The sequence below is a fragment of the Cavia porcellus genome, unplaced genomic scaffold (assembly GCF_034190915.1).
Source record: "Cavia porcellus strain 051 isolate PalLab524CR breed Dunkin Hartley unplaced genomic scaffold, mCavPor4.1 scaffold_7, whole genome shotgun sequence".
NCBI lineage: Eukaryota > Metazoa > Chordata > Mammalia > Rodentia > Caviidae > Cavia > Cavia porcellus.
The window spans coordinates 76223685-76367863 of NW_026947490.1; positions in this window are offsets into that span (position 1 = coordinate 76223685).

The window sequence follows — 144179 nt, forward strand, 5'->3', positions numbered from 1 at the left end:
TGAAAATGAATCTAGGAGAGTTTGAAAAATCTGCCAAAGGAAGCACGAGTGACAAAAAGGCAGAGCCAGGGGTCTAAAGAGGCTGAAACTAAAGAAGAAAAAAATCATCATTAAAAGTAATATAGAAAGCAAACAAACAAATCACAGAAATAACAACCAAAACACAAAGGAATTTCCCAAACAGCTTCAGAAACCTTTAGAAGAGCAACATTTTTAGAGTGCCAAGATTTTAGCCTCAGAGGAATTTTTGTTTTTATCCGAGTGGAGTTCTATGCTTTTGAAGTTAGAGATAACTGCAGCTCTAACTGCAAGGAACACGGATTTTTACTGTCTGGCTTTTTTCTCTAAAATATTATATCCAGGTCGCATCTTCTGATAGTTTCAAAGAGGAAGAACAAATGGGAAGTCAGCAAATTAAGGACAGGAAATGAGCCACCTGGGAGAGGTTTTGCCGTGGCAGAGCTGACTGCAGGCAAAGCTTTGAGGAGGTGCCGGCTGGCGGTGGGTCTCCCAGGGCACCCCGTGGTAGCCCACAGCCTGGCTGGCACTCTGAATGTGTGCTGAACTGAATGAAGCTGAGATTTGTCTTTGTGGCCTCCAGTCAGTCCTGTCCTACCCGACACTTTTGAATTTCCCTAAATTAAGCTAAACCAAATTCTCTTTAGTGATCTAAATAAAATTCCCATTACTGGATAAGAGTTTTAAGAAGGAAATCTGGACCACTAATTTTCAACATAAAACAATTTTACTCACATAGGACATTTAACAGTATTTAGATGTGCTTTTGAGTATCACTCTCAAGGCTAATTCTACTCTACATGGCCAGTGCAGATGAATAGTACTGTTTAATATCCTGAAATACATAGTAAAATCTCGCCCATTTTTCCCCCAGCAAAGGTAGAGTTGAGTGTCAGAGTAACACTGATGCTTTGAGGGATGCCAAGTGATACGTGGAGGAAAGCACTGCAATGTCCAGACTTTTCTCTTCAGATCGGTGTCCAGACAGCAGAAAGGAGTTCCATCTAACACCCAGAGATAAATTTGATCAATGACCATGCTTTGATTGGTAACTGAACTGAAAAACTGGGATCCTAAAGCAACCATAATAGGGGACCATAGTGAGAATAGTTAGGGATTTCAACATTTTAGCTAACGTGATCTGTATTCAAACATCTGCTCAGTATCTCCCTAGTTGTGTGAGTTATAAATCTCTTTAGCTTATTTGGGCTTCAGTGATGCTATCACTACAATGCAGATAAGACTGTCTACTTTATTTGATGGCAGCAAGAACGACATGGACTAACTTGTATGAAAGATTTAACAACCATTTGACATATTATTGTCACTATTAATTTTGTTTGTAATAATCATGACAGTGATTACCATCATTTATGGAATAGCTCATAAGAAAGAACAGAATCTGCAATTAGAAATTTTAGTCTTCTTATCTTTAACTCTGGGCTAAAACTGCTGTAGAGGAATATAAGACAATTAATAATGATAGTAATACTGTGACCATGTGTAATACGTGCATGGAATTGCATACATTAAGCAGTGTTCCAGAGTCTTCATACGTTTTATCTGAAGTAATTCATGCTGCACCCCAATTGTGTGGGTTATATTATCACTGTTTGCAGAATAAGGTTAAAGTGCATTATAATCTGTAAATCTCACAAAATTGTGATTTCCTTCTTATTCATCCATTTTAGAGTTTGCTACCAATGGTATCTTACTAATTCCATTGGAAATCCCATGATGCTCTTGGGTGATATTCAACATTCTTATATTGATGGCACTTGCATCAGTCTTGTTGTCCTTGGCAAGATAAAAATGGAAATTATTTAGTCAGAGCAGCAAACGGTTCGGAATTCTCCATCATTAAATTTCTTCTGCATGTCAGGATGAGGCCAAGTCTTTGTTTTCTGTTCCATAATCCAGGCACTGGCTGAGCTTTATACTTCATACTCCTAGGGGTGCTGCTCACAGGGAGCACAGAGAGATCTCAACTGCTCCTTGACATACTATGCACCGTGAAAAGGAGAGTGAATAATGTGATTTGTGGACTTATGTTAAACAACCACCAAAGGGTCCCACCACCATCTCTGCTTCAGTTGTGAGATTTTTGGAGCTGGAGGAGGGATGCACAACTACATGTTGAAGTCCTCAGAGGATATTCGTTATAATTTGGGTGGCCAACTGATAATGACAGGGTCCAGGTTCTCTGGATGCTATGCTGGTGGCATATTCTGGTCACATGGTGTTATGAATTAAAAAATGGTGGTCAAGTTAACACCAGCTGAATTAAATCATCAAAGCTCTGAGAGTAGATGTTCCAGCTGAGGAAAGTTGCCAGCATAAACAGAGACGTGGAGAAGACAAGCTAAGCATTAGAGCATTAAGTGGTTGAGGTCTTGTGGGTTTCACTAAGTGTTGCTGTTTGCACCACTGGGTCTCCTGGAGAAGCTCTGGTCCTTACATCGAGCATTGCTTCCTGGCTCTGGAGGGGAAGACCTGTGCGGCTTGGTCTCAAGGATGAACTCATAATACTGGCTTCCTGTCATGTACCCGACTGTGCTTGTCATCAGAGGAGCTCAGGTCCTCTGTGCTGCTGAGGATGACTGTTGTGCTTTTCAGGGCAGCCTTTGTCTTTGTTGTGTGTGTGACTTCTCAGCTCCAGCGTAGAACCCTCAACCTAACAGCAGTGATTCTTCACTCTGCTGGCATAGACATCCTAGCTTCCTCTGCTGACCTTTGGGCCTTCCCAGCACAGATCCATAAAAGAGCCCAGTGGGAGTCCTTCTTGTGGGCTTTGGACCTCCAGTTGGACTCGTGGGAGGCACTGCTATGAGCTCTGGGTCTTCATCTGGACTCATGTGGGACATTGCTGTGGGATTAAGGCCCTTGGCTGAATATTCTGTGTCTTAAGTGTTACGGGTAGATTTCCTGCATTTTCTTGTGTTAACTCTGGGTGACCACCATAAATAATATTATAAACTCCATGTCCTGATTCTAATTGTTCTCTGCACAACCCCTGACTACAATACCTGGCCATCATAGCCACTACTTCTCATATGGTGCAATGATGCATTCTTTTCCTAGCACTGCTTCATGCTGATTTCTGAGAATTAGCAAAAAAAAATTTTTTTTTATCAGATTCTGGCAAATTTAATCTAGACTCTAATGTGAATGAAAAGAGACATTTTCCTTCCACTCTGCACACTCAAGAGAAACTGTTGTTTATAATTTTATTGAGAGCTGACAGAGAAAGTTACAGTGATGCAGTTCAAGAAGTATTATAAATTAGTCATGGCTAAGCTAAGATAAGAACAGATTTTACTGTGGCACCCGCAACGTTCTTTGGATGCTCTAACAGTATTTCTCTAACTGAATGGTATTTTAATAATATATCTCACTCTCTAATTTTCTTATTAAAATAACCGCTATATATGAGAAAATATACTTTCAATTTTTCCCAATTGTAATTGATTTTATAAACAAGATTTCTACTAAGAAATGAAATATACTGAGAATAGCTGTACTATCTCTAAGTCGAATAATATAGTTTTTATTTTTCTAGCATATATAAGTATTTGTTCTTATGTGTCTCAGATTATTGCATATTGTTCTATAAATACAAATGCCAACTCTCCAGCATTACTGAGAATAATGCTCCCATTTCCAGGCAAGGACTCAAACTTGTCTAAAGGGGCACAAACATTTTAAAATTCATGATTTTTAAAAAGGCCTTGTAAGGATTTTCCAATGTTGGAGTTTTCCTGTATTTCAGAAGCATATTAAATTTTCCAAATGTTACTTACAATTTTGTGTTGTGGTTTAAGGGAGTTGATAAAATTTCCTTTGAAATAATGGTATGTGCTGGCATTTTATGGTCTGCTGGTCTAATAAGTAGTGACTTTCTAGAGCTTATCTTTGTTGTATGGCTATTGTATGAATGTTTTTTCCTTTGCCCATAATTTGTTCCAGATAGTAATCCTTGATGCCACACCAGGAAGTGTCTGTGTAATGCAAATTTAAATGTTAAATTATTTATTGCACATAAATTTTCCATCAGAAGGGGATCAACTCACTGAATCCACTAATGCCAGTCTAATAGAAAGTTAATGGCTTATTCCAACTGATTTTGCAAGAACAAAGGGGGGTGATAACCTCTGTGACAGTGTGCAATTAGCCAAACGCTGAGGGAATAGATGTTTTCTCAAATTTACATTAGGTCAGTAGAACAGGAAAGGCACCAGCTTGCGTCTGAGTCATGTTCCTCTTTGGATTATCACCATTAAAGCTGAAGATCTGTGGAGCCAAAACTCAGTAACTCAGGTGGATAGAGGTCTTTTGAGACAGGCAGGTTACTCGGAGGTAAATGCCTAATGTCACGTGATATCCAGGCCTAAGAAGTGTATATAAGAAAACTCCTCAGAAATGTGGAAATGCCCTGCTTTCCCTGATAGAAAAGTAGGTATGAGACAGAAGTATGTTGACTGGTGATAAGACTCAGATTATTGGCAGATTTAAGCAATGAGCTCTTTTCATTCCTATAATCAATAAACAAACAGGATTCTTCAGAGCATCTGGGGTGTTTAAGCGGTCACTGTGCTACATAAAAATTATAAGTTCCTGCTCATCTAAAGATTCTAAGAGAATGAAAAGCTAATAAATGATAGGATATTATAAAATTCATTTATATGGTAAAGGAATTTTATGCAAAATGTATAAAGAACACTGAGAACTGAATACTAAGAATCACAAAAATAATCTAAAAAGTAGGAAACAAGATTTCAAGAAAAGGTTCCCAAAGAAGATTTATGGATGGAAATGAGCACATGAATGGAAACTCAGCATCATCAATCAGTCAGAAAACAGAAATTTACACCATACAGTAGTATCACTGTGTATGTACTAGAATTATACTATTTAAAAAGTAATCATGCCAAGTTTTGTGAGGCTATGGAGAAACTAGAACTGTCATAAACTGCTATTAGAAATGTATCATAAACAATTTTAATAAATTATTACTTGACATATATCTCTGTCTATCTATCTATCTATCTATCTATCTATCTATCTATCTATCTACATCCTATTCATGGGTTTGTATGCAAAGAAATTGAGATGCTTTGCCCAAATACTGGCCTATATATGTAATTGTTTATAATAACTATTGCTACACATTGAATACATGTAGTCCAAATATCCCCAAATGAAAATGCTCCAGAATCTGAAATGTTTCGAGTGCAGATATGGTGTCACAAGTGGGGAGTTCCACACCTAACTCCATGTGTCAGGTCGTAATCAAGATGCAGTTAACACTAAAAATAGTGTATAAAATTATTTTCAGAGTATATGTTTAAAGTGTGCATGAGATATAAATGAATTTTGTGTCTAGACTTGAGTCCTATGGTCAAGAGATCTGTTACATAGGTATAAAAATATTCTGAAACTTGAAAGGATTCAAAGTCTCAAGCACTTCTAGACCCAAACATTTTGGAAAGGGAATATTGAGTTTGTAAAAGTCCTTTAAAAACAACTCCTTCAGGTTCAGTGGGAAGAGAAAATCAAGGAATGTTGCCCAGTGGTTGTAAAGGTTTCAGTTGTGAGTCAGGCATGGTGAGAGGTACCTGAAATTCCAGCACTGGGAAGGCTGAGGCACAGGACTGCTGTGTTTTTAAGGCTACATAGCAAGACTCTGTCTCAAAACACCAACCAACCAACCAACCAACCAACCAATCAACCAGCAAACAAACAAAAACAAAGGAAAAAAAGAAAAATTTCAGTTTATGTAAGACTAGGATCTGCAGATCTGCTGGATGATGCAGACTGATCATGAACAATGCAGTATCTTGCATTTAACATTTCTCCAATAGGGATTATCTCCTGTTCTCTATTTTTATCACATAAAGGCAGCCATACTCCCAGGAACACACAAGACTTTGGGGTGATGGGTACGGTTATTATCTGACTTACACGATGTTCCCAGCTTTACACTCAGCAAGTTCAAACAGGGAGTGTTTTTGCACATTAATTATTCCTCAGTAAACTGTTCAAAAATCCATGTTCTCCTTTATGAACCAAATGTGGTGTGATCCTTAGTGAAAGGATCTTTCCGCTCCTTGAATCTTTCCTTTACCAACTAGATGGAGAGCCATATTTCTGTTTTCTTACTTTATCTGTCTTATATTAACTATCCCTTTATTAGTTTTATTTTTATAGTTCTTGATATTCGTTTGCTTAGTCATTTGAAAAGTATTTATTCAGCATGTTCTCTGTATGAGGCACTGCTCTTGGTTCTGATGATTTATTAGTGAATAAAATACAGGGAATTCTCTAGTGCAGCTAATGTGTTTGAGGAAGACAGTGTTTAATACACTATGACACAAATTTCTTGGAGATATTTACATAAAGGAGTATGAAAGAGAAGCCTCAATTGATCACCAGGATGTTGTAATTCTTGCTGGAAGAAATGACCCTGGTATACTTACCTAGAAAAAAGTCCAGGTCCTACTGTGGATTCAGGGCTCATTCCCCAACCACAGGTATATGCTTTGTATATATTTTTCAGTCAAACAAAATTATTCTTTCATAGTGACTTACTTTGTCATAGGGGCTTTCCCTCCTTTTCAAAGTAACCTTGGATTGTTAAATCAGTATTCATTAAATAAAAGCCTTCCAACCAAATAAAAATCAAGTTAAATTTTTATTATTACTATTTATCCCTTCTTGGAAAAGAAAATTCAGCATGAAATCATGAAATTATATTAATCAAGGAGTGATAATTGAAGATTTATTTTGTTATGGAGAGTATTGAAATTTCTTATTCAGTTCCATGGTTTTCACAATTTGATTTTTATTTGCTTTGCGAGACTTATTTTTTCATAAGATGCATTTTTTCCTAGAACTTCAGAACAGTGAATCTTGAGAAATAAGTGTTCAGAACAGCTTGGATTATTGGATAAGGTGATTCCCAAAGTCGTGCTTTTATGTCTGACTCCTACCAGTCCATGGTCTTGCATTTGGAGGCCTTGTAGGTCACTGGTGGTGTATATATTTTTACCTCATTTAATCTTCCTGGGTCAATTTTCTTGTTTTTCAATAACTCTATTGGTATTTCCTCTATTCAAAATAGTAAGGTTTCTTATTCTTAATGTGAGGGATTTTTGAAGTAGTTATTTTTGATATTACAGTATAATATATACAGTAATCTATATTTTGATTTTTCTCTAAAATGTTATTTTTCTTTAATATTCTTATGTGTTTACTCTCAAGTTGTAGATCAGCTGGGAAATGAATATGGTAGCAAACTTGTCAGCAATTCAACAGCTTTTGGTAGAAAACAATAAACTGATGTTGATCTAAAATAGGCAGAATGAAAAACTAGATTTTCTCTATTTCATTCATTTTATTGTTCAACTGGATGTATATATTTGTGCAAAAGGGGAAACATAGCAATCCATTTTCAAACATTTAGAGTCACAGCTACAGAAGTACATCATTCATTTTTAAAGATAGTGGTCTGTTCAAGTATTAGCATCTCCTATTGGTGAGAAAAAAACATTCTGCATATGCAAAATTAGGATTATATCATCTACCATTTCTCATTTAACTCATTTTACTTAAATATCATATCATGGGCATTTTTCCAAAATATTACATGCTCTTAGAAAACCTGATTGTTGATGGCTACATCATAATTGCTTTAATAATTTGCTTATAAATCATCATGCTGACTCTTTTTGTGTTTTTGAAACCCTGCAAATGTTTGACAATTGTAAATAAAATTGCCATGGTGATCTGTGTACATTAATTCTTGTTAATCAATAGTTTAAATTTTAAAGCAAGTTTTCTTTCAGTATAAAATAATATTTTGACTTTAAATTTTTTGATAAAAACATGCTTCTTCATACAGATATAGATAAATATGAGTTTATAAGATATAAACATTTTAGAAATGACAAGAATTTCTTTTTCTTAGTCTGGATTTTATCCTTCCTAATCAAAGAAAACAGATATCAGAATCATTTAGTTTAACTATGAGATGAGAAATTTCTTGAAATATAGTTCCTTAAAAATATAATATCTTAAAAAATTATATAAGATCTACCTCCAGCACTGTTTGTTAATATCAGGCTTATGTACTCAAAACATCTTGCTGCAGGAAAATTCCCAAACCACACCAAACCAAAAGGAAGACTCTGCACCCAGGAGACAAGAAGGCTGTGTTTTATCTTTGTACCAGCCAACTGTTGGACCTTCACACCACTGGACTGTCACAAAATAACTTCTCAAAGGCAACAACACTGAATGTAGGAAGAACTTAGTTTATACAGAATTTAGAAATTGGAGGTACAAAGCAAGTGACCAAGGTTACACAATTGGTCATATACACTGAGTCCTATATTGACGGGCAGCTAGTCTTGAACTGAATGAATTGTTTATCATAATATAGAAAGGCTCCAGGCACAGGAGGAAGGGACCTTTGCAGAGTGAGCATAGTTAAAAACATTACCATAGTGTAGGAACCTTATGGAAGGACCCTTGAAAACAAGTTTTTAGGCTTTTTTCCTTTGCACCACAGCATGGAGGAAGTGAGGTAGAAGGTGACGTTGCTCTCATATTACCAAGGGAGGAGAGGAAAGTCTTGGGAGAGGTCTATGGTTGTCAAGGAGATTGGAAGTAAGAAGCAAAGGGCAGGATTTTCAATTCACACAGTATTTATTTAGTTCTGCTTCCCAGTGACTCCCCGACATGCTTGGGTAAAGGATGTCCATGGGTTGGTCTCAAAAACCACTCCCTTTCTCCATCAACACTTCAGTAAGCCTTTGATGAAAGGGTAACCTTTTTAGACTTCAGGCATGTCAGGTGGTTTAAAAGACAAGTCTGGGCATCAGAACTGGAACACCGACAGAAAAATCTCAAAGGTGTTGCAGGGACCTTGGGTCTGGCTACAAATCTGGATCCCATGCTGAGCGTTGGAAACATGGTAATGCCCCTTCCTAACCATCAGAAATTCTGATTGGAATATATTTGGTGGGTCCAGATATTTCTACCTTTAGAAGTTTCCATATTGCTTTCCACTTTTTAGGCAGAATGAGAACATGAGAATAAATGTTATAAAAGCAACATTATCCTGTTCTCCAGATGTTAAACTGAGGTTTTCTTAGTCCTTGTGACGAATACTCTCCCAAATACCACTCTTTGTTTTCAAATGCCCTTTTATTTCTTTTATGCTCATTGATAAATCCATACTAGACCAAAGGAAAGGGTTTAGTAAACTGCTTATCCTGCTGTGGACATGGTACAGGGATTACTGCAATAATAATTCCTGGGGGACTGAACAAGGAATGAGCCCACACCCCTCATCCCACTACACCTCCGAAAAGCCTGAGGCTTGAATCATGCCAAGCAGAATGGCCCAGCCCTGGACCAATTTTGGAATGGCCAGTGCTTCTCAAGAGCCTTTGTTTATTGAAGGAAGGTAATAATTCATCATATTCTTAAGATGCTTGCAAATTTGGAGGTTGAAATTTCTGGGATTTATGTCTTAGAAACCTGTACCCTTAAACACCATTAAGACACAAGCAAGAAAGAAATACTACTGTTCTTTTATTTATATCTCTAGGATTCCAAGAAATTGAGCTTTGTTAGAATAATATAGGAGTAAATAGTTCAGAAGGAATGTAACAATAAATGTGGAGATAGTGAGCTTAGTAACGATAAGGCTTGGACTCCATCTCCTGTGGCCCATGAATCTTGTTACCTTGAGACATTTCTTAGGTTTTAGTGCTTTATTATTTTTGTCTACTGATTAGAAGAGGCCTGGGATGGGATTAGATGAAATCTAAGGACTGATAGCTCCAACATTATATAACCATTCAAGATCGACTGAGGATACTTATTTATTGATAAACATAAGGGAGAAGTTGGAGGAGAGAAATCTTCATCCACTTAAAATGTCATGGAATGTTCGAGCAAGAATTTAGTCAGTGGCACATTTGGTGAGTATCTACCATAAGCAAAAAGCCGTATGTGGCTTGGAGACTGAACACAAAAATAAATCTCTTATTATATCAGCCTTTCTCAGGCTGCTGCATCAGGGAGATACAGAGAAAAATGCACGAAAGATACAGATGACTGGATTATAAGTAACAGAAATGCAAGTTCCAAGGGAGACATGAGGGATGGATAAAAGTTAGTTGAATTAATAAACTCCACCGTGGTTACTAACAGTGGGTCTGCCATGTTGGATTTGTCTCTTTGAAAGGGTTGGAAAGACAGTTCAGTTGTAGTGGTGGACTCTTTAGAGGGAGATACAATGTCCACTTTGGCTCTCAGGCCTATGTTGTTAGCTGCGCACCTGCACTAGGACATGCTGCTTGATGGATTGTAGATTAGAAGTTATTGCTGGTATTGTTTTCAAATCTATTCCATCCAAGAACAGCATTCACAATGGCCTGGTGCCTGCAAGATAGATTTGTCACTGTATTATGAGAGCAAAGTCACTTGACTGTGCCAAACTCCAATGCTTTGTACTGGATTCTCAAATCAGAAGTGTTATCATGGCAGTGTGTTCAGATGGCACTCGCACGAGTCATTCAAGCTGTAATAGGATATGGCAATCATGGGACTGGAGCCCGGATCAGCAGCTCCTGCACCCATCACCTCTCTCTTGCAGCAGCCACCAAACACTGGGACACTGAGCTCCATCACAGAACCCAGTGCCAGTGCCAGGAAGGATTATGAGCAGAATGTACTCAAGCAAGCCAGTGGCTCTGAGAGTGCCAAAAGGAACAGATTGTGCTGCAGAGGGTGTTTAGAAAGGCCATGAGGACACCTTTATCCAAAGACTGACAGGAGACTTGTGATTCACAAAAGTGATAGTCTTGGATGATGGAAACACAAAGAAATGGAGCTGAAAAATTAAGGTGTAACAACCTGATCTGTATCTGACTATATGGCAAAGTAAAGAACTTAATGAAATGGTACATATTACCTAAAAGTACCTTTGTCTGGGGCAGGAAGGATGTAGGTAGACCAGATCTGCACAGTAAGTCCCTTCCTCTGGGAAGCACTGCCTAGGGTTATTCTAGCTAATGGGAGAACCCAGGTGGTCTGTGGGAGCTGGTATCATATGCAGACCAAGATCATTATGAAACAAGGAGGAGCCAACTAGGACTTTACCCATAGCTCACCATAGTGGTCAGCTTATATCAAGAGCATGCTCATTACTCAGCTGATGCCCTAGGTTCAGAGATCAGAGAAAAATATCTGTACCGGTATCAGCCTAGATCCAAGAGAACAGAACCTAGGGCTTGCTGAGATTGTAGACCAGAAATATGCAAAAGATTTTGAAGGAATGAGAATATATAGACTCCCCACAATAAACACAATCATCATATACTTTAAATATGTACTACTACTAATAAAAATAAAAATAAAAGAAAGAATTAGTGCTCACATTTTTCAAAGCCTTAGCTGATGTTAGTCCTGGGCTGGGACTGCATGCAGACCCGAGGCCTGGTAGAGGTACCAGTCAGATAACTGTACGATTTTTAATTAAGAGATGAGAACACCAACAGCGATGCCAGCTTTGAATTTAAGTAGCTATCAAATGTCAAAGCAGGAGGGCTACCAGATACACACTCAGTGAAGAAATACTACTCAAAACATGCAAAGGACCCAAGAATCATCTCTGTGATTCTCGGTCATACACCCCTGGAAGCCAGTGTCCCAGTGACTGAGAGAAGCCAATGCTAGTGAATGACTTAAGAGTAAAGTAACACACAGTGAGGATGTAACACAACAGTACAAGGTTTCCAGATCAAATTCCTCAGTCAGCTAATGAATAGGAGGGTGCAGTAGTGCCTGCCTGTGGTCCTGGCCACACAAGCTGATGAGGCAGGAGCATCACTGGAACTTACAAGTTTGAGACCAGCCTAAGGGCAACGTAGTATCACCCCAAAACAAAACAAAACAAACAAACAAGAAACAGCAGAAAGGATCAGGCTCAGGGAATCAAACAACAAGCTAGAAGGCAAACTAGAACTGGAGAGCAAGTTTCCATCAAGGGAAATCTGAACACGTGACTGCTGTGGCCTCTCGTTTGGCACTGTAGTTTGAGAGGTCATAATCAGTTGCCAAAGTGTGTTGTCTTAAATTTGAATTGAAGGCAGTCACTCAGAATTCTTGGCTTGTCATTGATTAAATGCTTGCCATCTGAAATGTGACACACAGAATATAAAATAAAATATTATATATGTGCTTTCCTGGTCAATTTAAAGAACACTCTGTTTTGTACATATCTGAGATTCTCTCAAACAGAAACTGTGGGACCAGGTTACTTTTCTAACACTTGACGTCATCCAAAAGCTAGTAGAATGTGCAAAATTTCTGGTCACCCCACAGACCTACTAAAGCAGAATCTGCTTAATAAAATTCCCCAATCATTTATATGTACAGTTAAAATTTCAGATGCTCTGCCTTGGAGTTGTCACCAGTTCTGGATTAAATAGGAAGTTTATTATGTTTTGATTTGGATCAATCATAGATACTTTAAACTAGAAATGCAATTTATGGTCACTCTACCTTTTTCTTATATTTTAAACTCAGGACTGTGTCACTACCCCACTTATTTCTCACTTCCAGACTCTATCAATCCTATGGGTTTTAAAAAAATTTTTTTGTCCACTTCATACCCAGAAGATTCAAATAGAACCAATCCTTTCTCACAATTGCCTATCATGCTGGCCTAGACCCCAATGCCACCCTCTTCCTTTGGTTTAGAAAAACACTCTTCCTAGAAATTAAAGACTCCTTTCTCAATATCATTGTAAAATTCTTTATTAGTTATGTCTGAGATACTTAGTCAGTGTTCTGTCGGGTATTGGTACCAATCACAGCACTCCTTGAACCTGGTACTCCCCTCTGTCTCCTGCCACCCTTGAAGCCTTACTCATTTCCACAAAATCTGATTTCCGGCTTCCTATCATCTTTTTAGAATTTTGCTTTTTAAATTATTTATGCTTTGCGATTCCCCTGTAAGAGAAACAATGTGATATTTAAGCTGCTCTGTCTGATTTATTTTGCTTAGCAATACAAATTTAAGGTTAATTCATTTTTTTCCCACAGAGGAATCAAATTTATTTTTCTTTATGGTTGAGTACAACTCCATTGTGTATTACGTCCTGTCTTCCATGGACTGGCATGTAGGTCACTTCTGAAATTTAGCTATTGTGAAATGTGTTGCTGTGCGTGTGTGTGATATGTATCAGTGTGATATCAGGTTCTTAATTTTTCTAGGAAGATATTAAGAGGAGATATACACAGGTCAAAGAAAATTTCTATCTGTAGTTTTTTGGAAAACCCCATATGGATTTCCATTGTGGTTATACTAGTTCATAGTTTCATCAACAATGTAGAATAATTTGAGCCTACTTGAAAAGAAAAGATAAATAAATAGGAATTAGAGATGTCTTTTACAAATGGATGGGGGACCTAGACATGGGGAGGGATGGGAAGGAATGAATGTGGGAAAAAAGTTTGAAGACAGCAGTAGAGCTTTTGCAAATGGGAGACCGAACAAGAATGGGAAGGAGCAGGTATGAAGGGAAATACAGAGGATGAAAAAATAATTATGATACATTTTGCATGTGTATCAACTCCTTATGATTAATGGAATCATTATGTACTGCAAACACGGAATAATAAAAATTTATTTAGGTTTAGAAGCATTTAAATAATTTAGTAATTGATTTAATACATTTTAGTGCTCATAAACGTGCATGATGAGCTGTTTCCAAAGGCAACACATTAAGAATTTTTTTCTGAAGGAACTCTGCTATTTGTGTTACATTTATGACTGATTTTAACTTTAATGTAATTTTTTAAATTGTCAGACGGCAGACACATCTTTATATTCTTCACCGGGATATCTTCGGGGTTATTTATATGAATTATGTTATCTTTCTGGCTGCTGTTCACCTATCGGCTTCACTCGAATCTTCTTTTAAAAATGAAGCAGTAAAGGAATTATGTTGATTGCATTATAAAGTTTCAGAGAGGTAAAAGCAAAAATAATTTTTTTCCTTGGCATTTGGAGAATTTTATCCTTCCATCAGAGCTTTCAGTTTCTTCCTATAAGTCATGTTGATAGCCCTTACATATAATGATGATATTAGTTGATTTCCCCCAGTATATGATACCTGATGCAAAATGGTTCTTTTCCTGCTCAAGTGTGTTGCCTATTTATTTAATGAAAACCTGGATGCTTTATTGTGACATTCATGTATTAATCTTTAATGCAGCGAACATGAAAAATATATCAAAAGTAGTGCTCGTGCTAAAACCTGAACCAGAGCCAGATCTGCTCAATACCGGCACTAATGACTCCACAGGCGTTTTGAGAGCCGAGTGCCTGCTCCACAAGACTTTTAGCCCGAAGCTGAAAACCTGGCTAAATGAGTCCCGCACATCCCTCAGAATTTATTATATTGGGCAGGCTGCTGAGGAAAGGACACGATTTTTTCCACAGGGCTCACTGAAAGTAGCCAAGTGCTTGCAAACTCCACATCTCCATTTGGCAGGATATTTTTTCACCAAAGTGAAATTCCAATGTGCAGATACACATTTATCATTTTCTTATGAAAAGTATATTTTGTGGTATTTTTTCAATATCTTTTTTTTTGAGAAATTTTTGATCTGCACAGCTTTTACTTCTGTTATCACAGTAATGTTGGTAGCAATTGTCTTAACTGTTGCTCAGTTTTGCAGATGAAGAACTGCTCAAGGTCACACAGATGGTCACTGAAGTCACAACTCAAACCCAGACCTTTGGACTCCATAATAATGAAGGAATCTTTTGACAATTTCAGACCATTTTTACAAAAGTGTGGATGTTGTAACCTTATGAATCACAAAAGATTTTCAAGCTTCCTGCAGGAAGTGGGTTGCAACACAAGAACATTTGTAACAAATATTTTGCTTTCAACTAGAACTAAGTCATTTTATTGTTTTCCCTCGGAGAATTCTCATTTTTCATTCTGCACACAAAATTCAGCGTTCATTACACTTGACAGTACTTGAGGAAAGCTTGTTTTTAATATTAACTATTTCACTGGTAAATATTCAGAAGATTTGTGCCTGCTTCTGTAGATAGCCTGCTGTGTGATCTTGATAAGGTTATTTAACCTTTTTTTATGTGTCTGTAAATTTAGGGTAAAATCGTTCTCTTACTTGGCAACTGTAATGCATAATTAATTAGGGCTAGGAGAATGAAATCAAAGGTTTTTCTACTAAAAGCATCGTACAGTCTTACCCTAGATAATCACCGAGGCTAACTGCTCTGAGTTCGTGACTGGAAATCCACTATCCCCATGACAGGAGCTAATGCAAAATCCAGGCTGGTGTGCTTTGCCCAGCGTTCCCCAACACACAACATGTAAAGATGCGCTGTGAGCAGACACAAAGTTTTCCTTGGAGCTGAGCACATCATCCAACCTCTTCTACATGGAGGCATTTTTAAGTTTCAGTTCATTAGGACATGTGCATAATGTTTGCAATCCTTGCATAGAATAGGGGCTTACAGTATAGATTTTTGACAACGTTCAGTCTCTCGAGAGGATTCAAACAGAGCTTTTGCTGTTGTTACTAATTCTTGTTTCTCCTAGTTTTGGCAGTTATTTAATGGTTTTAGGGTGGTGGTTTTGGTAATGTTTAGCCATTATTATCGAAATGTTTTCATTAATGATTTCCTTGCAAGCACGTCTGTTCATTTATGGAAATAGTTCGGCAAGAGATATTCATTCCTCACTGCTCAATTCTGTCTTTGAAAGAAAAGAAATTCCAAAAATGGTAGTGGTGAGCATAGAGATTGAAGTAGTAGATGTAACTGTCCTGGTTATAACTAAGAAGATTGAGGAATTATAAGGTTAAGAAACAGAGGGAAGTGTCTTAGTCAGAAGTTAAAGGTAGCTTTTTTTCTGAGGTTAGAAAGGTCTGTTGGATCTTTAAGAAGATCTTTAAGAATGTCCAACAAAATAAGAATAAAGCAAAACAAAACATGCAAGATCTTACCGGTTCTGGGGAGGTCAGAGGAGAAGCTGCTGTAACCGTGTGGATTGCTGAGAGAGGCACAGTGCTGCTGGGTGGTCCTCATGCGTTTGTGCATCTGAGCTGCATCTGAAAAGACACAGAGGCACATGCAGGCCACGACTTGGGAAATTATTATGGTCAAGAGTGATAGGAGCAGCACGAACTGACATGCAGAGGTCTGGTAGTAACAATGCACACAGCCTTTTCAGTTAGAGGATGGGACCATAGGGATTTTAGGGCCCAATGCAAGACTGTTGTCCATGCAAAGAACAGAACTTCTGACAACAGGGGAGTCACAGCAGGCAATGTGCTCATATCTGTGACTTCCAAGAATCATTCCATGGATAAAAATTAAGAGTGTAATGAATGATGGGAAAACAGGAGAGAACATACATGGAAGAGGCTTTCAGAACGGAGCGACATTCAGAAGATACACCACTGTGGCCCGGGCACGGTCAGAGGCAGCCTCTTGGTCTACCAGCTACATTGAGGAATAGACTCCGGGGTCACTGATTCTATGCTTCTGTCTAGTAACTCACTTTGTTATCTTTTCTCTTTTCAAATTCTTAACTAATATGGTAAAAATCCACCAAGTGAAACTGTATTTTTCTCTTCCATTCCCTTATGCCAGGAGATAATTTAAATTTTTGTTACATGTGTTTTTGTCATTACATAGTCATATGCATAGGAATAAAACTGTTGGGTCATAGAATAAGGTCATAGTACATGTAGGAGAACCGCATTAATGAAGGGGATACTGGTATAACAGGATCAAAATAAAAGAGATTAAAGTTTTAAAAAACGGTTGTTATAAAAGACTCACTGCTCTTAATTTCTCTCAAAATCTATCCCCTGACCACAAACACCCCTACCCCACTGTGCTTGCCACTTCCTGAAACAGTGCGGAATGTTCACTTTCCTGAGTATCTCTGTGAGATGTGATTGGAAACGTGGTGAATACTGCTGTTGTGTGCCACCCAGAGGAAAGGCGAGCTCCTGAAGATGTTATGGTTTGTCCTTATGCACTGGGTCTGGCATCATCTAACTTGACTGTTCCGTCAGTTATAATGATAGTGGAAGTCAAACGCATTAAATCAGTCCAGGCTATGAAGATAGCTATGACCGTGCAACTAGACCCTCAGGAAGGAGGATTACAGAACTGCTTCAGAAACTGGCCAGGATGATGGGCTAAATGTGTTTTAGGCAAGGAGGAGGATTTGGGGGTGGATAATGGTAACACAATTTTCACTATATAAAGTTTAATAATTTAATTATTTATTATATAATTCAATTGTGCCTTCATTGTCACTCAAAATAAACCACACTGTTAATGCCTCCATGTTTTTGCCAGTGTTTGGCATTTTAATTTTGGTTATTTGGCTGCTATGCAGCCATATCATGTTGTCTTATTTTATTTTTATGGGAGGTAATGATTGAATGCAATTTGATAGATTTATTTACCTTCTCATGAAATGTTTATCTTCCTCTTTACTGAATGTTTCTTGTTTTTTACCTATTTTTTTCAACTGTGTTGTTTATCTTCTTTTGATTTTCAGGCATTTTTGTATATTTAGAACATAAACTTTTTATAGATTACATACATAATCAATAAAACATTTCTTCTCTCACTCTTAATAATATCTCTTGATGAATAGCTCTTCATTTTAATACAACCAATTTTATTTTTCTTTTGTAGCAGTGCTTTTTGTGTTCTGCTTAGGAAAATATTGACTATGTTAAGGCCATACAGCTGTGTTCGTCTGAAAACTTTATTGTTTTAAGATTCATACTTATATCTGTGATTCATCTGGAAATAACTGTGCATGCTGATATAAAGTCATGATAGAGGCTTGATAGAGTTTGGTGGTTATATATTCTGTACATGGATATTCACAAGATCCACTGACAATTATTAGAAAACCACCCTTTTTTCCATTTCATTGCACTGTTGATTTTAAATAAGGAAGATAATTACGTCTGTGCCATGACATTACTGGGTTCTCAATTTGGTCTCAATGGTTATCTATTAGTGAGTCAGACCACACACTGTACCATATATATATATATATATATATATATATATATATATAGTAATATAGGTTACTATATAGTACTATATATATATACTGTACTATATATTTGTTAATTTATGTCTATTTTAAGCTTCTAAATGACTTCCATTTTCAAAAAAGTTCTTATAACATTTTCAAACTACATACACATGTAAGTATTTATATACTCAAATTTACAGACTTCCTGCTGTTTTTCACATAATTCAGATTTTGCTGGGCTTCCCTTAAATCTTTAGTTTTGGAGAAATGAATGTCATGTGTATAGTGTACATATCATGCACGGCATGTTCATAGTCTATGTTTTCACTTAATAGGTAGTATATTTCTAAATGTTTCTTAGTTCTCAGAATATTTCCTACACCTTTTCTGGTGCCATCACCACTTCTCATGCTCAGTGCATGCTACTTCCATTTGATTGGCCTCTTACATATTCTCTGATGTAACACATGTCAGAGAAATTTCCCTAGTTCCTTGCTGAGGTTGGGCTTTCTTCTTGTGGTTGTTGTTTGCATGCATTCTGCTAGGCTGGGCTGACATCTCCTCTGCTATTTTCTATAGTCTCTGTCTCTTGATTATTATGAGCTCTGAAGCTGACTCCACTAATTACATGTTAACTGTCATGTCATGCTTAGATACAAGCTGAGCTCTACAGTGTTTTGCTTATCTTGGATATAATGTGACATTATTATTTGTGTCTCAATGTGTCCCCAAAGCATCTTGGGCTTTTTCAGAGGCAGTTGAATCTAGAGTTTGTGATTGATTCAGCATCCAGTGCTGGGATTAAGAGTGTGAGTGCTACACTTGCCTGAGGGTGGGCAGCCTGCATACACTGTGCCTCGTACCTCCTGTTGTTTGCTTTTGCTGTCTCTGCTGCCAGGGACCATTGCACCACAGCCAAGCCACCCTGTATTGGAGCTACTCAGTTATGGACTGAAACCTCTACAAACTGTGAGCTAAATAAACCTTCCCTCCCTTAACATTGGGCATTGAGTATTTATTTTGTCTCAGCCACGGAAAACTCTCCAACCTACCTGTTTCCTTTTTTCTCACTTATTAATCCTTCATTTTTAATTTTTTACAGAATAAAAAGCAAGTGAACAGAATGTCACTAAATTTTCACATTAGCACTAAATCACTCTCATTTCCTCCTTGTTACACAAGGTGAATGAAGTTTGTGTCCTGAGATTTAATGATGCAGTTGGGCACTGGATCTGTGTTCTGCTTAACCACTCTACAACGCCTCCCAGCAATTTTCTACTTTTATTTTTTGCATCATCATATTTCTTTATTATTTTGGGTTACATCTTAAAAGTCCACGAATGTTCAGATATGAAAGTCTGGTTGCAAGTTGTGGCATTCCCTGGGAGATGATGGTACCATTAGCAGGAGGGACCTATTGGAAGTTAGATCATTGGAGGCAGTGCCCTTCAAAACGTTATCCGGAGCCTGTTTCTAATCTTTTTGTGTCGCTTCTTTTCTTCCTGGTCATCAGGATATTTGCAGCCTCATCTGCCACATACTTCCAACCATGAATGTCACACAGACCTCATAGTGACCTGGCCAGCCATGCACATGGTCAGAGACTATGATACAAAACATATCTGTTTCTCCTTGTAAACTCCTTACCCCAGGTATTTTATGGCAGCCACAGAAACCACATTTGCTAATTGGAATTTAACTATTACAATGCAAGCATATTTCCTTTTTATACGAAAATGTCAAGAACAATAAAGTAAAACAAAAATTCTCTGACTCTCACTTTGCTTTTGGTTCATTGCCTTTTTCATTACTTTTTGAAAGATGTATCTATTTACTTTCATTTTGCTCTCTCACTCTATCTTGAATGTGCTCTACAGAGATTTTGTTCTCATCAGCGCTCCCAAATTATTTTCTTTATAGATGCCCATTGCCTCCCCACCACCAAACACAAGGGTTGCATCTCAGAGCTTATCTTATCTGACCCACCAGCGGGATTGGCACAGCTGATTGCTCTACACCTCCTAGGCAGTTGTATTATTTGCTCTTCAGCAATCTTGTTACATACACTTGCTTCTCCTCCTGCTTCAGGGATTGTGTCATTTCTTCTCTGAGTTTTTCCTGCTATTTCCCAATTCTAGATGCTGGCGTGTGAAAGTGATCAGTGTTTTGAGTCCTCCTTTTTCCCTCTCATCAACATTTATTGCAGGGGAGTTCTCATCACAGTTCCGAATGTAACACATAAATGCTGCAACTACTGGAGTTATAGAGTCATGCATGCCACTCATCCATACCCCCTGACATTTCCCCTTAGAAATTTAATAAGCATTTTAAATGCAAGAAACCTACAATAATTAAAGAACATCTGCGACAAATCCTGCTGTAGTTTTTCCTCATTCAGAGATTGGCACTCCAGTCTGGCTGGTGGTGCTCAGGTTCAAACTGTGGAGTTTTACTCTTCTTTCTAATTCATATCCAATAAATTATCAAATATGCTTGTTTTCTCTTTAAGAAATATCTGTCTGCACTACTTATATGACCTCCACACTGTGTCAAGGAACTGATAGCTCTTAACTTTCATTACTGCAGTAGATTCTGATTTACGTGCTTCATTTTGCCCTCTATCATCTCCTTTCCACCCATCAATCTGATCAATGGTTTAGTGTAAAAGTTTAAGATTCTCTAAAGGCTTTAAATTCCCCTTATTGTAAACTTCAAGCCCACTCCGTAGCCCACAGAGTTTGGCTCCTGCTGTCTGTTGGCTTCTTTCTCACTGCTCCTGGATCTTTGTGCTGAGGTCCTGCCATCCCTTAGCCCCAGCAGGCAGCATTGGTGTCAGGATATATCCCTTTGATCCTTCTTGGACTTACCAAGCTTTTTTTGAGGACATCTTCATCATCCCTGCCTTTGTTTCCTTCTTGTCCTGAGCATGACTCCTTAGAGAGGCCACTTATATCCTATGGAATACAACACTCCACACAGCTGTTCTTATCAACTTGATCATTTTACTTTTTCACAGAATTTATTACCACAGGCTGCATGTGTGTGTCCGTGTGTCTGTGTGAAGGTGTAACCATGACCAATGTTGCAAATGGTTAAGAACTTGGTAAACATTTATTAGATGAATAGAATTGCCTCATGGAAGTGGATATATTGTCTTTAAATTTTAAATTGCTGTCATTTGAAAAGGCGTATTTGTCAATCTTAGCTTGATGATGTATGAGTAGATTCATTTCATTTGTGCTGAACTGACCAAAATCATTGAGATCTAATAGAAAATTATATTTGTTTCCTCAAGACAGTCTCCATCTGTTATTTAGATACCTCTTTAGGCTAATGTGAAAATCTGCATCTTCTTTTGAAGGAGCTGATCCTACCACATAACTGAGAATAAAGGAGCACAGAGCTCCATTTTGACTGACAAGATTTTCCAAACAGCTGACTGGTCAGAGACTAGTATTCGTGTAAGAGTCCGTGGATTTTGTATCTAGGGTAGTAAGATTCTTCCTAAAAACTGTTCCTCAGTTTTGAATATTACAAAACCCTGTGCTTGAAACTAAATTTGATTCCTGTATTTCTCTTCAATAAAATCTCTTGGCTTATTGCTATATTGCTATTTAATTTCATACTCAATATTTGTTTCATTCATCTGCTTAGTTTGAATTATTCTTTGATCACCCTATCACATTGTAGTTACTAATCTGGCAAACATAAAACAGAAGTGTATTATGTTTTGTAAGAAAGATGGTGGGCCAGGTAATATAAATAAAAGTGATGCATAAATAACAATCCCCCATATCTCAATATTGCTAAGCTTGTAAATATGAGCATTACCATTGTTACAGATATGAACTTTCCATGACAAACTCAATAGTTCAAAACACTGTAATATTATATTTCTCACTAATTTTGTTTTGAGACAGAATCATGAGTTCAGTATTTCAAACTGGATTTGAACTCATTAGACAGCCCAGGGTAGCTGGCTTCCAACTCAGAGCTATCTCTGGTCTCCTTTTCCTAAGTGCTGGCATTACAGGCATGTGCCACTACCTCCAACCATATTTCTTAGTATTTTTTAAATAGCAATTTAAATTCAGTTCAGAGGTCTTTCTTGCTTTGTTAGCAGGAAAATCAATCTCATCATTGTTGTTTATCGGCTTCCTTAACTCACGATTGTAAAAACATTCACAAGTGTATTTAATCTGAACACCAAGATGAGTGCTCTGGTCAGTTGTCAAATGGTGTAACTGACGGAGAGCTTGTCCCAGTCCGCAGATTCCTTTTGCATTGTCAACTTTATTTTCTAAACAATGCCATTGCTTTTCTTTAGTTGTTTGTTTCTTTTCAATTAAATATATTTTAACATACAAAATGTACATACAAAAATGAAAATGCATATCAATATCGTATCTTATAATGATTTATACATGCAAACATTGTGTTAAGTTTAAATCTGATTTGGCACATTGATTTCCTCAATAATTTATTTCTTTATGGTAAAAGCTTTCGAAATCCTTTCTTCCTGTTCTTTGAGATATATACTATGGTGCCAGTGCCTGTAGTGTTTCTGCTATACAAAAGTGCACTGCATTTCTTATTCCCCTCTCGCTGTCACTTACTGCCCTTTGATCAATCTCTCTCCTTCTTCCACTTATCCTCTCTGGTCTCCCATTCCATTCTCAACTCCTCTGAGATCAACTTCCTTAGCTTCATCATTGAGTGCAGTTAGGCTGTACTTGTCTTTTAGTGCCTGGCTTTTTTTCTTCACACAATGCTCTTCAGTTTGATCCACAGGGTGACAAATGGCAAGGTTTCGTTTGTTTCTATGGCTGGACAGCAGTCTATTTGGTGCATGTAGCATATATTATTTATCTATTTATCAGCCACTGCATATTCATGGTGTTTTCATTTCTTAGCAATTATGAATCAAGCTGCAGTCTGTGTGGCCACAGATCTCTCGTTGACACCGTGATCTCATTTCCTCTGGGTCTACATTCAGCAAATGAATTGTTGAATGATGTGGTGATTCTATTGCAAACTTTTTGGAGAAAGCTTCAGGCTATTTTTCATAATGGTTGCCAACCTAGCGTATTTGTGTTTCTGCTTCCACTCAATTCTTTGGGCAGGGAACTCTTGAGTGAGGCTCGGAGCTCATGGCTTCTAGAGGGACATTCTCTTCTTACAAAATACAAGAAAAGTCTTCCTCAATGAGTTCCTAGCACCTGTATTAGTGAGAGCTCAAATTTCTGGAACCGAATTGACTTTAGCTAATTTAAGCAAAGAAGTATCATAGGACAGTGTACAGAATTTCCAAAAGGGCCAGGAAACCAAGTTTGAATGCGTCATGAACAGATGAATGTCCAAGCACCTCAAAGAATCATTCTAACAGGAAAGAGAGATACAATTAGGTTGCAGAGTTTATCGTTTGCTTTACCATTTTTGATGGCCAATAATTTGAGAACAAAAGTGCACACTGGATTTCCGGGGAAGCTTTCAGTATTTATTTTGCTTTTATTTATGTCAGTGAACTTAAAGAAGAATTGAGGGTCCCTTTTTGTTGAAATGTAGAACATTTTTATAAGACAGTTTGATCCTTACCATGCAGAGTATATACATGTTAGGAAAGAGAATAAAAAATATCTGAACAATATAATCATATTAGGTTTCATGTTAATTTTCCCAAGTCAAGCAACTGAAAATTTAGTTTTCCCTTTGATGACAGAAACAAAATGCGTGTTTATCACTTTCATGGATAGTTTCAAATTACTCTATTTCATTATTATTTTTGGAGTCATCTGAGAGAATTTACTGCAGTGAGCATGATTTTAGTTAATCAATCAGCACAATCTGTGCTAAAGAACAAATATTCTACAGTCACCATACTTAAGTCCTTTAGAGTTTAGTTACTGGCTTGTAGCTAAAGTCCTCTGGAAATTTTAACCAAACTATTTTTGCTATGAAGAGCTGTGGCCTGAATTTTCTGTTTCTGTACATGTAAGCAGGTTCAAAACTATTTTCCTTGGAAAGTCCTGGACTTATCTTCAGGTATTCTAATAGGTTTTTTTTCTAGCCTTCATAAGTAGTAAAATAGCGGTAACATTTCAACTTGCTAATTTTCTATCAGAATGTGTTAGCTTTTTACTGACAACTTTTTCAGAATAACAAAACTTTGTCTTAAAATAATGTAGAATACCAAAAATGCCGCAGACATTTTCATTCAGCCATTACCAGAGTAATGCTATTTTTTTTTTTTTTTTGCCTTGTTTCCATTTCCCTTCATGGCATTTGAAACAAACTTGAACTACCTGCAAAAACTACACATTGCAATATATTACACAAAAACATGTAGCCTTGGGCTTTCTCCTGAAAACCTAGAAGATTTGGCAGCAGCACTGAGGCTACGTTGCCACCTGGAAGTAGAGGACAGTCAATGAGAACAGCTGAACAGCCACCTCGCCTGGGTCAGGTTCTGGGCTGGTTCCTATGTGGCCCACACCTCCTCCCTGCAATCCCTCCAGCCCACTTCGCTCTGTGATCCATGTGGTCTTCTGCGCAGTTGAATTTCCAACTTCTCATCCTGATATAAAATCTTTCATTCTCTTCCTGAAAGAGTTCTGAAAACCACTGATGTGAGTTTGTCATATTTTGTAAACCTGAAATGTCAAAGTGTGTATGTCTGTAGTATTCTAGAAAGGGGGTTCATAGCTTATGTTGAGGCTTTCTATTAAAGCTTAAGGACCATCACTTTGGATATCGTGAGGCTTTATCCTCTGCAAATGTAAATAGCCTAATTATGCATATTTCAACAAATATTTTACATTCTCTTTTTGGAATTAGATATAATATAAGCAAAGTGACAGAAGCAATATTAGTGGTCATAAAAAAAAAGAATATTACTTGGAAGCTAGGATGACCTTAAAGAATGTCCCCGTCACATTCCAATTCTGTAAGTGATAGAGACCTTAGATTCATTGTGGGATGGTGGTAAAGAATTGTTGATTCTAAAACAGCACTATCCGTTTGCTTACATGGATGTAAGTGTGGTATCCCCAGTACTTTAATACTTTTACTAAGGAAATATCATAACAAACTGTTCGACACTTGACAACTAAAGGAGGCACAAAACTCTCTCCTGGAGCAGGCTTCCAGCAGTTACCTCCCCAGTCACAAAGCAGAGGCTTAAGAGTAGAGAAGAAAGCTGTGTATCAGTGAATACAGAGTATGACTGATGAATACAATTAGTGTTTACGGTCTTTAAAGATCATCACACTAAAGGTTACATTTGAATTCTCCTCAATACTCTTTGAATACACTTTTGAATACACTTATGTCATCATTCTAGAACATTCTGAAACAGTTTTGGAAGCTCTTTTTTTATTTTATAGTCAAATTTTTTATTTTAAGAACCAGAAAAAGAAAGATAAAAATGATACAAAATTTCAAAGCAAAATAACAGGAAATTAATACTAATATATTGCATATTGTTATTGTTCAAATTACAAGATACAGGTATGAAAATAATAAAACAATCAAATAATGAAAACACAAACTGTTTTTTGATGAACTAACAGAAATTAGCAGTATCATTTATCTTGTGTGTATATATATATATATGTACATGTATATATACACACATATACACACAAATATATATATATATATATATATATATATATATATATACATGTATATATATAAACTTTTTCCTTCTTTCTTTTCTCCTTTCCACTATCCCAGTTGTTTTTTCCCTTTTGAGCACTTTATTTTCTTTTTTTTTTTTTTTCATTTTTATGATATCTGTTGCACATTTTGGATCTTTCAGGTTTTTTTTTACCCTAGGCATACAATATGATATTTAAACATGATTTATTTCACTTATGAGTATGGTCTCAAGTTGCATCCCTTTACCAATAAAAGCTTCCAGTTTATCATTCTTTATAGTGGAGTAATACTCAATTGTATAAAAATACAGCATTTTTACCCATTCCATGTTTGATGGGCATTTGGGTTGTTGTTACTCAGATCTGGATCTTACAAATTGTGCTGCTATAAACATGGGTGCACACATATCACTGTGGCACAATGTTTTCATTTCTTCTGGGCAAATATTCAGAAGGGATATAGCTGGATTCAATGCGACCTTTAAGCCTAGCTTTTTGGGTACACAGCACACTGATTTTCACAGTGGTTGTACCAGTCTAAACTCCCACCAACACTGGAGAAATGTTCCTTTTTCTCTACAGCCCCACTAAAATTTGCTGTTGGTTGATTTCTTGATGACAACCATGTTTTCTGGAGTGAGATGAAATCTCAGTGTTATTTTAATTTGCATTTCAAGAATGACCAATGATGTTGAGCTCTTCTTGATGTATTTATTTGCCATTTGTATTTCTTCATCTGAGAAGTATGTGTTCATCTCAGATGCCCATTTTTGGATTGGGTCTTTGGATTTGGGAGCCCTGATGTTTCCAATACTTTATATGTTCTAGATATAAATTCTTTGTCTGAGGAATAGTTGGTTAAAAACTTCCCCCCTCTTTAGGTCTTCTTTTCACTCTGTGATTTCTACTGATGTGCAAAATCTTTTTAATACGAAATACCAGTTGTTGATTTTTTAAGTACTTCCTGTTTGGTTTGCGTTGTGTTCATCAACTCTTTGCCTACCCCCATGTCTTCAAGATTTCTATCTACTTTGTCTTCTAGTAGTTTAATGTTCCTGTTTTGATATTTAAATCTTTGATTATTCTTGACTTTAGTGCATGGTGATAGAGATCTAGTCTTCAGTCAATTTTTCCAGCACCATTAACTAAAGAGGTTTTCTTGTAGTGACCATGTTTAGCACCTTTGTCAAAGACATAATGGCTGTGTGTCTTTGTAGTTATGTCTGTATATTCTAATCTGTTCCACTGGTCCTCAGCTCTGTTTTTTTCCCATGCTGATTTTTATCACAGTGGCTTTGTAATATAATTTCAGGTTAGGGATTGTGATACCTCTTGCTTTGCATTTGTTGCCCAAGATGCCTTTGCTAATTCTAGGTTCTTCCATTTCCAAATGAATTTTAGCAATGTTTTCACTATATCTGTGAGCCTTGCTGCTTGTATTTTGATTGGGAATGCATTAAGTCTGTGTGACAGTTTTGAGGACCACTTTCATTGTATCCTGCAAGACCCAGTATGTTTCATCTGCATTTTCATTTAATTGTAGGTATTGTTTAATTTATTCTTTAATTTTATCTGTGATCCTTTGGTTGTTCATTGGGGTGTTATTTAATTTCCATGTGTTTATGTAGGTTTTGCAATTTCTTCTACCATTAATTTCCAAATTCAGTGCAATATGATCAGATAATTTGTATGTGATAATTTCAGTTCCTTTGCATTTACTTAAGCAAGTTGTGTGCACAAATATGTGGTCGATTTTAGAGAATGTGCAATGTGCATCTGAGAAGAATGTGGATTATGATGCTGGGTGGAATATTTTGTACACATCTACTAAGTCCATTTGTTTACAAATTTTATTCTGTTCTCTTATGTGTTTGCTACCTTTATGTACTGTTGATGTCTCTTTGTGTGAGTGGGGTGGTATGGTCTTCCATTGTAATTGTGTTATTGCCTATTTGATATTTCATGTCTATGAATGTTTCTCTTATATAGTTGGGTGATTTTGTATTTGGTGCATATATATTTAAGATAGTTACCTCTTCCTCTTGATGTTTTCCCCTAACCAATATGCAATGACCCTCTTTATCTCTTTTGATCATTATTTGTTCGAAGTTCACATTGTCTTCAAACAGAATAGCTACCCCTGATAAGAAGAATATGTATTCTGATGTTGTAGGTGAAACACTCTGCAAACATCTAGTAAGTCCATGTGTTCACAGGTTTGATTCAGTTATGTTATTTCTTTGCTGATTGTCTTATTGATCTATTTTTTTGGTGACAATAGGGTATTAAGATTCCCAATTATGCTCTCACCATCTTGTTTTGACTGATTTTACTCTATTCTGTTTTGTTTGATAGTATCAAGTTTGAGGGTATAGGCAACTATTTTGGAGGCAATAAGATTCACTATGATGCCCATTCTGGTTTGACTATTATCTTCTTTTGAAGTCCTGTAATGTCTCCAATGTTTTGGTTTTATTGGTTTTGTCCTGTACTGTTTGTTCACTTTTACTACACCTGATGTTATAGGCAATTCTTTTTAAGATAGCAAGAGACATTATGGTAACCATTGTTGATCACCTTGTATTCTGTTTTTACATCATGTACTATGTCCATCTTTTTGTTTTGACTGACTCTGTTTTGTTTTATCACATTTGGTTTTATTCTCTTAAAAAAGTAATAAGAACTGTGGGAGTAATAAAACCCAAAATATGTAATTGTTATTGTAAAAAAGAGAGGAAAAGAAAGTGCTCTAAAGGATACAACTGCATGTATATTTAAGTGTGTAAGATAGATAACCATATTATTAAGTTTTGGTTGGATCATTGAACAGAACTGTTTGCAGTCTCACTGTTTGAATGTGCACTTTGTATGCTTTAATTTTGTAACTTTAACAACTATTTCTAAGATGATAATATGTAATCTATTAACTAGTGATTTCTTATTGTTTATTTTTTTGAAATTCTGTATTACTTGTACCCTTTTTCTGTTTTGTTTTTTTCTCTTTAAACAAAATTTAAAAAAAGATTCCCAGTTACAACTGTGTTACTGTATATTTGATTTTTCATGTTTAGTACTATTTGTCATATAAAATTAGGTGCTCCCACATTTCATGCCTATATATTTATGACTGTTGTTTCTTCCTCTAGAATTTTCCCTCTAATAAATATGTAGTAAACTTCCTTATCTCTTTTGATCTTTTTTAGTTTGATGCTCACATTGTTTGCAAACAAAATAGTCACTTCTGAATTATTCTGGGTTCCTGTCATATGGAATATTGTTTTCCATCCTTTGACTTTCAGTTCATGAGTTTCTTTTTGAGTTAGATATATTTCTTCTAACACAGCACAGTACTGGATTTGGTTTCTTTATGAATGCTGCCATTCTGTTTCTTTTAATTGGTGAACTGATGCCATTTATATTGATGGTTATAACTGACATAAACTGGCTTATCTTTGTCATGTTGTTTTCCTGTTGTTGGTTCCCTACTTTTCTCCCTTGTTTAATTGCTTGCCTGGCCTATTGGTTTCTTTCTGTTGTTCTGGGAATTGTGATCATTTTCGTCTTTATCTAGGATGTCTTTGAATACTTGTTCTAGGTTTGGTTTGGTGAATATAAATTTCATCAATTGTTCTTTGTCATGGAACTATCTTATTTCTCCATTCATTTTGAAAGATAATTTTGCAGGATACTTCAATTTTGGTTGAAAGTTGTTTTCTTTCAAGATATGAAGTACTTTAAACTCATCTTGACTTACTGGTTTGTGTTGAGAGGCTGGCTTAGATTGTAATGAGCTTTCCTTGATAGGCAATCTGTTTATTTTCTTTAACAGCTTTTAGCATTCTGCTTTTATGCTGAACTTGTGGGACCTTATTATTTGTCAAGGTGTAGATTTATTTTGGTTATGGCTGTTTGGGGTTCTAGTTTCTATAAGCCTCACAACAGATTCTTTTCCCATATTTGGGAAATTTTCTGCTGTTACTTCTGCAAATAGTTTTTTATGTTGTTCACATTGACTTCTGCATTTCTATTGACATCTATTAATCTTATATTGTTTGTTTTAGCATCATCTTGGAGCTGATGTACTGTTATTTCCTGGTTACTTGTTATTTTTAAATGATCATCACTAGTCATGATCCTGTTTTCAAGGTTCTGAAGGTTCTTCAGTTCTGTTCAAGTGGCTTTGTCAGCTTTTAATGGAATTTTCAATTTACTGGATATCACTTTCAATTTGTTTCACATATTCTATTTCCTTCTTATATTGTCCCTTCAGAGTTTCCATCCTTTTCCCATGCTCCTATACTTTTTTTATTTGTGTCTTCTCTGGTTATGTTGAGCAACTCTTGCATTAAGGCTGTCATTTCTTTCTTTACCTGTGAGATTATTTCTGATCTAATTTCCTCTGTAGCTTCAAGGTTTTGCTTTTTTACTTTACTTGCTGTATTTTCAGAAATTCCAGGTCATGACTTTCAATGTCCTCTGTTTCAATAGCTCCTGTACTTGTTCCAGAAGGATTGGGGGTTTGAGATTGCATTTTGCTTTTTCACCTCTTGTTAATATCTTGGTTTTTCAATCCTGCTATCCTTGAATGTCTGTTCTGTGTGTCTTAGGGTCCTACTGTGTGCCTGGTTTTCACCTAGTTGCTAAGTCCTACAGTGAAGGGGAGGGGCCTATCACCTGGATTACTCCTAGGCTAGGAGTACTGACATGAACCAACCCTGAGCTCCTACTATTACTGTGACTTCAGACTGCTTGAGGCTACCAGACCCAGTGTCTATGGTGTGTTCCCAGCTGGGACTCTACTGTGTCACTAGCTGTCTTGCGGATCCAACAGTATATCTCCAGGTAGGGGGAGGCTTTGGCATACTACTGGGGTCTTTGTATGGAAGGAGAGCTCACTCATGCTCTCAATGGTCCCCCAAGTTCCTCAGAGTTGGGGGAGGTTTTGCTGAGGGTCCTGTAGACTCACTAAGGTCCTCTGCTTTGGGGGAGACTTACTATACTTTTATAGGCCAGCTAAGGCCCTCTGGAAGGGTTGCAAAGCCTCCTGCCAGTCCACTGAGATACAGTAGGTGGTTGTACGGTTGGCTGAAGCTCCCCTGGGGTGCTGAGGATGCCCAGGTGGGTGGGAGCGGTGATCAGTGCTCTCATTGGCTGCTGAGGTTATCTGTGTGAGGGGGAGCAGTTGGAAATCCCCTTCCTTGAGTGAATTGAACTGAGTCATTGTGTATGCTTGATGTCATCAATAGACCCAAACTTGTTACCTTCCTTGGTCATTTTGACCTTGAGGAAGAAATAAAAGTTGAGTGGAACACATCCAGGGAATAAGGTAGATGAGGGCATACTGTAAGTACACCATAATATTTTTGATAGAAATTGCCCTCAAGCCAGACATGGTGGCTCCTGCCTGTAATCCTCTACTGGGAGGTAGAGGAAGGAGGATCACTATGATTTTGAGGCCAGCTTGGGCTACATGGTGAGTTGAAGGATTGCCTGAACTACATGGTGAGACCTTGTCTGAAAAATAATGCCCTAAACATTCTGAATAGATTCAGGACATCAAAGCAGCCATGAAAATACACTCACCAAAGAGAACTTCCAGAACTGCTGCAGCATGTGGCAAGAATGATAGGAAAACTGTATTTAAGGAGAGAGGTTCTATTTTGATGGAAATTGATAGCAATGTGTAACAGTGTAACAATTTAAAACATTATTTAAATATTCATATACTACGTATCTACAGGAAACAAATAAATAAACAAAATATGATTCAACCTCCTCCTTGTCATACATATTCAAAGGATTTCAGCATCTCATTTTCCACATAAACAAACACTTGGTGTCCATAGTAAATGATCTGAAATTTTATCAGACTCCTGATATGAGTGAAGCCCCAACTTGCCACCATTGATGATCTTATCTGAGTATTTATGGGTGGTAAATGGACAATATTGTATTAAAAAGAAAGAGCCGGTAAGATGTCCTTTGGTATCTTTTGAAGAAAAAACAGTCTAGAGAAAAGCATTCTAGGGAATTACTTCAAAAGTGCAAAATGAGAAGAGGAAGAAGGATGACATATTGGTACTTTTTGATAATTTAGCCCATAAGTTTGATTACTTTTCTTTTCTTTTTTTCCAGTTTGATAGTATTTTTAGAGAAAAAAAGCAAAACAGAAAAAAGGGTAGTGATAATTCAGAATTTAAAAAAACAGTAAGGAATCACTAGTTGATAAATTACATATTGTTATCTTAGAAGTAGTTGTTAAAGTTACAAAATCAAAACATAAAAAGTGGATAATCAAACAATGATGGTACAAACCATTCTGTTTGAACTAACAAAAACTTAATATGGTTGTCTAACTCGCACACTTAAACATATATACAGTTATATCCTTAGAGCACTTTCTTTCTCTTTCATTATTATAATATCTATTATATATTTTGGATCTTATAATTCTTTCAGTTTTTTATTACTATTTTTTATACTAGAGAGACAATACAAAATTTGTAAATGTCAATCTGATTTATTTCACTTAGGATGGTCTCAAGTTGCTTCCATTTACCTACAAAAGCTTCAAGATCATCCTTTAAGCTCTGTTAAATGCTGTTTTGTTTTTTGATGGGGAGTCTTAGGCAATTTTATAATTCTACTGAGAACAGCAACAGTAATACATGCCAGAAATAGAATCTTTTCAGTGGTATTTTGTGCCTGAAGGTGAATTATTTTACTTCAGGTGCTCAGCACTTGTGAACAGATCCAGCTCTGAGACGACAGAAAGTGGCTCTAACTGTGCCACAAGCCCCAGGCTTTGCTTTTCAACAGGGATGAAGAGCAGTTAGGTAGGGTAAGAGGACACGGGCCCTGGGAAAAACAGAGGTCAACCCAGGCTTAGGCCAGGAACACGAACACGGGGGCTCCCAGCCAGGGGCGCGGGGACTGCCTGACTCTGGCTCTGGCTCAGTGCAGAGGGCAGATGCATTTCTGATCTCATCTCTGCCCCTGCTGCTTGCTTGCCTGGCCCAGTGCCTGGCACTGAGGGGCAGGAGTTAAAGGGCTGTCTGTCCTCTGTCACAGTAGCTCAATACTGTGATCAAGTGCTGACTGATTTCTAGAAAACAATGCAATGTACTTTGCTAGCCTGGTATTACCAGCAAAGCCCTGACATTTAAAGAAACATGAACTTTTTCTTCTCGTATTGCAAATATATGACTTTTTCATAGAATTCCAGAAGGATCTCTTTGAAGTTGTTTACAGTTAGCCTTTTTTAGTAACAGACAGTAGAAAAATGTGGGTGTATTATGTAAAGGATAAAAAAATGGGATGTGAAAAGGGACTGAGAGTGAGAAGATTGGATTTCAGCTCTACTTGTCTATCAATTTACTACTGGTCTAAAGCTTTTCAAACACTAATGCCCATGTGGATTACTTGGCAATAATGTCAAAATGCAGATTCTGACCCTGAATGCCTGGCAGGGGCCTTGAATTCTGTATGTGTGGCAGGTTCCACAGTGGTGCTTCTGTTGGTCTCCAGCCTCTCCTTAGACTTGGTCAGACTCTATCTGACTTAATCCAGACCCTGACTGAATGTTTGAGCCTGCCATTTACTTCAGTTCCATCAGGTTTCAATCAAGGGTGATGTTTGCTTCTTGGTCTTCCTGGGACATGCTGCCTAAAATTCCAGTTCCTAAGAAACCCTGTCCCCTGGGAATGGCTTTATCCCAGTACAGCATATGCTCTGTGGGGACAAAGTGTTTGTTTAGGGATTATTTATCGTATCCCCACTATGTGGAATTGTGCCTATAGAGGAAGGCAGCGTGAGATGAAGAAATGCATAGAAGCTTGAATGAATAAATTGATTTTTCCCTCATCATGAAATGCGTGATACCATCTCTGGATTCTAGGGCTTTTTTACTTGTTCATCTTTATTTCTGATTGACACATAATAATGGCACATATTTATGAGGCACAATGTGATATTTTGATATATGTATGTACTATGTAGCAATCACATCAGGACAATGACCACGTTTATCACCTTACGTATTTATCATTGTATAGAGAGGTCATATTTGAGGCCCTCTCTTCTAACTATTAAGAAATACAATTTCCTACTGTGCAACAGAACTCTGGAACTTTTCCTTCTATCTATCTGCAGCATTCTGTTTGTGCTTCTCAGCCTTAGTCCTACGTCCCCTTCTTCTACTCTACTTGAATCTTTGTTAGAGGTCACACATCAGTGAGAATCTAAAAATTAGTCTTTCTGTCCCTGCCATATTTCACTCAGTGTTTTTCAGATTCATCCATGTTATCACAAGTGACAGAATTTTATCCATTTTGCTTAAATAGTATACGATAAGTATATACACCATGTTTTCTTTATTCATTAATAAATGTATATACCTTTAAGTTTATTCATATTTTGTCTTGTGCTGATTAGTGCTGCAGTAAAAATGGGAATGAGGGCTGTGCTTTACTATACCAATTTTGTCTCAGTGGTGGGATTGTTGAATCATAGTGCAGAACTACTTGTAATTTTTTGAAGAACTTCCATAAGGTCAGGTCCTTTTGACAGATTGAAGAATCTCATTTTTGGGCTGATACTGGGCAAGAGTGGTATAGATATTATTCATAATCAGTGTGTCGCAGAGTTTGATGTAGCCTGAAGAAAGTGTGGCATTCTTTGACTGTTGTGTCTTTTGGCATTTTGCAATTTATGTGTCTGTGATGAAAATTAAACAGTAAAATCTTGTCTAAGATATGAGGCATTTTAATTCTTCTAAACTTTGAAAGGCATTCTTTGTCAGGATTACATGGGTAATTAAAGGCACTTCAAGAGGCCATCATTCAAATTATTTCAATTATTGCCAAAGACAAGAAATCCTCCTCTTATTGCTGCTTATATTTATCTTGTTTTAATACAGAAAATATATCATAGATATAAATTGAGTTACAGTTCCAAATAAAGAAAATTGCTGAGAACACAGTCATAACTCCACCTTGCAAGAGTGGAAATCAAATTAGGGTTAGCCTTGCCACTTATAAAATGCCAGGACAGGCCTATGGCAACTCCACACAACATTGTTCTTTTTAGAAAATCAAAGTAAGCTGGAAGTGTTATAGGATTATCTTCTACTGTATCACACTGAAAGATGTTACTTTAATCAAAATGATCACCCTCAATTTTATTTATTTATGAAATAATCTGTTCACATACATATGAACATAAAATTTTCATCACTTTCAGGGCCATCTTTCATATTTTCAAGTTTAAAATATCTATTGTTTGTGTATATCATACAGCAAATGCAATAAATGAAACAGATATGGATCATTGAGAGGGTTCTTATTTATCTTTGTTATTTCTGTAACATTGTAACCTCAAACATATTGATATTATCAAATACAAGACACGTATGCACATATAAACACACAAAAACATTTTTATAATTAATACTGAAAAACATTTTACCATTTCAATTCATTTGCTTAAAACTATCTTCCTAAGTCCAAAGTATAAAAACGTGGCTGCACCAGAGGGTGCATCTTCAGACATACAAGAATGTTGTATAAAATAGACAATTTATGAAGAAATTATCTATGATCGTTTGCCATTCTGGCTCACTTCACAGAGTTAAAAGGAACTTGACAGTAGAAATGGTTCTCCTGTGATGCTTAGTTAATAAGACTGTACTGAGGCAGTGATGGGTATATGGTCTTATGCAGAAAGCCTAAATCTTGATGTACAAACTAGAAATAGGTAATTTTGAAAATTTTAAGTGAATTATGGCAGGTGATTACCATAAAAGAGCTTGAAGTTGAAAGGAAAGAAGTTTTATTAGTGGTGAAGCAAATTAGCTTAAAATAAAAATTAACTAATAGATAACCACCAGTCAGCAGGAGTGCACAGTCATCAGCAGAAGTGCAAAAACCTGTCATGCAACTAAGTTCTTACCGCTAACCAAGATCACCACACCATTTCATTTCATATTCGGTTCAATTTGTTCTCATTAATAGCACCCCCTTAGGAGTAGAGATCGTTAAAGTGATGTTTTTCAGCACAATGACAACCTTTCTGACCCATATGTCATTGAGCATTCAGTCTTACAGAACACATGGGCAGGATTTAGGGGTGTAGATAGTGGAAAAGTGAGCACACATGCCTTTTAACCCAAAACACTCTATTAAGCTTCTTTTCATTAAATGGTTTAAAAGCAAGGGTCTCATCTAGCCTATGTTTTAGTCACTCTCCAGGTAGGATTCTTAAGTGACTTCATAGAGTCATGAAATGTGTGTTGAGAGAGGTTCTGTTCATTCTGCCATTGCCTCCTCTCTTGAATTGACGTTTCACAGTGTGTATCACTGTCACTGTCACAGCATGAGCTGCATGTTTTGGGCAAAAGTGTGTCAGACATTGCAGTCAGTGCAACATGTTCAGAATTCAAATTTTGTGTTTAGCAAGAATGTTTTCCATCTTAATGGGATTTATTCTTCAAGATTTACTATTAAACCATCTTCAGTGGACCCTATGTTTGGTGACTTTTGGAGAAAGGCATGTAAATAATTGTATTTTACAGTAAATGTACTATATAGCTCTGCTGGGTATTTAGTATTTTATCATCTTAGGATATATGACTTATCATTCATTTATACATTGTTATGTGTGTATTTGTGTGTGTGTGTGTGTGTGTGTGTGTGTGTGTGTGTGTTTAGGAACACTGTTTTTTGGGTAACATCTTTTGTTCTCTACTTTCTTATATATCAAAAAAGGCAGGTCTATATGCAGGAAAGATATATAATTATATAGCATCAGCCTTAGACTTAAGGAGAAAATCTTCCCTTAAGCATTGCATAACCTTGAAAAAATAATTTCAACTTCTTGAGATTTATTTATGGCATCTGTATAATGTTGGATTTGGAAATGTTAAAGGTGATGTTTTGAAAACTTAGTATTAACTATTAGTTACAGTAATTATGAAAGAAATCCAGAGAGAGAAAAAAACCTAAGTGAGTTTTCTGAACTATTTAATTAAGGCCAAGAATAAAATTTTTATTCAAATAAAAGTTTCCTGCAGTAAATCAAATCATTCTTTGCCCCAGTCAAGCTTCCAGGAGAAGAACTGACTGACAGAGACCGTCACAAACAGAAAGGTGACATGACCAGTGGAAATGTATCATGCAGCAGCCACCAGTCTGACAAAGTTTGGTATTGTGAAAGCTAAGCTGTAGGAAGCATAGGGAAGTTGAGGACAAAGTGGACACTGAGAACTCCTAGGTCGGCGTGCTGTCAGCTGTGAGGTGTTCTGTGACAGATGAGTATCCTCTTCACTCTTGGATCAGCCACTATAGTATATCCAGCCTGACAACTAGTCAACCAGGAGAGGTGTTCAGTAGGTAGTAGAGATACAGATATGGCATAGGGATTGTATCAGTCAGGGTTTACTGGAGAAACAGATATATCACAAGACACACCACTGTATAGGAAATTACAGGACTGGCTCACAATGGTCAGCCACAGAGTTGAAGAAGGGAGCATGCAGAGGATGTCTGCATGCTAGAGGCTAACGGGCCCAGCACAAGGGCTGGAGCTTACTGCAGTGTCCCATGCAAGTCTGTCTCTATGATTGAACACTGAAGATTCTACGAAGAAAGGCTGAAGAGTCCCAGGCAGAAGCCAAACAGTCTGTGCCAGAAGCCAAGAGATGATTTCCAAGCTAAAGGCAAAGACTGGTCTCCCCTAACGAAGCAGCCATCAGCCCCTCCTCAATTGTCTTTTATTGTACGCAGGCACTCTCACCATCTGCCTGCCCTCCTCTTGCACAGGCTGAGGATGCTACCAACTAGTCACCCTGGCCCCCTGCTGAATCACTTAAAGTTCCCACCTTCTCAAATTGACACAACGAACAACATCCTAGAAAGATAACTGCTTTTTCTCTACACTACAGGATGTAGAGCTGCTGAGTCACTTAGTTAAGCTTCTGCACTTCTCAAGTTGACACAGTGTATTAACCAACACAGTGATAGATGCTACAATAGGCTCACAGAACTCCACCGAACCTCACAGAACTCCAAACTTGAAGTTGGTCAGCTCCAAGCCAATTATGAAGGTCACAACTAGGACAGGAAAACAAGCATCTCTTTATTACACCAAGAACCTCCTTGTAGTGGATTGGCCCATGATATTATCCTTGTATTACTGTTCCCCAAAGCCGTGCCTGGTACAGTAAATTGCACAGACCTTTGCCTTTAAAACAACTTAGCCACACAGTCAGATAATTGGACCCAATTTTATTGCGATAAATCAGAGAAATAAATGTGGACTGTATTTGGTATTCTAGAATTGTTTTAGTTGTTGTTTCATCTATAACCCAATCCTAGAAATAAATGAATGCTTTTGTATTAAAAATACATATAAATACAGCTTACAGGATGAAATGAAAGATTTAGTGACTTAGTTGATGGCTTGTGTGAAACTGATTTAAGGTTGCATTCATAGTAATTTGTGAATTTGCTGCAATTAACTACTTCTTTTGATGCTTGGCACAAAGTATATAATAAATTTTGATAAAATAAATAGATGAATGAAATTTATTACTTTTAAAGCATGTTTTTCTTAGTATTGTTAAAACACAGGATAATTATATTCACTTTGACAAATGTGTACACAAACACATCTCATTTGGACTGTTTTTACTTCTCTCTCCCCCTGATGCCCCTCTTCTTTTCCCATCTCCAAAACATCTACTTGTTTGTTACTTTCTCTATTTCATTTTTCTCTTTCAATTATTTATCTTTTGATTTTTTTCATAGAAGAGAAATCATGATATTTAACCTCCTATGTCTGATTTTTATCTCTATACATTATTGTCTCAAGTTCGGTTCATTTTCCTAAAAGTTATCCAAATTCATGTTTCTTTATGACTGAAAAATTAACTATCTGCTTATATACCACATTTATTTTATCCATTCATCTGGACATAGAGGCCATTTCAATAACTCAGGAATTAATAATTAGGCTCTTACAAAGATGAGCATACATGTATCTCTTTAATGTGGTAAATTTAAACCTTTGGAAAGATAACCAGGAAAAGTACAGGTGGCTCTAAGGGAATTTATACTTTTAGTTTTGAAAGAATCTTCATATTTACTTTGACAGTGTATCTATATGTATCTTGCAACCAACATTGTAGAAAGGTTTTATTTTCTCCATAATCTCTTCAGTAGTTGTTTCTATTTTTTATTTCTTTTCAGCCCTTGATCATAACAATTTTTACTAGAGTAAGATGAAATCACAGTGTTGTTTTAATCTGTATTTCTCTAATGGCCAAAGATGTGAAAAATTTTTTAACAAGTATTTCCTGGCCATTTATACTTCTTTTCTTGAGAAGTGCCCTCTTGTTTCCATTACCAATTTTACATTTGGGCTTTTGTTTGGGGGATGTAATATTTTTAATTTTTTAAAGAATATATTCTAGAAATTGATACTTTACCCAAGGAGTAGGTAACATTGATTCTTTCAGTTACCTCTTTATTCTGTTGTTTCCTTTGCCCTGCAGAAACTTTTTAATTAGATATAATACATCTGTTGATTCTTGTTATGCTTGGCGGTAAAACTGGTGTTCTCTATAGAAAGTCTTTGCCTATGCTATGCCTTCAGGAGTTTGACATATTGTCTTCCAACAGATTCACTGTTTATATTTTTGTACCTAAGTCTTTGATCCACTTTGACTTGATATTCGTACAGGACCAGTGAAATGACTCTAGGTTCGTTTTTCCGCATACCAGTCACCACAGCACTTTTGTTAGAGGCCTCCTTGGTCTCAACACTCCTTTTTAGCCCATTTGAAAACATCGGCTGGCTGGGTGTGTGTGTCTACTGTTCCATTCCATTGCTCAACACGGCTGATTTGTGCCAGTATCCTGTTATTTTTACACTGTGGCTTCATCCTTACTTCTGTTTATGCAACATATTACATTATTTATTTATTCGTGGTAAACCATCGGCCTACTTGGTAATAGTGTATGAACCTTTTAATGATTTGTTGCATTTTACTTGCAAGTATTTTCTTGAAATTTTTGCATCTATATTCTTTACAGAAATTGGAGTGTACTTTCTTCTCTCCCTACTTTTCTTCTTTTTCTGTCTTTTTTACCTTCCTTCCTCTCTTCTTTCTTCTCTTTCTTTCTTTCTTTCTTTCTTCCTTTTTTATCTTCTTTCTCTCTTTTTGTTGAGTTCTTTTCTGGTTTTGATATCAAGGTAATGCTATCTTCACAGAATTAGTTTTGTAGTGTTCCTTTTCTTTCAATTTCAAGAGAGTTTGAGGAATACTGGCATTAGTTCTCTGAAATTCCAGTTAAATTCATCAGTTAATTCACTGAATGTAAGGTTTTTCTTATTGGTAGGGTTTTGTTTCTGTATCCATTTAATTGTCAATTACTTTTGTATTCAGGGTTTTATATCTTCTTGGATCAATTTTATATGTCTGTGAAATTATACATATTTTGTATATTCTCAAATGTGTTAGAATATATATTTTCAAATCTTTTGGATTTCACTGGTGTCTGCTATAACTTTGCCTTTTCATTTCTAATTGCTTTGGGACTAATCTTTCATTCTTTTGGTAAATTCGGCATAAGGGCTTATTAATTTTATTTATCCACTCAAATAATCAACTCTTTTATTCCCTGACCCTTTATCACTTTTGGTTTCAATTTCATTGATTTATGGGCTGATCTTCAAATTTCTTACCTGTACAACTCTGCTATTTGGTTGACTTTTGACTTTCTAGAACTTGAGTATGTCCTTATATTATTTATTCAGTATTACTCTATTTTTCTAATATAGACATTCACAGGTACACATTTCCCTGTTACTGCTTTTATTATGTTCATAGACTTTTATATGTTGTACTAAAATTGTTATTTGATTCTAGATACTTTTAATTTTCTAAGCACATTTCTTTTATGACCCATTGATTTTTCAAAAGTGTGTTATAATTCTAAATGTTTAAACAATATTTGGGGTTTTTATTTTTTTTTTTACTAGTTTTGCTTTACTGTGCTTTGATAGAATGTAAAAGATTAAACTCTTTTATATTTATGTAAACACCCTTTCTTGGAGAAAGATACAGTGTATCTTGGAGAAAGAAAGTAGTCCTGAGAAAAATATATATTCTTTGTTGCTGAATGAGACACACTGTAGATATCTTTAAGTTTAATGTGTCCAGGGGTACAGTTTAACCCTTATACTGAGAATGAGAGCGCTGTATATCAGTGGATTGGTCCACTGATAAGTTCGGGAAATGTAGGTACCGTTAGATGATTGAGCCCAGGTGGAAATGGGTCAGCAGGAACATGACTTGACAAAGTGCATTATTGTTTTCAGCTCTTTGCCTCTCTGCTTCCTGGCTGCCATTTTCTCTAATATAACAGTCTGTACTATCCTGTTTTTACCTTGGAGCCTGATGAAAGAATGGGCCAAAATAAATTGTTCCTTCTTTAGATTATGGCTGTGCAGAATGCATGTTGATGACAGGAAAGTGACTAAAACAGAATTTTGTACCGGAAGTGAGATTGTTACTATGATTTTACCTGAGGGTATGGTTGATATTCATGGTGGGAATTTGGAAAGCCTGGTGGATACCAGCCAGAGAAGCCCTAGAAAGTAAATTAAGCTTGAGAGGAGATTCTTCTAGAACTCAGAAGATTAGAATGTTGATGACAATGCAAGTGGTAAAGTAAGACTCAAGAGGGTTCCTTTGGGAACAAGGACTTCATTGGCTGTTGGACTAGAGGCTTGAGCTTAAGGTCATTGAACAAATTAACCTGTCTTCGAGGAAGTCCAACATTAGGCAATAGCAGATATTGCTGATTGCTTCAGCCACATTTTTGTGAAAACGGAAGACAAAACAAAACTGAATGATATGAGTCTTGAAAAGAAAGGAAGCACCTATAAAGTTGGTTCAAAGGACAGTGTGATTGCTATATAAATTATCATTAAAAGGAAATCAAGTATTTGCATCAGGCAGACAGATGGCTTGAAGGAATTGGTCAGACCCCATCCACTGTAGGCTGAAAGATTCAGAGATTCAATTGAAAATAAATCCCCACAACACACTGCAAATTTAGGAACACAGAAGGAAACAGAAAACGTTGCCCATAGTTCAAACATCCAGGCATCCAGAGGCCTCTGCAGCTATGACCCAAGCAGAAACCGGCTGCTTTTTGAGCTAGGGGCAGACTGTGGCACTTTTCATTCTAGTTTTCAGGTATGAAGAATAAAATGTGTTAGTGTCAGAGAGGCTCCTCCCCATACATTAGAAGAAGCTCTGAGGGGTCAGCCAGTGCACCCAAAAGAGAGACGTTCATAAAACTGAAAGTGAAGCAAAACATACCCTGGAAATCTGTGGAATTGGGAAGACCCAGGAGATAGTAAGAGTTTATTTAGTAAATCTACAGGTACTCCATGGCACCATACCAAATGAGATGCCAAATGGGTTGTGCTTAGTGAAACTGTAACAGTGGCTCTCTCAATCCCTTTGAAATAGATGACAGAAGTTGCTCCACATGCTAGATGTGAATTAAATGTTTGCCTTACTAGATTTTGGTCTTGCTTTGTATTCATTTCTTTCTGTTCCCTACTTCTCTCTTTTGCAATGGAGATGTTTACCATGTACCAATGTATGTTGGAAGTGTTTAATTTTCTTCAGGGGCTTACAGCTAGGCTGAGACTTAAACCTCAGAGGACAACTCTGGACTTGGGCTTTCAATACTGTTATAACTGTTAGGACTTCTGCAACTGTTAGAGATGGCTAAATGTGTTTCTTATACTGAGATGGACATAGTCTTTTGGGGTAGAGTCATAGTGTAATGTTATGGTTTAAATCTCAAATGTTCCCCAAGTTTTCATGTATGTGGAAGGTAATTGAATGATGAATCCTGTGATAAGTTCAGTGGCTGACTATGCGGTTAAGTGTTGGGACCTGGTTTGAAATGGGGCACTGGATGGGTTTATTATTAGTCCTAGCTCATTCCTTCTCTTTTTGCTGCCTGGATTTAATGCAATGAATAGTTTTCTGCCACCATGTTTTTTTTTTTTTTTTTTTCTTAGTATCAGCACCCATGGACTGAATACACCCCTCTTCCTTTAAGTGGTGGGTACTGGATGTTTTGTCCCTATGATGAGAAAGCGGATTAAATTATCTGTGCTGGGAACTTTCTCCCATTCACTGCCTAAGAGATCAGGTTTTGGGAGGTTAAGAGTTTTTGTAAGAGGTTTTGAAGATATATATATATATATATATATATATATATATATATATATATTTCTCTTGTCCTTACTGGTTAGGACTGGTGGCCCTGGACTATGGGTGCCAGTCTGGGAGTCAGCTGCAGCAGTGTAGTACATGTCACTCAGCTCCTTTTCTCGAAGAGTTTACATTTTTCCCAGGATGGCTTGGTTGATGGACGCTGGAATTCATCCAGTGGGTTATTAATTCAAGTTGCCTGCCTGTGCTTCTTTCTCTCTTTTTCAAAAGTCTAATTGGATATTGGTGAAAATCTTCTGAGCATCTTGTGCACACTGGTGCCTGTAGTCTGTCAACCCAATTTCTACTAAAAAGTAATTTGCAATCTCCTTTTTTCTCAACATCAATTTAATCTAGTATTTGAGATAATTACATTAATTGGATTATTGTGGAAAAAGATGGGATGCATAATTAATCTAAAGAAAACACATGGTTTAGTCATTGAATTAATAAGATACTTTCAAAACAATTTTCATTGCCTCACTTTAAAACAAAGGTAAAATTTTTACATTTTTAAAAGAGAATGTACTTTTATGGTTTAATTTTACCAAATTTATCAAATTTTAAGAGATTATGTTCTCCCAGAAGTCAGAATGTAAAACTAAAGCTTTTGTTAAACTGTGAGTTAGCATCACTGCCATTTTAAATTTATTTTTTGCTTGTTCATGATTTAATTTTGAAGTCTTGCTCTATAGTTCTGTCTAGCCTTGAACGCACTGTGTAGTTCAGGTTTGTCTAGAAATCATACTGGTCCTTCTCTGTCAGCCCCCTGAGTGGTATGATTACAGGTATGTACCACCATACTTGGCTTTTAAATTTATTGTTATGTTAAAAATTAATCCATTTGAATATGTTAACATTTATACGTATACAAACTTAAAAAGTATATTTGTGGATGCAATTATTTCTTCTGTAATGTAGCACAGATAACAGATATAGAACTCACAGATTTGTTTGAAGTTAGAATTCTATAGAGTATGCATGCTTTTGGGACTGACTCTTTGGGAGAAAGAAATATTGTCTAGATGATTTCTGGCTTCTGGTTTTTGTCTTTAACTTTTATCAACAGCAGTTGATTTTTTTTCTTCTAATTGTGTTTGTTATCTTGTCTGATATCTATGTAGTAGCTCTGGTTCAGCCTATTTGAGGTTTTGATTTATTTGGATAGCATACATTTGGGAGAAGAAATACAGCTGTGTACCAAGAGAGGATACAGGTATGTTGCCATTATTGAAGTATGTGCTTTCTTAAAGTGTGCGCTTTCATTTGGTGACTTCTTTTTCAAAACCTGAATGTAGAAGAGACAACATGGCTGAATAGAGGAGGAGCTTTGTTCTGAGCCATTCAGACCAATTGAACTACAACACAGGTAATTAGAAGACAGAGAAGGGACATAGACCTGGAAATTAAAATCAATCTGATACAAGAGACTAATAGGTCATGCCAAACATAGATATAGACTGAATAAAGCAGCCAGCCGGCTCACTCACCTGCCGGTGGGTGCTAGGTGAGGGTGACTGCCCACCATACTTGGAATTGTTAGGTCCCCAGCTTGGGTCCCCCATCCAGATGGACTAGAAAAACCTCTCCATGCTTTGCATCATGCTTGTAGCAAAGCCCTTGCACCCCGAGATCCTGGTACAAGGAGCCCACAGAAGATAAGCAGTACCCCTTGCTCAGTGCCCCAAATCACAGCTGATATCCTGTCCTCCTCTCTCCTGGAAAGTCTCCAAATTTTTACCTCTCAGCAAAATATCCTGCTCAACAAAACGTCCCTCTCTCCTATCTAGGTTCCCCTATAAAACATACCCTCTCCCCTCGCTCAGGGCCGGTGGTCTTTTTGCACTTGGTCCAACACTACCTGGTCTGCAAATGTTACTGCTGTGTGCTTTAACTTTCCCTGCATGAATGATGTCAGTCATGTACGGGTTGTAGCCTAACAGGAACCTAACAAGAAGAGAAAAGAAAACACACACAAAAAAAACAAAGGCAAGATATACTAAAATGATATTGCTAAATCAGGCCATACAGGATAGACTTAGGCTATAAGGTCCCCTGCCGTTTCTACCTTCCTCTAAAAAGAAGACAGTGCAGTCCTGCAGCAAATTCTGCCAACATGACCTGCTCCCTTCTTGATGATTGGACAGTTTTCCTCTTTTTCTGTTTACTTTATTTATTTATTTTTCATTTCTTCCAGTCCCTTCTGTGCACCAGAGTGCTAACTGGAACCACCGGGAACAAAATTAAAGACTACAGAGGTGCTTAGTAAATGGAATAGTTAACCCCTGCCCTGTGACCTGTGGTTACATTGTCTCGGGGTATTAAACAGGCTTGCACCTGGGGACCCTATAGTCCCAGACTGTCCGCATGCTGCCCAGAGAGGGAGCAGAAAGCTCCCCACAGCACATCCCCATCTCACCTGAGGATGTTACAGACTACAGCAGAGTGGATGACAATTAGCACCCCCAGCACGGGGGAGAGAAGTAAGAATTGGGACTGAGAAGACTTGGACTGTAATAGCAGGGGCAGAGGGCCAGGCATATCAAAGCATTCCACCACAACCTGCAGCACATGACCGGAAAAGACAGAGATTTGCGAGTGGGAGAGGAACACAGAAGGCTGAGCAAGGATCAGGAGGACAAAAGGTGAACCGAGCCTGGGAACAGAACGTCTATCTCTGTGCATAAATAGCACAGAAACTGGTTAAGAGAGAGATGCAGAGAGAAACAGCGGGAGGAGTGGGTGCTAAGGGACATATAGGAAGTATGGCTGAAGGTTCTGTCCCCAGACCTCCACATCTGGAAGCCAAGATCAAATCCAGCACAGATCCTATGGCAGACTCAACAGTGTTCAATAGTTTTGGATTCTTGGTGGACATAAGCAGAGTTTGTTTCTTTCTGGCTTGTGATTTTTTTTCTTCCATTCTTGTTCCATTTTTTGTGTTTTACTTATATTGGTGTTCTAATCTATTCATCTGCTTTTCACCTTTCTACATTTAATCATATTTTTATATGAGTGAAAAGTCACTCTAATTTTTCTGCAAAATTTTCTACAAAATTCTTTGCTTGCTCCTTAATTTTTTCTTTCCTGCCCTTTTCTCTAGTTTTCCACCTCTTGCATGATCATCCTGCATTCTCAAGCCTGGGTTCTACTTTATTTATTTTTAGTTATCTCTCTTCTATCAACTATATTTCCTAAATTTCCCCATTATAGGGGAAAAATAACACTACCTAAGGTAAACACTTTGCATAGAAACTGCCAATTTATAATTTTTTTTTTAATTGTACATTTAGCTTCTATGGTTAAAGTTACAAAATTAGTAATTACCACAGTCTCTCTATTTCTAACCGGTGTTTGACACTATTGTCAGTGTTAATCATATTGCTTTAGCTAGAATGTCATATCTATTTAAATGAGTTGTCCTCACTTCTGTAACAAGAGAAGTTCTAGGATAATAACCTCACCATACCTCAACACCAAAAAACTGACGACTGAGTCAAACAGATACCAATATCTCACTGTTAATTTATTGGTAAGGTAGAATCCTGGACAGAGACAAACCAAGAACCTCCACACAGAGAAGACATTCTAAAGAGCAATCATTGGTTAGAGGGGCTTTCATACTAGTGATAAAATTATCTACTACAAAACTTACAAGGATCACAAAAGAGAACAGAAGTGCTTTGAAATAGAAAATGACAAGACACAGGAGTAAAACACAACCTCAGACTTTCCCCTCACCCTGAACAATTCCAGGAGACAGTGAGACAGAGGAAATGGAAGATATACAACTAAAATGTCTGAAATGATAACAACTAAAGAAACAAATCCAAGATTAACTATTACAAATTGTGCTGCTATAAACATGGGTGCACACATATTGCTGTGATGGGACCTTTTCAATTTTTCTGAGAAAATACCAAGGAGGGAAATATCTGGATAGAATGGAACTTCCAATCCTAGTTTTTTAGAGGTATCTCATATTGATTTCCACAGTGGCTGCACTCCCATCAACAGTGGAGCAGTATTCCTTTTTCCCCACAGCCTCACCAACATTTATTATTGGTTGATTTCTTGATGGCAGCCATTGTTTCTGGAGTGAGATGAAATCTCATTGCAGTTTTAACTTGCATTTTATGAATGACCAGTGATGGTGAATATTTCTTCGTGTATTTATTTGCCATTTGTGTGCAAGATAGATAACCATACAACTAAATTTTTGTTAGTTCATCAGAAAGAATGGTTTGTACTGTCATTGTTTGATTATCCACTTTTTATGCTTTAATTTTGTGACTTGAACAACTACTGCTAAGATAACAATATGTAATTTATCAACTAGTGATTTCTTACTTTTTTGGAAATTCTGTATTATTTGTACCTTCTTTTTTTCTATTTTGCTTTTCTTCTCTAAATAAAAAAGGAAAGAAACAAGTCCAAGAGAGTATAAAGGAAATAAGATCATAAATAATGTCTCAGGTAAAAAAAAGAAGTGTCAACATTGATAAAGGAATTGTTCAGCAAATCTAGATTAAGATAGATAAAAAGTAGAATAGGTAGGAAGAGGATGTAAACCATGAATGATCAATACAGGAAAGGAAAAAAATGCATGAGATGGATTCAGACAGACATCCAAGAAATTAAAAATTCCATTGAAAGCTAACAAAACCAATTTGAATGAAACTGAAGACAGATTTTTAGATCTTAAAGACAAGATTTTGACTAGTGTTCATAAAAGGAAAGATTTCTTGAAAATAGCAAAAGATCATGAAATAACAGTTGCAAGAACAATGCAAGGTAAAATAATATAAGAAAATTGGTGTCACTGTAAACAGGAGTCAACACAAATGGCATAGAAATAAAAACTGTTGCAGAAGTAATAGAAAAAAATTTCCTAAGTAGGTAAAAAGAATCTGGATACAGATAAGCAAGGCATCTTGAACTCTAACTAACCATAGCCCAAATAAATCTACACCCACATATATAATAATCAAGATCCCAGAAATTCAGCATGAGACTACAATATTAAAAACTATTAGAGACAAGAAACAAATCACCTATCAAGGAAAGCCCATCAGAATCATGGCAGACTTCTCAATATAAATACTGAAGCCAAGAAGACCATGGACTAAAGTATTTCAAGTCCTGAAAGAAAACAACTTCTAACTCAGATTGATGCAGGCCTATCTTTTAAAATTAATGTAGAAATAAGATACACCTGATGACATTTATGACTACTAAATCAGCTCTGCACAATGCACTGAAGAATATATTAGAAAGACATAACAAAGACCACAATCACAGGAAAACCAATAGAAGGAGCTGACAGTCAAGAAAAGCAATTAAGCAGTGAAGAAAGACAGGAAACAACAGGAAAACAACATGGAAAGTTAAGCTATTATATATCAATTATGATCATCAAAGTAAACAGTTTGAATTCACCAATCAAAAGAAAAAGACTGGGAGAACAGATCAAGAAACAGTATCTAACAATATGCTGTATAAAGGAAACACATTTAACTCAAAAAGAAATTCATAGTTGAAAAGTCAAAGGATGGAAAACAGTGCTCCATGTAATAGGAACGCAGAAAAACATCAGGGCTAACTATTCAGCTTGCAAACAATGTGAATTTCAAACACAGAATGATCAAAAGAGATAAAGAAGGTCAAAGCACACTTGTTAGGGAAAAATTTTGAAAATCTGTTCATAAAACAGAATGCACCAAACATGAGAGCACTCAACCATGTAAGACAAATATTAATTGACATGAAAAATCAAGTAATAACACAATTGTAATGGGGGACCTTAATACTTCACTATCCCAAATGAATTAATCAACAAGACAAAAAAATCAGCAAACGAATAGCAGAACAGGACCAAACCTGTGAGAAAGTGGACTTAGTAGACATTTATAGAGTGTTCTACCCAATGACATCAGAATAAACATTCTTCTCAGCTGCACTTGGGATATTTTTTAAATGCTAGTCCATAGAAAATTCTTAAGTAAATGCAAAGGAATTGAAATTATTTCATACATATTATTGGATGATAGTGCAATGCAATTGGAAATTAATAGCAAAAGAAATGGAAAAACTCCATTTAATCTCCATGGAGATTAAATAACACCTTCCTGAACAACCAATGGATCACTGATAAAGTTGAAGAAGAAATAAAATAATTTACAATTAAACAAAAATGAAGGTACAATATATCATAACTGGTGAGATATAATGAATGCCGTTCTAAGAGAAAAAATTATAGTAATGTATTCTTACATCCAGAAAACAGAGTGAGCATAGATAAATGACCTAATGTTGCACATCAGGATTCTAGAAAATGAAGAGCAAGTCAACACCAGAACTGATAGAAAGGAGTAAATTATAAAGATCAAGGCACAAATTAATGCAATTGAGCCTGAGAATACAATAGAAAGAATGAACCAAAGAATAAATAAAATCAATGAATTATTAGCAAACCTTATCAAAAAAAAGAAGAAAGAAAAGACTCAAATTCACATAATGAGAAGTGAAAGAACTGACACCACTGTAGACCCTGTGGAAATTTAGAAGATCATCAATACCTACTTTGAAAATCTTTATTCTCATAGGATGGAAAAGAGAAGAAAGAGACAGATTCCTAGATACATACAATTTACTAATGCTGAATCAAGATATAATTTCTGAAAAATTCAGTATCAGTCAATGAAATTGAAAATGCACTTATAAACTTATCAACAAGAAAAGCTCAGTCCTGATGAATTCACTGCTGAGTTCTAAAGAACATTTAGAGAAAATTCAATGCCTATACTCCTCAAGTCTTTAACAGAATTGAAAGAGAAGCGACACTCCCTATCTGATTCTTGGAGGACGTATTACCCTGCTACAAAAAAAAAAAAAAAAAAAAAAAAAAAAAAAAAAAGAAAGAAAGATTCAGCCAAAAAAGAGAAGTGCAGACTTCTGGGAGAACATGGCAGACAGATAACAGCAGCTACAGAGGCTCTCTGCGATAGCCAGCTTAGATTCCAGGAATGGTGCAGTGTGGGGAGTCCTAAGCAGGGGGAGATATACCCTGCCGACCCAGGAAAGAACTAAGCTGAGAGAAACCAACTGGAAAGGCAATAACTGGTGCTACGACTGGAACAGCTAAAGTCTCAGTGCCAAAACTGGAATCCACATCTCTGGAAAACGTGGCTTGAATTTCCTGCCACTGCCACTGCATTTGAATTGGCACAGCAAGGATAGAGATGGTTTGCAGGAATTGGTGAACCGAATTGAGAGCAGAGCTGTTGGGGAGCCCTGCATCAACCTGCAGTGAGTGAGAGGAACAGGGATCATTCCATAGAGTAGGAGGCTCCAACAGAGGACATTCTGGGACTGGGCAGACTAGCTGGAACAGGATGCCACAGTGACTTCAGTCACATATTCCCCTCTCAAATGGGATTGGTGGGGAGCACTTGACACGGGTGATGCCACGGATTAAGACCCAGTAAGCTAACCCAAATCAGGTCCCTGTGTTGGCAGTGCACCCTAATGCAGTGAAACCTTCAGCAGGTTGACTGACCTGGAGGGGCAGGCCAAGGATAGGCTGCCCAAGTCCGTGTACCCTAGTACACTGCAGTGGGTGGGAACACCTAGCTGATGGGTTCAAGAAAACGGTAACCAACAAAGAAAGAAACTGGGCCTCCTATATACACTTGTATGGAAGGAACAAAAAGTATGGGAAGAGGGATCAACAAGAAAGGGTCCTCAGTCCCCAATCCTGAGAACACTGATCCAAAAAAGGTAATTGCAAAAGAGAATGAGGACAGAAAGCATGCAATATCAGGCATGGCACCAATAGACATAAAGCGATATCTCTGGGACCTCATAGACGAGTTCAAAAGTGAAGTATTTAACCAAGTAAAGCAAGATATAAGTAGAATAGTTAAAGAAATGCTAAGCACCTCTCAAGAAAAAACAGATGATGGAATGGAAGAACAGAAAAAAGGGAGAATTGTTTGATGGAGAAAATGTAGAATACATGAAGCAGGTTCAAAGAGATTACCAGGAAAATAAAAACTCTATTGAAAGCTGGCATAACAACTTGAAAGAAACTAATGATAGATTATCTGAACTGGAGGACAGATTTGTAATGTTAGAGCATGAAAGGAAAAACTTCTTAAAAATAACAAGGAAGGGGCTGGGGATTTAGCTCAGTGGCATAAGCGCCTGCCTTGCAAGCAGGCAGTCATGAGTTCGATCCCTGGTACCAATAAAAACAAAAAATACCAAAAAACAAACAAACAAACAAACAAACAAAAAAACCCAAGGAAACAAGCAGTAACAATACAAAGACTAGATGATGATAAAAGAATCTATAACTTAAGAATTAAGAATGTAAAGGAAGAAGCAGGGATACAAACAAATGATCTGCAAAGGCTACTCACAGAAATAATCAAGTAGAACTTCCCTCATAGAGGAAAAGGTAAAGATACTCAGATGTATGAGGCATACAGGACCCCAGCCACCTACAACCTAAACAGAATTATACTCAGGCATTTAATAATCAAAATTCCAGAAATCCAGTATAAGAACAGAATATTAAAAGTTGTCAGAGACAAGAAACAGATCACTTAGAAAAGAACACCCATCAGAATTACAGCGGACTTCTCGGTACAAACCATCAAATCATGAAGAGCGTGGGGCAAAATAATTCAAGCTTTGAAAAACGATAACCTTCAGCCAAGATTGATATATCCTGCACAACTGTCCTTAGAAATTAATGGAAAAACAAGGTGGTTCCAGGATAAAGAGGAACTAGGGGAATTTGCAACTACCAATTCAACTCTACAGAGAATACTGAAGGACATTCTAAAAGAGAAAAATACCAAGATTCCAGAAACAGTGGCAGAGAGGCCACAATGAATGGAACAGAAAGTGAAATAAAGAAGACAAATTGACAACTAATGACAGAAAAATAGCTCAACAGAAATGAGGCAGAGAAGGTTAGATGGTATGAACAGCTATTTTGGAGAAAACAAGACATCATAATAGCTAGTGCTGATTTAATATCATCTTGTTTGGAAGTCCCATCTAGCTTTTGTTCTTCTTTCACCATCGGTCTTAACATGTTATATCTTATTGAATTTTATTACATGTGAAAATATAAACAAAAACTTTTATAGACAAGGAGATTATACAGAAACCATTGTTCATTTTCTGTTAGTTGGTTCTAAATACCCTGTAATACTGTCATTCTCTTGAATGGTTTTACATTGTCTTGATATGCTTGATGCTACAGTATACAAAGTTATACTCAAAGATTTCAAGGAAAGAGACACTACAATACATACTTTTATGTTGGGATATCTTGGGGTGAAACACTGTTTTGCTTAAATGGTTATGTTCTGACCTGTGCTGTTTTGTTGTTATGTCCTCTTTTATCTCAATCTCCTTTTTTATTATTTATTTTTTATTTCCTACTGTTTATTTTTTTGAAATTCTGTATAACTTTTACCCTTTTTCTTTTTCTCCTTAAATTAAAAAAAAAAAAAACAACGAAAAAAAGAGAAGTACAGGCCAGTCTTCCTAATGAACACACATGCAAAAATCCTCAATCAAATAGAGCAAATAGAATGCAACAAATCATTAAGAAGATTATCACCATGACAAAGTGGTATTCATCTCAGGAATGTGGGGATGGTTCAAAAGGTACACAAATCAATAAACATAATACAAAGTATCAACAGAGTCAAAGACAAACATCACACAATCATCTCCATAGATGAACAAAAAGCTTTTAACAAAGTCCAACACTGGTTCATGATAAAAACTCAACAGAAAATTGGAATAGATGCTCTTTATCTCAATGTGATAAAAACTGTCTATGACAAACCAACAGCCAACATCATACTAAATGGACAAAAACAGAAAGCTTTCACTCTGAAATAAGAACAAGAAAACGGTGTCCACTGTCACCAGAACTATTCCACCTGGCACTGGAAACACTAACCAGAGCCATTAGATAACATTTAAATGAAATGAATAAGATTAGAAAAGCAAAAAAGTTAAACTAACATTTTTCACAGATGACATGATACTCTATACAGACAACCCCAAAAACTCCACCAAAAATTATATTTAATAACTAATTTCAGCAGCATATCTGCATACAAAGTCAACGCTCAAAAATAAATAGCACTCCTGCACACAAAACAAACTCACATGGAGAAAAATTAGGGAAATCACAATAGCATTCAAAAAAATGAAATACTTAGAAACCAATCTAACAAAGGAGCCAAATAATCTCTATATTGAAAATTATAGTGCTTTGAAAAATGGATTGAAGAGGGCATCATAAAATGGATAGATACGTTCATGGATAGGAAGAACCAACATATGAAAATGGCCATATTTTCAAAATTGTCATACAGGTTTAATGCAATCTCAATCAAGATACAATTCATTTGCCTTGTGGAACCATAAATAACATCCTTAAAATTCTTTTGGAAGCCTAAGAGATATATAATAGCAAAATTAATTTTCAGCAACAAAAGCAAGGCAGAAGGCATCAAAATCCCTATCTTGAAACTATACTATAAAGCAACTGAGATAAAATCAGCATGGTACTGACAAAAAGAAAAAAGCCCTGAGCACCAATGGAAAAATCTACAAGATGCAGACACAGTTACAAACCCAGTCAGCCACCTTATCTTTGACAAAGAGCCCGAACATATTCACTGGAAGGAAGATGATCTCTTTAATAAATGGTGCTGAAAAAAATGGCTTTCTGTAGGCCAAAGATTAAAACTAGGCTCATGTCTATCACTATGAAAATGGATCAAAGATCTAAATAGTAAAACAGAAACACTAAATTTGCTAGAAGAGAAAGTAGGTAAAAACCTTGAAGATGTAGGTGTAGGTTGAGAGTTCATGAACAAAACTCAGACTGCATGGCAATATTTCAAAGGACCAATAGTTGAGATCTCATCTTCATATAAAGCTTTTGTACTGTAAAAAAATCACCAACAAAGTGAAAATACAGTCCACAGGGTGGGAAAAATTATCGAAAATTGTCCCTCAAAGGACTACTATCTAGAACAAATAAAGAATTGAAAAATAGCAGATGCCCCTAATCCAAAAGTGGGCATCAGAGATGAACATACATTTCTCAGATGAAGACTTATAAATAGCAAATAAATACATCAAGAAATGTTCAACATCATTGGTCATTTGAGAAATACAAATTAAAACAACTGAGATTCTATCTCTCTCCAGAAAGAGTGGCTGTCATCAGGAAATCAACCAATAACAAATACTGGTGGAGCTGTGGGTAAAAGGAACGCTTCTCCACTGTTGGTGGGAATGTAGACTGTGCAACCGCTGTGCAAATAAATGTGAAGTGTCTTCAAAATCTAGGGTTGGTGGCTTCATTCAAACCAGTTATTTTACTTCTGGGTAGCTTACCAGAAGAATTAAAATCAACATACCACAGCAATATGTGTGCACCCATGTTTATAGCAGCACACTTTGTAATACCTATGTCTGGAAACAACCCGAATGCCCATCAGCTGAAGAATGAACAAAAAAGATGTGGTATTTTTATATAATAGACTATTACTCAGCCATAAAGAAGGATAAATCTGAAACTTTTAAACCCAAAACTTTTACAGGTAAATGGGTGAAACTTGACGCCATACTCATAACTGAGATAAATCATACTTACATGTGTAAGCATCACATTGTTTCTCTGTGTGAGAAATTGAAAGGCTAAATGAGTTCTAAAATGTACAGTAAATATTGTGAAATGTGAAGAAATTATCCTAAAGGAGAAAGCAGAAGAATAGGTAAAAGGGGGAAAGGGCAGAAAGGACAAGAGGACAACGCAAATGTCTTTTACTATTAGTGTTTGTTAGTTTATTAAAAAAGAAAGTTTGTGCTAATAGCTATTGGAGACATTTTTGTGCCCAGATCTTGTAATCTGAGCAACTGCTTTAAAGATAATAATGTGGAATGTATTAACTGTTATTTTTTTCCTAATATTTTGTTATGAAATTTTGCTTAACCTTTTTTTCCATAAAGAAACCAAACGTGAAACTAGAATAATAAAGACCCTGTTCCAATCAACATGTAGAGAGTCTTATTTTAAAGGTCAAATATAAATTGAGTATACCAACAATAGAATTGGATATTTTGCATATCTTCCCTTTCTTACAGTAGCAGCAGCTAGGTTATATTAATAACTTTGGCATGCAAATAGTAAGATGTCTTACACAAGAAAGTACAAGACAGTTCTCTCTGAAGTCATGATAGTAATAAAACTAAACAATGCTTGCAAAATTTCTTAGGCCTCTGTTAACTCATTTTAATTTTTATATTTTTTGTATGTATCCTTCTTTCTTCATTTTATTCTTTATCTCCAGTTTTGTTATCCATAAAAGATACCTAAATTAGTTCCAGTGTCTAGTGGAATGTTCTCTAATTTTATAAATCTGACTCTACTGATTTTACGTGATGATTTTTTAAATAAGCACAATCATATGGGTTCCATTTTTAAAAAGATGACAATGTTTTCATTCTTTCCTCTTTTAAAAACCATCTACTGCTATCTGAGGGCATATCATGGGTGCACACATTACCTATATCCAAAACGCAGCACACACTGCTCCAACATTTGGACCTGTAGTTGTCCTGACCTCCCCATTTGTGCACATCTCTCTTAAGGCAATAAAACACAAGTAGCTTTGCTACTTTAACTATAATTACATAGTAATATGAAAATTTCAATTCTATTTGTTAAAATAGTTATCTATCAAAACAAGAAGCTATTTTCACTTAAAAATTATTCTCCATTTTCTCTTCACTGAAGTCCCTGGAAAACTAAATCTACTGTCTACCTCTGTGCATTTTCCTGTTCTAGATATTTCATATAAATGGAGTTGTACAGTATTTTGTCATTTTGCATCTAGTATATTTCAAGTAGTATATTTTGTTCAGTGTTTATCCATGTTAGGTAGCACATATGACAATTTCATTTTTTTAATCAGTCTGCCTGCTATTTCATCGCCTATATATTTATTCAATCATCTATTGATGTATAGTTAGGTTGTTTCCACTCTCACCTGACTGAGCCAGGCTTCTAGTTCATATAATCATGGATCCCTTTCTTGTCCTGATTTTCCATCTAATTTTTGCAATAACTACTAAAATTAAACAACTCCTTTCCCTTGCTTCTTTATTCTACTCAAAATAAGTCTTTTAAATATGTCCTACATTTCTGTTTAACTTTTCTGATAGCAACTATCAGCATATATAGCAATTTTTCCCCTGAGGAAATAATTTCACAGTGCCAGCGTGTTTACACAAACACATAGATTGTTAAATAATGATACATCCATATGATGATTAAGACTCATTTGGATTAAATTTCTTCTAGAATCGTGGTAGCAAAAATATAATTTTCCTTCCAAAATTACAAAAGAGCTTATGGCTGTTAATTATGGCATATCCCCTTGAAGGGACTGACACATGCTTGGCAGATTGGCAAAACACAGCTGTGGTGTCTACAGATGGTCAGCACAAAGGGCAGTAAACTGAGAATGGAGGACCCATCTTGGATGCCATTGGTACCCACCAATAGGCTTGCAGTCTGAATACAATGAAAGGGGAAGAAGAAGAATGCGTGTCCATTTCTGGAGAAACCCGCTCACCACCATTGCCTTTGGGTAGTGGTCCCCAGTGTCTTCGCACTTCTAAGGCAGACCTAACATGACTCTGCCTTGAGCTTCCAGGCCTTGGACTGGTCTTGCATCCTTGGTACATCTTTTCCTGCAGTTTGTGTCTCCTTAGGCTGAGGGGCTGCTGTATACTCTGGCTTTCCAACAATCATGAATTCTTTTGGCCTCTCATGCCACAGATAGTTACTGTGGAATTTTCTTTCTTTAATCCTGTAAGGCTGTCTAATAAATGCTGTATAACTACATACATGTATCCCATTACTTTTGTAGAACCTTAACTAATGTAGATATACATGATATTTATATTGTTTCTTAAAAAATAGGCATCAACTTTAAGAAAAGTTATTTAAACCTATGACTAATTTTGTTTTATCATAAATAGATTTCTTTTTAAAGTTATTCCAAATACAATGCATTTACTAAAATCATATTTGGCGGAAACTAGTAAGACTGTGTCCATGTAGAAAGATCTTGTATAGTGGCTAAAATTCATACAAACTCTTTTTATAATACTAAGTTTAAATATTTCTTTTGCTGGTCAGAAATCTTTAAATTGCATTTAGAAAAGTAGTAAGGCATATACTTTATTCTTGAGAGAACAGTTGTTTAGATTGGGCATATCAGTGAATTAGATTTGAGGAGGGTATTAGCAGCAATACTGATGGACTGTCAGCATCTCCAAGGTGCTGCACACTGGCTACCTTTCCTTCTCCTAATTTCCATGCAAAAGCGTACAGCGGTGGGAAAGCTGGCTCAAGCAAAGTATATTGCTAATGAACCAAAGGTAATACACATTATTGAGAAGCACTGCCTGCTTTTAAAACACAATGCAGGAGTGCAACAACTTTGTATAACAAGATGCAAGCTTCGTTTAGAAGGTCTTCTTTAATGTTTATGACAAGTAATGCTCATTCATTTTTCTTTTATTTTATTCAATCCACAGTATTGAAGTTTGTATGGCAGAGTTGGTCATATGGAGACAAGGTGGAAAAAATATTTAAAACAATCCTATGTTAACCAGAACTGGCTGAATTTAGCTTAACATTTGTCATATTTCCATTTATTTTTAGGTCTGACATGCATGAAAATACATACAAAATGTGGCTTTTATGTTTGGGTAAATAAAGCAAAGAAACTGACAATTTTATGCTACTGTAAGTTATAGGTGAATATTTTTGTGTCAGGTTGTGCACATGTGTTAAGGGAACACATCCAAAACACAATTAGTTTATGTTTTGACTGTTTTCACAATCAATACTGATTTTTGTCATTTTATTGATCTGGCCACAATCCACACTGAAGTTTTTTTTTTGGAAAAACTGGAGAATTTATCGTTTTCTCCAGCTGACTTCCTTACACAGAGGAGTGCCCACCAAATGCTTGTGAGATCAAAAGATGGAAGGAAGTTTTATTACCAAGTATCATTTCTGCAAAGAAAGCGTGACTGGGTAGGAATTTACAGTCCAGTGCCATTTGGCTTGTTCTTCTTGATTGCTTAAAAACAGTGTAATAATACATAAAACATACAACTGTATTTACACAGGCTTCTGTTATACATTCTGTAGCTGCTTCATACACATCAAGCTTAGACTAGAAAGACTGCGTATGTATAAATTAAATTGAATTTATTAATCTGTTATTCAGTACAATATGCACAAATGTTAGTGTGGGCTTGGGATTGTACAACGGAAGAGGAACTTGAAGATATGCATGAAACCTCTGAAACTCTCTGCCAATGTTGGAAAATACCTGTGTGGTGTAATACACGTTTCCAGGAATAAACAGTACTTTCTTGTTTAGAAGCATTTGAAGAGTTTTTACTGACTTGATCATCATGGCAAATGCAAGATTAACTATTCCACTATTCTTATATTACAGGCAAAAAAAAACCTTGTGAAATTTATGAGTTTGTATTCCAAGTGCAAAAATTCATGAAATTTAGAAGAGTTTCTGTGACAAAGTGGGGAAAGGGATGGTGGACTGAAGAGCAGGGCTCATTAGTCACGATTGCTCAGGGGCACTTGATGAAGCCCCTTGTGTTTTCTAGGTCTGCTCATTAATAGTCCAACTACTTATTAATTTAATCTGGTAACTTGAGGCCTCATGTTACAAACAGCATACCATAGACTGGACAAAAGCTGTAAGTCTAGATTCTTCCAAAGCAGATAAACTGAACTGAGCAAAATCTGCAAGAAATTTGGAATTTGAGTAAAGACACTGGAGTGAAGACAAAACTCAGAATTTTGAGCTGAGCTTAGAATTCCTGGTGTGCAAACTAAAATACAAAATATAATTAATTATATGATTTACATTTGAAAATGTATCATTTCCTCAAAAGGAAAAATGTATTGTTTCATTCAAAGTATTATTTGTCCAATACATTGCAGTATTTGGTACATTTTACTTTATGAATATAATGAAATTTTAAATAGCATCTCTATAATAAATGTACTAGCAGAATTTACAGATTTATGTGTTTTCGTGATAGCAAACATCATGCATTCAATCACAAATGTATGCATTCAGGCTCCAACATTTAGTATCTCACAACAGGACTATGTTTGGAAATAAAATCTTCCCCAAAAGTGATCAAGGTAAAATGAGATATGTAGGTGATGCCTGATTCAATTCGACTGTACCCCGATAATACTGGAACACCGATATGCATGTGTTCAAAGGGGATCACAACGAAGAGGCCTCAGAAGAAACCAAACCTGCCAAGAGCCGGCAGAACTGTGGCGAAACAAACCTCTGTTGTCTTAGCCCGTCAGTATGTCCCATATTTTATGGCAGCCCAGCAGACTCATCTAAGTAGTTAAGTTTGAACAGAGTAAAATAATTCATACTACAGCATTCATCCAGTTGTCTCATGCAGTAGTTCTGCCTCACTTACAATTCCCTGTTCTGTGGTTAAAGTTGCCCATAGTCAATTCTGCTTCATAAATGTCAAAGACAAGTTGCAGAAATAAAATATTTATAAGTTTCTAACCTTGATGCTAATTCTGAGTTTTCTCATCATATATCAAACTAATCTACTCAGAATGTGAATCTTCCTTTTATCCAATGTTTGCCCATACTTGAATATTCTATGAGTATTTATAGTCTGTAGAAACTCAGTGCCATCTTGGTTATCATGTCAACTCTTATGGTATCAGAGTTCTTGTGTTCAGTTTAATGCTATTTTTAAAGTTATTTTAACTTTTAAAATTTGTACGTTTGTAGTATATGAAGATTGCATTCCTCTTAGGAAGATGGTTCACATACATAACTTTGCTTAACTCTCTGTTTAACCCCTTCCTCACACTGTACTTCTTGGACCCCATCTCACTCTCATATTTATATATTCCCCCCAAAATGGGTACAACAAGAAATGAAAACTTGCATAAATATTTTAATACAAAATTTACTGGAACATCATGAGATTAATACAAGTTGTTATTGGCTTCTACAATTAAAAGAGGTGATCAAGCAATTTATTATGCTTATTTTCCTGAAGTATGTAAGCATATATTATGTATATACATGTTTGCATATACATAGGGACTTGTTGCATATACACAGCACTTCACAATTCTTCTGTTTAAAATCTAATTTCTTCAACTCTGCCTTCCCTGTGTCTCTTGGTTTCCTTTCCCTATGTCAAAGATCCACTTCGCCATTCCTTGTCTATAGTTTATTTTGCACTTTATTTATATATTGGAGTCTTGTATAAGAGAAAATATATTATACTTAAGTTTGTATGTCTGATTTATTTCACTTAATATTTGCTTTTCGTACCAGGGATCAATCTCATGACTTCACACTTGCAAGATAATGTATCACTTAATATTATTGGCCCAAGCAGTGTCCATTTTCCTGAAAATGCCTCGCTCATTCCTTGGGACAGATTGGGACTCCATATGTATTTAGACATATTATATACCCAGTCATCTGTTGATGGGCTTGACCTAGACTACCTCTAAGATATAGCTACTATGAATTGTGCTGCTATAAGCATAGGTTTGAGTGTATCACTGTATCATGATGTTTTTAAATCTTTGGAGAAGATGCCAAGAAGGAGAATAGCTGGGTCAAATGGAACTACTGTTTTTAGTTGCTAAACTGATTTCTCTACAGGTTGCATGAATTTACATTCCCACCAACAATAAATGGTTCTTTCTCCTACCTCCACATTCTCAATATTTGCTATTATTTTGATCTCTTGAATTGGCCATTCTTAATAGAGTAAGATGTAATCTCAGTGTTGATTTGATAATCTTTTATAAAATGAAACCATCCTTAAGAGTTGGGTCCTTTTAGTACATTGTTCTAGTACATTTATCAAAAAATTAGTGAATGTCATGATGTTCACACTGTGCACCATAGGTTTGTACAGGATATTTCTAAAGCAGAAATGACAAGAATAGGACTGTGATCAAGGGAAAATCTCATTAATATGGATATATAAATGCAAATTTATAAAAACAATTAAACTTAATGGTAATTAAGCCTATAAAATGAATCAGAATTAAAGTCTCAGTGATTGATGAACAATATAAATAATTGAATTTTTTAATATCTCATAACATATGTACTCAGAATTTTAACTATTTATTCAGTTGTCTGCATTTTTTAACAATCTGTCCCATCTCTGAGACAATGAACTTTACTTATTGTCTTTTTGTCCACTATTCAGTGATAGAGTGAATAAAAACAAATGAACACCTGAGAGTCTAAAATCTGTCTTGCAATTGGATCCCCAAACTTTGCAGATATTACAATGTTCAATAATAGTTAACAGTTTTTCTATATTTGTTTTACAATAGGATAAAAGTTGATAGAAATAAGTTTAAAGAAAAACTATTTGTAGGTGATTTAAGGACGATAATATCCAGACTTCACCATCATCACTGTCTTCAGTACTGGGATCCAAGCCCAGGTCCTTCACCCTGCTACATCCCCTGTCCTTTTAATTTTAATTTTGAAACAGGGGTACTAAGTTGCTCTGTTGCTCAGGGAGGTGCATTTGCTGTCTGGAGTGCCGGGATTACAGGTGTGGACCATTACTCCAGATAGCTGTCGGGAAATTGTTAAGTGCGAATAAAAATGAATGTGTACATCTGAACACGAGATGGAACAGTATACCACAAAATGGAAAGGTATCCCTTATTTTCTCTTCTCTTTTACCAATCTTAAAAGTTTCAGATTTTTTTCTGCAGCTGTGTGTTTGCACTTGTAGTTTACTACCTGCCTGAATTAAGTTTGTGAGTTTTCTTCCATAGGAGAGAAGGATCTAGGCAGAGTCTTGTTTCTTTCCTGCAGCTCTGCCTGCTTTTCTCCTGTATCATCACAGGAAAAGGGACAGAGCGTCATCCAGTCTTCTACTGTGTCCCTAGCCCTCACATGGATTTCATTAGAAGTCTGGGGAAAAGCCAAAGCATGGGTATGAACTTTGAAACTGCTGTTTCCATGAATTGCCTAGTTATCATGCTAGTTAACCTCTGTACAATATAAAGATTTAAACAAATTGTTCTTATTTACTTCTATGATGTTTTTGCACACTTCTATTACATTTTTGTTATACCTCAATCTTACAAATGTTTACAATATGCAAATTTTCTAGCAACAAAAGAAAGAATTTTAAAAGCAATTAGCATCAGATGTAAAGAGTCTCATCCCTCCTAAAAGGGACCCCAAATACTAACTAATGAGAAGTCACAGCAACTTTTCCTAGGCAACTAATGGCACCAGACGTTTAGAATCTGGGGGTGCAGAATTTATATGCTGCTATTGGATGCTGAAAAAATAAAGTCTCTTTTTCCTGTCAGGTTCTGTGTGTGAACCAGTGCTGCTTCTTGTTGGTTCCTGTGGGTGTCATTTTTTTAATTCCTTAGATTTCAGGCTATCTAGTTGCTCTAGGTCTTCAGATCTTTGATGGGTTCCAGGGAAGGTGTGTTATCAGCTCTGCCTGAACAAAAGAAATAGGAAAATACAATGTTTGATCTATTTAAGAAAAGCACCACTTTCATATTGATAGTTTGATGTCTATAAATCACCACAGCTAATGCCTTTTAATGTCAAATAAATGAAAATGTTCTTGTCCTTATCTTTGGATATCTTTTATGATAAACCTGTCCTGTTTATCTCTTTAACCACCTAGAGAATGTTTCCTTTCTACTGATTTAAATTTTTATTATATAAAACATTGTTTGACATAAACTATTGTCATTTGGACTGAAAAGTAAGCAAATACTTATTATGTAAAAATTTAAATTTATAATGTTAATTCAAAAACTATGCACTTTCAGCTAATTAGTAAAAAGTACACATAGTTCATTTATTTTTTACCAGATGTGAAGATGCATAAATTGAATATTTATGCATTTGGAAAATAAGACTCAGATTTAATTTTTCAGATATAAATAACAAAGTTAAGCTGCTCATGGATAATTTTATTTCTTTCTAAGACCATCATTGATTATGTGGTATTATTCATGCTTATTAACCTCCATCCTAAATGCCATGAATTTTCTTTTAAATATTCCATTTGAAATGTAGTATTCAAATGGTTAGGTGAATTTCTATTTTTACTTAGTATTATGCCAAATCCATAGCCCCATTCAGTGTTAGAGAGATTAATCTGTAATTGTTTCATAATACCACCCCAAAAGAAATTTTTTAATGATAGAAAATATTTATCTTCATTTTAGATCGTTTTTGCATAGATTAGGGAAAATAATTTTGTTGGACAATAATTAAGCATTATCTTTTAAATATCCCACTAAAATACTTTAGATTCATTTATGAATCAAGAAATATCAGCAAATCTTCTCTTGGATGAATGAAAGATTAATGTAAAATATTAATTTAAAGTGTTTATTTTGCCTAATACAGAACATTTTACTAAATGCAAAATTCTGAAACTTTAATGTTTCAAAACATGTAAATGTTTTAAGACATTTACATTTTAGATTTTATCTGAGGGCCCCTCCTGAGATTTAAGAAACTTACTGTCAGTCACTTTGCATTGTCGCATTGTTCTTTTCTGTATGACACTGGGTAATCCAGGATAATTGCCGATCAATTATCACTGTGACTTTGTCAATGACTGTGGCTTTATTCTACACACTGAGCTCTGTGTTTGCCCCTCAAAAGAGTCACAAGTGGCACGAAAACACAAGTGTGGACCAAAAATGAAAAAGACACATTTCAAGTAACAAAGACTCTTGAGTCACCTGCAGAATAGTTTTTTTGGGCCACATAAGAGACGCAAGTAAATAACATTTGGTTAAACAACAGTACACCTATAACAATGGTTTGTATATGCTATGCAATTCCGTTGTCTGATTTGGTGTCTGAATCACAAATATGGTTTCTTTAGTTCTCCCATCTGGCTTTTCCATTAAACTTGAAAGCAGATCTGAGAGAAGATGCTAGACAGAGACAGAAACAAAGTCTCAGTTAAGAGACTGGAACATTCTTGGAGGAAAAAGAGAATGTGGAAGCACTGTGACTTTGTCAATGACGGTGGCTTTGTTCTAATCCAGCTCTCTAGAACTGTATCTGAGTTCAGAGACAAGGGATCTTGTCTCTAAAGTTTAATTCATGTATGTTTTTAAATGAACTTAGCTCACTGTGAATATTAGTTTCTCATGGCTTCATAGAAATTAATCTGATAAGATATCTATATTTGTGGAATCATGCTATATGAAAAAATTATTTCTCTGCATGTTATTTTTGAAATCGTTTTGCACTTAATTTTCCCCCTGTTTTTAGAACTAATGCTTAAGAATAATTTACTAACGCTTTATGATTCTTGGTTGACAGCAAGTTAAAATAACGTAGATTATAGTCATTTGTTTTATCATGTGGAAATCCTTTTGAATATTTTTAATGCCGTTGATTTTATGTTGTATAATAGTGTAGAATCCCATTTGTTTTTTTTTTTTTTTTTTAATTTTTTTTTTTAAATTTTATTTAAGGAGAAAAGAAAAAAAGCAGAGAAAGGGTACAAGTTATACAGATTTGCAGAAAAAAAAATGAACAGTAGGAAATTACTAGTTAATGGATTACATATTGTCATCTTAGAAATAATTGTTCAAGTCACAAAATTAAAGCTTGTAAAGTGGACATTCCATCAATGATACTGCAAACAGTTCTGTTCAATGATCCAATAAAACTCTGTGATATCATTTTCTATCTTATACACTTAAATATACATGCAGTTATATAGTACAGAGCACTTTCTTTTCCTCTCTTTTGTACAATGACTATTACACATTTTGGGTTTCATTGCTCCCATGGTTCTTATTACTTTTTTGGAAGAGAGTAAAACCAAATGTGACATAACAGAACAGAATCGGTCAAGTCAAAAGGGTGGACATAATAGATAATGTGAAAACATAATACAAGGTGATCAACAATGGTTACCATAATGCCTCCCGCTATCTCTAATAGAATTGCCTATATTGTTAGTTACAATACAATTGAACAAAACTGTAAAGAATAAAACCGACAAAACCAAAACATTGGAGACATTGTAGGTCTTCAAAAATAGATAAAAGTCAATGAGAATGGGCGTCATAATGAATCTCATTATCTTCACAGCTGATGCCTAAATTTTCGAACCTGATACTATCCAGCAAAACAGAATGGGGGAACATCAGTTAAAAACCAGATGGTGAGAGTAATACAGGGCTTTAAATCGAGGTAATGGAAAGTCAAAGTGGGTTACTATAATATATCCTGCTATTTTTTTCCTTTAATTAAAAGGATAAAAATAAAAAAGTAAATAATGGAGTGGAGATTGAGATAAAAGAGGGCATAACAACGAAACAGCACAGATCAAAACATAACCATTTAAGCAGAATAGTGTTTCACCACCAGATAATCCTGACCTAAAAGTAGTTACCATATTATCTCTTTCCTTGAAATCCTTGAGTACAACTTCGTATACTGTAGCATTAAGTATATCAAAACAATGTAAAACCATTCAAGAGAATGACAGCATTACAGAGTATTTAGAATCGACTAACAGAAAATGAACAATGGTTTCTGTATAATCTCCTTGTCTTTAAAAGGTTTTTGCTTATACTATCATACATAATAAAATCCAGTAAGATACAACCTATTTGGACCATTGGAGACAGAAGGACAAAAGCTAGATGAGACTTCAAAACAAGATGATACTAAATTAGTATTACCTATTAAGATGTCATTTTCTCCAAAATAGCTGTTCCTATCATCCAATCTTCTCTGCCTCATTTCTGTTGAGCTCTTATTCTGTCAGTAGCTGTCAGTTTGTCTTCTTCACTTTGTTCTCTGCTCCATTCGTTGTGCCCTCCATTATTTCTGGATTCTTTGTATTTTTCTTTTTTTAGAATATCCTGCAATACTCTCTGTAGAGTTGAATTGGTGGTTGCAAATTCCCCCAGTTCCTCTTTATCCTGGAAGCACCTTGTTTTTCCATCAATTTCCAGGGACAGTTGTGCAGGATATCTCAATCTTGGCTGGAGATTATTATCTTTCAAAGCTTGAATTATTTCCCCCCAAGCTCTTCGTGATTTGATGGTTTGTGCAGAGAAATCTGCTGTAATTCTGATGGGTGCTCCCTTGTAAGTGGTCTGCTTCTTGTCTCTGACAGCTTTAATATTCTGTTCTTGTATTGAATTTCTGGAATTTTTATTATTATATGCCTGGGTGTTGCTCTGTTTGGGTTGTAGGTAGCTGGGGTCCTGTATGCCTCATACATCTGAGTATCTTTACCTTTTGCTAAATTAGGAAAATTCTCCTGGATTATTTCTGTGAGTAGCTTTTGTAGTTCATTTGTTTGTGTCCCTACTTCTTCTTTTATGTTCTTAATCCTTAAGTTATGGCTCCTCTTATCATCTTCTTGTCTTTGTATTATTGCTGTTTGTTTCTTTGTTATTTTTAAGAAGTTTTTCATTTCATTCTCCCATATTACAATTCTGCCCTCCAGTTCAGATAGTCTGTCCTTAGTTTCTTTCAAGCTGTTATGCCAGTCTTCGATAGACTTCTTAGTTTCTTGGTAGTCCCTTTGAACCTGCTTCACGTATTCTATGCTTTCCCTGTTTTCTCCATCAAACACTTCTCCCCTCTTTTTCTGTTCTTCCATTCCACCATCTGTTTTTTCTTGGGTGGTGCTTAGTATTTCTCTAACTATTTTGCATACTTCTAGCTTCAGGTCGTTGATAACTTCATTCCTGAATTGGTCTATGAGGCTCTCTATATGGCGCCTTATGTGTAATGGTGCGGTGTCTGTTATTGCCTGTTTCTCAGAATTGGGGGCCGAGGAGCCTTTCTTGTTGCTGCCTCTTCCCATATTCTCTGTTCCTTATGTATGCAAGCTTATATGAGAGGCCTAGCTTCTCTCTCTGTCAGCCACAGCCTGATCGAATTGCGCCGGTTAGGTGTTTCCACTCACTGCTGCACACCAGGCAGCCTACGCGGGGGCCCGCCCCTCCCGGCCTCCGTCAGGCTCTGGGATCTGGGTTGGGCCAGCCTACGGGGTCCGCCGGCAGCGTCACACAGGCCAGGCACTTTTCACCAATCCCGCCCGACAGGGGAATGTGTGGCTGGAGTCGCCAGCGCGCCCTGCTCCCGCAGGACTGCCCGGGCCCAGAAAGTCCGCTGGAGTCAAACTGTGGTGGAGTGTCAGTTTCTCTCACTCACCTCGCCACAAGTCAGAACATGCCTCCCTGCCCGTCCTGTTTTCGACTCCGTTCACAGACTCCCGTTCTCAGAGTTTCCGCGCGTCTCTCTCCTTGCCGAGCCGATGTAGAGGCAGCCAGCCATCGCGCGGCGGGAAACCCAAATGGCGTGGGGTCCAGCCTCAGCAGCGAGGCTTTTCTGTTCCTGTTTTAGCACCAGGACTGCATTCCGAGTTGGTTTCTCTCAGCCGAGTTCGTTCCTGAGTCAGCAGAGCATAACTCCACCTGCTTATGTCTCTTTAGTCCGCACCATACCTGGCTTCTGAGCCTAGTTTTCAGAGAGCCTCCGGTAGTTGCTGTTATCTGTCCGCCATGTTCTCCCGGAAGTCTTAGAATCCCATTTGTGTTGGATCAGAAGTATGAGCCTGTGGACTCTGCAAACTGACACATCTCTAGTTTCATGCAAACAGGTAATGCAAGTGAAAGCAGTTAACCATCTAGTTGGCAAACAGGAGAATAGGGGACTTTATAAGTGAAGTAGTTACTGTAGTTATTTGGCTACAGCAGGAATATAAGGTGAAAAGATCTGCAGGTTTTCTACTTCTGGTTGTTTTTTATTTAAGCTAAAAAATGGCTCTTAAATTTAAAAAAATGTATGCTTTAAAGTCAGAAAGATTAATGTGTAAATCTTGTTTTGGCTACTTGAAGTGTTTATCTCAAAGACCACCAAACTCTAAGCATTCAATAAATAACAACTTTTAGAGTAAAAACTAGAGAATTTGTAAATCGAATTGGTCTGCAGCTTCTGTGTTTCCCAATATCCCTCCAGTTGTTCTGGCTGAGTGTACTCTGGCCTGACTATGGATACACTGCTATTCATGTGTATATTAGGATTCTAAAAATATTTGTTGGAATTTCTAGGTAATTTCATACAGTGGAAATTTGGGTAAAAGTAGGAGAACCTTTTTCTGCTGTGTCTGTAAACTCTCTACCTCAGAAATAAAGTGGTAAACTCACAGTAGTTCTCTTGGATATGCCGTTTCTACTCACTACCCCACCAAAATGCTCTCAAGGGACTTTGTAAATGATTGAGACTAATCTGATAAATTAGGTTCTAATGGCCTGGACTTGTTTAATGTGTTACATCTGTCTTTTGCATTTTAGTAAGGTCTCCAATGCCTGACTGCACTGAGGTATGGAATAAGATTAGATGCCTGTACTTGCACCTGAAAGGATGCAATGGTCAATATTTAGGGGTAGATTTGAGAGTCCCAGCTATGAATAAGACCACCATATCATTTTTGGGAAGAAAGATATTTCAGTCTCCTTCAAGAGAATACATGCGTAGCTTTACATACTAAAATACCATCTCTTATGGCTTCTGTGTATGCTGTATCAAAAGTAACTAATAGTTGGATCATTTGAAAATTCTTTCAGTCAGTTATGTGGGAATGGAATAGTGATCATTAGAAGGGGAAAGGGATGATTGGGGCAATCTTTCTGTTTAATTTAAATTCCATTTGATGCTAATTTGTGCCTTCTATAACTCTAATGCTATTATAACAAATTTCTACTAATTTACAAATAGTATTTTGACATTATCTTTAGTTGCAGGAGCCTCACTTTTTTCAGAGCCTTCTCTGGATTGTTCCACAGTGTTATGGAGTTTTAGATCAACTAATTCTTCCAGATCTAACTACAGACTCTTTGCTACTTGAATTTCTATAAGTACAACTTGAAGACTAAACTCAAAATATCTTGACTTGCTTAGAATTAAAAGATTTTTAACAATAATGTCTTTGAGTTTGCTTTTTCCAATTTGTGTATGTCTGACATAACTACTTTAGTTAATATATTTGTGTATCATATATGAATATATGTTAAAAGTAGTTCCTGACAGAGGTTTTAATGAAATCCCTGTACTTAAATTTTTAAAATTTGTACTAGTGTAAGCACAGAAACTTGTGAATTTCAGCTGTAGCAAAATGAGTCATCTTTTTCTTCTATTTATTAAGTTCTGTAGAAATATTTTCCCACTGTTTCCTGAAAATTTTCAGATGAATACGTAAGAAGGAAACGAAAATTGTCTTCTAGAAGTGTATTCAGCACGAGACAATGTACAGAAACTTGACAATGAATTCAACAACCCAAAGGGTAACTAAAATGTCATTTTAAATTCTTTTGTCTATAATTCAAATGGCGACCTGAAATCATCTATGATCTCATATCCTGAGAAAACAAAGCAAGAGAAAGCTTACTATTGTTTTATGATGTAGTGTTGCCATGAAATGCTATATTTTAGCCTGTATTATTTTAGCATTTTAATCTGTAGCCATATATCAGGACCTCCAACTTTTGTAGTAGCCTTAAAGAATAAGCTACATTCAATTAATCATATAACATTTATCTTCGTTTGGCAATGTTTTGGCAATAGTTTGCCTAGGGCAAGGTATATGATTAGATCTGACTAATGAGACAAAAGAGGAAACAGATGAGTCTCCTGGAAATTATTTTTTCTTTTAAAAGGGGGAAGCATATGCAAAAGGTTTATTCTCAATGCCCTTGATAACACTCTTGCTTCCTGTTTGTAGGAGTGGAGCAAGCGTTTGGGGTAATAGTGGCCATCTCAGTGCTCTGAAGAGGAGACTTTGAATAACAGAGGCAATCAAATCAGGTCCAGATCTCAGGCAGGTTGGGAGCTGCTGAGCTACCAACCCCCAAATTTCATTTAAAATAAACAATAAATGTCCTTATGTATTAAATTATGGGTCACCAAATAATATCCTGCAGGTCAGATCCAGCACACCATCTGTTTCTGTAAATAAAATTTTATCGGAACACATTACAACATTTATTTAAGATGTTGCCTTATGGATCCTGTTTTTTTTTTTTTTTTTTTTTTTTCATTAGGAGAATTTATAAATAGCAAAACTGAGAAATTTTAACTGGAGCCACTATAAAGCTTAAAATATTTTCTGGTCCTTTACAGAATACATGTGAACCTCTATATTACCAGCACTGTGTTAGATGTCTCTGCTATGGTTGCATTGGTGTACCTGATCTGACAAAATCCTACCTCTAAACATGTACAACTGTTGATATAACAGCCACATTTTACAGCTAGTATATCTATTAAGCCATGGGAAGTCCCTTTCTAAATGAAAAGTAGATAGCCAAACAAGGTGCCGTTTAGAAACATATGCTTTTGGTTTAATTCTCCCCCAGACCAGTCAATATCTTACACTAAGCAATCATCCTAATTGTAGCCTAGCGGGATTCAAAATAAGTTTTTCTTTCAAAATGAGATGATTAATGGAAACGTTCTAAAAACCCACACTAGTGAGTGAAGTGCCCCTTTATAGTCATTTCAAAATGACGTTTATTTAGACGATGTGATGTAACATTCTGTGGCTACCTATTTGTCTTTTTTCTCTTGAACAAAAGAGCTAATCATGATGAGGTCCTCAGTTTCTGAACACACGGACTTCTTTTGGCAACTATCCCAAAGCTCCAGTAAGTCAGGTCACTCGGTGGCCACCGCACCATTCAAGAGACTTAAAGGCAATTTGCATACCTAAGGAATACAGGATGTAGAGCAGCATGGTTTCATAGTGTTTCCTGGGGTGTCTTCTATCATAAGAACATAAATAAATGGGCCTTAACGTTCTCGTTCTCCTCTTGGGTTCTGAGCTATGTGATCCAGACACGCATGTTTAGGACTCACACTGTTCTCCTGCCTGTCCTCTACAGCCTGAGGACCAAGACTTATCACAATGAGGTGACAGTGTAGACAGCAGGCTGGGAACCTCCCTCCACGCAGGGCTTTCCTCCCTGAGCCTCACTTCCACCCTGATGATTGAACTGTATTGAAAGACTTTTTTCTATGATCCTAGAAGATTGTTTTTTAATATTGGTTTTAATATGAAAGCAGGATTTGCTCATTCATCATCAGAAATGTTGCCAAAACAGCACTTCTTATCAACTGTTGATGATGAATGGGAATATCTGCTGTTAGGGTGGGAGACAATATTGCACAAATCTTCTTGAGTCCTACCACAAATCTTTCTTAATAAAATCCAGTGCATCAGCTTGTGTAAAGACTATGTTTGCAGTCATAAAAAGGATACTGACAATAGCAGGTGCACCAAAGATTTATTGGATGCTGTATTTTATTTATTTTTTATTTAAAGAGAAAAAATAAAAACAGAAAAAGGGTAGAAATAATACATAATTTCAAAAAAATAATAAAAAATCACTAGATGGTAAATTACACATTGTCCTCTTAGAAATAGTTGTTCAAGTTACAAAAGAAAAGCATACAAAGTGGACATTCAAACAGTGAGACTGCAAACAGTTCTGTTCAACGATTCAACAAAACTTAGCAATATGGTTATCAACTCTACACACTTAAACATACTTGAAGTTATATCCTTTAGAGCACTTTCTTTTCTTCTCTTTTTTATAATAGCAATTACACATTTTGGGTTTCATTACTTCTACGTTTCTTGTGTATAGTATATTGTGGGATCCTGTTTCTTGATCCATTTTGTTGGCCTATTTCTTCTGACAGGTGAATTGAAGGCACTTATATTTATGGATATCACTAATATGTACTTGCTTGACTTTGCCATGCTATGTTCCAGTTGTTTGTTTTCTGCTTTTCCCCATTGTTTAATTGCTTGTCCTACTTGGTGATTTCTTTCTGTTGTTGATTTGAGGATTGTGGTCATTTTTATCTCTGTCTAGTATGTCTTTCAATAGTCTTTCTAGCCTTGGTTTGGCAGACATGAATTTCTTTAGTTGCTCTTTTTCATGGAAGTATCTTGTTTCTCCATTAAATTTGAATGAAAGTTTTTCTGAGTACATCAGTCTGGGCTGAAAGTTGTTTTCTTTCAGGGATTGAAATATCTCACTCCAAGCTCGTCTTGACTTGAAGGTTTGTGCTGAAAAATCTGCTGTGATTCTAATGGGCTTTCCTTGATAGGTGAGTTGTGTCTTTTCTCTAACAGCTTTTAGTACTCTGTTTTTATGCTACATGTCTAGGATCTTAATTATTATATGTCTGGGTGTAGATTTATGTTGGTTGTGACTGTTTGCCTTCACTTATCTGCATATTAGATTTTTCTCCATGTTTGGGAAATTTTCTGCTATTACTTCTGAGAATATTTTAGTTATATCATTTTCATTGACTCCTGAATCTTCACTGATGCCTATTAATCTTATATTAATTGCTCTTGGCATCATCTTGAAGCTGGTGGATTATCATTTCATGCTGTTTTGCTTTTTAAAAATTCTATCATTGTATGATCATTAATTGCAATCCTGTCCTCAAGGTCTGAAACCCTATCCTCATCCAGCTTTGAATAGAATTTTTTCACTTATTGGATGTCTCCAAAGAGACTCAAAAGTTTGTTTCATGAATGCTGTTTGTTTTCTATATTGTTCATTCAAGGTTTCAATCAGTTTCCCATGCTCCTGTGCTTTTTTTCTCTATTGCTTCTTTAGTTGTGTTCAGCAACTGCTTTACTAATGTTGTTATTTCTATCTTTACATGGAAAAGCACTTCTAATTTGATTTCCTCTATAGCCTCATGGAGTTGTTTTTTTTTATTTCACTTGCTATATTTTCAGATATTTACAGTGTGTTACTTTCTATTTCAGTATCTCCTGTACTTGCTCCTGGTGGACTAGATGCTTGGGATTGCATTTTGCTTTTCATTTTGCCATTTTCCCCTTTCGAGTTAATATTTGGTCCTTCAATCCCACTAGTGCCAACTGTTGGTAGTAAGTATCTTGGGGTCCTAATGTAAGGTTAATATTTGTCCAATTGCTGTGTCCCTCAATGAATAGGTGGGCCAGTCACCTGACTTCCCACTGCAGGGCCTGTTGGGTGAGTCCTATAGTCTTCTTGGGCTGACAAGCCTAGTAGTATTGATGTGGGTCAACTTTTCCTTTGTGCTAATACTTTATTTTCAGGTTATTGCAGGTCACCAAATCCCCCTCTCTATAGTTCTTGTGTTGGCTGAGGCCCTATTGTGTCCCTATGGTGTGTGTTTCATAAGCTTTTTTTATTTTCTCCAAGTTGAGGGAGTCTTTATTGGCACACTCCTCACCATGCCTGATGTTCTCTGTGTGCAAGAAGGGGTCACCCACACTCTTGTCAGACTCACCAAAGTCTTGTAGTTAGTTGGAGGGAGCTTTGCTACTGCCCCTATTTACCCACTGTACACCTCTATTTTAGGGACATTCTCACCATATTGACTGGAGCCTGCTGAAATCTTCTGTTTGGGTGAGGCAGTTACTGAATCTCCCTTCAAGCTAGCACAGTTAATCCGCTATAGTCCAAGGTTGAAGCTGGACATCAACAGCTATATTAAGTCCAGGAGGTAAGGAGGGTTCCCAAGGAGGCAGTAGATGTCCTGGGTCCAGGTGTCCACTGGGCGTGGGCCAAGGTGCCAGGGTTGGTGGCATTCCTCACTGGTAGCTGGGATTACACAGGAAGCACATGGATGCATGAGCCAAGGTTGGAGGGCCTGCATACTGTATTTTATACTCAAGAGTTGGTAATGGCATAGTTATACCATTGCATATATACATATACTGGTAACAAAATTTAAACTGGTAGAATTTATTTGGAGGAGACAGTGTCGTCTTACTATATAGTCAAACGTGTTTCTTAACTATCAATTGAGTGCATGAATAGTACTAGCTACTGTATAGCCTTCCTTCAGTAGCTAGAGAAAGCATGGATTCAACAGAATGCTATATCCATTGAAATTATTGAATCCGTGCACTCCTGTCACAGCTACTGAGGCCCTGCTGTATGTGGGGTTTTCCTTTATCTCAATCACTACTCTACGCACTACTCCTGTTATCATGGAGGTAGCATCTAAACTTTCCCAGGGGTCCTCCTTTAACTACTTGACAATTTAGTCAATAAATACCTTTGGCCTCTGAAAATTCTTTATAGTTTGGCCCAAACTGTGCTTTATCATCATCATTATTATTACTACTACTATTATTATTATTTGCTACTGGGGATTGAACTGATGACCTCATTCTTGCTAGGCACATTATTTTTAATAAATGTGTAATTATTTTCAAAAAAAAACTGATAAGGAAGAAATGTAAGTCAGTTACTATAATCTGAGTGAATTCACTGGTTGATAAATAATCCTAAAAATTAAGGAACTAGGAATTGGATGTAAGGTCCTAGGTTTAATCCTCAGCCCCAAACAAACAAACAAACAAACAAACAAAAAGACAGGTCTTGAGCCTTGGAAGTGTTACTGTCTCATTAATCATTTCTGTTAGAATTCTTGAATGTCAGTTGGTCAATTTTGCATCTTTTGTTCCACACTCCTTCAGGCTATTATTATGTAGCAGCATGTGTAGCAGGCAAACAGGTGCTCCAAAGTTAATTTACAGTGGAAGATGGGGAATAAGTAATCAGAGTACAAAACTATTCAAGTTTCAGGATCACCAACCTTGACTTTGGACAGACTGCAAGTCAATCCGGGGGCTCTTCTGTGCTCAGGGTTATCCACTGAAAAACTCAGAAACCTTTATTTTCCTTCTGTTGGATGAGCAAAAGTGCTTGGAAGAATAAAAGACAGAGTATTTGAATGTTTTCACACTAGCTGGGATAATCTTGGTAAGCCTAAGTGCTTCCAAATTCACGCTTTAAGATTTCAGTTTTCCTTTGGGTCGATATGGAGTCTTCATCTCAAGGAATCACTGTGTCTTTTTTATATCTCTGTTACCCTCAGAGACATTTAGTTCAATGTAATGTTGCCTCAAATCTCCATGGATGAAAAATTGTAATTTAAAACATTAAATGTTTTAAATTAATGTTTTAAAAATTAATTTTTTAAATTAATGTTTTAAAAAACTAATGTTTTAAATTTTAATTTAAAACATTCCCTAGTAAGAAGCAAATATATAGGGGTGTGATGGTGCATGCATGTAATTTCAGCATTTGGGAAGTTGAGGCAGGAGATCACTGTGAGTTTGAGGGCAGCCTGAGCTACAAAGAGAGCTCAAGGCCAACCTATACTTCACAGTGGAATCCTGTCTGAAAAAGACAAAAAGGGTAAATAAGTAAATTGTAATGCAAATTTTAGTGTAGCAGGAATATTATCAAATTTCTTGCCGTGAAGTATTGGAAAGGAAATGATACCTTAGGAAGAAAAGAACATAGATCTACTGAAAAGTTGCAAAAAGTAGGATGAATGTCATTAAAAGTATGGAACTAACTTTGAAATTTCAGATTGATGATTGCGTTTAAGATCCCCAGAATATTTATGAAGGATGTCTACTGACATGAATGCAGTGCATTTGTCTGCCCTAGGTTCTGAATGACAAATGCCAAATATACGTATCAGTCTACAACTCAGTCCAATTAATTCCTGGTTTCTTAAACCTGGCACTTTTGAAATTTTAGGACACATAATTTGTAAGGGATTCTGTGCATTGCAGGGTGGTTAGCAATACCTCTGACCTCTGTTCACCAGAATTGTTAATACAATTGCAGAGTGACAATTGAAAATGTCAACAGATAGCGCCAAATTCTTTTGTTTGAAACCAGAGAGTCAACTGCAACTCTGTCTTAAATCTTGCTTACTATGCATTAGTATGTAACACAGCAAGCCTGGAAGAGATGAGGAATTATAAAGTGTATAGCGATTAGTTACCCCTTTGTGTCTCTAGGAAATTACTGCTATGGGAAGTAGAGGAATAATACCATGAATGAAGGGACAGTAACTTGTCACCTAGCATCAAAACTAAGATCTAAATCTTATTTCTATTACACAGAAAGTACTTGGGAATAGCCTTTGAAGATATTATTAGTAATATGATCACTATACTGTAGGTATTTGGGAAGATAATCATACCATTGCATTCCCAAAATAATAAAGATGACAATTTCCCTGTCTTTTGCAATGATAAGGAGACATAGACTATTGTGTCAGAATTTGGAAACTTATTTTATAAGAAATATTAGCAAATGTAGAAAGAATCCATGAGCGACACTGAGTTAAAACAATTATTTAAAACATTTCTAAGACATCAGTTTGGAGAGTAAAATGGATCCAGAGATATTTATGTACATAAAAAAAAGATGAAACTGAGAATGTAATCATTTTGGTCAATAATTTAAGAACATTTACATTATACTACTTTTGTCCAGAAGGTGGACGCTTTGTATGTGGTATTTTTATAATGGAAGACAAATTTGTTCCAGTCAGCCTCAGCAGCTCCTCATCATTCACATCTCAGCTTCAATGTCACTCATTTAAAATACACCCTTACTTCGATTATTTAAATTGTCTACCTGTTTAGTTCCTAGTGCTTATCACAGTGTACAATTAACATTTATTTGGAAGTATATTTAACAATGGTTGCTTCACTTAAGTGGAAGTTTAAGAGAATTATCTTGTTTCATTTGTTTACTTTTGCATCACTGTTGCTTAGGCTAGGATCTAACACCAAGCATATATTGTTGGACTAAATATGTATTTAGTAAGTGAATGAGCAACGCAAATAATACTTATCAAGCAAGGTTTTCAATGATAAATTGGTATGGTAGTATAAGGGTGATTCCTCAATCACTAAGACAGTTATTCATCAGCTTTTAGAGGTGAGATAACTTGGAGCCATTCTGCATGAGAGGTGGCTCACTTGTCTTTGAAGCTTTTTCAGACTGAAAATTCAAGAAACTCGTGATGGTAGCTTGAAACTGATTATGAGGGGAGTATTTTCACCACAAATTAAGCAAATGTAAATGCTTATATTTTGTTAATCATTAATAGTGAATGCCTTTTTGTACCAGTAAATAGTCTGGAGGAAGAGGGGTCTCCTTATTTGTTCTGTTCTGGGTACTTGCTACTTCAGCAACGTAGTGCTAAAACTGAACTATAAAGTAGAGGGTTAGGTTGTTTGGAGCAACTCTTCTGCTCAGCACAATTACACCTTGAGACTTAATTTTTAAAGATGTATTTTTATGATAGAATACTATCAAGCAGTGAGAATTTATGGGGCAAGATCCTAAAAACAATGAAGTCAAGAATAGTAAACTAAAACAGAGCACTGGTTTTACCATATAGTCTATTAATTCCACACTTCTGTCTCAGGAATTAGAAGACTGAGCACAGTAATCTTACAAGGGTGATGGTATTAAGGTTAAATTTAATAGCTACAAAAAAGAGATCTTTTCAATACTAAGAATTTAACTGATATGAAATGAAAATGAAACAGCACATTTTAAAAAAGTGAAGCTCATTTTTGAAATGGATTTGAGTACTTTTTGAAATGTATCTGTATACTTTGTATGTATAATAGCAGATACTAAAAATATTTTAGGCTAATAGGACATAATTTGGGTAAAATAAAAATATAAAAAGGGCAACAATACAAACTTACAGGCATATTCAATTTCTATGGTTGCTACATTGAATAACTACAAATTTAGTGACAATGCAAATGTAGTAGCTTAGATATAGACGTCAGGAGATGGAAGTGAATCTTACTGAGCTAAAGTCATAGCATCAGCTGGGTTATATGATTTGTTTTTCTTTCTATGATTATGCAGTTCACTTGCATTCCACGGTTAGTGCCCCGTTCCTCATCTTTTCCCACAGCCAGGTGTCAGGTAGAATTTTCTCACACTACAAATGTTTGGTACTCTCTGTTCTTCCCTTTCCTCTTACACGTACTCCTGAATATGATACTTTGCTCTCTAGTATAATGCAGAATAATATTTCCATTTCAAGGTCATCTGATTAGCAATCTTACTTAAATAATAAAATTTAAATTTTTTTGGTAAGTAATTTAACATTTTCAGGTTACAAGAAATCAGATGTGAACATCTTTGGAGTCCCAGCATTGTTCCTAACACTGAGTATATGATAAAAAAAAATGTGCTTAAAATGAGTACAAACATGATAAATATGTTTGAACAACTCAGTATCAAGTTGGGTGAATTTTAATAGACAAATGGAAACAGTGAAAAACTTAAAATTAGAAGAGATTACTGAAATTAGTACCTCAAAGGATATATTGGCTGGAGACTGAAAACTGATGAAGAGGAAAATAGTTCAGACGAAAATCTCAAGTGTAGAATGCAGAAAAAACAAATGTTAGACAACAGAGAAAACAACAAATCATGAGGAGGACAAGGTGAAAATAACTAAGGCCATGTGGTTGGAGTTTCAGAGGAAGAGGAGAAAAGAGTATAACACAGAGGAAATATTCAGTTATAGTGGTCACAATTTTAGAAAAATAAAAAATAAAAAATGTAGAGTTGTGATTTTCAGAAAGTATCCAAATCTAAGCATGATAAATATAAAGTAAGATGTAAACACATTTTATAAAAATTGATGAAAGCAAGAGAAAAAGAGACATTTATCATGAATAATTTGAATTGACATTAAATGCCCCAAATAAGTGAAATCAAGAAATACAGTGATGATCGCCAGTTTCATTAATGTTGTTGTAAATGTCAGCATTTCATCTCAATGGATGACTAGCCTGGCACTGTGTATTTATATCATGTATTCTTTATTGGTTTATCAGATCATATACAGTGAATTTGCTTCCACCACTTGCTCCTTATGAGTATCGCTGTGGTGAAAACAGGCAGCCCACAGCTCGCTGGGCCTTGGACTTAGCTGGTGTTCCACTCCTCTTGGTGTGTGATGGGCTTTTTGTGACACAGCTTGCTGATTTTGTCCATGTGGGTGACATAGTAGCCCAGTGCTGGTTCATTCACGGTGACATTTTTCAGACTGAAGCAGAATTCTCAGTGTCTGATTATAGGCTGGTAACTGCGGGTGAGGGAAATAGCCCACTCCAGTTCCAGGGAGACACAGTGGAGACAGACTGATTCTTTAGATATTCTCCGGTTGCATTCTGCTTGATATACCAATAGAGTGGGACAAACCTGGGCTTCAATGGACTCTAACAGAACTGAAACAGTAGCAACACACCAGCAGCAGCTTATGGCAAGTCTGGACTTGGGTCTCATGCAGTGTAAAAGTAATGGAAGTGAGTTCCTGGTCAGAAAACAAGCAACTGGCTTAGAATTTTTAGAAAGACAAGTCCAAAGTCAGATAAGGAAGACTGGAATGAATGAATGATCCTTCAACACCGAGATGATGTTGCATCTGAACAAGCATGAGGCATTTTCAGAAAACCGTAATCTCACCTCAGAGTCAAAATAAGGAGCCAGAACCCGACCAGATTGCAATCAATGTAAGAGAGGCTTCACAGAATTTATAACAACTGACAGGATGTGGTGGTGCAAAGGCCAGTCTGAAGTGCATAGAGAAACTCTGTCTCATAAAGAAAAGAAGAAGGAGAAGGAGGAGAAAGAGGAGGAGAATAAGGAGAAGTAGGAGGAGGAGAAGGAGGGGGAAGAGGAGAAGAGGCTGAGGAGGAGGAGGAGGAGGAGGAGGAGGAGGAGGAAGAAGAAGAAGAAGAAGAAGAAGAAGAAGAAGAAGAAGAAGAAGAAGAAGAAGAAGAAGAATTTAAAACAATTATTTTAAATAAACTCGATGAGCTTGAAGAAAACACAGATTAATGTTTCAGTACTCTAACAAAGAAACTTAGATAAATGGAAACAATTAAAATTCAGGAAAGTTGCAGAACACAGAATCAAAATGCAAATATCATAGCATTACCACATGCCTGCAATGGTGAACCTTTTAGAGCTTTCACTGATAAAAACCAGCTGACTGAGACTCATATGTCACAAGTTCACCATCTGTGATACATGCCCATAGCAACTTATCTGAAACAGAAATTAAGAGAGCATTTCTATTTACAATTTCCACAAAAAGTAAAATACCCAGGAGTAGACTTAACTGAAGAGGTGAAATATCTCTACAATAAAATTTATAAGACATTCATAAAAGAATCTGAGGAAGACACAAAATATGGATGATACCCAGAATTCATTGATTCAAAGAATATTGACATTCAAAGCCATTTGTAGATTCAAAGAAGTCCTTATCAAAATCTCAATTTTTAGAGAACTAGAAAAAACAATTGCAAGGTTTATATAAAACTTCCAAAAACACCAAATGGCTACAATTATTTTAATATAAAAGTTCAAGGAGCGTTATACTGACTACAAAACATATTACAAAACTATAAAATACAATAATACAACTATGTAATATATAATCAAAACAGCATGATACTGTCATGGTACAGAATAAAGAGTTTAGAAGACAACCAAGAACCTATGGCTAGCCTATCTTTGACAAAGTTGTTAAGAACACTCAATGGAGAAATAACAGTATTTTCCATATATGATGTTGGAATAATTCAATATCCACGTGCAGAATAATAAATCTACATGCCTGGTTCTCAGTGGTTACAAAATCAACACGAATGGATTAAAGCCTTAGCTGGAAGTCTGGAAAGTATGAATATAATAAAAGAAAACATAAGAAAGTGTTTCCGGATATTAAAATGAGCCGTGATATTTGGACATCACCTCAAATGCACTGGCAATGAAATTAAAAATAGACAAATGATATTTCATAAAACTAAAAAGCTCCAACATAGCAAAGTAAATGCTAACCATAAAGCAAAGAAAGCCTGCAGAGTGGGAAAAATATTTACAATGTATACATTTGATAAGTGGTTGATACCCAGGATGTATAAAGAAAAACTTAATAGCAGGAAAGAAAAGCAAAAGAAAAGAAAAAAAAATCCCTCAAAACAACAAAATAAAACAAAAATGAATGAAGCAGAAGTTGCAATAGACAAATCTCCGAAGAAGGGCATACGGATAACCCAAAAATGCATGAAAATGCTCAAATCATTAATCAGGTGGAAAATGCAACCCAAATAGGAGTAAGATGTCACCTCACCTGGGCAGAATGACCAATACCAAAAAATGCTAAACCTCGCAAGAGCTTAGAGCAAAAGCTTAGAGTGTAGAGAAAGAGGAAATCTCGCACAGTGTTGATGGGATTGTGAGTTAATACAATCACCGTGGCAAACAGTACAGAAAGCCTTCAAAAATAAGGAAGAAAATTATAATATTATCAGTAATCCCACCAGTGGGTCTATGTCCCCTGGATCATATCATATTACTGGATTAGATCGAAGGCATGTTCATTGCTACAGTATTCACAATAGAACAGAAATGGAAACCATCTAGGTGTCCATCAGCCAAGGAATGGATAAATGTGGTACACGTACAGTGGAAAACTTTCAGCCACAGAAAGAAGGGGATCCTTTTATTTGTGACAGCACATACAGAACTGAATTCTGCAATGTTTTGTGAAATGTCTGGCACTCCAAGACTGGTAAAGCATAAACTCATTCCTATGTGGAATCTAAAGTATCCTGATCTCATAGACCCTGAGAGTGTAATGGTGGTTATCAGCAGTGCAGGAATGATGGACGGGACAGAACTGAGCCATTGTTACTAAACACCACAAGCTCTGTGGAAGTACTGCTTGTATAGCTATTGTAGATAACAGTCACATACTGCATATCTTAAAAACCTGCAAGAAAATACTTTGGAGTTTTTCAAAAAAGGAAAAAAAAAGAAATACTGAACAGGTATTTCATGTTTAACTTTAACCACTGCACAATGTATAATAGACATACACTTGGTATTATGTAGCACCCACTAATATGTGCAATTTTATATTTTTTGTGTCAAAAATATAAAAAAGAATTTTAAATGATTCCTCCCATAGATTGGTTTGCTTCTTATTTGCTTTTTAAAACTTACTATTCTTATTTGTACATGTTAATTATACAAAATAATGGGTTTCACTATACAGCTCTCATGTGTTCATATAACATGTTCATGTTCCCCACTTCCCCATCTCTTTCCTCCTCTCTGCCCCCTTCCACTCCCAAATAGTTTCTTCTAATTTGTTGTCATCTTTTTAAGTTCTTTTCCCCGTGAGAGAAATCAGGGGGAGCTGGTCTTTCTTTGTTTGGCTTATTTTGTTTAATATGCTGATTACTTCTCATTCAACTTTGAAACATGTAAACCTTTGACACTAAGTAGTTTTTTGTGTCAGTTAGTTTTTGCATTATTGGACTGATGTAGTCCAGGTGAGAAATATTTAAATGGATTGATTTAGATACACATGGCTTTACAGCTGATATCCTTTCTAATCGACTCAGAACTTCATAAAGAAAATACCACGGCCATGAGAGAGGTCTATATGGAAGATAATCATGGACAGAGCATCCCTAATCCAAAATTCTCAAATCAGTAGCACTCCAAAAGCCAAATATTTGAGCACCAAGGTGATACCACAAGTGGAAAATTATACACTTTACCTTGTGTGATGGGTCCCAGTAAAATTTCAAACACTATAGAAAATATTGTGTAAGATTATTTTAAGGATATATGTGTACATTTATGAAAGTGGGTGAATTTTATGATTAGTTTTCTCCAAAACATCTTATTGTATTTTGCAAACATTTTTTAAAAAATCTGAAATCCAAAGTATTATAGTTCCAAGTGTATTCCATAAGAGATACACGGCCTCTATACTACACAATGATGCTTTGCCATTCAGTAATTTGAATGAGTAATACAAGTAACCAGATATAGGAAGGATGATAACTATTACTTAATTCTATATATTTGCAATTTGAGAGTTTATATGTAAAGAAGGAGTTTATTAACTACTTCTCAGAAAGTATTTCAGCTATGGAGAGGTAAATACTGTTCAGTAAACCAGCTTGCCAAAAGTTTAGCAGCAATCCTGCTGCTATTTTTGGAAAAAAAAATAATACATGTCCTTATTGTAGCAGACTGTATAGACAGAAAGTGCTTTTCATTCAGAGTTTTCCGTTTGGTGCTTCTTTCATGTGGTTTTTATATTGGTGGGGCTACGGAATGAACAGACTACTAAAATAGTCATTGGATAGAGAAGTCTAATTTCTTTTCCTTCAAAAATGTTAATCATTCCTCTCTCATATCAATCCTCTGTCCCCTTTTCTTGCTTCCTTCCTTCCTGTATATGCTAAACTTATTTCAGTAGGGAGCACCAGGAATTGCTTTAAAATATCAAGCTTCTTTATTTAGTGTATCAAAGAAAAATTTGCTGAGAGCTATTCAGCAGATCCAGCTCAGTTCCTCCTCTGAACAAAATCATAATCAAGTCATCTCTCTGCAGCACTTTCAGTGAGACAGCAGCGCTAGACTCGCTCTGCCCTGCAAAGAGAAGTCCTTTCTAGGTCACACACAGAAGACAGTTATCTATAATGCGGGCCTTCAGATCATCTTCCCACTGCTTCAAAACCCCATTAAGGAGCACTGTAGCCATTTCAGCTTCATGACTAGGGCACAGATGCACGTGTCTGCCAAGAAGCATGTTTTCAAGATGTCAGAGCACTTGACATTTTATGAGGAATGGTTATCAGGAAAAGGAAGTGTTCTCTCTAGAGGGAACAAAACAGCCTCTGTCAAGCCAGCAAGAACTGTGGATAATGATTTCCTGTTTGCTAGAATGCTTCCATCACAATCTGTGATATTTTGAAAACATAAAGTCAAGGTTGGAGTCTTTGTGGTGGAAGCAAACTAGTCTCCATCAGCAGAGTGTAGGTGATAGTTTCCCTCATTTTTTACCAGGTTGTTTTGGGAAACTGGTGTCAGAAGAGGGTTTGAAAGAGTTAATGGATCCACTAAGGCACAGAAGTTTCTTGTCTGAGGCACATATTGGTTCAAAGGTCTGTAATGTGCTGAACACAACTACAATATCATCTCCATGTAAAAATTCACAGCCAAACAAGAAAGCTGCTCTAGTGAGAAGCCAGTGCACTGCTTGCATCCTGCATCCTGCCAGGTTTGCATCCTGGCTTTCCACTCAGTAGCCTCTTCTTAAAAGTGAATGCCTGTATTTTAAGGCTGTGATGATTGAATAAGGTCATGTTTAAAAAAAACTTGCCATGTAGCAAGTGCAAAATAAATGTCTGCTATATCTGGAAGCTGTTGGAATTTCAGTCAAATGAAGAAACACATTTACAACATTACAACATACTGGATTATGGGAATGAGTCTATCTTAAGCACCTGTAGTTAAATAAGAAAACTCTACCTGAGGGTGGTCCACTCCAGTGGTGATCATGAAATTTCATGAGAAAGCAAAATTGAAAGGCTCCTTTCTAGGTATGCACTGACCTTCACTGAAGTAGACACAGTTAAAATAATTCCTAGAGGAGAAGCACTGGAATGCCGCCATGTCTGGAGCTTGATGTCTGGAGATGTGGGCTGGGATTTTGGCTTACCTGCTCAGCAGTTGAGTGATTTTGGCAAATTTCATAAGTCTTTCTGAGCTTCCTTTACCTGATCTCTTAGAAAGAGTTGATAACGTGTCCTCTAGCCTTTCTCACAAAATTGGTGCTGCAATAAATTTTGTTAATGGGGTTCTATGTAGGAAAGTTTGTAATCTGTAGCAAATAATTGACCACAGCCACTGATCTGTTCCCCTTTTCTCAAGCCTTTACTCAAATCCCATGCCAGAGAACTAATTTCCTATATATTAATACCCTCCCGTCCCCATTGGGTTCTAGGAACAGAGAGAACCGAATCTATACCAGTTATGTTCTGCCACTCACTTATTCACACCAATTTTTCATTGAGCATTGATTCATTCACAGGAGTTCCTGTCTCCTGTTGTAATTAGATGAAGCCCAATTCAATAAAATCCAGCATAACTGGGAAAAACACTGGCATTTCCAAGAGAAATCAAATAAGTATATTAAGAACAGAGAAATGAAATCATAAAAAGGTTCAATAAAACTGAAACATTTCCCACAAAGTTCATATTAACTGTACAGTGTTGAGTGACTCTGTTTTCCATATACTGGAAGATGTCAAAGAAAGACTCTCAGTCTGTGTATTTTTTGAAGCACAGCATGACAACACTTTCATAATAATATATATGCATTTTATTTGCAAAGTCAAATTGCAAATAAATAGTAGGAAGGTACACATTCTACTGTAAACCAGCTGTTGCTTAAAATTATTGCCTACATCCTTCCCTTGTCAGAATCTACCTCACCTTCACAGAGTCTACTTCTTGACCACTCTTTTGTCCTTACCTTTGACATTTATTTTCTACTGCCAACACTTTCTTAATTCGTTTCCTTCCAATTACCAGTGAACTACAAATTATAAAAGTTGAGCACTTTCTTCTCATTTCCTCTGCTTCTTCTTAATTCCTTTTTCATAGTCTTAGATGTCTATAACCAAAAGCTATTTGTTGAAAATCTTGACCAAGGTTTAAAAAAGGTCATTTATTAAAAACCTTCTAGAGAAGTGTGAAAATCAAAAATAAGTAAAAGTGTGCAAATCCAAGCTAAGTAAAAATTCCATCTTGAGTGAGTGGGAGTCTGAGAAGCCAGAAAGCTCCGTGGGATTGAGCTCTGACTTTTTCCCATCTCTATGCTTTTTTTCTGAGCATCTTTCTCTGGACTAGATCCTGCATATTGTGGGGGATTCGTAGGTACCTATGTTTGTAAACTGAAAACTCAGTTCTTCCTGCTCTCCTCCCATGCCCATATCTGAGTCCCAGTGACTGTGGTCAGGGGCTACATTAACCCATTTGTCTCGGAGAAAGGAGAGAAAAGTATTGAAATGGTTGGCCCAAATTGAAACTGAAATTGGTGCTGAGAAGTTCTCTAAATTGTGTGGAATGTGGAGGAAATGCAATAATCTGAGGATGGCGAGGTGGGCAAGCCAAAATAATACCTTACCCTTATGGTCACTGGAGGTGGTCACACTGTCAATGAACATATCTAGTTTTTGTGAGAACACATTTCTCCTGGTTAATCTTACGCTACTTTAGCAATCTTTCTGGTTATATTTCCCTAGCTTATTTTCCAATAAATTTACCCATTCCATTATTCTCGAGTCAGTTCTTTTCTCTCTTTAAATACTTACCTGATTGTAACTTAATTTGTTTTCATAGCTAAGTCGTTTTCCTTACTTAAGAAGGAAGTATTTTATATATCTCTTGATTACGTTGCTTTCTACTAAATCTTAGATCTGTATTTTGAGCCATTTAATGGTATGAGGTGGCTACACATGCAGTTAAATTTACCTTCCCACCCTTTGCCACTCGTTTTTCTTTTACTCTGTTTGTTGAGAGCAAAGCCTAGTAGTAGGTAATCACTGAGATATTTTGATCCATGATATCATGATCATTACTGCACTACCGGCTACTGGAATTTGATAACTAGCAAAGGAAAAGCTAAAAATATTGGTCCCAATAGAAAGCACGCAACTTGTAACTGAGGTAATGAGATTACACAAGTAATCAACACGAGTAAATCTTTTTCACGTGGGTGTTGTCTTTCCAAGCCACCACTGAATGTTGCCCTATGAAACCCGACAGCTTCTTCATGGCACACATCATTCAGACTATTGTGGTCATGCCGTCCCACCTTCCTCTCTGGTTGTCTCACACCTTCTGTATAGAATGAACTGTCAGATTTCTTCAGTTTTCGTTCTACAGTGTCTATTCGTTTAATTTAAAATACTTTAATTGATATTTGTGTGTTTTAGCTCCTTTTTATTTTCCTGCAATACCGTGGTCACTTCTGAACTGGGCTCCTTTTCTATTTCCTTCATGGATCAATCCAATTATCTAATGGATGTCAGAGAAATTGTCTTCAAGCACTGCCCTAATTATGCTGGTTAAGGATTAAAGAGAAGGCAAAGATAGATATGAAAAGTTTGCAGATAATCAGAACTTTATTACATGAAATGTAGTCTTTGGAGATGGAAAGACTATTCCAGCTAAATATATTTATTCTTGAGAATTTGGGGCACTGGAAGATAAAATGTTTGGTTAATACACCATCTTAAAAGATGTTATCAATAAGTTAGCTGATGTCATATAATTCTTAATCTTGCATTGAAGATTGGTGAAGTAATTTTTGTTATGGCAATCTAATTTAATTAATAACATTGCTCAAAGAAGAAAGTGTTTGATCCTCTTGAAAGAGACTATAGGAGAGAAAACAGAGAAAGAAAGAAAGAAAAGAAGTCTTTATTGTGGGCATGAGAGGGCTGCCAAAGAGATGCAAGCACCTTCTTAAAAGAACAACAACAGAAATCTGCAGGCTTCATTTGGAACTGACAAGGACAGAATTAAAGGGGAGGGTGAGATGAAGAATTGACAGCTGACTGATGGAGCATTGGAATGCACATGAAAAGTGGGAGGTTCAACTTTCAGGTTTGTGAGAATACTAAATTCAGTGCTGAAGGGAGGTGCTGCCCAGAGCCAAGTTGACTTACAATGGGAAGAACCCATTATTCCCAGCTTTTGGTTGTAAAGGACAATGTGTCTCTCTCTAACTACTTACTGCTGACAGGGGTGTCATGGTAGGAGCCATGATGTGAAGTAGAATGACAAACAGCTCCCACACAGAGGCTGGTCCCGGGGAGTTCTGTCATGACTAGAAGTTCTCTAGTGGTGAAAGCTTATATCATGGAATGGATAAACTGCAAGAGGAGTTTAGAAACACAGGATGCTATAAGCAGGAAAGAAACACTTGTGATTAGAAGACCTATGATAGGCACTACTATAGGTGCCCATGAATCTAGGGAGGGCCGTGGGGTTGTATTATACTCCTTGAATCATATTTCTGTTTGCTTCCAGCTCTCAGAGCTTGTGAATTTGGCCTTTGACTATACCTGACTGGTTTGCAAAGAAACAAAATTCGTCCCCCAACATAACACAGATGCCACTTCTCTCTGCTATCAGTACATTGAAGGTGCGATGGTTTTGGGGGACAACTGCTGCTAGAGAGGTAATCTTGTCTTGAAGTGAGTCCATAGAGCTTGATACTTTGTAAATAGAGATTTTAACTCATAAGACAACAGAGTGTAGAAGCAAGCACCTATTTCATTTCCCTTAGCCTCCACGCCAATAGCTGAGAAAATTCCAATCCCTGTGAGGATTGGTGCTGCGGCCCCAGGTGACCTATGGAACATTGTGTGAGTTAATCTGTGGTCTTCAAATTTTGTCTGCACTATCACTCGTGGGGCCACTACTGCCAATGTGCAGGAGCCCTGCCATGTGGAAGGGAGACAGATGAATGCTCCAAGCCCAAAGACAAAGAATTGTCCACAGGGAGGGCACATAGGGCTAGTGATACTTGACTCTTGGATGTGGGTGCATTGTTCAAGAAACCCCACCACAAGTGTTGTACTGTAGGTTTGGTCTGAGTAAAGGGTACAGGAAGGATTTTTTGGCTATAATTGTCCTGGTGTTAAAGTTAGAGGCCCAACACTTTGTGGTTGTGCATATGTTTGAAGGGTCAGTATCACCTAAGTGACTGGATATGTCATATATGAATTTTGTTGCAGGTGCAGGCAAAGCCAGCAATTGGAAAGGTGAGTTGTATTAGACCCCTGGGGGTAGATTGTAAGACTTGCTATGTGTTGTGGGATGAGTAGGGGGATTGGAGCATGGTGAGAAGGGGAGGATGAAGGAAAGGGCTTCAGTGGTATAGACCAAATATCGGGGAGTAACTGTGTGGAGTTAAGAACATGCACATTTTGTAAGAGCTAGAAGAGCTGAAATCCCCATGTTTGGCTTTCTGGAAGTACTGGGAACGTTTATGAGTCCCTAAGTGTGACATGTAACACCTGATTTCAGGTTTACTTGCCTGTCCAGGTGACACTAAAAAATATGTGATCATCATGATTAGTTCAGAATCTACTTTCAGTTGAACCTATGGATTCACATCCCCCGTGAAGGCAGTGGTAATAACTGGCACCATAACAGGATGAATCAGTTGGGTTTTCTGGACATAAATAGAATCTAGTATTGTTAGCTGCAAGTAAAGCATCATATAGACCATGTAGATCTTTAGTACACGCAAGTGAGCAAAAGGAAATGTGAATTGTGAGGTTACCTGAGGTCCAGTCGGCCTGAGTTCAATGGTGTTATGTAGCCCACTGCTCCTCCATGTTTTGTGATGTGGAAGTTATAGGTTGAAGGCAGGAGTGGTTATGATTTTGTCAGTGTTAGGAGAGTGAAGATGGAAGCCAGGAAGATATGCACGTCCATAGAAGTTAAGAATGATTAAACCTGAGATAACTATTAGGTAGAAGATTATGAAGGAGATCTTGTGTATGATGTGAAAATCACCCAGAAAGATTGCCCAGAATATTACTGTGAAAAAGAAGAACAAGTAAAGTATAAGGGAAAAAGAATCAGACAGGGTAACAAACCACTTGTCAATCAGAGAGTAACAACTGTGAGTCTTTGGTAAGGTGACAATGGGTGGGAGCCAGGAGCTCAGATGGCCACTTGGGAGAGATGTGACCTGAGGAGTCTGTAACTGGTGGACACTGCTTGGGCTGGGTGATGTGGAGCCTGGATGGCAATCCAGCAGCCTTGACCAATGTTGGAGTTGTGAGGTAGATAAGGTAAGACCCACTCTGCTTAGGTTGTAAATGTGTGTACTAAGAAGACTTGAGGTAAATTAAGTCTTCTGGTGATATGGGGCTCTGGTTTGGCTCCTTCAGGGGTTGTCGGAGACAATGATCTGCATGTTGGTGCAGTAGATGTCAAAGCAAAGTAAGAACTGGGATATAATCTGCCAAAGGAGGAAGACCTTGGGAGGTAGGTAAATTATGAAGAACAGTTGGCCATACATGAGCTCAAAGGGGCTCAAGAAGGTAGGGACCAGGGAAAGGCCCTGAGCTTGGTTAAAGCCAAAGGAAGAAGCTAAGGCCAAGGTTGGAGTAGTTCTAGAATAAGTTTTGTGAGATGCATGTTAATGAGACCATTTTATTTTTCCACCTTCCCTAATGACTATGGATGGCACTGGATGTGTGAATGCCATGGGATGTGTAGACTTTTGGACATCTGCTGGGTGATCTAAGAGTTGAAGGCTGGGCCATTATCACACAGAATATTCTATGACAGCCCAAGTCTGCATATGAGATTCTGTAGTAAGGCCTTACCAACACTACCTGTCTCCCTGGCCATAGGACAGACTTTTATCCATCCTGAAAAGTTTCAAAGGTAAGAAGATAACTGAAGACTTTGTGATGAGGCATGTGGGTAAATTCTATTTGTGACTTGCCTGGAGTGTGTCCCCTAAACTGGTGAGTAGGAAAGCAGGTGGGAAGAGGTTCCCTTTAAGGAGAAGTCTTAGCACACAGCTGACAATTGTGTGTGAGCTGGTGAATAATATTTATTAAAGAGGGATGTGTAACCACTGTGGCCAAGAGTTGTACACGGCCTTTGATCCTACATGGAAACAGTTATGTAAGCTCATGGTAAAGTTAGAGGCTTGCTGATCTGGTAGTACCAGTTTAGACCCCTGGAAAATCTGTTTCTGAATGTTTTGTGTATAATTTGGCTTGTTAGGGAGAAGTAGCAGTTCTGGTGAATATTGGGGTAGTGGCCGGGTATCTGGAACTAATAGGAGCAGGTAGGCAGCATATAGTCACTGCACAGCCAGACTGGTCTCTGTGTCTGCAGAAGCATGGCCCTGAGCCAAAGGATCAGTGATATGGTGGTGTCCTTTGCAATGAATGTCCACTACATGTGTTGGGAGCTGTGCTGACTCTAATGGCTTAAGGATGAGAGGCCCATTAATGAGAGTGCCCCGTGCAGTAATGAGCCCCTCTCCTGCCAGACTGCAGCATGAGAGTGTAAGATACTCAGCACATAATTTGAGCCAATGTATATGCTTGTGATTTAAGTTTTCTCTAGTGTAAGGACCCATGTGAGGTCTGCCTTTTATGACAAGTTCCCGAAGCGTAAGATGTTGGCCTCGATGGTTTTTGTGATTGTCTGTATTTGCTGAACTTCCGTCTATGAACCAGGTGTGATCAGCCATGAGAAGAAGATCATTGTGAGTATGAGGGAAGAGGGTGTGAGTGGTCTACAAAACCTCAACATAGTTGTATACTGGGGCCCGCTCAGAGGTGGAAAGGAGTGTGGATGGGTTAAGGGAATCACTAGTGGAGATGATAATGGTGAAGGGTCTTGTCAGAGGGTTAAATTTACCTGTTGTAGATGTAAGGGGGTCATCAGAGCAAGGAGTGTTTTATGTGAGATTAAGTCTATTAATGGACAAGGTGAATAAATTGTAATTGGCTGACGTAGTGTGAACCTTTTGCCTCTTGTGGCAGTATCACTGTTGAAGTGAGATCTCGGAGGCAGTGAGTGTTATCAAGCCATTTGGAGAAGAGGGTCCCTTCCGGTGTCCTAGAACCCCCACAGCATTATGGTCTTGGGAGATAGAATGTAGAATGAAAGGGAAGGTTGGGTTTGGGAACATGAGAGCTGGGACTCTCAAGAGGGCTCTTTTAGTCTATGGAAAGGAGCATGTACAGGCATCGCTGGATCTAGGGAACCCTGAGAGGCCCAGTATAAAGATTAACCTAAAGGGAAAAGTGAGGACTCTAGAGATGGAAGAAATGAGCTAGACCCAAAAAGGATTATACCTGTTGCTTGGTAGTGGGCTCCTGAAGGTTCCGAAGGATCATCTTATGATTGGTGGTAATTGAGCAAGAAATAGGGATAAGGATGAGAACCAGATATTTGATCTTTGGAGAAGCTATTCGGGTTTTAGTGGGTGATACCTGGTATCCACGCCTAGAGAAAAAGTTGAGAAGAATAGCTGTATGTCATATAGCCATAGCATGAGAGGGAGAACATAAGAAGAGATCATCAACATACTGAAGGAGAGTACTGGGCTTGAGGTTGGTAGCTGTGAGGTCAGTAGCTAATGCCTGGCTGAAGAAGTGAGGATTGTTCCTGAATCCCTGAGGCATCACTGTCCAAGGGAGCTGCTGAGATTGGAGTGTGTCTTGGACTGTAAATGCCTTTGAGGTCCAGGACCGTGAAATAAGTAGTTGAGGGAAGAATGTGGGAAATCATAGTTTAGGAGTTTGGGATTACTGGACGTTAGGCACGATAGCATTATTTATGTCTCTGAGGTCTTGAACTAAATGGTAGGTCCCATGGGGCTTGAGAACAAGCAGCACTGGAGTAGTGCATGAAGAGTGTGTGATTTTGAGAAACTTATTTCTTAATAAGTGGTAAATTATGGGCTTCAGACCCTGTAAATATTTGGGAGCAATAGGATATTGCAAGACACAAGGAACCATAGAGGGATCCCTGAGTCAAATAAGTATCAAAGAGGCAGGAGTTGCACAGGTGGGATTGGAGAAGTTCCAAACAGTGGGATAAACAAGGAAAAGAGAGAGAGGGAATTCAGGAACCTCAACACCAGTTGAATAAATTTGGAGAATGAGGGCTGTAGATGGGGAGAAGGTGAAAGAGAAATTGAGCTTTAAGACAAGGTCCCTCCCTAGGAGAGGAGTGGGGCAGATTGGGATAACAAGAAAGTTATGGGTAAAAAAAGAGGGTCTGAAACCTGAAAGGCTTGACTTTCACCTGAAGAGGTCACGATGTGTGACCTTCAACCCCCACTACAGAGACTGTGGACTGCAAACATTGGCCGGAAGAGTCAGGCAAAACACTGTATGTCACTCCTGTGTCAATGAGGAAAGAAAGGAGTTTTACCTGGAATGTCCAGTGAGACTTGGGGCTCTGAGAGTCACCTTGATGGGGGCCATAGTCCCCAAGTCCCATCAATCATTAGCAGTGAACTGGAGCAAGTTATTCAGTGACAAAATTAAAAGTGACAATGGCTCAGAATCCTGGGAGGGTGGTTTAGGGGGTTGATGATTTACCCTCTGTTGTCAGAGAGGATAGTCAAACTTCCAGTGACTCTCCAGCTTGCAGATGGGGCAGGGCCCTGGTGGTGGCCTCAGACCTGGGCATGCTCCAGTCCTCTGAAACATGGCCCCAGAGGAGCTCGGGTCCTGGGCTTGCCAATGGGCTGTGAGTTGCACTGGGTCCTGAGTGCTACAGTCAAATATTGGCCCTGGAGTTTTTCTTGGAGTTTAAGTTGTTGGGCCTCTCTGTTGTTAAAGACACAGAATGCCACATCTAACAGTTCACTATAAGGAGCTTAAGGCTCAACGTCAGACCACTAGAAATTTCTCTGAATATCTGGAGCTGCCTGAGAGAAAGTGTGAGTTAAGCAGAATGACCCCCTCAGGTAGGTCAGGTCTGACATCTGTAAATTTAATAAAAGCCTCTGTCAGACAAGTTATAAACTCTGCAGGGTTTCAACTTGTCTTTGAGTTAATTCATGAATTTTGTAATAGGTAAGCTGATTCCAGGACATTTTGCAGAGGCCTATCATGATGCATTCGAAAGTTTGAGCTGTATATTCAGGACCTTCCGCACTATGTTGATAATCCCACTGGGGATCTGCTTTGGGAATGGTAATTAGTCCAGTGGGATGGTCACCGTCTAATTTGCTCTTTTCACCAGCTTCCATCCATACAGTCTGCTGAAGTTTCATCTTTTGTGGAAGAGAGAGGTTGGATATTAAAATAATATGAATATCCTCACAGGTCAAATCTAGGATTGAAAGACACATTTAAGCTGTTTGGTAAAGGTAAAAGGGTCAGCATCAAAGGCGCCTACACAAGAGGAAGATATCAGAAAGAGCTGAAATGGATAGAAGACATATATTCATTCATTTCTAAGAATAGAGGCACATATGTAGCATATATATATTACATAAATATTTGTTTAAAAAACTGTCATTTGACTGGTGACCTCATGTTTATATGACCTGAGCCTCCTATCACAAGTAGCTGGAGCACAAGAAAGGGAAGATGTCAGGATCTGAAAGAAGATGTCAATCATCATAAATAATTCCAGTTTTACATTTTAGAAGATTTTATGCTTGAAGGCATGAATACATTTAATCCATCATAAGGTCAGCAATAAAAAATTGTCTTAACCTTATGAAACCTTTGTTTTAGAACATCCCTAAATCCTAAAACCTGACCAATGTGAATATATTACACTAATATATTTTATAACTTCATTTGGGGATGTCTTCCATAAGACTATGGAGATCACTGGAGCCTCTGATGAGTGAATAAGAACGAGTAAAATGTTACCCAGTGGCTGCTTTCTTATCCATCAATTGAAGTTCTATCCAATCATCTCTCCCCACCTCAAGGGATTTTGTTTAATTGTCTAATAATTTTAAATGTTTTCTTGTAGATGACTTATGAAAAACCCAATCAAACATTTAACATATTATTTTTAAACAGTGAAAGATTCTCAAGTCTTGAGACATGAACAACAGTATATATTAAATTTACACAATCAATTATAGCATCATTTTTAACTAGCTGTAAACTCATGAGGAAGCATGCATTTAGATGTGTAACCCATATTAAATTTTGAACAAATGATCCAAAAATGAGAAAAAAATTGTTGAGGTAAAAAAAGCAAAAAACCCCAGCTGTTCTTGGATATGATAAACACAAAAACATACATAGATGATCTGTATAGGTTGCACAGAGAAACATAAACAGAAAAACGTCTTACACCATCAGAGTGCACTCCAATATATTTGGCCAATTTGAATCATAATAATTCTTATAGATTTTACAGTTGTAACTTTAGATAGATCAGTGACTTTTTTAGTTAATCAAGAGGGATCTCTTGAAATAAGAATCAAAGGAATAGAACTTTTTATACCTGTGAAAGCAAAGGCAAAGGTTATTATAACAAAGACAGCTATTGGGACGTCATAGAAATGGATCACAAATTGGGAGTCTGACACAGTTACATGTGTTGGCAATGAGGACCCTAAGTGCTTGAAATAGGGGAAAGAGCACAGTACAGTGCGGGCTGGGAGAAGCCAGCTCAGGTGTGATGCACAGGCAGTAAAGAGACAAAGACAGGCGGAGGAGGAGCACAGGGGAGAGAGAAGGGGTGATGGGGAGAGGAGAAGACGGCAATGGAGGAAAGCAGGGAGCCTCTCTGCGACATGGAGAGGGGATCTGGCAGCACAGATCAGGCCAAAAGAGCTTGGGATGTGCTGTACACCTGAAGGAGGGAGAGACATTCCCAGAGAGCAAAAAGGCCCAATGTATGGGGTCTCTGTTAGGGTAGCAGAAAGTGCAGTGCCCTCTGCTGGCCCTTGATGGTTACTGAAGGCTGGCCATGCAGGTTGGCAGTAAGTAAGCGGTGGGGCTGCTCTCCTCCAACCTGGAGCAGCAGGAGAGAGAGGGAGAGCCCCACACCCAGGCCCAGCAGTCATCCCCGGTGTGTGTGTGTGTGTGGTGCAGCCTCAGAGGGTGAGCTCCAGTAGGACGAGACAGAAAGGCGGGGATGCTGTCCTGACATGACACTGTGGTTTACCAGACAGGGACCCAGAAGAGTGTTGGCTCACCTGCATGGACCTGCGAAAACTGAAGGACCAGTGTTGCTAGGGACAGCGACAGCACAGGTGGAGAGGAGAGGAGAAGGAGGAGGCAGTGTCCGTGGGGAAGGGGACTTGAACCGAGGGCACTCCTGGGGAGTCCCACCATCATCCAAGACTCATGGCCCCATGTGTGTGGTCCTCTGATGTGAGAGAGACAAAGGAGAGAGAACGGATATAGAAAGAAAACGAGCCTTATTGCAAGCACAGGAGGGCTGCAGAGACTGAAGCACTCTCTGAAAGGAACAGAGAGAAAACTGGGGGGTTTATTTGGAATTGACAGGTGGAGTTAAAGGGGCGGGTAGAATGGCTTATTGACAGCTGATTGAGGGAGCTTTGGCGGGCACGAGAAAGTGGGAGATGCAACTTCCGAGTTTGTGAGAATGTGTCACTGTTGAATGGAGGCGCTGCCCAGGCCATGATGACTCCCACCTGGGAAGAGCCCTTCAGGAAGGGGTGAGCTGGGCGTGCGCCTCAGTGGTGAAATTCTTGCCTCGCACCGGGAAGGCTCTGAGTTCGATCTTCAGCACTGCAAAAACAAAGCAAAACAATGATTTAAAAAGAAGGCGGGAGTGACAATTTTTTAGTCAGAAGACTCCACTGAAATTTTGGCTTTCTATTCTTTAGTTCTGTAAAGCTGTAATATTATGCAATCTCTTTGAATCCCAATTCACTTTGCTGCAAAATAGGGATCACTGTGTTTATTAAAAAACTGATATTTTGCTGATTTTGAGGATATCAGATAATGTAAACAAAACATAGAACTGTGTTGGGCACAAAGTAGGTAGTACATAGGAGCATTAAATACCAATATCTATTGAGTGATTACTAAGTACCAGGTGCTGTTCTAAGAATTACTGACATGAAGAGCTGAAGATTATTTAATGTAAGTGAAATGCTACTTCACACAAGATATCTTTATTATTACTTTTTCCCACCGCCTGTAAGATAAAATATATAGTAATTATTTATTTCAAGGTCTTTCATAATCATGTTTCAGTCAATTTACTCACTTATATTTCCTTTTTTAAACATAATCTTAGCATGCATCAGAAGAATATGAACTTTTACCTCAACAAGCACATTTTTTTTTTTTTTGGTCTTTTTCATTTTTATTGGTACCAGGGATCGAACTCACGACTGCCTGCTTGCAAGGCAGTTGCTTATGCCGCTGAGCTAAATCCCCATCCCCAACAAGCACATTTTTTACCTGATGTCTTAATTTTGCATCTTGGCTTATCTGGGAATGCCTAACAAACCCCAGTATCTTATTCTATGAAAATGCTTCCAGTGAAAATTATGCCCTAGCCAAAATATTACTGTTCATAAATTTTCTAATTTTTGGTCTGTTTACAAGTAGCAATATTTTTGCGATATTTATTGGCAGTAGGTTTGTGGGAGAATCAAATTTATATATTTATAGCATAATCATTTCTCTAGAGGTAATCTGTTTTGGAATACAGAGACATCACTAAAATGTTCCACATTTTTATTAATTGTTTTCACAGTGAGATGGACCAGAGCAACACAGTGAACTGTAGATAGTTATTTCTAAAACATCTGCTCACTTCTCAGAGACGGTATTAAAAACATTTCAATTTTCAAATTTGTTGGAAAGAATTGTAGCACAGAGTTTGAAAGAATCAGCCATCTGACTAATGGATCAGTAATCTGGGGGAAATTAGAGGATTTTCTTTTTAGAAGGTTGGTTAGAATATACTCTGAATTTATCCTGAGGGAACCGTACTTGAAGAGATAATTAGGATAAATACTTTGGCAGAGATTGGGGCCCACCACTTAGGAAAAGATTCAAACATTTTGGCAAAAAGAGATTTTCTCCTAGGATCTTATTTAGCTTTGGACTATTGATCAGATGTTTTATGCGGCTGTAGATATTGGACTACAGATAGAGGGACTGGACAACCTCAGAAATGCACAGAAATCATGTTTAGAGCCATGCAAATTGTCAGGCTCAGTTGCTAATAAAGATGTAGGCTCTGCATTTGTCTTATTTAAAACTATATTATTTAAGAGTCTCACCAGTCATTGCCAGCATTTACTGTCGTCACGGACTGTATTAGTGTCTGAGTTTTACTTCTGAAGGAAAGAGTTGCCTTTATAAAAGGGTTTTATTTTAAAATATTCTTGCTAATTTTTGCATAGAAGATTTCAAAGACAGTATTTCCCCATGTACTTTGGAACAAAGATTGGTCCTCGTGGGCTGGAAAATACTTTGTTTTGTTTTGAATTGTCGGGAAGCATAGTTTAGGAAGAACACTGGTGCAGATATGTTAGGGTAATTCCAGAGCTCACTGGGATGGGCTCAGCCCTGTTTTTAATGGAACAACAGTGGTTTCAGCTCTTCCTACTCAACCTTGACACCTCCATCTGATTACCAATTTTTCACAGGTTCATAGAGCTATTGCATTTTTAAAAATTTAACTATCAGATAGTATGGGAAAACCCTTGATTTTGTTTAAATATCAACTACAAAATTGTATACAGAAAAGGACACTATCTTCAGAAGAAAGTAAACACATGTGTAAATCTAAACTGTAGCACAAGATGAAAAACAACAAAAAATTCCTTTTAGGTTTCAATAAATTTGTACTTCTAGAGATACCTGATTATACACAGGGACAAATGCTACATTTTCCAGCACTCTTTAAAATATAATTAATCAAAAGTATTCTAGTATTTAGGCATTTTATAATATTGCTATGGCATCCATGGCACAGTGGGCTGTTTGTATCATGGAAAGCTCTAGAAGATTCACCATCATTGGTTTAGAATGATTTGTGATGTAACATAGTTCACTGTGCTATGTTACTGGGTGATTTTTGATCAAATATGGAGAGAAATTGCTCTTTAAGACTCTGTTCCTCAAGATGTACTGAAAGGTCTACCTGTACTAACAGCTCTCGGGATGTTAAGTAAAAATACGGACACCTAAAATCTACCTCAGACATAGAGACCCAGAATTCTTGGAGGCAGGGAGAGAAATAAGCATTCCTAGCAAGTTTTTCAGGTTAAGTCTAGTTGTGAATACTTTAAAACTCCTTCACATTAATCAGCTTTTCATTTCTTGGGCACAATATCTGTCATTCCCAAACTAAAAGAGGAGAGTCTAGTGAGTTTATAGTTTCAGAGGTTTTTAGTCCAGTATTGGCGGCCCCTGTCAAGTTAGGGTAGTCTTTCTCTTTCTCTAATGTGACACACGAGGCCCTAGTTCAAGTCTTCTTCTGGTATGCTTTTCCCTGGCTTTGGACACAAGTGAGTTTTTCTTACTGTTAAGTTCTCAGCTAAGATTTTACCATTACACTGAGAGGTTTTCTCTTATTTTGATTATTATTATTTCTAGTTCTTCTGTTTGTATTTCCTCTTCACTAGAATACAAGCTTTCATGAAAGGTTTTCCTACTATATGGAACTCTGCTTAGCACAGAATACACTGAAGGGCTCCTTTGTAAGTACACTTTGGTTAAAGGAAATAATGAAGACATTTTCAACTAAAAACATTAAGCATATTCTTTGAATTACTCTAACCACTACACGTACCACTAACCATGTGGCTGTTTCAATTAAATTTAAAATTGGTTAAACTTAAAATCCTACATTCACTGTCTTGGTTGCATTAACTATATTTAAAATGTTCACTAGCTATTTGAAGATAGCCGCTGCTGTATTGGACAGGGCAGAGACAGAACCTGTCATCTTCATTAAGATTTCTATAGCACAGCACTCTCGAGAATGATTATCTATGCCATAATAAAAAAGTAAATGTTAAAGGAGTAAAACTTCTAACCAAGATAGATTATGTATTTTAAGGAGAAAGTGGAAAGTCAGGGGAGTTTTCCTTGTAGAGATCTCTTAAATAGGATAAATTTTCTGCTCTAGGGAAAGCTTAATGTTCTCATAGCCCGAGGGTTGGTGTTCAGACTTTTGACCCTTCAAGATGCCTTCCAGATCTAAACATAACTATTCTTGTGATTATAATTAAACTTGTATTGTGCCAAGCAAATACCAAACCTTTCACAGAATCCTCAGAGGACTTGGTCTTTGATCTCAAGGAATTTTTAAGATCACATTTTGAAGACACTTTAAAGAAAAGATTCATGAAGATTGATGACTCTGAGAAAATGTGAGTGACAGAGCCCAAGGTTTCAAAGCAATTACTTGTCTTTTCAAATTTACCAATTAGAGAAAAAATGACTTGTCCTATTTAATTTGCAAAACTTCAGAAACTCTCCAGTTTAAATTACTAACAATTGTAGCCATGTTACATTACATCGTTACCTAAGGGCTTGTCTCAGTTCTTGCAGGCTGGTGTATCTTATAGCTCATTCCCAAATTGCATTATGACAGTCTTCATTGTTAGGATGACCAGTCAGAGCTCTCTGAAATAGTCTCTGAGACAACAATTTAAAGGAATGTTTTACTGAGTCTGAATACAAATGTAGCCATAGGGCTTGTTTGGTTCCAATTCAAGTCAAGCATGGAGAGAGGACATTGCAGTCTGAGAAAATGTGATCATGGTTCAAAGATTTCTTCTGTTCCATATTCAGTGAGCTTGCTGAGGAGGGAATAAGAGGGAAAACAGAGGGATCCTTTGTGTTTGGAAAACCAGTGATGATCTGATTTTACAGAATGGAAAATACCCATGTGGCTCCTACCTGAAGAAAGGCTGCTTACTTGCTATTCAGAGGAGCAAAGTATCATCAAAACAAGCTTCCTTGGGCTGTTTTGCATTGGCTTGCAATGTCATCAGGTATTTCAGGCAAAGAGAGTTTGTATCAGTTCAGTTGACAGGACTTTATGAATTTTAATATTGACCCCATCTTCGTATTAGTGTTGATGCATCATTATCCCTTTTTTAAAGTAAAAAGATGGAATTGTGCTAAAACTATAGAGCACTGTCATTCTGTAAAGTGTTTGAAACAATTCAGGTGAAGAGAAAAATGATATGACTTTGCAAAGTTTGTTCTAATAAATTCAGAAGCTGGAATTCAGGTTTAATTTTAATAAGTACAATAAAATGTAGATTTTTTAACCATTCCACTCCTAGGCCCATTAAGCTAGTTTCAATTTGGGCTTCTTTACAAAGTCCTTTAATGCTTTTTCAGTCTTGTGCTCGGACTGCCCAAGAGTCAGTCATGTGGCCCTAAGAGAGTATAAAAACTTTGTACGCTTACAGGAAAACTCCTACTGTTAGTTTAAGATTATGCTTGCAAAAAGGATGGATGGAAAACTGTAGAGCCACCTCATGGCTGTTTATTGTTTAAAAGAACTGAATTTGACATAACAAAATGAGGCATCCATAGGAGTACCTGTGGTTCTCACAATTTACATATTGGGAGCAGGTATTTGGTCATCTATATGTTCAGTTACCCAAAGAAGAAATATACATATCATAACCTGAGGTGCAGAGAAAGCACAAAAGGAAAAAATATGCTGATGGAAAAAGATATTCAAAATTATAATTTCTTAGGGGGAAAATAAAAGCAGTTCAATCAGTTTACTTGATTTCCATTCCACAGCATACCACCTTAAGGAAGACAAGATGTGTTTCTTGAAGGAACACAGCCAGAATAAATCTCTATTCTTGCTACATAAAAAGATGTTATTTAGAAACACAGAAGGACATAAATAGCCGAAAAGTTACGTTTCTAGTTAGAACAATGCAGCAGATTGGAACACAGGTGTGTCATTACTTTGCTTCATATTGTTGCACCATTGTGACATCGAATTCCTGCCCATCCTTTGGAAATACTGACAGAGCTTTGACCAGCTTTCATTAAACTCAACAGTTCTTAGATTTTCTGCAAATTGCATTCCCTTGAAGATTCACTAACTCATGTTGCTTTCTTAAAACTTATTGTTTAGATAGGTTTAACATTGAGTGTATGAAGATGGCTATGCTTTGTATAACGTTATGGTTTAGAAATAATTATCTTCTTTAGAAGATAAAGTAAGTTAAAATACTTAACATCATATTACTGAATATGTAAACTTCAACCCTGATAAATTTCTGAAAAAATCATATTGCTACATAGATATCTTCCTTTTATTACACAAAATATTTTCAGCAGGGACTCCAAAACATTTTCATCTGATACTTTTGCAAGATGATGGCCTGAAAATGAGGTCACTCTACCCCAAAGTCAATAAAAACAGAAACATTTCTAAGCTTATGGCTAATATATTTACTGTGTAACGCATTATTTTGAAGAACTAATATATTTACTGTGTAACGCATTATTTTGAATCTTTCCTGTAATCAGTTATCCCAGAAATGGGAAAGCTTTTCACACGAGACCATTGTCTCATATGCTTGAGAGTTTGAAGCCATAGAGAAAGATAATTGGATCAGGATACCAAACATTAACAGAGGATATAAGTGTAGATACAGAGCTATAAATCTATTTGGGGCTTTCATATACTTTTGCCCACATCCACCACTCTTGAACGCAAGGGCTCTGTCTACCTAGCTTATTTTCTGACTTCCACAGTAACCAGCATAGTGTTGGAATGGAATTGAAGAGTAATAAATATTTGTTGAAAAATAAATGATCCCAGAAAGCTATATTTCTTTTCCAATTCAGAATAGTAAAATCAGATTCAAATTTAGACTTTTTGTAGTTGTGTGACTTCTGACAAGATTTTCTTCATGATATTAATACTTATTGATTTTCATAAAAAAAAACTAGCAACCTAAATGTGGTTGAATCCAGAAATAGTCATAACAAGAAATCCCATTTCCAGTGAGATAATCTTTTTCAGAAAAGATTAACTCTTGTCACAATTAATATAATAGTTTTATAAACTTATGGGAAAACCAAATTCTACAAGTTTTGTTCATAAAGGGTTTAAAATCTACAGTGATCTATTGAACCAATTTGTCTTAGGATTTCATAGTTTCACTGTGAAATTCTCGTGTCCCAGAAATCACCTTAATCTTAGGAGAAAATGAATAGTTGATCACTCTACTGAGATCTGAACAGTGTGTGATCAGACTCAGAGAGATCCTTAGAATATAAAAGCCCCATAGGAGACATATGGCGTAGTTTTTCTCAGGATGCTAATCTTGTAATATTTGGGAGGAAATAATTACTTATATGTTTACAAATGACATGAGATATCAAAGAAACCTTCAAAAATATACTAGCAATTTTTAAGTTTAATAAATATTATATAAATATTTGATGAAAAGGGTCATAATGTCTTATATCACAATTGAGCTGGAGAATTATGGGTTGATATAACAGTTAAACAGTTTTCTATGGTTGAAAGATCTAATCAGACTAAAACTATTCTTAGTAAGTCTATGACAAAGGTTATATAGAATATCAGGAGAAATGAAATACACACTATCACTGAGGGCCCAGATTTTCTAGGTAGATGTCTACAGGGCATTTTGCTAATGAGGTAGAATGGATATGATTTATTGAATTATTAGTCATCAAGGTGTGTATGAGATAATTTTGCTTGCAAGAGAATCCAAAAAATAGGGCTGCTAAATTAGGGTGGATTTTTTGCCCTGCTAGTGTTGCTATAAAAATTTGGCTGGTAAACCTAATGAAACAGGAAGAAATGTAGAGGATATTTGTGGGGAAATTTAAAACTGTAAATGATGCAATGTATACATACATTTGGACTATATCTTGGATATCCTCAGAAATAGACATAAAGTCGCTCAAGTCTGTATTCAGTTATAAGTCAGTCATCAACATACAAAGTGAACAGTTACAGAAAATCACCTGCTATGACTCACATCTAATATCTTCCTCAAAAGTCTTATGTGTATGGAAGGTGATTGGATCGTACATGCTATACTCTCCTTAGTGGGTTCGTCTATTGATCAGTTCAGTAGTTAAATGTGCCCCTAGGAATTGGAGCCTAGTTAAAAGTGGGTTACTGATGGTGTGATGTAGATGGGAATGTTCTGGTACCCACCTCCCTCTTTCTCTGCTTTCTGACTTTCATAGTGTGACCAGCTTTACTCTGCTGTGTCTTTTCTACCATTTATTTCTGCCTTGGAGGCAGCTGATTTTGGACTGAACCCATTGGCACCGGTAAGAAAAATAAACCTTTTAAAATTACAATTGTTGTGTACTTTATCCCAGGGAGAGTAATAATGACTGATACAGAAATTGATATTGGAGAAGGGGGTCATAACTGTGACTACACTTGACCATGTGGGTTAAAACCTTTAGAACTGGCTGTGTAGGGTAGCACATGCCTGTAATCCCAGCATTTTGTAGTCTGAGGCACAAGGATTGCCTCAAGTTCAAGTCCAGCCTGAGCTACATAGTGAGTTCAAGCCTGAACTATACAGTGAGACACTGCCTCAAAAAAAATCTTAAAAACAAAACTAAACAATAAAACTTTAGAATTGGTTTATGGGGAAAGTTCACAGAGGTCTGGAAATGTGCGCTTGAAAAACCCACAATGCTGTAAGCAGTTCAATGAGTCATTCTGGTCAGAGCTCTCAGATGAGAATGCAGATAGTGAAGGCTAGAAGTTTTCAGTCCAGAAAAGGACCCCATGGGCAGTTGGACTCATATATTACACCCTGGCAGAAAAGTTATCTTCATTTGTCCATGCCCTGAGATTTCAGAGTCTGAGATTAAGGGAATCAGACTAGTTACTGTGGCAGAGGAAGTTTCAAAGCATCCCAACATCGAGGGCCATTTTGTGTACTTTTTGGGGAGGAAATAATTTCATAGTTAAACTGTGACTAGGGCTTGTCTGAGACCTAGTATCTTGTCATGCTAACTGGTTCTGGTATGCAAAACATAACTCTGAGCATCTGTGGTCCCAGTGGAGGCCTCAATAGTCCTGTGCTGATGTAATGCTCTGGGACAAGGTTTCACCAGCTGAAGCTATACGGGTTTCTTGAGAACCAAGTAATAACTAAAAAAAAAAAAAAAGGTTTCACCTGGGGAAAAGAATGAACTTCTTATTAAACCCACTATCCTCATCAAAGTAAGATCCTCATTTGTTTAAGATCACTGCCACCCTCTGAGTCATAGAAGTGATCTTCATCAACGTAAGATTCTTCTCAGCCTAAGACCACTGGCGCCCTCTGAGTAAACCAGTAATCCCCTCACCATTTCCCTTAATGTAAATGTGATCAATAAATGCTGAAGTTCTGGCGGTCTTGTGGACCTTCTTGTTACCTGTGAACCACTGGTGGTCCCAGATCCCCACTGCACTTTGCCTCTTCCTCTTTCTTTTTGCCATGCGCTGTAATACCTTGCAGGAAATTGGGGTCCACTACAAGCATCCTCAATGGACCAATGTTCAGGTTGTGACCTGAATATAGGTGACGGTTTCTAGCCAAATCTATGGTGAGAATCAGCACCAAAAGACAGACCTGAAGAACTTGAAAATTTTTATTGGTGGCCAAAAAGGAAGTACTTTATAGTTGAGGTCAAAGAAAACTGGTTTGCTAAAAACAATGGAATTAAAACAAAGTCAAGTGCTTTTCAGGACAATAGAAAATGTGACCTAAAGATTTCTTAGGAATCAGTAAGATCGCATTCTTCACAGACAAAAGCATCTACAATGTAAAGATTTCATTTGGGAAGAGATACTTAGACGAGCCACTACTCAGGAAATGCTGCCTAACGAATTAGTCCCTCACATTCGTGGTACAATGTTCAACTAACCAATCACTCAGAGTCATCTACAACAACTATCCAAGTGGACCTGGCTACTGGTTGACCTGGTAGCAGACTGAATCATCTACGTAGTGATGGCTTTACAGGCATGCACAATGAAAGGGTTAAGGGGTCATGGAGGCTGTCACCAAGAATTTGAAGGAAAACCTAGAAGACTAAGGAATATAATCCTACTTGGAGACTCCATGACTTGAAAAGTCCAGGAATGTGGAAAATCTCCCAGGGGAACCTGCGGGTAGTAGCACAGCCACCCCAAGAGAGAGGCCACACCTATAAGATTTCTGATGAGGGATGACCAAGTCCTTTGAAACTCACATTGGCCAAAATTTGCCCTGGGTGATGGCATGCAAGTTCAGGGGTTTAAGATTGGTCCTTCTGGGTTTTAGTCTTCTGTTCTGATGTGAATCCTTTCTACTCTCCTGTTTCTTCCTTTTGGAATGGGAATGCTAGACTCAGAGGAGTCTTTGGACTGAGTGTATTGATATAGTTTTCCCAACACTCATCTTAGAAAATTAAGTCCAAGATATTAACTACCTGATTCACAAAGCAATATTTTGTGAGCATTGCTGGGGCTGTTAAAATCTTTGCAATACTTACATGTAGACTAAATGAGTTTTTCATAATGAGAGGTACATGAGTCTTTTGGGGGAGGGGTGGAATCTTGTGGTTTAGATCTAAAAAGTCTCCAAAATTTTCATGTGTTTGGAAGGTGATTGAATCATAGTATATCATATTCATCAATGGATTCATCTATTGATGAGTTCAGTAGTTGAGCGTGCTTTCGTGAGGTGGAGATGAGTTTTAGGTTGGTTACTGGGGCCCTACATGGAGATGTATATGCTCTTCTCTCTTTGCTTCTTGGCTGCCATGAGATGCACATCTCTCCTTTGCCACACCCTTCCACCATATGACTCTGCCTTAGAGCCAGCTGACTGTGGACTGAACTTACTGGAGCCTGTGAGCCAACAAATCTCTCTTTCTCTAAGTTTCAAGTGTTGGCTGCTTGCTGATGAGAAAAAGATTAATAATCCAACTCTATATTTTCATAATAAAAAGATGAATTTAGAATGCAGTTATAATCAATAGCTATAAAATAGTTCATTGGTTCACATATAATAGATCTCATAATTTTTAACAGTAGGAAACAATTTTTGACATCAGACTGTTTAGAGTCTATGAAATGATATATTTCTTTATGATTCAGGTAATTAGTCTAGTAGACTTACCTGTCTGTGGTGAGAGGTGGGAAGACTTGATCAGTGGATTTAAATGGGTTTAAATAACTCAAGTTAACCAAACTTTGATGGAGTTCATAACCTAGTGAGAATGACTGCGTAGATCATTGACTCTGAGATCGCTTTCAGAAATCTGACTCATATCTTCACCATAATTCCATAGATACCTTGACAGAGGACCAGTATTCTGCTCATAGATGACATACATCACTCAGGGTGGCTTTATGTTCTTTTTTAAAAAAAAATTATTTAAAAGGAAAAAGAGAAAAAACAAAACAAACAAAGTGGTGTAAGGGTACAAGCAATACAGAACTACAAAAAAAAAAAACACAGTAAGAAATCACCATTTAATAGATTACACATTATCATCTTAGAGATAGTTGCTCAAGTCACAGTATCAAAGCTTACAAAGTGGACATTCAAACAGCAAGACTGCAAACAGTTGTGTTGTTCAATGATCCAACCAAAAACATTAATATGGTCAGTTATTTAACACCCCTAAACACACTTGCAGTTGTATCCTTTAGAGCACTTTTTTCCCCTCTCTTTTTTGCAACACAATTTACACATTTGGGTTTTATTACTCTTTAGCTCTTATTACTTTTTTGTTTTGAAAGAGAATAAAGTCAAATATGGCAAAACAAAGCTGTCAGTCAAAACCAAGGATAGACATAGCACATGATGTAAAAACAGAGTACAAAGTTATCAACAATGATTACCATAATGCCTCTTGCTTCCATAAAAAGAATTGTCTATCTCATTAGGTATTATAAAGCTGAACAAAACAGTAGAGAACAAGACCAATAAAACCTAAACCTTATAAACATTACAGGACTTCCAAAGAAGATAGTAGTCAAACCAGAACGGGCATCTTAGTGAATCTTATTGCCTTCAAAGTAGTTGCCTATACCCATAAACTTGATACTATCATACAGAATGGAATAGAGTCTAATCAGTCAAAACAAGGTAGTGGGAGTATTACAGGACTTCAAATCAAGTTAATAGGAAATCAAAAAAGTTATTATAATATATCCTGCTATTTTTTAATTTTTCCCCTTAATTAAAAAATCATAAAAAATAACTAAATAATTTTTTAAGGAATTAGGGAGAGATTGAGATAAAAGAACACATAACAACATAACAATACAGGTCAAAGCATGACAGTTTCAGCAACCTAGTGCTTCACCAAATAACCGGACTTAATAGTAGTTACCATAGTGTCTTTTTCCTTTAAATATTTGAATATCACTTTGTATACTATAGCTTCAAATATATCAAGTCAGTGTAAAACCATTCAAGTGGATGAAAGCACTGTAGGGTAGAAACAGCTAACAGAAAACGAACAATGGTTTCTATATTATCTCTGTGCCTATAACAATTTTTTATACTGTCACATATAATAAAATCCAGCAAGATAAATCATGATAAAACCAATGGAGACAGAAGAGCCATAGTTTGTTGGGGCTTCAAAACAAGATGATAGCAAATCAGCACTAGCTATTATGATGACTTATTTTCTTCAAAATAGCTGTTCGTTTCATCACAGGCAATGATACCAAGCAGCCCAGAATAAAGCCATTCCAATTAATAAGTGAAAACTTTATAAGGCCTCAAGGCCACATAATGGGGAATCATGATTACCACATACTTTTATATATTTGAATCATTACTTACATTAGGGAAATTATTCGGTATTCACACATGCGAGATTGATTTATTTCACTTATGAGTATGGTCTCAAGCTGAGCCCATTTATTGATAAATATCTCAATGTGATCCTTCTTTATAGCTGAGTAATACTCCATTGTATAGAAATACCATAACTTTTTTATCCATTCCTCAGTTTATGGACACTTGGGTTGTTTCCAAGATCGGGCGATTACAAATTGTGCTGCTATAAACATAGGTGCACATATATCACTGTGGTATGATGCTTTCACTTCTTCTGGGAATATGCCTAGAAGTGGAATAGCTGGAACAAATGGGACTTCCAATCCCAACTTTTTGAGAAATCTCCAGACTGACCTCCACAAAGGTTGTACCAGTCTACACTCCCACGAACAGTGTAGGAGAGTTCCTTTTTCCCCACAGTCTCTCCAGCATTTTAGTTGTTGGTTTTCTTGATCCTGGCCATTATTTCAGGAGTGAGATGGAATCTCAGTGTGGTTTTAATTTGCATTTCTCTAATGACCAATGATGAGGAACATTTTTTCATGTATTTATTTGCCATTTGTATTTCTTCATCTGAGAAGTGCATATTCATCTCAGATGCCCATTTTTGTATTGGATCTTTGAATTTTGGGGGTCTGAGTTGTTTTAAATTCTTTATATGTTTTAGATGAAAGTCCCTTGTCTGAGGGAAAGTTCACTAAAATCTTTTCCCAGTTTGTGGGTTTTCTTTTCACTATGCTGGAGAGTTCTTTTGACATGCAGAAACTTTTTAATAAGAAATGGTCCCAGTTATTGATTCTGGGAAGTATTTCCCATGTGGTTAACTAGGATATCTGATAATGTGATCTGTTTGTGGGTCAACCCCATAACCAGGTACATTCTGCTTGTCTTATTCCCCACTATTTATCATCCCCTATCACCTCATATCCTACTACGTATCTCCCCTGTGGTCCACAATAACTATTCTTAATTTTCTGATGTTCCAGATTCTTCCTCAAATTCATGCCTTTGACATTGGAGTTCAGTCTCCCTGGAAAACTGACATCAGAATTTACTTCTTTCTCTTTAACCTTTATATCTCTTCTTTTTGTGTACACAGTGCTGGACATATTATAAATATCTTAACATGATGGATACACAAGTGAATGAATATTGCTGAATTTAACTCCTGATTCATATGCATGTATTTCAATGTGATAATGCCCCTGTATATAGGAGTTGTTTAAATACGTTGTTTAATTAGAGAGGAGACCTAATTTTCTATTTAGATGACCCCATAGTAAGTTTCAAATAGGACCTCAAGGGAGAGTTGACTCATATAGTTGCTTGGCTCATTTTCCACATTGAAGTTGAGAAGAATCTGGCCACCTCTAGTTTCATCTGTGGCAGGACAGGTCATCAAGGGACATCCCAAAAAGTGTGCAGAAATGGTCTCTAATGATTTCCAGGTGTAATTTGAACAAGAATAATGATGAGGAATCCTTTAGAGCTCAGAATGATATAAACAACTCACTGTGGCACATATGCCATACGTAGGCTACTATTGAATCAGAGCCTGGGAATGGAAATTAGGCATTTCTGAAGAGTGTTATACAGGGACTGTATGTGCATAATGTTTTTCTCATTCTGGTGAAAGTATAAATAAAATGATATCTTAAAGTTACAATTCATAATTCTTATATTGAAGCGATAGATTGTAGTGATCAATTACCTGTCTATCATATTCAAAAACTTAGTTTCACTTCCCAAAATTACAGAAACAAACCAAAACTTAAATAATGCCTCCTTAAGGTGATTAGTTTACATAATTTTATAGTATAAAGTTAGTACTGTCTGTATGTAACAGCAAGAATATATGCAAACTGTTGGCATTGATGATTTAGCCCAGATTGGTTTTCTTTGCTATTGTTGTTTTTTTCCACCTTATAAATTGAAATAAAACTGCATACCATACCACATTCCATAAATCCCCTACCTCTACTTAGCAATGTGCTCAGGGCTGCGGGACAGTCAGAGGTTTCCCAGAGATGGAACTTGAAGCAATCTTATGAGAAACTAAAAACAGGGGAATGGGAGCGAGCTGGGAGGTGATGGTGAATCAGTATTTCAGGCCCTGAAGACGGTGTAGGCAAAGGCCCTGGAGAGAGCAGCTTTGTGCCTCTGGGGAGCCCGTGGCACACATGGCCCCTGGGCTGCTGTCACCAACAGATCTGAAAGATTTGCCTTCACCATGTGGGCTGCAGAGGGTACAGTGGAAATGAGAGATGACACTCGAGAGGGATTGTGAAATGATGAGGGAATTTCGTTAAGGGATACTGACATTTTTCCTATGTGACATGAGTTGGCTTGGCATTTTGGGATCTCGTAAGTGCACCCAGTTTTCATGGTGAATGAATGACACATAGGCAGTCTGAAATGCGAGTGGCTAAGGGGCTTGTTCACCATACTTACGGTAAAGTCTAGAGAGGAGACTCAAACCCAGGTCTGGGTTTGAATCTGGATAATGTCACTATGGATATTAAGATGAGTTATTTTAGAAATATCCGTATTTTCAAAGGAGCAAGACTTTTACAATCAAGAAAAGTGGGTTATTTACAAATTTAGTTTTATTGACTTAGTAATAAACAATATCTTGTTTTCCAATTTTGTAAAATGTTGGCCACATCCTCCACTTTTCCATCTCTTATCTGACCTCATGTCTGATGATTCTGACATAATATAGTGTGACCATATCCTTTATACTTTGTTTACTGACTTGTCTAAAAGTTGAAATAAATAGCATGAAGATAAACTATAGAATGACATAAATTCACATATACAGAGTAAAATATTACTACAATTTTAATTTAAAAGTTGATTTTGGTTGTGTATGTTATTTATAGATTCTTTTCCTTTCAAAAAGTGCCATGGTATTACAAGACTACATTTACTAAGTTAATTAATGGTCAGTTTTAAATTTAAAAATTTAAATTTAAAAAATTTAAATTTTAAACTTCATTTAAAATAAAAACAGAACATAACACACTCAGCATTTTCTCCCTTACCTATGCCTATAAGGTACTCTGTATAATTCTCTGCAATAGCTAATAGAAATGCTTTTAACATAGATGCAGTCATTTTATACTGGAGTGAGCAGTAAAACAGAATAGCAGTTACTTCTGGTTGAATCTAACTAATTTTTAATAAGAATTTTTCATTTTCTTTTTACTGATAAATTAAACATAAGTCATGTGATAGTTTTTTGTAATGATATTATATCATGTTCACTGAAGCACTTAAGGAATTTATTTGAAGTATGAAAACTTTAGTTTGGCTTTAGTTTTATTCCTTGTCGTTTCCTTCTAATTTTTTTTTGAGAAGAGGTTTGGTGATTGACACCATCTTTATGAACTCATTTTCTAAACCATGGTAAATGTTCCAACCCTTAAAATGTTAGTAATTTTTCTTTGCTTCTCCCACTCTGCTAATTTGCACCTGCTGCTTCTGTTTTAGCAGGTGAAACCCCTTGGAGTTTTTGCTCTGATGTGTTGTCATTCACTGTGTTTTAACATTCAGTTTATCTTTGGTTCATATTACTATAGAGAATAACTCAAAATTTATTACAATCAATGAATCTACGTGGGTTTTTCTACTAGGTTCCCCAAAAGCAAGATACGAGTTCTACAAAACTTTAATCTCTGTGAATTATGAGGTAAAGAGCAACGACTTTGGGGAATTCTTGAACTTTACTCATTTGGTGTGTCAAACAAAATCAGAGGGAAAGTTTTCAGTGTGTTAAGCTGGGTTAATAATATAAACATTAATTTTTATTTACAAAAGTAGCATCATCATTATTACTGGACAACTGAAAAACATAGACTATTAAAACTACAAAATTATCATGGATGCCTCCACTTACAAACTATTTTTTGTTAACATCTTTATACATGAAAAAATTCAAATTTTGTTGTAATTACTCAATTCATGTTATGTTTATAGTGTTTTATTTTATGTTACAGGCTTTTCACAGGTTTCAATGTGATTTTGAGTAACTGGATGTTCCATTTAATGGGTAGTCCTTAATAATCTGGAGTTATTTTGATGAAAAATTTAAGGCTAGATCTAAATTAGAATTTAACTTTTTGTTTGGGCAAATATGTATTGGTTGACTTTTTCCTTTAGAACTATAATTTCTTCAGTTTTGTGGGATACACAGTTAGGAGGCAATTAGTTACCTAGTAAAATACAAGACTGGTGGAAATGTTGGTACAGAATGAGTACACCTGCCTAAAAGAGAGCTCTAACAACCTTCTAGACACTTCACAGTGATTGGTGGAGGCAGACTTTTAATAACAGATTTTATTTAAAACTTTTGCTGTTCAAACTGACATTTGAGCACAGCTTATTGAAGATTAAACTCAATAGATCAAAGCATGTACAAATTAAGAAAGAAAAGACTTATAAATGCATAATTGTGAAACTAATGTCCGGTGGACAGCCTACAGATTTTATTCCTTCTCCTTTCAAAAGGAGAACTCAGATAAAATAGTTTACTAAGAAAAACTAGTCTTAAATCTTCTCTAAATTTCTTACAGAATTCATCAGTGAATCCCTCAGGACCTGGGCTTTTATTTGTTGGTAGATTTTAATTATATGTTCAATTCCGTTGGCTGATATTTGGTTCTTTAGACTTTTTATATCTTCTTGATTAAACTTTGGTAATTCATATGCATCTAAGAACTTGTCCATTTCCTTCTGTGCTTTTCCATCTTATTACAGTAAAGATTCTCAGAGTAGGTGTTGGTGATCTTCTGGATTTTCTCAATATCTTTTGTGATTTTACCCTTTTCCCCCTTCTAAGTGCATGAATTTCAGACTTTCCTTTTTTATGATAATGTTGGCTAAGGGTTTGTCAGTTTTATTTTATCTTTTAAAGAACCAACTCTTTCATTCATTAATTATTTGTGCTGTTTTCTTAGTCTCAATTGCATTGATTTCTGCTCTGATCTTTTAAATTTTGTCCCTTTGTTTGAACTTTGGCTTGACTTGTTCTTTTTCTAGAAGTTTGAGGTTCAATACATAAGTTATTTATTTAGCTCATTCTCTTCTCCTGATGTGGGAATTTGTGGCTATAAATTTCTCCTTTAGGACTATTTTCATTGTGTCCGTAATTTCTGGCAGTATCAAGTACTGGCTTTTTTTCACATCTATTATGTATATGATCTCAAGTTTCCTAGCTTACTATTAGATTGGCTAGATATTCTAGTTGAAAAATGTTCATGACATTTTAGATTGTTCTTCAAAAGGGTTAATTTTATGTTTAACTGCTCTGTCAATTTTCCTATAAACCCATTTGTACCATGTTAGTGTTACCAGTTTTGTTTGACTGATCATTGGAGAAACTAAGAAACTTGTTAATATTCTCAGATTGTGATCCAGACCTTCTAAACTTAGGTGTAGAAATAAGAACACAGGATTCGTTATTTAAAATAATTTTGCAGAAGATAGAGATGATCAACCTAAAACATGGGATATAAAGATTTGTTTGATTGTATTAATGCAAATACTTTACTATAACTTATAGTTATTACGATTATCATTAATATGTCATCTTTTTCAGATAATTATTTTAAGTCAAACACTACATTTCATGTGCTACATATTACATAAACACAAGAAATGGGCTTAAAAATTCACTTTTTGCAGCTTAGAAAACTAATAGAAAATTGAAATAATTGAAATTTGAAAGTCACACATGCACATAAATGCACAATTCAAAGAATGAAGGAAGCATTAATTAGATGCTGGGAAACTTCCAAATCTACTTCATTAGATCTTAGGTACATTAGTCAGAATTTCAGAATTCTTAAACTGCATTTTTATTTCTTTATTTTTGTTGTTTTAAAGAAGGGAACAGTGAATTTGCAAAGTTGAACTGAAGGAGTTATTTAGACTGAAAATTTTGTTATAACAATTCTAGTACCATTGGCTTTCATGTGCAAAGCCAATCTCAAGTGATTTGTATCAAGATGAAAAGACTATGAAATGGAAAATAAAGTAAAAGAATTAAACTCTTATTTATTGTTAGATCAAAAATCAAAATAATCTTGTTCACAGTGCCTTGCAGAAAGACCACAGCATGATTAAACCTTGGTAATCTCTATTTACTAAAGCTGCAATTATTTTGCACACATAGAAGTGTATCTTTTGTGGTTAAGTGTGGTGACATTCTTGTACATCATCCCTCGTATTTCTACTCTTGGTGTCTGCTCATTACAAATGATATTTCAAGCGTATGCTAGAATTCTACATTAAAGGTGGTAGCTAACAGGACTTTAGTTTGGTTTTGACTGCTCTTGTGTTATGGTTTGTGTCTACATGACCCCCAAAGCTTCATGCAGTCATGGGGGCAGGCTTCTAGAATCTGTGATTGATTCACGGTCCTGTGCTGGGATTATAAGTGTGAGAGCAGGGTGGGTAACCTACATACCATATAAGGGACAGAAAGAGTCTTCTCTGTATGCTCCTCTCTTTTTGTTCTTGCTGCTTTTGCTATATTCTGCTGCCATGAACTATTGCCCTCGGCCATCAGCCACCCTGCCTTGGGCCCAACAGATTTTGGACTGAAGCCTCCACAAACTGTGAGCCAAATAAACTTATCATTCCTTAATTTTGGGTATAAGATATTTTGTCTCAGTGAAGAGATAAAATTAGAACAGAACTTTCAAAGCATTTTCTCAACAAGGCAGTGCTTTAATGTCATGGAATCCTCCAGAGGCAAGAGACAGTGTATTATAAATTTGCTTGAGAAGGTGGCTAGATGAAAGCCTGATGTAATTCTTTGTAGAAGTGAGGCCAAATTATAGTAAGATGCGACTCTAACAAGTTTCCAAACAACCCACAATGAAAAAAACTCAGCAAAACATAACATTGCATTTGAGACTTGGCCAACTGTCTGTATTTTTTGAAGCCCAGAAAAAAGCCATATCTTTCCTGCCTTCAAATGTGGCAGTTAAATTGATGATCCCCTTTTGTTTCTTTCTATTTGCATTCTCTTTACTCCTACCACTACTCTTATTATATGTCTGAGATGATAAATTGTCAGTATTTGTGGATTTTCATATGTAATTCAAATCTTATTATTTGACCTAAAACTTAAATAAATTCATTGAGTGTCGTTCTTGATCATTTTCCTTAAATTCATGCTGTTTGTTGCACAGACTTGGAAATTCCTCAGAAATTTCACATCTCTCAAGTGTTCTCTCATACAGATTGTCTCCCTGAAGTCCATGCCAAGGAACATACTGTCATATTTTTCTACAGTTTGCACTTGTCTCTATTTCTTTTCATTTTTGCAACAGCTATCTTCTTACACTCTTAATTTTTTTTCCATCTCAGTCAGCTAAGAGATCATCAAGCCCCAGGACAGCAAATCATGTCTGGAAGACTCTTGGGCCCAGGAAATGTAAGTTGTATTAACCAGAGCTATAAAATTAGATGTTTCACTGTATCTTTATAATCTGAGCTCCCTTTAAAAAATAGATGAATTCATATGTGAGATCCTAAATATAAAAAATACTGGTAATTTCCATGACTGAAATAATTTAATATAAGATAACAATAAGTTCTGAGAAATGTGGATAAACTGAAAATTACACACTTGATATAAAAATAAAAACATGAGTGTCAAACAAGCAAGAAAGTAAACAAACAAAACCAAAGCACACTGCCGGAGTAGCAATGTGAAAATTTGTTTAGATTGTTTAGCTTCTTTCTGTACCTTATAAATTTTGTGAGTTTTCAGATCAAAATCCTCTACAGAAATAACTTTTAGTAAATATGAAAGCTGAGAGAGAGAGAGAGAGAGAGAGAAAGAGAGAGAGAGAGAGAGCAAACACAAAGAATATTAAATTACTTTTAGACTCCATGTATCAGACATCATGGATTATTAGTAAGAGACATAGACTTGAGATTCAAACATAATGAACATCAGGAAGAAGTAAGATATGTTAGTATTTTGTTAAAGATGATGCACACATTGGCACTGGAGATTTTAGGAAAAATATAAGTATCCTTGGAATGAATCCTGTACCACATATTACTTTTCTAAACACAAATCATTTATAAAAGATAGCAAAATCATGTTACAAAATTGATGGGAACCTCTAGCTAAGATTTAATAAAATAGAAGTTTCTTTTTTCTTTCTTTCTTTTTCTTTTCTTTTCTTTTTTTGTCTTTTTTGAGACGGGGTCTCGCTATGCAGTTCGGGCAGGCCTTGAGCTCACTTTGTAGCCCAGGATGGTCTCGAACTGGCAACGATCCTCCTGCTCAGCCTCGTGAGTGCTGGGATTACAGGTGTGAGCCACCACGCCTGGCTAGTAGAAGTTTCCTATATTTCTCAATTATTCTTTTCTTCTTCAAGATCCGTTTTTCTTCAGTGAATCATAGTATCTTTTGGCTGTTTTAGCCAACTTTGACATTTTGCTTTGTTGCATTTTTTTTGTTTGTTTGTAATTTGCAAAGTTCAGAGGGTAAGATGAGTCTTTATCATTATTTTAGAATAAAATTTTTTCCTTTCCCTGAAGTGTGGAAAACATCACCTTCCTACTTATTTCCCTTTGAGAGCTGAGATCTGTGTGCAAGGTGATCTCAGCAATGGAGAAGCATTGCATTACATTTTATTCCTTCAGAAAAGAAATTTAACATGTGTATTAAATTCTTTACTTTAATTAATTCAAACTATATTTTGTATCAAGTATAGATGAAGAAGGGTTAGCATCATTTAGGGTGATATGCTCAGGTTTGTTTCACATTACTGACCACATAAAAGGGAGGGTTGGAATGGGAAGGAAATGAAAAAAAGAAAGAAAGAAAACAAAGTTGTGTTATATACATGTACCTATTCCCCAGGCTATTGGTAAACTGTATGTACAGCAAACATGTATTGATTAATAAAATAGAAATGAAAATTATTTTAAATGGAGCCATTTATTTGAGTACAAAGGAAGTGGAATTCATTCAAGGTAGCTCTGAGGAAATGGAGGAAGCCATTTGTGTCCATTCACCATCTCCACACATACAGATGTGTAAAGGTCTTTTATAAAGCACACGTAAGGAAGACAAGCTGTAGCACAAGTTTCCACACTTCTGCTACCACTCCTGGCCATCATCAGGTCATTCCTCTTCTTTTCTTGTGGAAAAAAATCCCTGGTCACTGACCTTGAGGAACTGAGATGTCTGTATTGTATCCCATCACATCTAAGCTGAAGACCAGAGGGCGTGGTACCCTTTTTCTCAGGAGGAAGAAGTTGGGAGAAATTACTTATCTGTAGTAAGAAAAAACTCTAATTTTTTAAAGTTTCATTTGCAGTACAGATTACAGAATATTGAATTAAATATACAAAGAAAAGTGAACACAGTATTACTCTAAAAAAGTACCTTTATTAAGACATTATAAACATATACAGTAGACAGTAGAAGATGACAAGATAGATCTTCAAACTAATTTGAGGCTTCAGAGGCAGAAGGCATTATAATCCTTGTGTTCAAATTATACTGCAAAAGTATATTAGTAAAAACAGCATGGTATTGACAGATATACTAATGAACAGAATATATTAGAAGATGCAGATAAAACTGTAAGAACTTTTAGTTGTTTGACTTTTGGCAAAGAATCATCAGCCCATATATAAAAACAGGAACATTTAATCTGCTGAAAAAAAAAAAAAACACTGGTTAGACTCTTGAAGGTGTAGTTATAGGCAACGACTTCCTGAAAAAAACATCAATTGCAAAAGAAATAATACCACAAATCAACAAATAGGATTATATCAAATTAAAACGTTTCTATACAGCAAAGGTACAAACAACAGAGTGAAGATACAAACTACAAAATGAGAGTTACCAGTTACTCCTCTATGTGTTAGGTGACTAAAGAACTTAAAAAAACAACAACAACAACAAAAAAAAACTTAACAAAGTAAAAAAGAACAAATGAAATAAGTGCTTGGAAATAAAAAGTCATATAACAAAGAGATTTTTACATTCTATTAAAATAATTTGAGACTAAGCAGTAAACGTTGTGGAGACAAAAAGGTTGTAAGTTATGTGACTCAATATAATTTTGATAGATTTGAATAATGTACAATGGAATTTAAAAAAGAATTAAGGGTTATTTCTCTATTAAATGGAAAATAAATATGTGAGAGCATAATGAATAAAACTCATTTAAAATTAAAGGAAACCATCTAAGTTACTAATTGGAAGTATTAACCAAAATATAATAATAATACATGAGGCTGAGTTTCAGATTTCTGTCTTATGACACTCCACTGATAACAGTAATATCAAATAAGATTAGGCAATCAAATGGATACTGTATTTCAGCAAGACAGAATAAAAAGAACTCAATTGTTGAGGCTTTGATACACCAAGGACATAGCAGGGAGGGGGTATAAACTGACATATTGTGGAGAGACAAGACCTGGGGACATATTTTTAAAAACCTTTATTTGGGAGATGCTAATCCACTTTGGGAATCTAGATAAAGACAGTGCAAACAGAGTATACAATAAAAAGATTTAATATCAAGACAAATAACCAAAGGAAGAGGAACAGGAAATTATGGAGGTACCAAGAAGAAACAATGCCACAGAAGTCAAAGGAAAGTAATAACATTTCAGTTCTAGCTCCATTGAAAAAATCATGTTGAACATGTAGCATTCAACAAAATTGTAAAGTTGATTTTACTTTTGAGAAAGCCAATGTAGAGTCTGGGATTTAGCTCAGTGGCATAAGTGCCTGCTTGGCAAGTGTAAGGTCATGAGTTCGTTCCCTGGTATCCAAAAAAAAAAAAAAAAAAAAAGTCAGCGTACCCTCACATTAACCATATGAAAGTAAAAAAACTGTAATCTTTACAACAAATCAGATTAATAAATCTGAATATTGAATAAAGCTTAACATCAGGTAACCATAAAGCTGCTCTGCAAACTAAAGAAAAATATTAAACTAATAGAGTATACATGAGATACACATACTTAACAAATTTAATTTTGAGAGACTGAACATTTCTCTAAAATTAGATACAAAACCAAAAAGTTTCTCTGACTATTTTTAGTTTATATTATATGGGAAATCTTAATAACTGTAACAAGACAAAAAAAGGAATAATATAAAATAATATAACAAGGTATAATATGGATTTGAAAGGAAGAAATAAAATTGTCTTTGCTGGGACGTGACAGTAGTACATGGTAGAATTTTAAATAGTATACAGTAAATATTTACTAGAACTAACAAGTCAATTTCGTAAAACTGCAAGATCAAAGGTGAATATACAGAAATCTATATTTATCAGACAAAAATTTAGAGTTTGAAATATAAAATAGTTGTACTTGCAAGAGCACTGAATTTCACTGAATATTAAGAAGTTAATTGAATAAAATGTGCACAATATCCACATAAATCACTGGCAAGGGAATTTAAAGATCTAAAGAAAGCAATGCACCACGTTATTAAAACTTACAGTATTCATAAAACATTTACTTGAAATCAACCACCGACCTAAATATAAAAACTAAAGCTATACTATTCCTAGAAAAAGCACAGAGGAGAAAATCTTTGTGAACGTTAAATAGGCAAAGCCATTTTTGCTTAAATACTGATAGGCATTAAAAGCTGGTGGTCAATTTAACACCAGCTGGATTACATCAGCATGGTGCTGAGCGTAGATGGTGCACCTGAGGAAAGTTACCAGCATAAATAGAAATGTGGAGGAGAAGAGAGGCATTGTGGGTTGTCATCAGAGGAGGTTGGGACCTTGTTAGTGAGAGTGGCTGTGGTTCACTTTGGGGAAGCTCGGATCCTTACATCGGCATTGCTTCCTGGCTCCAGAGGGTTAGGCTCCGCCCCTGGGTGGGTGTAGCACTCACACTGCCAATCCTAGTGCTAGACAATGAACCAATGACAAATGCTGGACTCAGTTGCCACCATGACTGCATGAGGCTTGGAAGGTCACCCAGACACAAACCATCGCAACTATCAGTTTAAAACTGTAATGACACATGAATACACACGTGTTGAAAATATAGTCTATACAAAGTATTGGAGAGGATTTGGAGAAACAGACACTCAGGCGTTGTGGAAATGTGAAATGGTGCAACAATTTTTGAGTATGTAGTTAACCTCTTAAAACTACTTTTTATGTAGCTGACTCAAGAATTAAATTCTTATACCTTTTGATAAGAAAAATAGAAACACATTCACATAAGACTTATTTATATTAAGTTTTCATAATATTCCTAATAAGTAAAAAGTGAAACCAAATCAGTTTTCAAACGAATATAATAAAATAATACTCAGCAAAAAAGAAACCAATTTTTGATATGAACAATTAAAAAATAAGCATATCTCCAAAATTTTATAGAGAGCAAAAGAAACTATGTTCAGTGTAAGATTTCACACACATAAAAAATTTTTAAAATAGGTAAAGCATTTAAAATAGGTAAAAAAAAAATTATAGTGACAGAAAACAGTGTTCCTTTGGATTATAGTGACAATATATTATACATGTCAGTTGTCAAAATACAGCAAACCATATTCGTAAAATAGGTATTTTATTGCTCCTCAATACATGGATTAGAAAAGTAAAATTATATAGTTTGGTAATGTGCAGATATTAGGGACTTAACATGTTAAAACTGTTAGCAAAGTATCAATAGAGTGAAAAACCTGAAGCTTTTAGAGGAGATGAGCTAACTAGATTCCTAGTATGGTACCGGAAAGACAGGAAGAGATGAAATCAGTGACAAGGGGAAGCAGGTATTCAATAGCAGATGACACACAGGATGCTTTGCCTTGCAAGTTAGAAGAAAAGAAAGCAAAAAGTAACCCCAGCCTTTCTGTTTGGATGGCTAGATATGGAAACATAGACGGATTTAGAGAGTGTGGAATCCATTCCACAGTTCACTATGTAGTCATCTGCTGTTGGAAATGGACTTCTGCCTTCGTTGAAAATGTGCTTGAGGAACTATCAGATCAGCAAGTGATGTTTGGAAGCAAGTTACCATTCATTACTAAGCTCCAGTCCCACTGTGGGGTCCAATTTCCCTTCTCTTGCGGTGTGTACTCAGTATTCATAAAACAATTCAGGATGCTGGAGGAATGTCAGATATTATTAAATATTCAAATTCAAACTTTACAATGCAGGTATCAATAGACCATACTGCTTAAAAGCCTTTTATTAAACTTACCATGAAGTGTCATAATTTCATATTTTTTTTGTCCTTAGGAAGTGAAATCTATAACTGGGAAAAATGTATCCTTTTTGAGTTTTAAAACATATATTTCTGAAAACTATTTTCTTTCAAAAGTATAAAATGTCTTTTTTTCTCACTGGCTATTTAGGTAAAAACTCAGACTGAACTAGAAATTTAGAGCACCAAATGGATATGTTATAAGAGAAAATAAAGTTGTACAATGATAATGCAATTAAACCTCTCTAATTTAAAACCCCAAGCCCATAAAGATGTTCTTTTAATTAAAAGTTTGGCCAAAAATGTCACATAAGAACATCCGTTAAATGGTGCTGTAAACAGAAACTGATTTGAGATAATGGGAGACAGAGCAACCAGGGACACACATTTTAAGCCACAGCTGTTTTAATCAATTAAAAAAAGTGAAGCCACAGTCATTAAAGACAGGGCTAAATGATGATATTGTAAAGCGGCCTCAATGCCACATTTAGGCAACAGACATTTATCTTCCTGGGGCCCTTTAGTGGTTATTTGCATGCTACCCGAGGAGCTAACCTCACCTAAACTGTCTGGTAGCCATTAGCAAAGAAACGCCACCATGCTTTGGGAAAAGCAAGTTCAAATGCTGTATGCTCTAACATACAATGGAAAACATCAAAACAGTACACAATAGAATGTATCAGAAGAAATTCATGGACTCACATGTTACACACATTGGCTAATAATATTTAAAAGGCATCTGGGAAGAAGCTTTAGTCTGTAAGTCATTCACATCCAGTTTGAACTTGGTTAAGTGAGACATAAAATGAGGTGATCGAAAAAACAGTATCTGTGATGATCTAAGGGAAAAGTTCATCTGTAGGGATTCTGGGAAGTAAGGTAGTGTAATCCATCTGGGCCTTGGGAATTAATAAAACAAGGGCATAAAAGTTTACAGGACTTATTCATTTATCTGTCAATTGCATTTCCTTTTTCCTTTAGTGTTCTTTCCTGCTGAAGACAGCCTCTTTTCAATGAAAAAAGATGACTACAGTTTTTTCTAAGATTTTATATCTAAGTCATACACAAAAGATGGCATTTTCTCTTGGTTCCAAAGAAATTTTAAAAATATATGGAGGGTGCTTATTGGTTCAGTCTAAATCCAGTGCCTGTTCATGGGACCAGGACTCTGCAGACAGATGAAATGTTTGCACTGTAACACGGCTGGTCTCTCAGAGCTGTGACAAAGGAAAGGTGTTAGGTGGCAGAAAAGGAACTCCAGCTCTAAAAGTGTTCTGTGGATGACCATTCACATTGCCTTCTTTCTCCAAGACAATAAGAGTCTTGTTTTTAATAGAAAACAAGCATGGAAAGATATTAATAGGCTTCCTGTGGCAATGTGTAAAAATAGCTAGACTGGAACTTAATTTACATGATATAGTTTAGATTGGAAGGGATACACAGCACACTTGCATTAGTCATATCGAGTGCTTGACTTTTCAGATTTATTTGCAATTTTAGAAAAAAGTAATTTGAGGTGTTCTTTCTATTTGCAAATGAGATGCAAATCAATGCAATTTGATGAAAAGTCACAATGGACTCCTAGAACCATTGAAATCCAGGAGATTATTAGACAACCATGCAAAGATTTCCTGCAATTTTTGGAGAATCTAGGAGAAATGAATAGATTGAATTACTGAACCTGAATCAAGTTGATATAAAATCATGAGTAGTTCATCACAAAGAAATTGAGGCATTAATATAAAACCTACCAACAAAGAAATGATCAGGTCTTGATAGATACACAACTGCAAGAATTTCAGTGAAGACTTGGCAGCCAAACTCTTCAAACTCTTGCATGATGTTGAAAGGAAAGGAGTACCCCGAAGTGTTTCCTTATAGCTAGCTTAACCCCTACTCCCAAACTCAAAAAGGACCCAGCCAAAAGAAGAACTGCAGGCCAATCATTTTATAAACACCAGAGCCAAACTCCACAATAAGATCATGGCAAACAAAATGTAACAAATCATCAAAAATACCATATCTTATGACCAAGTAGGCTAGAGATGCAGAAATGTTTTAACATGGGCAAATCAATAGATATAATACATTACATAAACTGAAAGAAGGAAAATTTCATATGATCCCCTCAGCTGATAAAGCAAAACCTTCCACAATATCAATATCTTTTCAGGGTAAAAAAAAATTCTGAAGGAAATACATATAGAAGAATCTTAGATCGATCTGACAAAAACCATTAGTTAATTTGTCATAGACGATTTCTTTCAGATTAATCTAAGATCCTTCTAAATGTATTTTTCTTCTCCTTTTCTGCAGATAACATCTCTATAATATCTTTTTATTAGAAAATGATTATTCACAATCTACAGAGAAGAAAGAGAGACAGAGACAGAAACAGAGAAGCAGAGAGACAGAGAGGCAGTGAGAATCAGAGACAGAAACAGAGAAAATCATTGACTGAGTTGTCATCTTGTGATGCTTGTCACTATGTACTACCTTACTGCAAGATATCAATCATTTATTAAGTTAAAATTTATTAGAAATGTTTGCTGATCTTGCAGAATGTTAACAGAGCAAGTTACACACAATCCCAGGCTTTACTATACTTAGGAATTAATTTTAACAATGAGATATAAAGACATCTCCAATGACAATAGATGATTTTGAAACAGGCAATCAAAGAAGATATTAGAAAATGGAAACATATTCTATGTTTTTGGATAAGTAGAACCAATATTTTCAAAATATTCCTACTTCAAAACTGATATACAGGTGTAATGCTATCTCCATCAAAATATCAATAATATTCTTGATGGAATAAGTAAAATTCATCATAAAATCTATATGGAAGCAGGTAGACCCAGCATAATAAAAGCAACTCTGGGAAACAAGAACCAATCAGGGACGATCAGAATCCCACATTATAGGTTATAGTGTGGAGCTACAGTGATAAAAACAGCACGGTATTGGCAAAAATGTGGATATGTGGACCAATGGAACAGAATAGAGGATCCTGAAACAGTTCTAGGCAAATTTAGCTATCTGATTATTGACAAAGTGTGAAAAATTGTATGCTAAAGGAAGGGTATCTTCTTTAATAAATGGACCTGGGAAGCTGTCTAGCCACATACAAACGTTTGAATTAAACCCACATCTCACTATGCATACTAAACTAAAATCAAAGCAGATCAAAAATCAAAATGTTAAAACAGAAATATTCAACGTGCACAAAAATCAATAGATATAACTCTTGAAGATAAAAGTATATGCAAGGACATTCTGAACAGAATTCCAGTGGTACAAGAAATTGTACCAGGAACCAACAAGTGGGATGTAGTAAATTAAAATCTCCTGTACAGCAAATGAAACAACAGAGGGAAAAGAAAGTACTGAATGAAAATAAATTTTTGCTAGTTATTCCTTGGGCGAACAACTAATAAGTAGAATATATTTAAAGGCTCAATAGTATTGCACCTTTTAAAATAAAAGACCTAACAAAAATAGACACTGAAATAAATAGCAATTTCTCAGAACTAGAAATACAAATGATCAATTAAATATATATAAAAAAACTCAACACCTCTGGCCATTAGAAAAATGCAAATTAAAACAATACTGAGATTCCACCATGCTTCAGAAAGAGTGAACATCATCAAGAAATGAAATAATAATGGTAATGAGACTTTAGGGAAAAGAGGATCTTTCTACATTTTGGGCGGGGATGTAAACTAGAACAAGCATAAGGACAACAGTATGGAGATTCTTTAAACACTGAATGTAGAAATTCAGTTCAACCCTGCAGCTGCCCAGAAAGTGGAGACACATGTGATGTTGCTACATACAGACCCATGTTTGCAGCAGTGCAGCTTAGGGTGCCTAAACCTGGAAAGTGGTCTATATGTGCTTTAATAAAGAAAATGAGGAGTCTATTCACAAGGAAGTACTAGTCTGCCTTAAAGAAATAAATCATTTGTAGAAATATAGATGTCCTGTGAGAGCAAAGGTTAAGTGAAATAAACCAGAAAAACCACCTTAAACACATTACTGGGTTTTTCTTACATGAAAACCTAAAAATATAAATAAAAACAAAGGATATATAGTAGTTAATATAGAGATAATTCGTTTTCAAATAGCATAATAAATGAGGCAAAGGGAATATTTAAAAAAGAGAACTAAGATATATTATGTACAGGTACCTTATTCATTACTGGGACTGAAATCATTTCCCACTATAATCATATGTCAATAAATTTTTTAAAAAAGAAATCCTGTAGACAAGCTCAGAGCATGGTGTGATGTTACCCTGAGAAACTGTATTTTTAATATACTCTCAAGATATTTTCTTATGCCCATTTAGTTGGGAACCATTGAGACTGATGTTAAGATTCTGCCCGAGTCCCTGTTTTCTTTCTACTCTTTCCTGCTCCTTTGATGATGTTGTATAACCACACGTCTATACCTGTTGCTTATCATAAAAAGAAATAAACTTATACTTTCGGTCTGGCCTGGTATTAAGGTAAATCTATTCAGCTGTCAACACGCAGATCTGCATTCAAGTTCTTTCAGAAACACATCTCATCACCATTCCCCAAATCACAGTCTTCTTAACCAAGATCTCTCAGTTATTTGTGTATTTCCTGCCTTGATACCACCACTACCTACCTAAAGTTTAATGCTGCGAAGTTGGCACGATCCTCAATTTCTCTCTTTTTCTCACCTGTTTCTCTGCAGATTTCTCTGAATATTTCTCCGCCCAGATACTCATTGTGTCTCTGCTAATGCAACTACCTACTAACTGGCAGTGCCCACATACAGTCTATGCCAGAATAATAGCAGAGTTGCCTTTTTAAATAAAATGAGCTCACTCACTTCCTTTTTAAAAAACTCTTCAGGGGTTCCCCGTGTCTTCAGTACAAAAATAAAGCACATTTGAATGGAACATAGGAGGCTTTTAAATTAATACAATGATACTATTTCTTGCACAAAAATAAAGTACATTTGCATAGAACATAGGAAGCTTTTAAATGTAATATATAATAATATTATTTCTTGTGCTGTTAGAGTTCTGTTTAGGAGGTCCTTGCCTGGATCTATGTATTGAAGTATTTCTCTGTGTATTATCTTCATGTAGTTTTAGTTAGTTTTATTTCTGTGTTTTTAAAAACACATTTAGACTTGACTTTAATATAGAGTAACAGATATATGTCTATCTTCATTCTTCTGGATGTGGATTTTCTCAAGAGTTTTTAAAATTTTAGTACCTGGGATCGAACTCACAACCTTGCACTTGCCAGGGAGGTGCTTATATCGCTGAGCTAAGCCCTTGGCCCTCAAAAGATGTTTCTTAATGAGGTTATCTTTTCTCAGGTTTATTTTTTCCTCTTTACCAAGATTTAATTGATCTATTTTATTATTATATTCTTTCATTTCGACATTGTCATTGTCATGGAATTGTGCATGGGCCAGCTACATATTGTTGAAGGAATTCTTGCATAAATGGCAGAATGAATGAAACTCGTCTTAATAAACCATTTTGGTTTCATCCTTTGCAATACTCAGCGTGGGGCACTGCAATTGCAACAACAGACTGTTGTGGTGCAGAGCAAATTTTTCTCATGGTACTCTTTATGTCCCATGGAAAACTGATGGCAGATTCACTGGGTGGTTTTCATGGTTGATAAGTGAAAGAAGTACAAATATCAACACAAAGCACCAAAATTTTAGCTCTTCTTATTGCAACATCATCAATAAAATTTAAAAAAATGGAGTCTAGGAACAGATTCTTTTTGAAAAGATATGAGCCAATCATTTTGAAAAGCAAAAGTTCTGTTTAATCAATTTTCTATTTAGCCCAATAAAACTAGCTAGAAGCACTTCTAGCTACAACATTTAGAGTCCAAAACTCAGCCATAAGTCTGTGATGATGTCTCTCTTCCACTACTACACATTGCCCAGGATATCAATAGTCTTGATAAACAAAGGACATCATCCTATCCATAACTTCTGTTTTTAGTAGTGACATTTCTATTTATAATACATAGCATTTTTACAATTGCTAAAAATTAATCCAATGCGGACAGCAGACTGTGCTTTTATTTTTGTTTTTCCTAACAGGAAGTTGTTAATGTATCTGTTATATTTTATGAAAAATAAAAAAAATTATCATAACCAAGTACTAAGAGAATAGCAATGGTTATTACCATATAGATTGTTATGATGCCTGTTATTGGACCAATATCATGCTGTTTTAATCACTGTAGCTTTAGAATATAACTTCAAATGCTGGAATTGCAAAGCCACTGTCTTGTTTCCTCACCCAGGATAGCTTTTGCTATTTGGTTTTTTTCTGACTCCACATTAATGTTAGGATTGTTGTCTCTATCTCTGTGAAAAATGATGGTGGCATTTTATTGGGGTTGTTTTGTATCTGTATATCCGTTTTGAACTTTATTCATTTTTATTATGTTGATTGTGCTTATCCAGGAACAGAGAATATGTTTCCATTTTCTGAGGTCTTTCTTAGTATCTTTTTTTCAGTCTGATGTAATTTTCATCGTTGAGTTCTTTGACTTCCTTATTTAGGTAAATACCCAAGTGTTTAATCTTTTCCATGCTATCATGAGGAATATGGCTTTTCTAACTGCTTTTTCAGTGAGCTCACTGCTAGTGCATAGAAATGCTGTAGGTTTTTTGTATTTATTATTTAACCTGAGATTCAGCTGCATTTGGTTATCAATTCTATAAGTCTTTTGTTGGAGATTTTTGGTCCTGTGGTCACATCATCTGCAAATAATCAATACTTTGAATTTGTCCATAGCTACAAGTATCCTTTTTTTCTCTTTCTTTTGATGATTTCCATTTTCAATAATTATGTTGAACAGGAGTGGGGATAATAAACATCTTTGTATTATTCTTGATTTTAGTTTTTTTCCTATTTAACACACTGTGGCAGTAGATTGATCATAATTGACTTTTATTATATTGAGGTAAAGCTCTACTATGCCATTTTTCATGGTTTTTTAAAATGAATGAACATTTGATTCTTGTTAAAGACTATTTCTGCATCTGTTGAGATGATCATGTGATTTTGGGCCTGGTTTCTGTTTACGTAATGAATTATGTTTATTGATATGCTTTTGTTTTAGTATTGTTGCATCTTTGGGATGAAGCCTGCTCGGCTACAGTGCATGATATTTTTGATGATTTGTTGCATTCTGCTTGCTAAAATCTTGTTAAAGATTTTGTACTGATGTTCATGAGAAAAATTAGCTTACAATTTTATTTTTTATTTTTGGTTCACTCATCTCTAGTTTTAGAATCAGAATAATTCTAACTTCTGAGGATGATTTTGCAAGTATTCCTTTTCTCTCAATTTCATTAAAAAGTTTAAGGACTATTGGTGTTAGATCTTCCCTGAAGTTTTTGTAGCATTCTTAGTTGATAGTTATATTTATTTCCTTTTTAAATGACTGCTTTAATCTCTTTGTCAGTTATTAGAATGTTCAAAATTTTAAAGTCTTTTTGATCCAGTTTTGACCACTCATGTGTCTCTAGGAATCTGTTAATTTCTTCTGAATTATATATTTTATGCATATATATTTGTGAAATGGCTACTGATAATTTTTTATTTCAGCAGTATCTGTGTGATTTCAAATTTTTCATTTCTAATTGTATTAATTTGGTTCTTTTCTTTCCCTTTTTCTAAGATTGGCTAATGTTTATCTAGTTTATTTCAAAGAACTAGTTTTTCACCTCATTCTTCATAATTTTTTAGTTTCTATTTCATTAATTTATGCTCACTATAACTTCCTTTCTTGTGCCAATTCTGGGGTTGGATTATTATTGTTGTCTAAGACCCTGAGATGCCTCTTTATTTATTTAGCTTATTATATTTTTCTTATGTGGCTTCCACCACTGTAAACTTCCCTCATAGGATGGCTTTCACTGTTTCTTATAAGTTCTGGTATGTTGTACTGGAATTATGATTTAGTTCTAGGAAGTATCTTATTTCTTTCTTAATTTACTCTGTGACCAACTGACTAATCAAGACAATGTTGTTTAATTTCCACAAGTTTCTCTAGTTTGCATGATTTCTTTTGTTATTGATTTCTAGTTTCATTTCATTGTGACTTGATATTCTAAATGGTAAAAGTTTAATTCATTTGCACTTACTTATGCAGGCTTTATTCATTAGTATGTGGCCCATTTTAAAGGAAGTACCATGTGTGGTTGAAAAGAATGTGTACTCTGTTGATAGGTGGAATATATAATATATACATATAAATTTTATGTATATATACATACATTATATATATATATATACATAAAATTTGTTTGAAGATTTGTCACAACTCTGATACTTCTTTGTTGATTTTTTCATTTAATTGATCTATCTATTCATGATAATGGAGGATTGAGATCCTCTGTTAATTGTGTTGATGTTTATCTGATTTTTTATGTACAATAGGATTCATTTTATGAATTTCAGTGCACTATGATTCGGTGCAAATATGCTTGTAATTGTTATCTTTGCTGTTGAAAGTTCATTAACTAATACATAATATTTTGGTCTCTTTCGATCAGCTTTGGTTTCAAATCCATTTTGTCTGAAAAATTGGGTATTTATTCCTATTTGTTTTTAGTTTCCCATGCTTGAAATATTGATTTTTATCCTTCATTTTTATTTTATGGATTTTTTTATGTTGAATGTGTTTCTGGAATACTGCATCCCTTGGATTTTGTTTTTTGTTCCAATCAGTTAATCTGTGTATTTGATTGGCAGATTGAGTCCGTTTACATTGATATTTAGAATTGATAGATATTGATTTATTCCTATTATTGTAGCAACTTCCCACTACTTTTTGTTTTCATTCTGTTCTATTTAATTTCTACTCCTCCCTGACTATATTCATTTTACTGGACGGTTTGACATTGTTAGCCTTATTATTTCTTTGCAGAAGAGGCTTGAAGAAGTTTGGAATTTTAATTTGGTTGTCATGAATTTCTTTGTCATGGAAATATTTCATTTCTCCATAACTTGGATAAATAATTTTGTAGGATATAGCAAGCTAGTTTGTAGGTCGCTTTCTTTAAGAATTTAAAACGCTTCATTCCATGTTTTCTTGGCCTTTATGGATTGTGCTAAGAAGTTTGGTACATACAATCCTAATGAATTTTCCTTTAAGTAATTGTTTGCTTTTTTTAAACAGGTTTTGATTTTTTGTGTGTTGTATGTAGATCTATGGTGTATTGTGAAGTTCTTTTCTGATCATGGCTATTTAGGGCTCTATGGGCTTGATTTTTTCTGTACATTAAATTTTTTTTTCTCATATTTTAAACCTGTCTGCTGTTATTTTTCCACACAGGTAATAATTACCTTTGTGCTGTCTTTTGCTTTTTCACTAATTTCTTGTTGTTTTAAAGTCTCTGTCTGTCTCTCTGTCTGTCTGTCTGTCTCTCTCTCTGTCTCTCTCTTCCATTAACTGATCATTGACCTCTGATCACTGTCCTCTACATCTGACCACACCATCGCCACAGTGATTGCTCCTACTACCCACACTTACAATCATGTTTTAATCTCCTGGATTTTCAGAGGACTTCTATTCTTTTATATGCTGGGCATTCACATTTTTCATCTCTTTCTTGAGCTCAGTTAGCTGTTTATATGTGTTTTATCTAGACTCATTGATCATTTATTCCATTATAGTCATTACGTGATTATTTCTTCAAATTTGTAAAACACCTTACAGAATGGTTTCACCCTCACTGGCAGTATTTCAGACATGTATTCCGTGTAGCTTATTATTTCCTTCCCTTCAATGCCCCCTCTCTATACCAATTTTGGTACCAAAAGTTCCCAACTATACCAATTTTGATATAGAGAGGTTGGGAACTTTTGTTACCATTTCATTTCAACTTCAAATTGTGCCACCTCTTCAGTGTTCACAGCCCACAGCAGAGGCTGGGTAATGTTTGAAGGCTACAGTTTGCTCTCGCATGGGTACACTATGAAAGGTCCACACGGACGGATTTGTTGGCTCTTTTTGTTTCTGTTTTTTTTTTTTTTTTTTTTTTTTTTTTTTTTAATTTGGTTTTGATGTGTGTGTGTGTGTGTGTGTGTGTGTGTGCGTGCGTGCATGCATGGGGGTTTTCAAAATAATTTTTCCAGTACCCCAATCTTGAGGAGTAAGCCACAATACCATTTGTGACCCCCAGGGAATTCAGGTATTGGCATAGAAAGAAAATCAATTGCCAGGCACTATGCTGTCTTGTCTGTTGCAGTAAATTCACCAGCAAGAATGGGATCAAACGTCCACTGGATATTGGCAAATCATAGGAACCATTCGCGAACAGCCCCTTACCAAAACGAAAAGGACTTTGATTTTTAGTGAAGAGAATTAGGCTCCTAATGTACTGACATAAATTAATTCAGAGTATGTATTTCTGCTCTATGTTGGAAGCAGTGTTAGAGCTTAAACATACTACAAAGACAAGTGATCTCTTTTTCAGAACTGCCCCCTCTGAAGATTACTGCCATAGAATCCAGGTCCTGTGGTCTTCCTGATCTAATGCTGCGCCTCTCAGGAGATCCTTGCTTAGTTCTCCCTCTCTCCAAGTCCGTGCTGTCTTTCTCCTGATCTCTGTGGAAGACTATGACTTCCGTCCTCAAAGCAAACTCTCCTTCTGGCTGCTGGTCTCTTCTTTGCTCAGGTTGGTCTGCTGGTTGTCAACTCTGTTGCCCTAAGTTGTTCCACACACATGATTCTTGGGTCCTTATGACGGTGGCACAGAGACTGGTGGTGGCAGCGGCGGATGGAGGTGGGGCATGTGGAATTTGGGTCTCTTTGGATCTGACAATATGGGTCTCCACCTGGCAGTGACATCTGGTTAAAGAATATTATAAAAGTTGTATATAAATTATTTTTCTAATTGTAAAATAACTCTTTTATACAAACATGAATAATAAAACTTAAAGCAACATTATTCTTATCTCTCTATGCAGGTCAGCTACTTGGGATTTCTGTGCAAATCTTCTCTATACTTTCTATCTGTAATAATCCGCATGTTTAAAACACCCCACATCAGTAATTCCTTTATCTAGTGAGTCTCTAAAAATACACTTGTGCACTTGTGAGTCTGTGACGTTTGTGTGTATGTGTGCCTAAGTGTGTAGAAAGCTGTGATAAATGGAATCTTTAATAGAGTTCTATATCAAACTTAATTTGAATGTAATGGTGGCTTTTAAATCAAGAACAAAATTTCTGAAATATTTAATCCATAGGGGAAAGTGCTTCAATGTATAGGAAATCCATATCATGCATCATTCCATTTAGAGATATTATGTGCTTATTAGGACCAAATTGCATTTTAGTTTTGCATTCTTCTTTTTTCTCTCGCATTTCCTCAAAAGTACTTCCTCATTATAATGAAATTAAAGCTCTACTGGCCATGATTTTAGATGCTAAAAACCTAGCCGGGTTTGAAAGTTGAACTTATAGGCTAAGGATTAAGCCATAGTGTGAAGTCTGTTTTTCTGAGCCTCATAAACGTGAATATACCTATTTACCCTACTCTTGCAGACATCTACGCCTCCCTCAATGGTGAGACCTTGGAGAAATGTAATAAGAAGTTAATAACTTTTTATTTATTTTTTTTATTTAACAGGAAAAAGAGAAAAACACAAAACAAAACAAAGCGGTATAAGGGTACACGTAATACAGAACTACAAAAAAAAAGAAAAACATAACAGTAAGAAATCACCTGTTAATAGATTACATATTATCATCTTGAAAATAGTTGCTCAAATCACAGTATCAAAGAATACAAGGTGGACATTCAAACAGGGAGACTGCAAACAGCTGTGTTCAATGATCCAAAAACATTGATATGGTCAGCTATTTAACACCCCTAAACACACTTGCTGTTATATCCGTTAGAGCTCTTTTTATTTTTTTTCCCTCTCTTTTTTACAACAAATTTTACACATTTTGGATTTTATTACTCCTTAGTGCTTATTACTTTTTTTGGGGGAGGGGAGAGAATACAGTCAAATATGGCAAAACAAAGCTGTCAGTAAAAACTAAGGATAGACATAGCACATGGTGTAGAACAGAGCACAAGGTTATCAACAATGGTTATCAACGTTGTCTCTTGTTTCCTTAAAAAGAATTGTCTATCTCATTAGATATTATAAAGTTGGACAAAACAGTAGAGAACAAGACCAATAAAACTTAGGCATTTTAAACATTACAGGACTTCCAAAGAAGACAATAGTCAAACCAGAATGGGCATCTTAGTGAATCTTATTGCCTTCAAAGTAGTTGCCTATATCCTCAAACTTGATACTATCATACAGAACGGAGCAGAGTCTAATCTGACTGATTAGACTCTTAATAACTTTTTAAAGATATATTAGTTTTAAAAAATAGACAAAAGAATTAACTTGCTGACTCATTTGTCTGAACCAAATACATTCTCAACAAGTACACCTGGCTTGAAATCCTTGTCAAGTAGAGAGGCTTTCTGATATAATCTCCGTGATGCTCTTCTACCTGCCTCTGTTGCTCAGAGAGGGAAAACCAACCAAGTCAAATACGGTGACTTGGAACTAGAAGCCATCTTGGTTCACTTCTTTTGGCTGTTCGGAACTTTAAAAGCCATACGAACTGGGTAAGTCAGTTGGAAATTACAAAGTAACAGTGACAACAAAAATAAATGAGTAATAATCAGAACATGAAGTCCTACAGTCTGGGGGATTCTGTATGTACAGCACAATGTGCTTTTGCAAAATTTTTAAGTACTATGAGATACAGTATGCACATAATTTTAAAAAATCTCTACACTAAAATAATGGTACAGCAAACCTTTAATGTTTTAATCTGTCAGCACTGTGGACTATTTCTCTGAAATGAATAAATCAAAATGATTTAACAAACATTCAAAACATGATTTTGCAGAATGCTTTTACCATTTACTACTGCTATACGGAATTAATAGTATGTGTTCCTTCGTACTAAAAAGAGCTGTTCAGGAAGATAGAAACGTAATGCACTTAATATATAAAAGATACATATGAATATTAAATGGAAATTTATTATACATTATATAATGTATACTAAACATTATATATGGGTATGAAACATTAAAAAGGATTATTAAACATTAAGCTGGAAAACTAGCAGCCATGTGCTGCTTAATGGCGAGGATTTATTCTATGAAATTTGTTCTTACCTTAAGTGATGTCACCTTTGCGTGATAATATGAAGTGGAATTAGGCAAACTTGCATGCCCCAGCTTCTTATGTTAGCTTTATCTTTTCTAAGATGCTGTATCACAAATGCCAAACATAAGAGGAGAGCTAATCTAGCACATTGTTTCAGGAAATTCAGTACATGGTCAGCTGGACCTGAGGGAGAAATATCCTAGCAGAAAGGCGTGGCCAAGCGAAGCTACTTACTTCCTGGTGGCAGAGAACAGAGCAGAATAGCAGCACTAGAGTGGAAGGCAAGAGGGACCAAACACAAACCCCAGCGCTATTCTTCAATAACCCACATACACAGAAGTGGGCTCCACCGGTTCCCTGGGTAGACCTCCAAGGCAGAGAAGTTGATGATCCACCCTAACTGCCACTGTAATACACACCTAGTGTGCATGGTGTACCTTCTTGCTCCCAGACTACGAACATCAATAGTCTATCACTGCACTAATCATAGGCAATTATAACATGATGGCAAGTGTTTGACTAAATGTTGTCACAATAAATGTAATACATAAAAGACAATACAGTTTTAGAGTGTACTTAACGATGGGTACAGTCCATAGAGTGGGAAGGGGCTCTGTAGGTCACTCTGTGAGTAGTGAGAGAACATGAAAGCTTACATCATTACTGGTACATTCATAAACACAACCCACTTAAAATACACCTAACTTACCAAACATCATGTTCTTCAATAATAAACTTACCTTATCTCACTGAAAATTTTTACCCTATGTTCTTTTGCTTTTTGGCTCCTGTAATAACAATTATCTTAAAAGCACAAATACATTATACATCTGTTCCAAAATATTATCTGTTGTTTAATATTTATTCTAAAAACAATTTTGTTTTCTATGTTTATCTTTACTTTCAAATTTTTTAAAAGACTGAGACACAAATACTAACATTAACTTAATGTGCACAGGATGGGATTCTCCACACCACTCTGTTTTGATTCTATATGTTATCCCACTGGACAATCGCTAGGGTCAATTGGTCACATGGAGGTGTTGCCCCCATTATGACATTGTCTTTTCGAAATATCTCCTGAATTATTCATTGGAGGCTGCATTACAGTCATCACTTTTTAAATAAGTAGGATTCCACTTAAAAATAATGTTGAAAAGCAAAATATAGTAAAACTGTAGAGCAGTGACAGTTAAGATCATTATCAGTACTATGTACTGGTCATAATTGTATATGCTGTAAGTTTTATTGCTGCCAGTACAGAAGAGTTTTCTGACACTAACAGAACCTCAAACACAGGGCGATGACTTGCACTGTGATGTTATGAGGCATCTCATGTGACTAGACAGCGGACTTCACTATCCAGAGGATCATTAGTACATGCAGTCTTTCACCAACTGAAATGTCATTACATGGCACATCATCATGGTTTACAAAATGAAATCAGAGTCACTTTACACAAATTAGTAAAGGTGCATATGCTTTTTGTGACTTGGAGAACAAAGAAGACAATAATTAGCAGGAATATTTATTCAATGAAATGCTTCTTAAAATTCATATGAAGGTAGAATTCATGAGACAGTCAAGAACTTCAAAAGAAAAAAGTAAAATGCCTTCCTGGAGGGTGAAAGGACTATAAGTTGGCAGAATTTAAACTATTTGATAATGTAAAGGAGATAGCAAATAATCAAGAAAAACAACTGACAAGAAGAGCAAGAAACGAAGTAAAATGGAATATTCTAAAGTGTTAAATTCATCAATAATTGAGAAGGAAAATGTGGAAATTTTCCTGGTGTCAGTCATGCAGAAGGGTTTTCTTTGCCATATAATAGAATAATACATGAATAAAATATTTCAGAGCAAATATAATAATGACAAAAACATGATAATGGATGTGAAGACATTCTAACAATGGTAATGCACTATGATAATGCATTACGATTATTAGATTATCACTCCTATCATTAGATCACAGGTTATTTGAAAAATATTCTCTCAGTGCATCTCTTTGACATAATTTGTCTATCTTTCATTAGATCATTATCTTTCATTATATGTCATTTGCCTGGTGATCCAGTTGGTGTTATGAAGGCATTTATCACTAGGTAGTTTGCCGAGCAGTTGTGAATGTCAGCTTTCAGTAAGAGACAACTTCCACTATTATGCTTATACTCAATCAAAGCTGGTTAGCTTTGTCACATGTTGGCAAGATTGGTAAAAATCAGTATGAAAAGCTGAGCAGTCCAATCGATTTCTACAAAATAAATCTCACTATAGATAGAACATTTATATTGTTGCAAATTGTTCCTGTAAATATGTATAGCGCAGCAAGCAAGTTATGAATAAGGGTTTCATTCTGAAGTAAATAAGATTCAATACCATTAACAGCAGGATGTCTGAGATAATTATATTTCAGCATGAAATGTCTAAGAAAAGGCATTTCTGTTCCTATGACAATTATGCATATGATTAATGATGTAAATAACAATATCCAGTATGTATACAGAATAGTGAAAATTAACTATATTTATCATGAATGACAATATGAAAATTAGAGTAAATCAATAATCACAAGTAAGAAAACATTCTGTTAATATTATTGTGTTCTCCAAGGCAGGACAGACAGAAAGGCATAAGGAGGATGGGTAGAGAGGGTATTTTGTCATCCTATTTAAAGTATCAGTGAAGATCAGTTATATGCACTGAATAAATACTTCAGAATCTAAAAGATGCTTCACCATCAAAAGAACCTCTGAGGCACCAGCTGTGAAAATCATCATATACAAATCTATCAGAAGGGAATTCTAGAGTCCACATACTTTAGAGTGGTGTTCCAAGGATACTTCCCTGAGAGATATGGCAGTGGATCTTTCCAAGACAAGATACAAACCCTCAGCTCTAAACTTCAGATGTCAAGACATTTTCTTTTCCTGTTTTTATAAAATATTCTATAGGATTCCAAAACCAAATCAATTACACCATTGTTTACATGTATGTGTAACATAGCAACAGATACATGCACAAACACACATGTATAATTATCTAAATTATTTCATTTTATGCTTACCTACAAGATTCTGTAAATACTTTCACAACTTCTTTTCACTTAAAAAATCTACCTTTATGTAGAGGCGTCTTGAACTATTCTACTATCAAATCCATTCAATATTTATTACATTTGCTGTACACAGACATCTTTCAATTTCTTTATACGAAGCACCTTGTCCTCTCTTATTTCTCTGCTGTTACACCTATTTCTCAGTGTCTTAAAAAACATGTTTTCATGAAAAAATGTAGAACACAGAAATAGTCTACCATCGTATATTCTCTGACTTGCTTTATTCTAAATTATCTTCTGTACCTATAAATATTTCCATTCTTTCTCTGGATTATTTTGATGCTAATCCTAGCACTGCGACCATATTTGTAAGTGAAATATTACAATATTTATAAGTACAAGAGTGCTAGGATTAGCACCAAAATAATCCAGAGAAAGAATGGAAATATTTATAGGTACAGAAGATAATTGAGAATATGGTCACATGTATTGTAAAATATAGGACTCATTATTTCAAAACATCATCACTGAGAATTATCTTATGTCAAAACCCTCTTTTATTTTCCACTGGTTTTTAAAACTCTTATATCAAATTTGCTGCTTCAGATTCCCAAAAGCATCACAACAAGTGAATAAACAAATATGTGGTTGTCATAATCAATGCTTTTGTCTTCATGCTACCATGTTTAAAGTAAAGACATTCTCTTTATTCTTATTTTCCTTGTTCTATGTATAGTTGCCAAAATTCCTGCCTTCTATCTTTCAGTTTTCTTTGTGGAATCTCATTTCATTTTGAGTTGAAGAAAATATAAGATTTGATTGCACAGATAGATGAGAGAAGACACTCTGGGCAACAGAAATAAGGGTAAGAAAAAAATCAAACACAAAAGGAACATCTTGAGTTCAATTAAGCCCAGAAAATTGCCTATGATCTGAGCTAAAGAGATCAGTGGGGATTTACATCAAAAAATACAGAGCTCAATTTTTGTCTTGTACTTGCATGTCTTAACCTTCTCTATGAAGGGGCAAAATAACTGAGGATTTAGGCAGCAGAGTAAGTTGGTAAGATCCTAATTTTACTGGAGCCATTCTAAGAACACAGTGGAAAATGCCTTTTCAAGGGAACATTTGTGGAGGTAAGAATACAGATCATTAGCTTCTTGGATAAAGCCAGAAACTCAGTAATCTACAGCAGTAATCTCAGTAATCTACAGCTGAAGAGAGGAAATTGAACAGAAAGGGGGAATCTGTGATGACTTTTAATGTGAGGTTTACCTCCGATTTGGCTTACTAGATAGATTTCAATGCAATTAAATACATGAGACCTAGAACAAAAGATTCAGGGAAGAGATTTGGGAGAGGAAGCAGAGAATACTGACTTGGAATGAGCTGAGCTGGAGGGGCCTGTGGGGTACTCAAGGAGAAATGCACAGCAACCAGTCCAATAACTCAGTTTAGGACTGAAGTCTCTACTGGGGACTTAGCGTTAACTTTGTTCAGTTGTTGAAGAGGCTGGAAAATGCACATGGAAGATCTCTTAGCCCTCAGAAGATGAGCTTCAAAGTCCACTATGTAGGCTGAAGCTGAGTCCACCACAGACACTCCCTGTCAATAACTGAATTTAGACAGGACAAAGTGGTTGACCTTTTTCTGGGAGACCTGGGACGCACATGGATCAGATTTGGCTAAGATATGCTATAAGAGTTTTGTGAAAGCATTCTTGGACTGTATGTCCATCTACAAGTTTCTACCCAGAACACCTTTCCAAGATATGGTATCTTACCTATTTCCACCTTCAACTGCTGGATTTCCCTGAATAAAACTTGCTTGCTTAATTCCATGTTACTGACATTTGATTCTTGAAAAGCCCTAACACTGCATGATGGAAGTCACAGTGGCTTATAGAGTTTTAAAAAGTTGAACAACAATAGGTCCGATTATCTCCAGAACTTTGTGAGGAGCTTGACAAAGAACTGAGACTGAAGAAAACCTCTGTGGTAGCCCAGATATTCTTTAATATAAAAATAGAAGATCCCATCCCTATGCACGTTCTGTAAGGCATGGTTAGGTCCATCACTTCTTTCATTCTAAGTATTTACATGCAGTAATCAAAATAGCAGCCCTAAGTGACCTGTCTTACTGTGTTAGTAGAATACTGACAAGCAATCTCACCCGTTGACTGAATAATTTTAGCTGGACACTCTAGATCTACAACTCTTGCTAAAATCAGCTTCTTTACATGTTGTTATTATTTATATAGTTTTACATTCCATGTTTTCCCTAAAAGGAAAAATCCCAAGGGACACTGTAAGGTTAACATTTCTGGTAAATATTACTAGCTGGTACATATTTAACATTCCTGTCCCAAGCGTGGTGTATTTTGTGGGGATATTTTACAATATTAATTCTTTAATGACACAGTGGGATAATGAGTGAATTCAACTTTATAAAAGGACAAAACTTAAAATCTCTCGAGGTGGAAATGCAAATCAAAACAGCATTGAGCTTTCGTCTCACTCTGGAAAGAATGGCTGCCATCAAGAAAATAACTGATAACAAATGTTGGGGAGGCTGCGGGGAAAAAGGAACACTGCTCCACTGTTGGTGGGAGTGTAGACTGGTGCAGCCACTGTGGAAATCAGTATGGAGATTCCTAAAAAAGCTAAGATTGGAAGTTCCATGCAATCCAGCTATTGCCCTCCTGGGAATTTTCCCCAAAAAACTGAGAAGGTCATATCACAATGATATATGTGCAACCATGTTCATAGCAACACAATTTGTAATAGCTAAATTTTGGAAACAAGCAAGATGCCTATCAACCTCAGAGTGGATGTGGTATTTTTATACAATGGAATATTACTCAGCTATAAAAAGGATGATCTTGAGGCTTTTATAGGTAAATGGAGTTAACTTGAGAATATCATTAGGGAAATAAACAAGTCTCACATTAGTAAGACACATTGCCTCTCTAGTGTAAAAAATAATAACTGACAGAATAATGGGATCTAAAAAGTATAATAGATATTGTAAAACTGAAAGGGAAGGAAAGTGCTCTAAAGGATATAACGGCATGTATAGAGTGTAAGATAGATGACCATATTACTAAGTTTTTATTGGATCGTTGAACAGAAGGGTTTGCACTGTCAATGTTTGAGTGTCTAGCCACTATTTATGCTTTGATTTTGTAACTTTAACAATTATTGTTAAGATGACAATATGTAATGCATCAACTAGTGATTTTATGATGTTTTTTTGAATTCTGCATTCTACTTTTCTTCTCTTTTTTTTTCTATTTTGTTTTTTTTTAATATTCTTTTCTTTCTTTCATTAAATAAAAAAATTGGGGAAAAACCTCTTGAGGTGAGAAGTAAAAGTCAAATGCAAATGAGTTTTGATCCCAAGCCGCAGCACTCTGAGCCCTCACGGTGGTGATCTTCTGGCTAGCCCTTGTACTATGGTGGCCTTGTACCATGATGGTTTTGCGATTTCTCTGCTCTCTGGGAAAGATCTTTCCTTCTCTGGCATTCATTCTCCTTAATCTTGCTGTCTACCAGCCTCTGTTGACAATTTCAGCATCTTGCTGTGTGTTTCATCCTCTCACATCCTTCCAGTACCTGGGGCTCGTTATTTACTCCCGAGAACCTTGTCTTACGTTGAGAAGTACGTTTTCCCTGACCACCGCTAACTCAGCCTCTGGTGCAGGGCTTTAACAGACAAATTCTGTTTTGTGTATTTTTAAGTATTTTATTGGTACATTTTTCCAGTACATAATGATTGCATTCAGCATGGCAGATCTGTCCACATACATAAGACACCGAATTCATTTCCTTTTACCTTTCCCTCACCTCCCTCCAACCTTTCTCCCGTCTCCACTTACAAAACCTGTGCTTCTATTTTTCCTTCATTTGTTTTTACAAATCTCTTCACCCTTTCTTTCCTCCCCACTCTCCCATCTCTTGCACTGCTTCCCACTTGAACATTTTCTTCCTATTGCGTGTTATCCATTTTGCTCTTTATTTTTCCTCACACAAGAGAAATAATGTGATATTTAAATCTATGTGTCTCATTTATTTCATTTAAAATTATGGTCATTTTCCTAAAAATGTCTCCAAATTATCCTTCTTTATGGCAGAGTAGTTCTCCACTTCATATACATTTTCTGTATGCACGCATATTCTTTAGCCACTGATGGGTGTGTGGGTGTTTCTATGATATACACATTATAAAAAAGCGTGTGTATATGTATATAACTATTCATTTCAGATTCCCATATTTGCACTGTGCCTTTACATGTGGAGTATCTAATCTTTTGAGTTCCTTATGCAGTCTAAATATTAGCTCTCTGTCTGAGGATTTGCTGGCGAAACTGTTTCCCACTGGACTGTTTGTCTCTTCACTGCCAACTGGCTTCCCTTCACTGTGCACAGGCTTTTTGATTCGATGTGATACCATGTGTTTATTCTTTGGAATGTATCTTGTGCAGTTGGGGTTTTCCTCATAAAGTCTTTGCCTGTGCCTCTGTCTTCAAGAGCTTTACCAGCTCTATGTTCCAGCAAAGTGTTTTCTTTTTAATATTGAGAACTAGATCTATCTCAATTTTGGGTTAATGCGTGGTAAGAGATATGAGTCTGATTTTAGTCTTCAGAATGAGCAAAGCCAGTTTTCCCAGCACCATTTTTAAACAGACCTTTTTCCAGCTAAGAAGTTTTTTCTTTTTCTTTTTTTTTTTTTTTTTTTTCAAATATCAGCAGCCAAGTGTCATGGTGGTTTTCTTTAGCTTCTATTCTGTTCCATTGATCCGCAAGGCTGCTTGCTTTGCTGATACCATGCTGTTTTTCCACTGTAGCTGTGCATTATAACTATCTTGTTACCCACAGTGGCTTTTGTTTTCAAAACCTCTTTCCCACATGAATTTTAGCGCTGCTTTATCTACTTCTGTGCGTAATGATGTTGGTATTTTGATTGAGATTTCTTTAGTTCCATATAAAAGTTTTGTAATTATGTCAATTTTCTCTATATTTCTTCTGTCTATCCAGTAACAGGGCATAGCTTTCCATTTTGTAATATCCTCTTCAAGTGCCTTTAAAAGAGTGCAAATGTTTTCACTGTATAATCCCTTCATTTTCCTAGTTAGGTGAATCCCTATTGAATTTTTCTTGATGCTACTATGAAGGATGCTGTTTCTTTAATTTCTCTACCAATGAGTTTGTTACTGGAGCACAACGGTGATTTTTGCACATGAATTTTATATTTTTCTTTGTTGTTGCATTTGGTTATTAATTCTAAGGTCTTTGGGTGGAATTTTTGAAGTATTCTCTGTGGAGAATCATGTTATCAGCAAGTAATGATAATTTAAATTCTTACTTTCTTGCCTATATGCCTGCTATTTCTCTCTCTTTTTAAGTTCTTTAGCTGATATTTCAAGCACTATATTGAACAGGCACGGTAATAGTGGGGATCCTTGTTTTGTTCCTGGGTAGAGTGAAAACTTTCTGTTTTGTTCCTTCTAGTATGATGGTAGTTGTTGTTTTGTCATAGATGACTTTTATCAGATTGGGGTAGAGACGTTCTATTCCAATTTTCTTTAGGTTTTTTATCATAAAATGATGTTGGATTTTTAAATGGCTTTCCTGTGTCTGTTGAGAATGATCATGTGATCTTTGCTTTTGCTTCTGTTAGTACTGTGTGTTACATTTACTGATGTGTGAGGATCGAGCCATCACTGCATCCTTAGAATGAGTCCCACTTGGTCGTGTTGTGTACTCTTTCTGATGACTTACCACCTTCTATTTGCCATTATCTCACTGAGAATTTTTGCATCTTTGTTCACTAGTAGATTGGCCTGTAGTTCTCTTTTACAGTTTAATTCTTTTCAGGCTTTGGTATTGGGGTGATGCTTGCTTCCAGGAATGACTTTAGCTGTGCAGTTTCCTTTTTATTCCATCAAAGTGCTTAAGGAGTACTGTCAGGGGATCTTCTCTAAAGTTCTTATAGAATATGCAGAGAATCTTTCAGGATCTGGGCTTTTTTTTTAGTAGTTTTTTAAACAATTATTTCCTCAATTTCATTAACTGATATTGGATTGGATTGCTCAGGATATTTTATCTTCTTGATTCATCTTTGGTAATTCATACATATCTATGATTTATCCATTTCCTCTGAATTATCCATTTTGTTAGAGAAAGGGTTCTCAAAATAATTACTGATCATCTCAATTTCTGCAGAATTTATTGTGATTTTGCCTTTTTCATTTCTAATTGCATGTATTTGGCTCTTTTCTTTCTTAT